Source organism: Phyllostomus hastatus, unplaced genomic scaffold (genome assembly GCF_019186645.2).
Source record: "Phyllostomus hastatus isolate PE091 unplaced genomic scaffold, TTU_PhHast_1.1 phas_contig_159, whole genome shotgun sequence".
Taxonomy (NCBI): domain Eukaryota; kingdom Metazoa; phylum Chordata; class Mammalia; order Chiroptera; family Phyllostomidae; genus Phyllostomus; species Phyllostomus hastatus.
Window position 1 is genome coordinate 8,188,972 of NW_025333640.1, and position 142,152 is coordinate 8,331,123.

General features: G+C 49.6%; 2 protein-coding genes and 1 long non-coding RNA gene across 10 annotated transcripts; 1 reads left to right on the plus strand and 2 right to left on the minus strand.

The window, feature by feature from the left end:
* Positions 1 to 7,940: 7,940 nt before the first annotated feature.
* Positions 7,941 to 61,579, minus strand: FAM167A (family with sequence similarity 167 member A). 4 transcript variants are annotated; one of them, XM_045831852.1, is made up of 6 exons: positions 43,875 to 44,378; positions 39,901 to 39,940; positions 38,170 to 38,263; positions 37,958 to 38,040; positions 24,873 to 25,649; positions 7,941 to 11,008 (listed from the first exon to the last, which is right to left on the minus strand). In XM_045831852.1, the coding sequence occupies exons 5-6, from the start codon at positions 25,224 to 25,226 to the stop codon at positions 10,745 to 10,747; spliced, it is 618 nt and encodes a 205-aa protein (XP_045687808.1). In that variant the 5' UTR covers positions 25,227 to 25,649; positions 37,958 to 38,040; positions 38,170 to 38,263; positions 39,901 to 39,940; positions 43,875 to 44,378; the 3' UTR covers positions 7,941 to 10,744. The 4 variants fall into 4 exon arrangements, with proteins under 4 accessions (XP_045687808.1, XP_045687809.1, XP_045687807.1 ...); XM_045831853.1 differs by lacking the exons at positions 39,901 to 39,940; positions 43,875 to 44,378 and adding an exon at positions 61,468 to 61,579; XM_045831851.1 differs by lacking the exon at positions 39,901 to 39,940.
* A 648-nt stretch (positions 61,580 to 62,227) lies between these two features.
* BLK (BLK proto-oncogene, Src family tyrosine kinase) lies at positions 62,228 to 117,298 on the plus strand. 5 transcript variants are annotated; one of them, XM_045831104.1, is made up of 13 exons: positions 62,228 to 62,427; positions 99,759 to 99,867; positions 102,081 to 102,214; positions 103,705 to 103,798; positions 104,934 to 105,032; positions 106,179 to 106,282; positions 108,670 to 108,816; positions 109,210 to 109,362; positions 109,792 to 109,971; positions 111,196 to 111,272; positions 114,037 to 114,187; positions 115,412 to 115,543; positions 116,237 to 117,298. In XM_045831104.1, the coding sequence occupies exons 4-13, from the start codon at positions 103,737 to 103,739 to the stop codon at positions 116,440 to 116,442; spliced, it is 1,311 nt and encodes a 436-aa protein (XP_045687060.1). In that variant the 5' UTR covers positions 62,228 to 62,427; positions 99,759 to 99,867; positions 102,081 to 102,214; positions 103,705 to 103,736; the 3' UTR covers positions 116,443 to 117,298. The 5 variants fall into 5 exon arrangements, with proteins under 5 accessions (XP_045687060.1, XP_045687058.1, XP_045687057.1 ...); XM_045831102.1 differs by having other exon boundaries at positions 102,163 to 102,214; XM_045831101.1 differs by lacking the exon at positions 62,228 to 62,427 and adding an exon at positions 82,083 to 82,147 and having other exon boundaries at positions 102,163 to 102,214; positions 103,708 to 103,798.
* Positions 115,555 to 118,071, minus strand: LOC123813780. The gene is made up of 3 exons (XR_006784813.1): positions 117,969 to 118,071; positions 117,294 to 117,548; positions 115,555 to 115,785 (listed from the first exon to the last, which is right to left on the minus strand). It is a non-coding gene; the product is annotated as an uncharacterized LOC123813780 (long non-coding RNA).
* Between the last annotated feature and the right edge of the window lie 24,081 nt (positions 118,072 to 142,152).

Consider the following 142,152-nt stretch of genomic DNA (forward strand, 5'->3'; position numbering starts at 1 on the left):
GAGCTAGAGTATTAACATTCCACATTTCATGGACCTTATACCATGGAGGAAGACATAATCAGGTACAGAGTAATTTTTAAACTAAACAATTTCGGTGTCTGAAAATTATGCAAATCTCTGCCACTAGAGGGCACCCCAGGATCAGGTTGGTTGACACAATTGCAAAAAGCATTTTACAGGTTGGTGTTTGCTGAACTTGATTGTGGCATGGCCGACAACAGTTCCTCTGTAGGGAACCACATGTGTCTGAGAAAGTGAAGAATCAGGTTTATGTCACCCTTTCTGCTCCACATGTATTGCACACAAACCAAATACAATGGAATTATTAATTGTACATGTTATGACATGGAAAAAGTTTAGGTGTGTGCGATAATGACATATGAGTACATCAAAACTTTAAAAAGGATTGAGACACACAAACCCAGGGGTGTCCCTTCAGTTCTTCATGTGTCTGCCTCTTGGTCCCTGAGTCTGTCATCTTGGAAAACAGGAATCTTGGCCTCTGCTTCCCTGTCCCAGCCCTCCCACTAAAGGAAGGGAGTGGTGCTCATCCCAAAGTGCCCCTCCCGACACCACCCTCTCTCGCAGAGAGCCCTTTGTGATTTTAGGTGTATGTGCTAATGTGTGAGGGAGGTCTTTTACAATTCCTGAGGAAAGACAAAGGGAGATCTGCCTTGTCCTGGGACCGTCCTTGCTTGACCTGTCAGATTTAGCAGATATGTCCAAACAACCCAAAACTCAAAGACAGCATTATCGATTCTCAAGTAGCTTGGAGACTGACAACTCCATACAGAACTTCACTATGTTAAATTAAATTATGACATAGTGCTGTCATAGTACTCTATGATTTTTTTGAGTGATGAAATAACTAGAGATTTGGTTTTTGAATGCTGAAAATAGCATCTGAACTTTTAATTTTCTAACAAACATGCAAAATGACAATTGGAAATGCTAAGAAAATGTAAATGTCAAGTATATCAAGGGGTGGCCCTGACTGGTGTGGCTCAGTTGGTCGAGCATTGTCCTGCAAAGTGAAAGGTTGTTGGTTTGATTCCCAGTCAGGGTACATGCCTGGGTTGTGGGTTCGGTCCCCAGTCAGGGCACGTACAAAAGGCAACTGATAGACGTTTTCTCTCTCACATCGATGTTTCTCTTCTTCTCTTTCACCCACCCTTACCCTCTCTCTACAAGGAAATAAATTTTTAAAAAATTTTTGGAAAAAAGAATATCATGGTAATAAATTATTGGTGTTGCTAAACTATTCAACAAAAACCTACATGTGATGTGATTTCTCTATTTTTCCAGCAGGGGGCACTTTAGGATTGCCTAAACACAATGGGTCTACCAGAAGTCTGAAAATAACATTTGTTTACAGGGGGGAAGAGTTTCAAAGATTTGTTTTCTCAGGCCTCCTGCTCTCCCTGGTGCTGGAGAGGAGAATGAGGCTGCAGAAAGAGGGCACCAGGAAGAGCTGGAATGAGGCCAAGAAGGTCCTGGACTCTGACAGCTCTGCACCAACTGAAGAGTGACCTTGGCCGGCCACTTCAGTTCTTGGACCTGCTTCTTTGTAGCAGGAAAAAATCATACTCTGATTGCTAAAGCCCTCTGACTCTGACAGCACATGCTGTGTGCCACCTCAGCAGCTTGCAGTCAATATGAGGCCATGGCTCCTTTCATAGTTTATAGGATTTAAATATGAGCCCCATTTTACAGTGGCAGGTCTGTCTATCACCTCCTATCCTCCTTCCCTGAGACTCATTACTACTCCTGGCTGCACGGTGCACTCTGCTTTGCCCCTTGATGTGGAGGCTGTCATCCCGCCTGCAGCCAGGGCCCCCCCCCCCCGGTGTCACTGTCCCACATGTTTATGAAGGCATTCCTCCTCCCTGTGCAGGAGCCAGGCGTTCCAGCATGAGAAGTGCTTCTGAGATGCTTTACTAGTTCTTAACTGGTAAAGCAGTTGAGATCTCCTCCTTCTGAAGGCTGCTTGGCGCAGGCCCAATTAATTCACTCTGCCTAGCAATCACAGCGGGGGTGGGGAGGGTGGTCTTTGCCAAGGCCAGGAGGAACAGTGATTGACTTGCCTTTCATCTACTTTCCTGTAAGTGATCACTCCAGCGGGTTCTCCCAGGGAGACGCACTGTCTCCTCTGCTTGACACAGAAGTGGCTGGACACTTTTAACAAAAGTGCAGGCAGTGGACTGCCAAGGGAAGGGCAGAAGGAAGGAGCGGGCCCTGAGACCCAGCGGCTTTGCTCCAGCCAGCTTTGGATTCACACAGGCTGTGGGGTGACTGGCAGTCCTGTGGCTGCCAGGCTTTGGATCTTCTCCTGCCCCCTGAGTCTCAGACACAGGATCTGTGACTTCTGGGTCCTGTTCTAAGAGCTGACCAGGACATTATTAAAAAGGTGGGGGATACGTTCTCTGATTTGGTGTCAACTCTGAACTTAAAAAACTCCTCCCCCTTTTGATCTTTCTTGCACCTTCTGTCTTCTTGGCTTCCTCCTCTGTTCCTGTCTCCTTCCTCTCCCACCTTCTGTTTTCTGCTCCACGGCTGAGGGGAGCAGAGCCAGAGCAGCTGGCAGGGATGCTGTGCCTTTGATTAAAAGACTAAGGTGCTGCGACAGACCTCTGGTGGCCACAGAGGGCAGCAGGACATTTGGCTTAGGAAGTGTCGCATCTCAGCAGAAGCGTCCAGGCCTCTGCGTGGCCTAGCTTTGGGTCTAGCAGCAGCTGGATCTGGCCCACGTCTCTGCAGGTGAAGGCCTCTCTCCCACGTGATTCATGTTGCTCTCCTTCAGTAAGGAGATTTGCATGCATTCCCCAAAAAGATTTGCACATTTAAAGCATATGAAAAGTAGAAAGGAAGAAATTAAAAATATTGATATAAGTTCTCTTTCCTTCTCTCATGCACTGCATCATTTTGGACACTCCCAGGTGCCTATCACAGTCTGCGGGCTAAGGCGTCCCTAGGGTCACAGGCCTACGGGGTTCTGCAGGCTGCTCTGGGTGAGGAGGGGGGAAGAATGGCGGTGGTCGTTAGTGTCCTGTTGATGAACACTCCCATTCTCCTCTGCTCCTGGGCACATGGTCAGCGTGCACTTCCTTAGCTTCAGAGGTTCAGTTTGACCATGTGACTCATTTTGGCCAAAGAAATGTGAGCAGAAGTGAAATCTTAAAGTCACTTCCAGCTGGATGCTTTAAGATTTAGGGGTAGAGGGAGAAGCGGATTAAAGAGGAAAACCACGTGTCTTAGTCTGCTCAGGCTGCCACGCAGTTCCACAGACTGGGGGCTCCAATAGCAGATGCATTTTCTCACGCTTCTGGAGAGTGGATGTCCGAGATCAAGGTGTCAGCTGGGCTGGTTTTTCCTGAGCTTTCCCTCCTTGGCTTCTCCCTGTGTCTTCACTTGTTCTCTCCTCTGTGTGTGTCTGTGTCCTAATCTCCTCTTCGTAGAAGGACATAGTTCATACTAGATTGTGGCTTTATTTTACCTTACTTACCTCTTTCAAGAACCAATCTCTGAAGTCACATTCTGAAGTATGGGGGGCTCGAGCTTCAAGATACAAATTTTGAAGGGACACAACTCTGTCCATGACAGCAAGTGAAGCTGTTATTTCCCAGCGGTGGTGGCAGGCAGAAGAGCAGACAGAGGAGCAGACAGAGGACATCTTGATGTCCTGAGACTCGCCCGCCTAGGTGCTGCAGGACACTCCAAGAGGCGCCTGCTGAGTTTGCTGGAATCCAGGTGGTTTCAGCATGAGTTCTGTGAGTCACCCCTTCCCGAATCCACTTCCCTGACTCTTCAGATTGTCCTGTAGACCTCTAATTTCCTGTGACAGCTTCTTCCCCTCTTACAATGCTGAAAGCCACTTTCGATTTCTGGACCTAATGCCGACCTGATGCAGATGGGGCAGGGTTGAGAGTGTTTGTCCTGCGTTGCCCCAGACGTGGCGCCCCTTCTAGGCAGAGGCTCTGAGTACAGTGGGTGGGGTCCCTCCCTTCGGTGCCTGGCCAGCCAATGTGGGGAAGCTGGCTCGTCTTTTCAACTTTGGAACTCTGGATGCTCTTTGAAAAGTTGTCCTTTCCTTGTGCTTCAGTTGTCCCTGTGTGAGAAGCAGGTGGGAAGAAAAGTGCTTGCGGGGTTGGCTCGAAACGGTGCAGGAAATCCACTACAGTCAGGCAAATCAGGACCACACCCTGGGGATCAGTCCCCCGGGGAATTTCCACACCCTCCCGCTGCCTGTCCCTGCTGGTCCCGGGAGTGTCCACAGAGAACTTATCTCTTTGCAGGGAGCGGTGGATGACTGCTTTCCAGAGCCCTCAAACATTTGAGGTTTTTCTTCCTGAATCAATTTCCTTTGGAGACCGCCTAGCTGTCTCCATTGCTGTTTGCTTTGAGCCGGTGAGAGGGTATTTAAAAATAGCCGAGTCTGAAAGCTTCCGTGTGCATGAGTGGTTCCCATCAGATAGGGTCTTCGGTCGGGCTAGGCCTGTTTGTGCTGGCAGGCCCCCTCTGCCTCACCACCACCTTCTCCTCTAGACCACCCACCACACCCTTCTTCCCCAGGCCGCAAGACCACAGGCTCGGGCTCCATCCAACACAGAGAGTCAGGAAGGGGTGATGCTTCTGCCTCTGCTGAGAAGTCCAAGGGGATGTTGTCAACAGAGTTCGAAATTTTATTTATTTTTTTTATTTTATTTTATTTTTATTTTTTATTTTATTTTATTTTATTTTATTTTTATTTTATTTTTTTACTTATTGATTTTAGAAAGAGATGGAGAGAGAAGGAGAAACATCAATTTTTGTTGTTCTACTTATTTTTGCATTCGTTGGTTGCTTCTTGTACAAGCCCTGACCAGAGATCGAACCCACAACCTTGGCGTATCTGGACAACATTCCATCTAACTGAGCCACCCCTTGTTAGATAAGATAGATAAGATCTGGTTAGGCTCCGGAAGCTGCAGTTTTGACTGACGTCACCAGTCCATGAGGCATGTATGCACTTAGCTGGGGCCACGGGGCAGCTAATGTAGCGTCAGCTACCAGAATGTCTATGAAGGAAGCAGCCGCGCCCTCCCAGATCTGTCTCGTTCATTCTCCCCACAGTCTGATCACCACCTTCTTCTCAGCTCCTTTTTCTCCACCAGTACGCTCACCCCAGCAATTCCCCGCTGCCCCTGGGACCTCCATCCAGGGACCCTGCCACTCCAGCCCGGCTGTCACCCCAGCCCCATGTCTCTATGTCCCCTCTTCCCCCTTTACGTGGTTTGGGTTCCTCTGTCCAACACTGTGATTGTTCCTTTGCAAACACTTCAGCCTATGCCTTCCCCTCCTTCAGCGTACCTGCCTGGAACCTCCCCTCTCTGCTGCCTGCCTGGCCTGTGTCTGCACTGGGACAGCGAGCCAGGGGCGAGAGGAAAATCGCTCCCTCACATTCACCGGGTTGGCTTCACAGGTGGGACCACAGGCCTCAAGTGGGCAGCCAACACCGGAGGAGGGGGATTCAATTACCCTTTCCTAAGAAATTAGCATATTCATTTTACGAGATAATTATCTCAGACTGCTTTCTCTTCAAACCTCTGACATTCCACCTGTTCCAAGTCACCCTCCTAGTTTATGGCGGAAATAAGAAGGATCCTTTTATAGCAAACTGACTTGAAGCACTGGCCTCTCTTTGCTGCCTCCATTCCTTCCCCTCCCGTTTTCTCCTCAGTCCACACAACTGGACATCTGTGCTTACCCCTGTAATAAATGACTGACTAGCTCCAATCTGCCGAGACCCGTTTATCCCTGTCTGCTTCTTCCCCAATTTCTCAGCATCATTTAGTGTTGATGACTCTCCACGAAATATTGTCTTTAAGGCTCCTGGGTGCCCCCTTTGTCTGGATTTTCTTCTACTTGGCCGGCTCTTCTTTCTAAGTCTCCTGACTGCGACCCCTTCTCTATCAGGCCTCGAGAAAGGCCGCAGGATGCTTTCCTTAGCCCCTTTCCTCACGTCTACATTCTCTTTATAGAGTTTATCCAGGTATGGGGCTTTTAATAGTATCCAAACACCCAAAGCCAGATTCCCAAATTTATGTCTCCAACATTGGCCTTTCCCTGACGCCCAGATCTTACATCCAACCAGCCACTCACCCCCCACTTGGATGTCTAATCAACATTCAAATATAACATGGCCAAAATAGAGCCACTGATGCCGCCCACCTACCCCTGGTCATGGTCCCCTCACACTTTCTCCATCTCAGTAAATGGCAGCCCCTCTCCATCCAGCTGCTGTTTCCTTTGGATTCTATATCAGACGCTCAGGGGCTCCTGTTGGCTTCCCCTCCAAAACATGTCCCAAAGTGAACCCCAAATGAGAGCATTTGTCGCCCCATCCACAGATGCTATCTGAGTTCCTGTCACTGTTCCATCTACAGTAACTGCCTCCTAATTTTTCTTCTGCACCTTACTTTTGCCCCACGCCCCCTTACTTTCTACATAAATCTTGCTAACATTTAAATCAAGTCATATAGCACTTCCTTGCTCAAAAATCTTGAAACATTTCTTGTGCAACCCAAATAAAACGCAGACTCCTCACTGATGACAACATGAGGCTGACGAGATCGACAGCTCATCTTCCCCATGGCTCAGCACTCCAGCCCCTGGCAGACCACTACCCCTCCCACCTCCCGCCTCAGAATCTGCTCCCTGTTTTTCCACCCAGAACCCTCTCTTTCCCCATCTTTGCATGCTGGCCTTTGCAGCCAAAGTAGCACCTTCTCAGAGAAGCCAGCCCTGACCATGTGGTACAGCAGCCCCTCCCACCTGATGACGCTGATGCTGTCACCCCATTTTATCTTCCCTGTGGCACTTAAAAAATTAATTTACCTGGAGGCCAAATTAGAGGACTTTCCCTTTGGGGTGAAAGAAGTGTGTGTGTGGTCCCACCTGTGGGGTGGAAAGGCCCAGTGCCTTCCTGAGTGCCCTCTGAACCACACAGCCAGTGGGGCCCACTCTGCCCCTGCCCTCCTAACTCGTACTGGGCTCACTTTTCAGGGAACAGATCTAGTCACTCATGGTCTTGTTGTAGACAGGTGACATAATCATAAGGGTCTACAGAGAACTTCTTTTCAGCTGTTCTTGCTACGGATTATATCACCTGTTTGGACCTCTGACATAGGCCTCTCCTGAGACCCCTGACATAGGAGTGATTCCCCTATTGCCCACTCTGTCCTTTGGAAGGTTTCTCGAAGGTCTGTGAGCCGCCTGTGTCAGTCTCCAGGGGCGTTTGTTAAAAACAGGTTCCTAGGCCCCATGCCAGAGGCGAGCAGCTGCCCCCTGGGGTGGAGCCCAGGGGTTTTCCTGGGAATACGCCTTGGCAACAGGCGCCCCAGGTGATCCTCATACCCGTTCATTTAGAGGACTGCTGCTTCCAAGAGGCTGAGAAAGTCCAAAGCACAGGTTCCCAGAGCATGGCAATGCTGAGCACCACGCTTCGACGATGGGATTGTGACTGGAAACGGATGTCCTGTGGTTCCACTGTCCAGGCATTACCATGAGTTTGACCCAAATGCTCTGGACTCCACCAGCCACCTCCGAGAGGGACCACTGTGGGAGAGCACGGCACCAGCCTTGGTGAAGCTCAGGATGATGACTGCACCTCCTAGTCCCATGCCTTGAGCTCACTCAGCTCACACTGGGAAGCCCACGGGCAGCCCCTTGGGGGAAGGCACCAGAGAGGGAAAAGAATGACTGGGGTGAACCTTTTTCTCCATTCACTGGGTGACTGCTCAAATCTTTCCTTCCTTTCTCTTTCTCATTCTTTTATTTATTTTTTTTTAGGTAAATGCTCAGCCCTGTGCTATAATAGAAACAATTTAAAATGAAGTAAATTTCTCCTCTTGAGATAGGTATCTTCTTTTGAAACTCTTTTATTTCACTTTTTCTAACATCAGTATAGAAACAAATAATCATAAAAAATAAAATTAGCAATTGTCCATCAATTGTGTAATAGCACTTGGTATTGCTACGAGGAGGAGGCCTGGGGCCGGCCCTCCGGGCCTCTGTGACCTCGGCGGGGCCCGTGAAGGCATCAGATGTTGCTGAACACGGGAGTGTCAATGGAGACTTTGAGATTTACACCCAGGGGTCCTTGGGGAGGGCAGGGAGACAGTCGACAGTGAGTAAAACTGAGGACAGTATCGTATACACGTGGTAAGCCATAAGGTTTTTCTGGGGAGCTGGCATCTCTTGACCCACACAAAGTGGGGACTTCACAGGCTGAACTGACTTGGGTAATTATTTGTGTTGACTGTGGAAACAACAGAAATAACAGACACTGGACAGCGAGTAGGAAAACACACCTGTCTGTTCCCCTCCAGCTCTCTTCTCTGGTTCTCCTCCTCGTTCTCCTTCTTCCTTATCTCAAAATAAAGTTCTCTGAGGATGAACCAAGCAAAATAGCTGAGATATCGCACCTATGCAAAAAAAAGTGGGCCTTGAACTCAGTTTACTCTCATAAAACAAAAAAAAGAAGGGTGTGGGGAGAAGTAAGTATTAGGACAACTGAGCAACTAAATTGCCCAGCTGACTCCAATTCAATAGGGTTGATGAAATTCAACTAAATCATTCAACTGTAGTTGATTCCAACTTTTTTGGTTACTGCAATGACTAATTTCTAGAAAGAAACAAAGCCAGGTTGGCCTTTTTTCCCCAAGTATGGAATGAGCTTTCCCGTGTACGTGTGTCTACAGGGGGTGTGGTGAGCATGCGCAGGCCCTCCTGATACCGCACGACCTCGGGGCGCGTCTGGGAGAAGGCTGGCAGCAATGCCTCTGTGGGCCCAGGCAGTGCTTGTGCGGATTCCTAAGCAGAGAAATCACTGAGTAGAAAAAATCTCCCTCGTTTCCTGCCCGAGGGGGCTGGCCATCCTCCGAGGTCTCCACAAATGAGTGCACTGGGCCTCAGACCTCTGTCACTGCTCAGTGTTGGGCCAAAGCAAACTTGGCCACATGGCTAAAACTTCTTTGAAGAAAGCATACACCCTCCAGCTCCTTGAAATCACGAGGAACAGACCAACTTCTTTTCTGTCGAACTAGAGACCATTCATTTGCATTTTTCCACTCCCAGGCCATAGAAGAAAAACAACCTTTTCCCAGTGTGGGTCCTGGGGTGGTGTGTGTGTGTGTGTGTGTGTGTGCGCGTGCGCATATGCGCGTGTGCCCCAGTGAGATTATATGGGAAGACGAAACGGGAACGTCAGAGCAGCAGGACAGCTTACCTCGACTATGGGTGACTGGTAACGTGTGTTCTGTGGGCCTGCTGTCCAGACATTGCTCTGAGTGAGACCCAAATATTCTGAACTGCAGAATGGGAGGTGCTAGTGGGGCTGAATGAGGCAGAGAGTAGAGGTTGGCAGTTTGTAGGGTTTGGCAAAGCATTTAGGACCATCTTTGGAGTTCAAGTTCATTGCTATAGGATCTGTCCAGGCATTATCAATAATGATTTAACACATCAATATTCTATGGCCACTAATGAGCTGTGTGGCCAGAGGGAAGTCATTCTCTCCTTCCTTGGCCTCACTGTACTCCTTTGTGAAGGAGAGGCCTCGGCCGGATGACATCAAAGGTCAGAGACTGCCAGCTGTCAGGGAACGCTGACGCGTGGCACTCTCCCAGGCTAACTTCCCTCACCCATTCAGGCTTCAGCTCTCACCTTCTTGATCCTCATGCCTGGCACTAGGAAGAACCTTTTAAAATAAAATCCTGAACCTCTGTACTTCATCTACCCATCTGGCTTCGCCATTTGGACAAATCAAACAGTTATTAACAGGTTAGTAACAGATTAGTAACAGTCTGATTCAATTAAAATTAGTCATTTAAATTAGGCACAGAATCTCGGAAGAGCTCAGGGCAAGTGTCTGGGCTCCCTCGAGTTTTTCTGGGAAGGACAAGGAGGTGACACAGGTGACATTGTCAGAATCCACCAGGAGGCCTTGGCTGGCCCCGGGGAGAATTCAGTTACGGGAAACTCACTGACAGAGCTGCCTGGTCAGTCACCAGTGGTCTCCTAGGCACGCCCCCAGGGTGGTGGGGTGATGGCAAAGGGACTCTTTGGAGGTTGGGACTGGTGCTTGTGGCCAGGCAGGCAACAGAGGGTGTCTGTGCTTGCTCCACCCAAACTACTCTGGCACAAGATGGATACAACTTACATTGTATCCTTTTGGTTTTCCTTTTCTGGTGGGTCCCTGTCAAGATTGTTGAGTCACCTATTTAGGGTCAATTCGAGCCAGTACTTAGAGGACAGCCACAGCAAGGTGGGCACATCTGACACATCTAGTCACCTCTCCCTGGTGGCTCAGGGCCTGTGGGGAAGCCTTTGGCAAGAATCACGGCTTTGGGGCCCTCCGTTTGGGATCCCAGTTCTCGTAGCACCAGTGATTCCAGGAAACAAGAATATGGGTCACTGAGGGGGGTACTGAGACGTGTCACGCTGGCAACCCAGGTCTCATTGGACGTCTGGGTGGGGTGGCCCTTCTGCAGGACTCTTTGGGTATTAGGTGAGAACTGGTCATGGGGATGTCGAGCTCTGAAACTGGGGCCCTGGGGAGATCACCTGCTGACAGGTCCTGGGGGTCCAGGGTTCACCGGTCTCAGGGAAGTCCTGCCTCTGGGGTAACTTGGTCTCAACCCCCTTATCACGCCTCCTCCCTGCCTCCCAACCCCCCAGTTCTGGCTCCTCTGCCTGGTTCCAGGGCTTCTCAGCAGAGGGAGAATCTCCGGGAGTTGATGTTCATCTTGGTGACTCCAATGAGCTTGAGTGGTGTTGAGAGACTGAAGGACGAGGCCAGCGGGGAGTCGCAGAAGAGGTCTGACAGCTCATCGCGCTCCTCCAGCTCATAGGTGGCGTCGTTGAGCATCCTTCTGTGGAGGTCGCAGGTCTGCTCGATCTTCAGCTTGTTGATGTCACTGCGCAGGCGCATGAGCTGTCTGGCTAGCTGCTGGTCCTGCAGCCTCATCTCCATCTGGAAGGGAAGAGGGGACATCAGCAATGAGCCAGGGCACTGGCTGCTAATAGGAGACCTAACTCACGATATGCATCATCAATGGGTCCACTTGGAGATATGAGCACGTTGCCAGCTCAGGGAAGTGCGAGGGCACACGTAGTGGGGTGGCAAGTGAGGACAGGCTTGCCAAACAACACTTAGTGCTAAGTTAGATGCTACGTCTGAATCCTTCTGGAAGAAGTGCACGTCAGTGCTGGCTTAATGGTGTTTTCAGCCCAGTCTCATTGTCTACAGATACGTACAGATGCCGTTGGAGTCTAAAGAAAAGCCTGGGAATGATAAACACCAACTTCAGGAGCAGGGTTGCCTCTGGGCAGGAAGGAAAGAGTATGATTAGAGGAGGTGGACCAGGGCTTCGACGTGTGTCGGTAACGTGTCCCACCTTACGCTGGGTGGTGGGTATGCGGTCATGTTATTCTTGAGACATTTTAGAATGTCTGCAATATTTCTTAATAAAGTTTCCAAGGAGCAAAACATAAATATACACTAATTTTTATTGAATTTTTACTATAAATCAGACACTGTTCTAAGTTCTCTGGCTATGTATTAGTTCAGGTTGCTATACAAAATACCGCAGACTGGGTGTCTTAAAACAACAGACATTTATTTCTCACAGTTCCAGAGGTCAGGAAGTCCAAGATCAAGTTGTGGGCTGATTCGATTCCTAGTGAGGACCCCCCTCCTGGTTTGCAGATGGCCCCTTTCTCACTGTGTCCTCCCAAGATGGAGAGAGAAAGATTTCTATCTTTTTATAAAGACACTAATTCTATTATGGGAGCCAGTGTCCATTATGGGACACTAGAATTCTATTATTTTATTCTATTGTACACTCATGACCTCCAAGTCTAGTCACCTCCCAAAGGCTCCCCCAAATACCATCACATTGGGGGTTAGGGCCCCAACATGTAAATTTGGGGGGGACACAGATGTTCAGTCCATAACAGGGGTTATTAATATGCAACAGGCAACCTTCTACAATTCTGTCAAGTAATTTTACCATTATTTCCACAATTTGCATATGAAGAGGCAGAGGCGTGGCAAAGTGAGTTGCTCTGTCAAGCCACAAAGCTCATACATGGCAGAGCTGGGGTCAGACATTCAGACTATCAGACTCAGGAACCCAAACTGCAGGCAATGAAGTTCTTCTGCCTCTCCAGGCAGAGTTGGAGTGGACGGTATGTAGTGAATTCTGTGCTTAGGGACCTAGTTGGAGGTTCATGGTATTTCTAGTACGTCAGTGTTTTCTGTTAGGGAGGGATGTGATGATAACTCCTCACCTGGCCTGGCAGGTGCCATCTCCGTAACTTGTCTACATGCTAACCTTGTTGGAAGCGCGCAGCCAGTCCTGAGGCACCAGCAGGACAGTTGCAGTGTTTTGTAGGTCCCAGGGAGTTCCAGTGAGCTGCTCAGTTCCATGCTGTGCTGTGTTGTGCAGTGGCAGTGGTGGGGCTAGAGCTCATGGGCCCTCCAGGCTCCTAGTGCAGAGAGCTCCCCATTACGGACACTCTGTCTCTAAGGTCGAAGCTGCTCCTGCTTGACACGGGACCTGACTTCTTATCACCCTTCACTCTGCCTGTGTTTGCAAGTGGTTATTGTTTGGTGTTTCTGTGCCTTTTGTGTGTGTCAGCCGTGTCACTCACCTGCTGCTTGGAGGCAAACTGATGTAGAAAAATCAACCGTGAGGCCCAGAGGGGCCCTCCCTGTGGTTATATAAATAAATCCAAATGGTCTCACTTTCTGCACACTTTTGAGATTTGAAATCAAGTGCATGGCAGGGTAGAAAAATGAGCGACTTCGCTGGTAAGCATTTCATTTTTTTTCTTTCACTTTCATGTACGTCTATAGATCTCCTCCAATGATAGATGAGAAAAATCAAGATGGAAAGTTTTATCTGGTGATAGCACAGTATTTAATGGAAGAGTTGGGGTGAAAGTCTACAGCCTCCACTTCAATCCTGAGGCATGACAGCTTAAATTTACTGCCAGCAAGAACCTGTGCTCTAGGTGAGCGCCAGACTAATGACGCTCACCTAGGGCGTCAAAGGGACGCGGGGCCGCCGGCCATTCATCCCTTTGTCCGGGGCCCAGCCCCGCCTGGAGCTGCACTGGGTGCCACCTGAACCCTCTGAAGGGGACAGCGGTCAAGTCTGTGTGCAGGACGGGGCCAGCTCACACGCATTGTTTTGTGTGATAAGGTCCTCTGGGGGTTTTACTCAGATCACTCCTCTTTGGCAGTGTTTTATAATTTGAAGATAGATCTCTTCGAAAAGCTAGGAACTCTATGATTTATATTTGAATTTTGGCCTCAGGAATTGGATCTTTGGTCTGAAAAAGTCCTTTAAAGTTGGAGCTTTCAGGTTGAGCAGGTGTCTGGGAATATCTGTGAGATGCGGCCTGCCCGTGGGTGCCTGTTGGGGAGAAGGGGCCATTCTTCTACGGCCAATAGATCTGGTCAAAGGTCAGAGGACAATTTAGGGTTTAAAACCCATCAGAGTCAGCTGAGCAGAGTCATGATAAGAAGGCACTTGCCCAGTTTCCTTTGACTAGACAGAGGCCACCTGGGCGGAGCCACCTCCCGTACTCAAGCAGCTGGGATGCACTCTGCACTCTCCACGAGCGAAAGGAGATAAAGGAAACCACACTCACAGCCGGGCTGCAGAAGGGCCATTCAGCTTGCCTGTGCTCCAGCGCGAGAGGGGGCCTGATAGTGGGGGCTCCTCCATGTAAGTGTCCCAGCCCAGGAGTCTCTTAGAATGTATATTCTGTTATGACCCCTGAACATAAACCAACTATTTCATTTGATGCTCAAAGAAACAGTGTTTGTCCTAACACTGCAAGAAAAAATGGCAGTGTTAGCTCTATCCTCGCCCACTCAGCGGGCCACACAGGGGTTTTCTGAGGGTGACTTTACATCTTCAACACTAATTTGAATCCCTGCTTAAGAGGTAACCTGATTATAAGCATGTAGAGAAAAGTTCCCACCGCCTCTGAAGAAACCTAAGCAAAAGGCACAAGGCTAGGAGGCTTTTTAATTGTCTCTAGAACTTTTTTCAACTGTGGTTAAATACACATAACATACAACTTACCATCTTAACCATTTTAAAGTGTACAGTTCAGGGACATTGATCTCACTTATGTTGCCGTGTGACTGTTGCCATCATCCAGCTCCAGAATGCTTTTCATCTTGTAAAACTGACATCCCTGTCCCATCAACCAACCACCTCCCATTCCCCCTCCTTCCAGGCCCTGGCCACCCCCATTCTATCCTGTCTGTATGAATTCGACTGCTTTGGGGATCTCATATGAGTAAAATCTACAGTATTTGTCCTTCTGTGACCAGCTAATTCCACTTAGCACCATGTCCTCATGGCTCCTGCAGCTGAGAGGCTTTTTATAAATTAAGTGCTTTCAGGGAGCTTTAGTGAATGCGTGTCTTTGCCGACCCTGTGGGGGGGGGGGCAGTGGTTCCCGAAGGTGGTCACGGAGAGCCGGGTCTGGGGGTGGACCACTCCTGCCTCTTCCTCTCCTTTCTGCCATGGAGACACTTGGGCAGTGATGACAACACAGCCCCACCTTCTGCTGCATCACGTCACAGGCAGTTTCCATACATTATTTACTGCGTCTTCCCACAGCTCTGAGGGAGAGGTGATTTGATCTGTTTTGTGTTTGGGGAGGCCAACTCGGAGAAGTCAAGGAGCCATACACAGTGGCACTCGGGTCACAGCAGGGCCGTCAGAGCCCAGAGCTGGGGGCCTCTCCACGACTTCCGTCCTCCTGGAGCAGGCTGGGTCCCAGAGGCAGCAGACGTGGGACATCCATGGCTCTGGGCTTAGAATCTGGGTTCAGACTGCACCTTGCTCCTCAGCAGCCGTGTGGCTTTGGGCAAGTCGCTAATGTTCCTTGAATTTCTGTCTCTACATCTACAGAAAAGGCATAATGCTTATTCCAAGAACTGAGAGAAGCAAAATTAGGTGGTAAGTAATACGCCAAGTAAGCTGAACAATGCCTGTCAGATAAAGGTAAGTGGTTCACGGCTTCAGTCTTTTCTTCCTAGACCAAGGTGCAGGATATGGCAACTAGCCAGGGCCTCCCAATTTTAAGACTTTATTTTAAAAAACCTGAGAAGCCGGCCCCAGTGACTCAACTCTCAGCGTGGATTCAGTGCGTTCCCTGGCAAAGGCTCAACTGTAGGACGTGCCGACTTCTAATCCCCATTCTCAGAGGTGTAGCCCGTAGTGCCGTAGTGCCGTAGTGCCGGCAGTCCTGTAATTAGGGTACGGAGCTTGGTGAGAGGGGAAGGAATGTCACTGCATCACTGTGAGCACGCAGGGCTGGTTCCCCTCAGGGGAGAAAGCACATGAAGGGGCGGGGGTGGGGGGTTGGGGGAGGGCAGCGCAGAGGACCAGTGGCCTCTTGCAATAACTGTGTTCGTGGTCTCTGCTGGGTTGTAGCTAACTCAGGTTTGTGTCCTCCCGTCAGACAGGAATGCTTCTTAGGTTGTTTCTTAAGATACAAGGTGAATCCCCAAGGGCAGGATTAAGTAGTTAAAGGCAGTAATTAACACTGTTCTGCAAGAGGAGACGTCCTTAGCTTGGCTTGATGGCTGAGAGGGGTGGTGGTGAGAGGCTGGGGAGAGGAGACACCAGGAGGGGGGCCAGCGAGGAAATTCAGGGGACGGGCTGATCCAATCTGAGTGTGCAGGTGGTTTGCTGTGAGGTCTCTTTAGTCTAGTCTCCTGGGTCACTGGGGACCTCCTGGGGCATTAGGAGAGGGGCTCTTCTGCCTCTGAGCTGGGCGAAATACACACAGAGCCTGCAGTAAAACGATGTGGATAACACATGGTGGTTCCTCAGTAAATTAAACATAGAATTCCCATAGGATCCAGCAACTCCACTTCTGGGTGTGCACCTGAAAGAACGGAAAGCAGGGACTCGGGCAGGTACTTGCACACCCGTGTTCACAGCAGCACTACTCACAGTTGCTGCTAAAAGGTGGGAGCAACCCAAGTGATCACTGATGGATGAATGGATACACAAAATGTGGTATGTCCATATAAATAAATATTATTCGCCATAAAAAGGAAGAAAATTCTGACACATGCTACAACATGGATGAACCTTGAGGACAATATATAAATGAAAAAGCCCAGACACAAAAGGACAAATGCTACACGATTCCACTTACATGAAGTAGATACAGTAGCAGTCAAATTCATAGAGACAGAGGAAGACAGAGGTTGCCAGGGGCCGGGCAGAGGGGCATGGATACAGAGTTTCAGTCTGGGGGGATGAAGAGGTTCTGGAGGTGGATGGCGGCACGGCTGCACAACACTGAGAATGTATGTAATGAACTGTGCACCTAAAATGTTTGACATGATAAATTTTATGTCATATATATTACTGCAACTAAAAAACAAGAAAAGCCATAAATTTGGGGTGACTGCCTGACCTGGTTTGCCCAGGACCTCCCTGGTTTTCACCCCCAAAGTCCCAGAGCCTGGAAACCTCTGTGGCCCCAGGCAAACAGGAATGGCTGGTCACCCTGCCTGCAGCAAGTGTGGCTGCAGGAGCTGGCAGCCAGGGCCCATCCTGGCCAGCCGAGACACCGTCTGTGTGGCGCAGTCTTTCACTTACACAGACAGCAGTGGGCACTGACCAGATCCCTCGAGGCCGAGGGGCCGAGAGGCTGACGGCCTCTCCCGGTACCTTAGAGGCGTGGTGGCCACAGAGGGAGGGAGACATCTTGTTCTTTGTGAATGGCCCTGCAGCATTTGGGAGAAGCAGCATTTTTGTGGAAATCGGGAGAATTCACTTCCTTTCCCAGTATCCCTTTGCCCACTTCCTGCTTACTCACTCTGTCTGAAACATGACCTCACCTCTTGGCATCCCAGGGAAGCAAATACCTTTATTCCTAGTTGCCAGTGGGATCTACTGGAATACTTCCTTGGGTCTGATATCCATAGGTCTAAAGTGTCCTAAAGATTTTAGGAGGTTAAAAAAACAACAACAAAGGACATAACTATCAGACTGTCAGCAGCAGAAACCAATTCTTCAATGCAGTGCAGCTTCTGCTTCCTGAAACCGGCGCAAGTGTGTGGATCATCATCGCTCAGATCCTCCTCTTTCCAACAAAAGGCTTTCATGGAACTCTATTCATGATCTGCTTTGTTTCTATACGCTAGTCCTTTGTCTTCTGGAGAATTATGCACTTTCGTTTTTGAAAGCTTCTGTTCTCTTAGTTTGGAAAAACAAGAGGAGAGTGACAATAGCTTGACACATGGTCCTGTGCAGATCTGAAAGCACATGGCGGGGGGCAGAAATTTCCGAATGCATCTCTAATGCTTGCCAGAGAGAAAGCCCAGTGCCTGGGGCCAACCCGAGGTGAACCAATAGGCTGGGTTGGGGAGCATTGTAATTAGCACAGATCTGGGCAGACAGAAACCAATTGCAAGGTGATCAAGGGCATTTTGTTTAATCCCTATTTCTAAGGTTCCTATCTAAGCTGTCCCAGCCCAACAACTGCAATTAGCTCCTGATTGATGTTGAAGACAGACTGGGAATAAACTCCAGGCCATTTTCTCAGCCATGTGTAAGGAAACAGAACATGCTCTGTTCTCTTACGAGATTTAATTCTTGAAGCTTGAAGAGACTTTGTGTAACCTGTCCTGAACCGTCCAGCTTATTCTTTCAATCAGTACTGTGTGGGAATGCGTTTGGAAGCCTGGATAAAATATTATGCATTATCTGACCTTGGGCTTGACCTTTGAGAAAGAGCCAGAATAATGTTAAGAAAGAAGGTGAGTGGAGGTCTTTGAAGTGCACTGCTAGATGGTGATTTAGATTCTGGGGAAAATGTAACAATTTCCCCCACACACACCTAGAAACCAGGCTGAGCGTGTGAATTTATTTCCAGGGGAAGCTGTTGGCTCCGGGGAAGGTGGGCACCTGTGCTCAAAGGTCTGTACTCCAGAGGAGCAGACCACCGCTCCCAGCATGCAGGGGCTGTGCTCGCAGCTGCCACGAGCGCTGCGGCTGCTGGCCTCGCAGCCAAGGCAGGTGCCAGGCTGGTTCTGCGTTCCTATAAAAGAGACCCTAGAAAGTTCCCTCAACCCTTCCACCACGTGAGGACACAGTGAGAAGCCTGTGACCCAGAAGAGGGCCCTCTCCTGCTCCTGCTGGTGCCCTGACCCTGCACTCGCAGTTTCCAGGCTGGAGTGTGAGCCGTTGGAAGGGACCAGACACAGTCCTAGGTTGGCCCTAACGAGATGAGTGGCTCTGGGTAGGTGATGTGACCCCTTTGTGGAAAGAGGATGCTGATCCCCTCCCCTGACCTCATAACACTGCTTCCTGGAATGAGGGGGGTCTGGACACTGTACACCCAAGGAAGAAACTGTGTGCCCAAAAGTGGGAGTGGGAGAGACAGGCTCAGGTTGGCATGCCCACTGCCACCTCTCTCCTACACCGGAGCCTCCTCGTCACACTCTCCTCCCTGCTGCCTGCAATGGGCAAGTCTCTCCCCTTCTTCAAACCGTTCCAAGGTACAACCAGCTCTCCTAGTGCCCTGTTCTTTCCAGCCTCAACTGCCCCATTCGGAGCCCCTCAACCCCCCACGGCAGCCACACTGGGTCTTCCTTCGTCCCCGCTGCTGGAACCACCCCCTTCCGCCCCATCATCCTTTAGGTCCTGCTCAGCCTTCACCTTCACCTCCCCATCTCTGCAGGTTGGGTGGCACGTCCCACCACAGGTAACTCCTACCATAGTATCTACACGTGTTGGCCTGCGGAGTGGGTGCGACAGTATTAGCATCTCTATTTTCAAGTGGCTCGTCCTGTGTCACAGAGCTTATGACGCCAAAGCACTTCAGGATTTAAAATGGGGGCAGGGGACCCTCCCAGGTATGGATATCCTTTGCTGGCACATGAGAAGGTCCAGCCTCACCTGTGTGGACCTTCCCCAACTTGCTGATCACTGCCCAGGACAGCAAGTGGGGGCCGTCTGGGACCGATAGCCAGTCCCAGGACTGTGCTGCTCAGGCCAGGCTGCTGGAGAGGAGCCCATAGCATGGCTACCCGTGCTGGGCCCTCAGCCAGACCGCAGGAAAGGCTGGCTCCCTCGCCTCTCCGAACCAATATGCCCTTTGAGAGGATGGACAGAGAGAAGACACCCCAGGTGGGAACTGTCTCCCTGCTCTTCCCGGGAGCTCCTGGCAGTGCCTTCTGAGCTCCTGCCTGCAGGACGCGCCGCCTGGCGCAGGCAGGATTACATTCATTGAGTGATTGACAGGAGCTCAGCTTGGGCCAGGGCAGTTGTCAAGCGGGAATACAGGTGGCGAGGCACCCTGGCATCCTGAGAGAGCCCTCAGGAGAGCTCTGAAGCACCAATGTTGGGACTTCTAGACTTTTCTTGAGTTCTGGGCTTCCCAGCTTGGAAACTAGTGGAGTGGGAGTTTCACGTCTGATGCTGGGTGAAGAACAGATGGTCTGGGCTTCACCTGCTGGGCGGCCTCAGAGCAGCCTACTGGACTGGGGCAAACTCAGAGCCCACTTCAGGCGTGGGGCATCTGCGACCCGTTTCCCTCAAATACCAGAATTAGGGGATATGTCAAAGCTCTATGCTGCCCCCCACCCCCACCCAATACCACACACCCTGGGTGCTCAGGAAGGTCTCTGGAACTGCCTAGTGCTGTGAGATGTGGCCAGCACTGACCGTGGGGCGGCTGACATGAGTGTGAGACCAGGAGGGCCGTGGGATGGAGGGGCCAGGCTGGAGCCCATGACCAGCAGTCCAACGGGCCCTCACGGGATCTCTCTGCACATCTCCTCCCCTCACTGAAAACCAAGGGTCGATCATCCCTTTGGTTGCTTCCTGCTCAAGGATTTGATGGCTTGGCTCATAATTCTAACCAGCACTATTAGAATTAGCGCTATCAGAAAGAGGAGGCTTTGTCCTGTCCATCACGGGTGCTGGTGGGCTGCCTGCCCTGGGTGGGAGCTGGATGAGAGAAAGGAGAGACTCTTGACTCACTCAGGATCTGCCTTCTTCCCTGGTTCTTGAGTGGTCTTCCAGCTATGACTCAAGGCTCCTGAGTGCCAGGCTCTCGGTACGCACTTGGAAACCGTCTCCATGCCATCAAGGGCTTAGCCACCTTGCGTGGGCCTCTCTGGGACCTTCCTCTGGCTTGTGTCTGGCTCAGGCTCGCACCCAGAGACATGACCAACACCCACTGGGCAGTGCTCAGTTTTTCAGACCCTGGCATCCACCTGCAGGGGTGGGGTGGGGGGTGACGTCCACAAGCTTGTAAAATAATATATCCCTCAGAAAGGAATTGTCCAGCCACAGGGAACACCTCAGACTTGGACACCACACCTGGCCGTTGTATTATAATAATGAGCACCCTTCTCAGAGAGAGAGGGGAGTTCGTGGAAAGAGGGCAACATCGAGTAAACTTTGGAGAGTGACAGCCCAAAGTTCCAGCACGTAAGAGGATGTGTTGAATGAGCATAAAATTTCATGAAATGCAAAGTGTATTCCCACCCATGTGATCACAGGAGTGACTGGCTGTGCAGCAGCCATTCAGAGCAGGTGTTCTGAGGTCCGGCAGATCTGGGTTCAAATCCCTGCTCTGCTAGTTGGTCTTGGGCAAGTTACTTTGCCTCAGTTTTTCTTCTCACAATGGGGATAGTGACGGTGCCCATTAAGTGATATGATGCGTATAGATGAACATAACCTAGTACCTGACTGCTCCAAAAAGTCAGCAGGCACCTGGTGCCTCTCCCCGGCCTGCCTCCCTGTCCCTCCACAACATCCTGCCAGGCAGGTATTCATTACCCCCGTTTCACAGTGACAAAACCCAGTGCTAGGCTAACCAGTTTCCCTAGAGTCACACAGCTAGGATGTGCTAGAGTCTGACTGGACGTCTAATCTAGGTACAAAGCCTACACTCTTCCCACTCTGCCTGTGACCAGGTGATGGGCCAGTGGCCTGAGAACCCCCTGCAGGCACCTGTTATACTCCTGACACCACTCACAGCATGGAACCTGCATTTCCATGGAGAGCAGGGGAGGGGCTATATTCCAACAGACGTCCTGGTGCCTCATCCACACTACGCATTAGACACTAGTGTGTTGTGTAGTTATTAGGCCAGAAGGGTGGCCATCAGAGGAACTGGGTTTTAATTTTTTTTTAATCACACCGGAGGATATGTTTACTAACTTCAGAGAGAAAGAGGAAGGGGGGGTTGACAAAAGAGAAAAGGGGAGTTAGAGAAGGAAACATCTATGTAAGAGACAAACATTAATTGATTGCCTCCCATATGCACCCTGAACAGGAATCAAACCCACAACCTTTTGGTGTACGGGATGACGCTCCAACCAACTGAGTCACCCAGCCAGAGCTGGGCTTTAATTATTATAGGAGAAATAAAGAGAAGCTTAATGACAGTTATACTTAAAGCTGTGGATTTGGTTGCTGAGGAAGTTGGGGGTTTGTGTATTTCCTTTTGGTTAGTTTCATCGTCCACTGTGCCTGGCACATAGCGACCACTCACCATGGGCCTCAGCTCCCCTGAGCATTTTGGAACTATATTTATTGTACCTCTAGCATAGCTCTTGTTACACATGTCACTGTGTTTACTCCTCTGTTTCCTCCACAAAGGGGGAAACCCCATAAAGATAGGAACCCTGTCTTGTTCGCCTGGCCTCTATCCACACCAGCGCCTAAATGATGGCATTTGGGGAGCGTGAGTTGTCCTAACTAGACAGGGAATGGGACCAAAGGGCCCCTGCCTGAATCTTATAGCCCGGGACTGCCTTGTGCTGTTATTTCAGCTGAATACAACCACTGGGTCTCCTCTCCTTCCCTCTGCCCTCTCCTTTGCACTGCAAGACAGCCAAGAAAAGGAAAAGAGGTAAGACCTCCTGATTCTTAGTCCATTCCCTCTCATTGGTCGATAGTCCCCACATCATCAATTCTCACGCTGAGTTGGGAGCTTCTGGGGATCACAGGCCTCATTTTTCTTACATTATTCTGGGAGATTCTAGGATCAGAATCTTCGTTTTAATAGGAGACACTCGTCATCTGTGTACACATTAGAGTTTGAGAATCACTGCTCTGAGAGATCCTGTACCACGTAACCAGAGTGGCATATCCCCTCTGCAGGGGGCCACCTCTGCAACCTCATCTCCTGCCTCCCTCCCCAAAGCTCCCTATTCCCAGGGGTGAAGGCTGAGTTCAAGCTCTGGCTCTGCCACTTACTAGTCATATAATTCTAGGCAGGTCATCAGACTGCTGTGAGCCTCGATTTGCTCATCTGTAAGACGGAGACAATAACTGCAGTGGCACTGGTCTGTTGTAAGAACTGAAGAGATAACGGAGTGAGGGTGGACTCCTCATTAGATCTTGTCTCTCCCTTTGTCTGCACCCTCACCATTCTGTTGACTGCTGACAGCTCTGTGAATTTACGTTTTTAGGAATCACACAGCAAAGCCCTAGCAATCAGTCAACTGTCCTTGAAAGATACTATGTGGTACGGTGGCTAAGAAGAGCATAGGCGATCCAAGCAGAGGGGCCACCGTTCAGATTTCTGCTCTCTCACTTATTGCTACGTTCCTCCCCAGTCCTCAGGTTCTTCTTTAGTAAAGTGGGGGTAACAGGAAGGTGATGTGACAATCAGAAGAGGTAAGTAATGCATAGATATACCTAGCACACAGTGAGCACTCAGTCAGTGACAAATCTCTTATTATTATTAGTCTAGTTACCCACCCCTGGCAGCACGGAGAAGTAGAGGGAGGGTGGAAAATACCCTGCAAATATAAAGCATTAGTAATAATGCTGATACTCCCTGTACTTATTTAAGACAACCTTTGGTAGCTGAGGTAGTCCTCCCAATTAATGCCCCTCTTTCCACTTGTGGGGTACTACTCTATGCATTACCCGTGGTTGTCCTTGACCTGTCTCACCTTCCTTGTCTCAGCCAGCATACTCCGGCCAGGCACCTTGTTCTGCCTGGTGAGAAAAATGAGTGTGGCCTGCAGGCTCACCCCCTAGGCTGTATTTTTGAAGTGCCGGGGAGCTTTAAAAACTACTGATGCCAAGGACTCACCCCCCACCCCCGCACCTCAGATGGTCATTTGATTGGCCTGGGGCATGGTCTGGGGTGTTTCAGGAATTCCGGGGTGATTCCAATATGTGGCCTGGGTTGAGAGGCACCCCTCTCACCTACAGAATGAGGGGGACAAGCTCCAGAGAACTCCCCACCGGCTCACACACAGAGGGTTCCACCTCTGGTTTCGGCCCCAGAGGGAGCAGGTAGGGATGCTCACTTAGGGAGTAAAAGCCTCTGCTCCCAAAGGCAACAGAACCTCACATGAACCCTAAACAAACAAATTGAATCCTTGATTAATGGAAATATTTTTTGTTCTTCTTTATGAAAACAAATGAAAGCAGTTCATCCTCAGGAATCTAAAGGGCAGCATCCAGGGTCTGCCCTGGCCACCGAGAGTCCACCTCCCTTGCCCTCTTACAGCCTCATGAGCGCCCAGTGGCGGTGCCATGTCTGGTGGCACATCGAGAATCCACAGGTGCCCCGTCTTTGGTGCAAACCAAGTTACAACCCAGTTACTAAAGACAGACATAGTAGAATGATGTTTTTTAAGAAGCAGTGTCAACAACAAAGATTAAAACCAAAAAAAAAAAAGATTTTCAATTAATCAGATGCCTGAGTCTCTAAACACCCCCTGTCCCAGTCCCAGTTACTTATTTCAACTCTCGGGGAATTTCCAGGCCCTGATGGGGATGTATTTTTTAGGATTACACAAAACAAACAAAACAGGCCTCTGCCTACGCAGTTGACTCAGAAGTTCCCAGTGGTTCTGGGAGGCAGCTGGCCCTTGATGACTTGCTCACCTGGGGTGAGAGTGGCCTGACTGGGCAGGTGCGACCTGGGCCGCAGGTGATGGGGCGGATGGGTTGGGTTAGCATCATGCCTCTGCTGAGAGGCCATCAGGTCTGGGACCAGAGATTCCCCCTGGGCGAAGGGCACACAGCTCTGCATGCCCACCACCTTTGGGAGCCTGCTGTGCCTGTGGGCAGAAAGAAGGTTGAACTGCTGGCCCCAGCTCCCAAAGCCATGCCTGTCACTTACACTCAGTTCACCTGGATGTTGCCTAGCCCTGACTTCCAGGCAGATTCCCATCCAGCCTCTGAGGCTCAGCCCGAAGCCTTCATTGCAGGCCTGCCCAGCCACGCTGGCCTCTGTGCGGCTCCGTGTGCACCGCTCAGTGTCAGCAGAGCACTGCTGGGCTGAGCCTGTGCTACTTACAGCGGTCCCGCCACAGTTCTGTGCCCCGATGACTCTGCCCTGAGCTCACCCCACTGTCCAGCACAGCGCTGCAGGGACAGGCACAGCGAGTGAATGGTCACAGGAGCCAGGCGGCAGCTTCCGTGGATGGCAAAGTGACAGGGGTTCAGAGAGAGGGAGGGGCAGTCCTACTTCAGGAGCCCCCTGCCAGGGACGAGAGTAGGAGACTGTGCTGTCGGGGGTGGCACTGGGAAAGGCTGGGGACACCTTTCCTGGGCTCAGGTTCTCATGGGCAACACGGCTTCATAAGTATCTGTGATTAGGGGCTTATTGACGCATGGATGTCATGAAACCATGTAGCGATGAAGTCTACCCCTAATTTCATAGAAAGACGACAGATTTTGCAATTGGGGGAAGTAGAGATAGGGGCACAAACAGAGAGAAACAGAGACAGAGAGAGACAGGCACAGAGATACACACAGAGAACAGCATTTTCTCTGGGGATCCTTGGAGGGGCAGCCACTCACCAGTTCCTTCCTGAGCCAGGCTATAGCTTCGTCGATGTTCTCAAAGCCCTCCAGCTTGCCTGTGGGCCGGGTCCCATCATCCTGGCTGGCACTGTCATCAGGCGGGGGGTGCTTCCTGGGCTCTCTCGGTGGGGAGGGCTCTTCCTCCCCGCATGCCCCCGGCTCAGCAGCTGGCCTCGGGAAGGGCCATGCCTGTTCCTCCAGCCTGGCCTGCCACTCCAGGTAGGAGGGCCTGCGGGTCTCCAGCCTCAGTTTCTCAGTGAGGGCCTTCAGGCTCCGGAGGTGGTCATCAGGAGGTGGGGCAGCTCCTGCCAGCCCCTCTTCTTCTTCCACTTGGATCTGGGGCACAGACATTCTAGAGTCTGCAGGGGCCGTCAGACATGGGAGGTGGTAGAGGTGCTGAGGGAGTCCTGGCAGGTGAGACAAGGTTGGTGCCCGCTCTGGAATGATGTCACCCAGCTGGGGCCAAGGCTCCTGAGGGCATCGCTGGGATGTGGGCAGCTCCCGGAGCCAAGAGGGGCCGGGAATGAGCTGCACAGAGTGCCTTCCGGAGCAGCTGCAGAGCTTCGGGTTTAAAAATCTTTCTGGAGTCCTGTGGGCGCCATGCTTCGCAAAAGGCAGGAACAGACAAGCATTAGCAGGAATCTTTGGGGGCAGCTTTGCCAAGATCTATCAGTCCTGGAGATGCAGGCGGATCAGAGATGGGCGGGGAAGCAGCTCCTCCTCGTGGGGAAGGGCGGGTGGCGAGAAGCGGGAAGCTGCTGGCTGGTGAGACCCCTGCAAGAAGGGTGCAGACGATGTCAGCAGAGAATGTGAACAAGTCCTGCAAGCTCCTGGGTTCCCCAGGAGGGGACACTGAGGCTCAGAGAGGCTCACTGACAAGGCTGCTAATTGCTACTTCAGGACTAGAAGTGAGGCAGAGAAGTGACTAATAAATCAATACTTTGTACAGCGTTTCACCATTTATGAAATGACTCCATCCCTATTATCTCATAATCCTCACTACAAGTGTAATTATTTGCTTTTGTCCCCATTTCACATGTGAGACACCTGAGTCTCTGACTCACCCAAGAGCTCTCAGCAATTAGCAAGGACAACGCCAGGTCATTTGGTTCTGAGGGCTCAGGCCTCTCTGAGAGGCAGCTGCCTGCGGGTCCCTAAGCAGAACACAGGTGTGCCGCTGGGTCCAGGAGCCACCGGCCCCGCCCCACCCAGCCCACCACAGCACCTGTCCTCCGGCCAGGCCCTTCAGGGCCAGTCTTACAGCACACTCTCAGCTTCTTCCTCCAAGAACAACATCTTACCTCACCTCTTCAGAGGAGGAAGCAAATAAACCTGCAGCCAATGAAGAGCCGATTGCACTCATGGTTGGCTGGTAAACCGAGTGACTCACCATTCTAGGAAGATGGTTATCGTGTTCATGCCCACACTGCCATGCCTCCTGGGCAAGGGCTCTCTCATCTGATTCGGCCTCCCAGCCTCTGGGAGAAGGCTGAGCCAAGGGGCTTGCCTCATAAAGTCAGGGCCCAGGGTAGAGAAGTAACCCACAGTTACAATTTGGTCCCCCTGACCTCCTTGCATCCACAGGGTACATCAGAGCAGGATCATTTGATTTGGCCTATGGAGAGAAGTTCTTAGTTTTCAGGGTGTTTTAAAAATCTGGGCCGAGGGCAAGCTGTGAGAAAGAAGGAAATGATGTGGAGCAACGTCCAAGATAAAGCTTACTTGAAAAAAACAAGATGTGCAGCCTGGAGAGTATGCCACCCTTGGTGTGAAAAGGACAAGAAGGAAGAGAGATTTTTATTGACTTGTATGTGCCTAAGAAGATCTCTGCAAACAGGAAAAACTGGAACTAAGAGTCGTGAGCACTCGTCTAGGGTGATGGGGACTGGGCATTGGGTGACCGTGGGCAGGCAAAGAAGGAGGCAGAATTGGGGGGGTGGGGGGCAAAGTCAAAACACAGTCTGAGCTGCCCAGGGAGAGCCTTTTCTCCAAACGTGGTTTCTCTCCAATGAGGGCATGCAGATGCTCAAGAAGAGCAGAGCTTTCTGTCTGTTCCAGACATTTCCACAACTCCCACCTGTGGTGTAATCTGACCAGAGGAAGATTGGCTGCCCTCTCCCATGCTCTGATGCCTTCTGCTTTGGGGCATTCCTGAGGAATGAGGAAGGATATTCCACCCCATGTGATGGCAGAGAAACCTCAATTTCACCTCCAGCCACGCAGGTGAAGATCCCCCAAGGAATTTCCACAAATGTGGATGATTTCAGGGCCACACTCCTGGAGGTTATAATCCAGTTCATCTGGGTTGGAACTCAGGGGTCAGCATATCGTTCAAGATCCCCAGGGGGTCCGAGTAAGCCATCAGGGCTGAGAACCATTGGTCTTGGGATAGAAACACTAGGCATGAAGCCAGACGGCCTTAGCTGTAGGAGTTGTCAGGCTAGTTTAGCCTCAGCTTGCTTGCCTGTCAAATGGGGCCATAATACCAGCCTCTTAGGTTTGGCGCATCGGCAGAACTAAGGTTGGTACGAGTACTCTATAGGCTTAGCATGCTCCCAAATGGTGGGGTGTTCCCATGGGTGTCTTTCTGTATGTCTCACAGTCACATGGGCATCTTTAGAATCTCTCCTAATCTAAAGACTGATTAACAATTTGCTGGGGCCGCTTCCAGGCGCCTCTACCTCTTTGTGGAGGTGCCAGCATGTTTTGAGCATGCTTTGGGGCACCTTTACCCTACAGGGCTCCTTCCCACTGACACGGGAGCTCTGATTACTTCCAGCAAAGTGTTTTGGAGAGGATCTAATGGCAGACAACCGTGAGCAGATGAAACTGATGAGAAGTCCCATGTCCCTTCCATCTCTGCCAGCCACACACCCACCCAAGGGGGCAGGGCCACCTACAGCCGGAGCGAGACCCTGTTAGAGAAAGGTCTCCCCTTTGGGTCGGGCGACAGCTATGACTAGATGATTTTATGTGGCTGCCTCCTCGGGAAGGGGGAGGTTATTTTAATGAGTGGTTTCTAAATCAATTTGGAGGTCTTTGAAGACGGTGTCAGGGCGATGTGGAGGCAGGACAGAGCGCCAGGGTGCTGTGAGTCAGCTCCTGGTGATCCTTTAATCAGTGGAGCTTCGGGAGTGTGTAAATGCATCCCTGTTCACATCACTGCTCCTCCTAGTAGCCCCGGGCAGCAGGGGACACCCCATTTCATGGATGGGAAAATCAAGGCTGGGAGGGTCAAAGGGACCCACCCATGGCCATAGGCAGGTCCCCAGAGTGGGACTTAGGCACAGAGTCCTCAGACTCTGGTCAGCTCTTTCCACTCCAGAGGGTGTGGGCCTTTGGGTCAGGCCCCTGGGGCACCCAGGTCTCTGATTGTGGGCTTGTTGCATTATGACCGCTCTGCTTCTGCATGCTCTTCTGAGAAGTGGGGGGCGGGGGGGGGGGTCACCAGGACCGGCTATGTGATTTGCTAGGCTCAGTGCAAAATGAGAATGCAGGGCTCCTAGTTAAAAGAAAGGAACTACGGATTTCAAGATGGCAACAGCAGAGTGTTAAGCCCAGTTCAGGGCCCTACAGGACTGCCTGGGTCCCTCGCTCATGAATGGGCCCCTGGAGGTAATACTATGGACTTCATGGGTTGTTGTGAGGAGGATTAAAGTAACAAATAGAGAGAGCCCTTAACATCGTGCCTGCTCCATTTTTAAAAGTATACCTTTAAAGTCACACTGTAAAAATATTCTTAACCTAATAACTTTATTAACCCACATCACCCCAATACATTTAATTTTTAAAATATTATTTTTAGATGATAAGATCTGTCAGTGCCTCCCATCAGTCACGGCACCAGCCGGCCCTCTGCTGCACTGAGCGGCCGTCCTGTCGGGCCCTGGCCTGCTGGGCGGCCCGCGCCAGCCTCTGCGCCCTTCTGTCCTGCCTGGAGAGCCAACTGAGGGAGGAGGCCAGTTGACCTCACCTTCCCCCAGATTCTCAGGACTCAGGTGCATTTTCATCCTGCCAGACTAAACGGTCTGCCATGGGATGGAAGAAAAGAGCCCAGCTTACAAAACCACCACACTAGACCCTACTTCCTTCCCTCCCTGCTCACAGGTGACCCAGGTTTGACTGTGGTATCCACGTGGTGAGAGCAAGGGCTGGGACCAAATGCCTAGATTCTGGCTCCAGATCTGTTACCTACAAGCCTGGGCCGGAAGGGCTGTGGGGGTTTTCCCTTTGTTGGAACAAACCGGGAACTTCCAGGATGTGGGCGAGCCCTGGAGAGGCTGGGCAGGTGGCTTTCCTTTTTAAAAAAATTTTTTAAAATTTTAACTGTTGTTCAAGTACAGTTTTCTGCCTTTTACCCCCATCCCAACCCACCCCCCAGCCCTTCCTACCTCCCTCCCGTTTCCACCCTCCCCCCCACCCAGTTTTTGTCCATGTGTCCGTTATACTTGTTCCTGCAAACCCTTCCCCTTTCCCCTGAAATTCCCTCCCTTCTTCCCCTGGTCACTGACAGCCTGTTCTCAATGTCTGTGTCTTCGGTTATATTTTGCCTGTTTGTTTGTTTTGTTGATTAGGTTCCTGTTAAAGGTGAGATCATATGGTATTTGTCTTTCACCGCCTGGCTTATTTCGTTTAGCATAATGCTTTCCTGTTCCATCCATGCTGTTGCAAAGGGTAGCAGCTCTTTCTTTCTTTCTGCTGCATAGAATTCCATTGTGTAAATATACCATAGTTTTTTGATCCATTCATTCACTGATGGGCACCTACGCGGCTTTCTTTACATCTAACCTAACTCCTTCCTACTCTGGGGACCACATTTTCTCTTGCTCTGGGCTTTGCAAAGGCAGAGAACTTCAGGAGGAAATCAGACCTGGGACTGGGCATCCGGAAAAACAAGGCCAGACCATAACCCCATCAGGCTGAGGTGAGCCTCGACGGGCAGTTCTCCACTCCACCCCCTGCAAGGGACCAGCCTCCCGGGCTTGTCAACCTTTGTGCAGCAGGGACATGCCAGCTCCAGAGGACGTAATTTGCACACAGGGACTGCTGTTCAAATGCCTGGCTCACTCTGGACCATGGAACACGGTGGTGGCCAGGAGGGGAGGAGGCTGTGACAGCCATGAGCTCATTCCTCTGGCTGCTGGGGGGGCCATGTGGGTGCAGCTCAGTCATTCAGCCAGCACCCCATCTCACGATGACCTAATCTGTCTGCCTGGACAACTTTCAAACTCACTTCCTAGATGGGTTCCGAGGGCAGGGGACGATGCAGGGGGCTGCTGACCCATTCTTCCCCCCCACCCTCTGGTAAAGGTAGCATGAGCTCATTTGCTGGCTGTACTCACTCACTCAGTCCCTATCACCCTAAGGCTTCCAGAGAAACTAGAAATCCACCCTCCCTCTGCTTGGATCTATGGCTTCATGCCTGCACTTTCCAATCTTAGGTTCTTCCCTAGGACCATTTCATTTCTTCTCCCCAACACACAGTCTTTCCAACACTCCTGTCCCACTGAATTCCATGCTCTCTCATGCCCTGTGACTTTCTACAAGCTGCTCCCCCAGCCTGCAATGCCTTTCCCTCCCTTCTATACCTCAGTTCTCAGGAATCTTCTCCTTCAGGAAGTTTTCCTTGACTTGCCCGAGCTGTGTGTGCCTGGGGTGCAGTAAGAACACAGCGGAGAAACAGTGATGTCATCACAGCAACATTAGCTAGTGCTTACTCAGAGTGTACCACGCCAGGCACTGTGCCTTGAAGAGTCTCACGTGCCCTAGCACACTTACCCCCCACAACAACCCTGTGAGTATTATCACTGTCCCCACTGCACAGGTGAGGAGACTGAGGCACAGAATGGTTGAGTAGCTTGCCCAAGGTCACAGGACTAAGTGGTAAGGCTAGGATTTGAACCCCTGAAGCCTGGCTCCAGCCTAGCACTGGGCTAGCTAGCCCTTTCAAGCCCTAGCACTTCTATCAGGGACTTTCTTGATGGTGTCCTCTATGCAGACCGAGCTCCATGAGGGTGAGAACCAGGCTTTGTGTCCTGGAACCTCCAGCACTTAGTGCCATGCTGTTCTCTCTAAATGTTCATGGCCTAAATGAGCAAATAGAACAAATTCCCGCCCCCCCCGCCCACACACACACACAGCTGTGGCCTGTAATGGCACAAGTCTGAGCTGGGCTAGACAGGCTCAGAGAGGTAGCTCGGACCCGGACTTCCTGGGATGGCACCTTCACCATCTGCTCTCAAAAGACCTGACTTGACCTTACAGGCTGTCAGGCCCAGGAAGGCAGGAGTGGCCTCACCCTGTATCAAGTGCCAGGACTAGGAGCTGCCACACAGAGAGGGCAATTCAGTGTCACAGGTGCAGCTGGAGATCCCCTCCCTGCCCAGCATCGTGCAGTAATTCCCACTCAGCATCTCTTCCTTCCTTCTGGAAAGAGCATTTTTTCCCCTGTAGGGAACCCCTCTGCATGCTTCCTGGGGACTGACAGTCTCTCTCTTACTCAGGGAAGTCACATGACTCCAGCTGAGCCAATCAGAGCCTCCTGGGTTTCTGTGCCCGCACGAGCAGAAGCCAGGTGTTCCGTGCTGGCCTGGGGCTGTGGCTCACTGGCAGGCTCACCAGGGTCTGCCTGACCAGAAAGGCAAGTGAATGAGATAGTTAGAGGTCCTCAGGCAGGCCCTGTTGGGAGCCATCCCACCTGACCTTGATTGTATAGCTTATACATTCTCTGTTGCTTAAGCTTCTTTGAAAAAAATGGGTTTTGACATTTGTAACCCATATAAACATGTGTTGAACAAAGAATATAGAATAACACAGGGGATATTTGTTTTTTGTTTGCCATTTACTGTTTTTAGAGAGCTCCCCATTTGTGCGGGACAGCAGACGGGCTGGGCCCCTCTCCTCTGAAACCAGAGGATCATGTCCTCCTTCCTCCTCGGCCGCTAGGTGCTTGGCAACCATGTACAAACATGCAACTTGAGCTTGGCCAATCAGATGCCCAGGTACAGGCCTCTGGATCTGGTATGTGAGGCCAGAATGGAGGGATGAGTAGGGTTCACTGTGGCCATGTCCAGCCTTGGAGGCAGATGCCACATGCAGGGGAGGTGTAATTAGCTCAGCCGTCCCCCCAGTAAAGGGCTGTCAGAGGGTCTGATGCTGTGATATAATAAGCAATATGTATTTGGTCTCCATCAGACCTGCAACAGAGCCCCTAAAACCATTTCAATCTTCTAGGTGATGAGATGGATATGAATACCTCTTGTTGTAATGTCTGCTTTTTTGTCCCCAGCTCCTGAGACAGCTCGAGTGATACAAATGAAGGGAGCATCTTTGTTACTCACAGCAGGGTCCTTTCAACCCCACCCACGTTTATATGGATGAGCTCACTTTCAGAGAGCCCCTCCAGATGGGGGCTGGTGGCCAGGGGAACTGACCATGTGATTAGAGTCAGAACTTTCAAACCCGCTTCCGAAGGGGACAAGAGCTAGAGGTTGAGTTAAAGAGCAATGGCCAATGATTTAATCAACCGTGCCTATATAATGAAGTCTCCAAGAAAACCCTAACTGAAGGGGTTCAGAGAGTTTCCAGGCTGGTGAAAACATGGGGTACTTGGAGGGCAGCATGCCTGGAGAGGGCACAGTAGCCCTGCACCCCCTTCCTTCCCCACACCTGTCCTAGGGCACCGCTTCACCTGGCCGCTGAATATCAGGTAGTGTTTCTACCTGATATTTCAAACCCGAGTTTTCTGAGCCATTCTCACCAACTAACCTGAATCTGAGGAGAAGGTTGTGGGCAATTCCTGATTTATAGCCAGTCATTCTGAAATACAGGTGACGACATGGAACTTGCAATTGGTGGTGAAGCGGGGGACAGTCTTGTGGGACGGAGCCCTTCACTGGCAGAACCTGATGCTAGCTTCAGGTAGACAGTGTCAAATTGAGTTAAATCACAGGATACCCAGTTGGTGGTTGCGGAGAACTGAGAATTGTTTGGTGTGGAAAATTCACACATGTGGTGTTGGAAGTGTTCTGGGTGCAGTGTGGGTAAAAACCTGGCACCCTCCGAGCTGATCTCAGACAGACCATTTCACTTCCGGGGCCTCTTGCCTGTTTTCCAAGCTGCACTGCTTCTGCCTGTTTTCTCCCTGGGGTCCTCACCTCCTGCCAGCTGTGCGAATGCCTTACAGCAACATTATTTTTTGTTGTTTACAACCAACAGCCCTGGCTGACATGAGAGGGAACGTACAGTTCATTTGGGAAGGCAAAATGTATAACTGAGGGCTAAGTAGTGGCATGAAATAATGTCACTCCCCTCCCTACATTTCCATGTGTCCCTTGGAGGGAGGGCCTGATGCTACCTCCAGTGAGAAGCACAGGGTGGGTGACCATTGTCCCCTAAAAGGAGCTTTTCACTGAGAGTCCATCTGCATTCATAGTTGACAGGTTTCTAAACTTACACTCCACTACAGGTAATGCTCGGTGGGGATATAACAACAATTTCCATAGGTGTGAATTTACACTTAACACTCCTCCTCCTAGCGGAAGTGCCACCCGTGGGTCCTTGTGCATAAACTGGCATGCTCTGGTTTCAGGCTTGGTGACAAATTCAGCACGCTCAGCAGCGGAGCCACAGACTGCTGTGCACACACTGTGAGGCCCTGCCCACCAGCCCTGGTGTCCCGCAACAGAGCAGTGGGTAACAGGAAATGGTAGGGACATGAGGGCTGGAAGGGACGCTTAAAATATCACTCCCCACCCCGGCCTGCCTTGCTGTGGAAATTCGGATCCTGCAGGATCCTTTACCACAGTGAAGCCAATGCTTCATGCAGAAATGTCCCCACAGGAGACAGACTATAGCAGGGAAGCCCACTTCTGGGGGACAGTGCCTCTGGCCTGATATCTACTGCTGAGCCTTCTGCCACCTGCTCATTCAGCTTCTCCTTCTGTGGGCTGCCATGCTCCTGAATCAGTTCAGAGGGCTCACTCCTAAAAGCCAGCACTGCTGTTGTGCGTGTTTCATGTGCTGCCAAGCCTAAAACCCTCACTAGACATAGTCACTCCCTGAGGTCAGGAGTGGCTTCAGGACAGCCAGCACCTTCCCCATCCTTAGCCAATGCGTGGGAGCAGCGGGGGCAGGGGGCTGCAGGAAAGGGGGCTGAAGCACCTACTCTGGCTTCCAGTCTCAGTCAGGCCAGGCCCACCTCCCACCCCTCAGCAGAGCTGCCCGTTCCCACTTTCTACCTGAGACCAAAGCAGGGCCTGCAGGTTGCAACTGAGAGTGGGCCAGAGGCTGATGGGGCTGAGACCAGGGGAGGGGGAGGACCCCAGGTCCCCAGGTCCCCAGGCTGTAGGTCTGCATTCTGAGCCCGAGCCACCTCTAGTGGAAACTGTGAGACTCAGGGAGTCACTTGGCCTCACCTGCATGGATCTCTGACCCTCTTTTTTTTTTTTTAAGATTTCTTTGTTTACTTACTTATTTACTTAATTACAGTATTTGTTTATTTTTAGAGAGAGGGAGAAAGAAGGAGAAAGAGAGGGAGAGAAACATCAACGTAAGAGAGAAACATTAATTGGTTGCCTCTTGTATGAGCCATGGCTTAGACCGAACCCGCAACCCAAGCACGTACCGAGACTGGGAATCAAACCAGTGACCTTTCACTTTGTAAGACGATGCCCAACCAACTGAGCCACACCAGTCAGGCCTCTGCCCCTCTTTCAAAAATAGGTTGATGCAGCGTCTACCCTGTAGAGTTACAGCGAGGATGAAACATGGGAGTGAGGGCAAGGGCTGGGGCGGGGCGGGTGGGGGACAGAAGACTATAATGTGTTTATAATCTGAAAGAGATTCAGGGCTCAGGCCACACTCACCTGAACCTTTTTCTTTCCTTATCTAAAGCAGATAATGCCTTTCTCTCCACAGGTGGAGGTGAGGTCAATAGGTCTGAGACCCAGACACGGGAGCTGTGACTAGGCAGGCTTTTTGGTCTGGGTTACTCATGAACCCTGATGCTCATCTAAAAGAGAGAGCTTGGGGTCAGAACTCTGGACTGATCTCCGGCAGCGCCCGAGGGAGCCTGGGAAATCCCCGTCTGTGCTCTACAGACTTGCGGGAGCGCTAATGACAGGGGCCGAGAAACTGGGGGACAGAGGCCTACACCCCACAGAGCTGCCCATAGGAGCCAGGGAGCTTCCAGGAGCTGCCAGAAATTGTGTTTTCTCTCCTTGTCAGAGGTTGCCATGGTGACCGAAGCAGAAGGAGACTCCCGCTGGTCTGGCTCTACACAGATCATCCATCCTGGCTCATCTTTATTCCAGGTCTTGGTCAGAGCTGGTACTGAGAGCGTCTGAGATGGGGAAATGACATCCTCCAGAGACCAGACCCTTGGCTCCTATTATGTGTGTGTGGCAGGAGGGAGCTGCGTCGGGACACTGTGTGTGCCTGTGTAGAGGAGTGGGGCGCAGGGGTGGGTTACACTGTTGCGTGCATGTTCCCATGTACAGGGGGAATGCTAGTAAGGGAAGTGGGGTAGTATCAAGGGCGCATGTGACAGCAGGGTCTTCCTCAAGTGCACCCTTGATCTACGCCTTAGAGGAGAGCTTGCTGCAGGGGCTGCGAGCTTCCCACACAGGAGAACCCTCCACGGTCCGCTTTCTGGAAGCTATCTGTTTGCTTCCTGGATTGTTCCGCATGTCTTCCCAGCAGCAAACCATTGTAAAAATCCAGCCATCTCTTCTAAGAGTCTGAGGCTATATTCTGTGCCCTCAGCCTTGGCTCTGTCACCTGATTTCTCCCTGATGTTACATGCCCACTTCACTCACATGGACTCAGATGTCACTGCCTCCCACATGGAGGCCAGATGTTGACTTGTTTGCTTGTTTATGGCATTTCACTCACCAGCATGTAAGCTCCTTGAGAGCAGTGACCTTCTGTTTATTGCTGTGACCCTAGCACTCAGAACAGTGCCTGGCACATAGTAGGTGCTCAGTAAACTTGTTGACTGAATGAATGAGTGATTGAATGGATGAATGGATGAATAGATGGATGGATGAATAAAGGGGAACTTCCTGGGCAGTCTCTTTTGCTCCTTTGTTTGTCATTAGCCTGTCTGGGAACTCCCTGCTCCTCGTGGATTCTAAAGGTCTGCTTTAGGGCTCAGCTGAGGGTTTGTCTCCTCCCCTCAGCCCTCAAGGACACCCCCCCTTCTAGGCCATTCTTCCTCTCAATTCTGGCACTAGCTTCCACCATGCTCATGGCACACTGGCCTATATGACCTTGAACTCTGAGAGTGTCCTGTCTCCTTAACAAGACATCTAGCTCCTCAAGGGGAAGAGCATAACTTTCTCTCTGGTGTCCTGAGCACCGGGCTCTGCAAACAGATGTCCGATAAATGCTGAAGGTTGCAATGCTGTGAATCAGGGAACAAATTCTAGCGTGAGTGTTTCACACCTCCAGTAGTTTCCTGCCCAGTGGACCTCCTGCAGGTTCATGGGTAAGACTTTCAAAGTCAAGATGTTGTTAGTGAGTCTGAATTAGAGGATGAGGGTTGTTGGGAAGCTGGTCTCAACTCTATGTTTTATTCTTTCCCCACAACCTCATGGTTGAACTTGGCTAAGTCTCTGAGCCTGGTGCACCACCTCAGTCTACAGTCCTTGCTCTTTCTGAGTGGAACTGATCACGTCCTTCCCTCACAACTTTTTTAGCACTTTTCTACACCGATCTTAGGTACTGACCACTCGTCTTCTTGAATTGTATGACTTGGTAACATTTCTTATGTGCCAGTTAGGTGGTCAGATGCGTCTTTGCTCAGCATCCTTTCTGTGAGATCCTAGAAGGCACAACCTGTCTCTGATTCTTTCCCACACTACTCACAGCTGCTTGCCTGATATAACCAGTTCAGCTTTAAAGTATGTCTTCCGTACAGGTAAATGAAACAAATACATAAATGGTCATTGTGTGTCTATCTGAACTCAGCGACAAATAAAAATTCTTAGCATCAAGAGGAAGAGGGGGAGAGAATCTTTACCCAGTGCCACTACATGCCAGGCGCTGTGCAAATGTCCAGCTGAACCCTTGAAATGACCCCTGGGTAGGACTATATTGTCCCTTCTTTATAGGCCACAGGCAGGCAAGTGAAGGAACCACCATTTCAACCCAAGTCCACTGTTGTGACCGTGCCCAGAAGTGGCTTCACACGTAATGAAGTAACAGGAACACACACTTTACAGACTTTCAACGTTTGAAAGCCCAGTGTCTCTAGGAATCCCGGGAGCAGATAATAACATTTAAATATTCTGATGTTACTGTTTTGTTTTCCCGTGAAAGTCATCTGGGAAAGCGAGGAGGAGGAGGCTCGAGCACCCAGACAGAAGTGCCTCTCCAGTGGCACTGGTGAGTGGAACTACTGCAGCCCGAGGGTCTGCCCTCTCCCGGGCTGGAGCCGTCCTCGGGGAGCAGGGCCTGGCCAAGAGAGTACCAAACCTAAGAGACGGTCTGCCACTCCTGAATGTGAAATCCTTCTAGGCACTTGAGCAAAGTGCCTGCTACCAGGCAGAACTCATTTTATTTGTCCACTGAGCTTCTGTTGGTGCAGGGGGAGGGGAAGGGGAGGCAAGTTGGCTCCGAGCCAGGCCAAGGGTTGGCTGCAGTGCCTGGACCTGAGGCCGCCAGTGTGGGGGGATGCGCAGGTGTGTGTGAAGGGGGCAGGGAGCCCTGGAGGCCTGTGTTCCTCGCTCCCCTTGACTCTCCTGCTTCCTGTAGCCCTAGGCACCCTTTCTCCCAGGGTCCTAGCACCACTGCTGGGGGATGAGAATGAGACAACCATTTTGGAGGCCCAGCCTTGGGCAGCAGAGGGAAGAGCCCCTGGCCCGGGAGTCAGGGGCCCCGTCGTACTCTGAGTGACCATCGAAACTCACTTCCCCTCTCAGTCTCCTGCTTCTCTCTCTCAGACATGCATCTTGGTGCAATGGCCTTTACGCTTCCTTGTACCCCAACGTGCACAGAGTTGAAGCCACAGCAGCCTGCGGGGCTGTCATCAGGTCACAAAGCCACAGCCACAGGGGGCAGAGGCAGAGGAGCCAACTTACCCGAGTGTAGCTCTCAGTGCAGGGCAGTCCGCGGCATCCTGTGCCGCACCTCAGCGTGTTACCCGAAGCTTCCGTTCCCACGCCTGGAATAACAAGAGCCATCACAGACATTCTGAAATCACTCTGCAGTTTACAATTTTTTTTCCCCCCACACACGATGGCCTAGGCCAGAGAGACCTTCCTGAGACTTATACCACGGAACAACCACAAACCTGAGAAGTTGCCAGACTTGCCGTGGTCACACAGTGCTGTCAGTGGGGTGGGCTGGCTTGGATTGGTCTTGATTCCAGGCTGAGCTTCTGTTGTCTAGAATACAGGGAAACCTTGCTTTGTCTTGCTGAGATACTGTGAGGCAAGAATCTATAAAAATACTTGTTAAGATCTTTGCAAATTCAGAGTGCTCGGTCTGTGCTGAATAATTGATGTGTTCACTCCTGGATGCTTAGAGCAGACTCACAGGCCTCTGCCATAGGCTGGGACCGTGGAGACCTTTCCTACCATTTTGCCCAGTGAAAGAATTTGCCAAGAAAATCACCAAGAAAGAGTTGCGCTTCCCTATGGGTAGGGGCAGACCCTGGTTCCTGGGAGCCATAGCTCTGATTTATTGCCTCACTGAAAGGAGAGGAAAAGTGCAGGGCTGCTGCTGGGAGGGGCTGCTGGGCCACCCAGAGCAGACGCCACTGTGTCCCTTCCAAGGCCTCGAGGGCCTGGGAAAGGGCTGCCCCTCTCTGACAGTCTGGGAGAAAGGTGTCTGGGAATCTGAGAGTCCGGAGGGGATCAACCATGGGAAAGGCAGAGTCTGAAGCAGAGGTTTCCTCCATGAAAACTCCTGAAAGGCAGAGATGCCCAGGGAGGGCTGAAGCCACCTGTGGTCACCCCAGTCAATGGCTACATGTGACCACAGAAATTTCTGGCTAAGGCTATGGCTGCAGGGATTAGGTGGCAGAAAGTAGAGAAAGAGTGGCCTTTAAGGCAATTTGTAGAGATCAACGTAGAACACAGTCTGAGCCGGTGTCTGGCTATGCGAAGCTTTGAGAAGAGGGAACATGTCACAGCTGACCGAAACTCAGGGTACCATTCACAGCTGAGGATGCACATCCTCGCCCTGCGAGGTGCAGCCCCACAAAGTGGCCCCTAACTAGCACTGGCTCAGCCCTCCAAACGAGGCAGATTTAGGACCATCCAAATCCCTGAGGTCCTTGGCTCTAACTTCAAATGAGCAGAATCAACAAACTCCAGCTCAAGTGGGATTTGTTCTGATGACTGGCTTTCCATCTTCCTCTGCATTGCAAGTTCCAAAACCCAATGGTGTCACAAGGATGTCCTAGGAGGTTTCACGGTGTGCTCTGTACTGATGCGAGTCCCTTCGCTTTCATACTTTGTCTGGACCTGCTGACCTCCCAGGGGGTGGAAGGGCTCTTAGAGTTTCCCTTTGTGTGGTTGGGGCCTTTCCTAATGACTCTGGGGTGGGGAGTTGAAGATGGTTCCAGAGCGGCCTCAGCCTGGCTAGCAACATGTGGTGCTGCCTGCAACTAACCCAAGGTGCAGAACGCCCCCTATCCTGGGGCTTGGAGGAGACATTTGGCTCAGGCACTACACAGGCAGAATAGAAAACAGGATGAGTAACCTCGGTCCACACTTATGTCAATTGGAGCTGAACTTAACTGGGCTTCTGAGCTGCCTGCACTCACACCTAACAGAGGGAAGGAATTGGGAGCAGGAGAAAGAAATGGAGCAGGTTAGGGATGGGGCGGTACTGGGCAGGGTGACAGGCCAGCTAATTCTATGAACCCAGCTCGTCGATTTAACCTGTAGTCCTCAGGCTCCTCATCCACCAAATGGGGATCATGAGGGAACCTACCTCAAAGCCTTAGAAGGAGCCAATGAGATAGACTTGGAGAGAGCGTATGCAACTTCTTAGTTTGGCCTCTAATAAAACTCACCCTCTTGCCACGGCAGCCCTTGGTTGGACCTTTCCTGGACCTATCAAAAAAGGGGACGGCTGCCAATCATTCAAGTTTGCTCAAGCTCAGCTATGTGCTCCAGAATGTACGGAACATCGTTCTCCTGTCAGCCCAGCACTCTGGGCGTCACCAATTGTCTTTCTCACCTGACACCCTAGCCAGACTCCATGCTCCTTGAGGGCAGGGCTGTTGTCTTGTGTTTCCTTGGGAGGGCGTCTGTTATTGATCTTAAACCCTTCACAGACATGGTCTGAGATGTCCTCTGGGGTATCGTTAGGCTAGTTGCAACAAGTGGCATTTCAGAAGTGTGCATTCAAATTGGGACTTGCCACGCCTGGCTGGCAGCCTCAGGCAGCATCCCCACTCCGGAGGGGGCTACGGCAAGCACTTTGGCTGTCTTTCTGTCTGCTCAACACCAGGCATTTGGTAGTTAGCAGAGTAAACATGGCAAATGCATTCTCCTTGGTGAAAGCAGAGGTATTCAAGATATGAGGGTTGGCCAAATGAATTTCGAGATGCACTTGACTCTTAAAAGAGCCAGTGAAAGAATGTAGTGAGACCTCAAGAGAGGTGCGGTCAGGGCATATAGAGACACAGATGTCTGCAACCAGCCCAGAGAACAGGCTGTGTGATCGCTGCCAGGCCCATTTGCAAATAAATAGTTGCTCAAAAATTACCTACACGTGTGGCAGAATGTGATCGGAGGCCTGCTTTTATTCGACCTGATAATGAGGTCTGCCTTCACTTCCTCAAAGTGGTCAGCGGCTGCTGTCAAACAAATGGGCCAAACAGCAAACAACGAAACCTGAGATTTATGACCAGATGGACTTAGGTTAGTTTGCAGTATGGTGATATCTTTTAGTGTCACTTTGAACTTCATGGTGGTCGGGGGCACCAGGGCCCTCAGTGGTCTCCAGGCCAGGACCCAGATCTGGAGCCCTCCTGGGAACTCATCCCCCTGAGCGTCCCCCAGCTGGCCTTCTGGGGCTGAAGTGCCAGGTCACACTCACAGGCCCTGCTGGTTTTCTGGAATGAGGAAATGCTGCTCAGTCTTCCTGAAACCCCGAAACCCGTGGCTACGATGCAGATCACTGTTCGGGCCCATTGCGTACCTAGAAAATCAGCTCTGCCCTTTGAGGTCCTACAGGGCAAGCCCTAAGAGGAAGTCTTTGGGGGCCCATTACCAGCTCCCACCTTTGGGTCAGAATGTCCGAGGAGAATTTCTGGCCTTATTGGAAATGTTGCCCTGAAAAATGAGGGCTCAGTCTGCATCCTTGGAAGCTGAACTTCCATACCTTCCTCGGGCTCTGCAAAGGCTGCTGGGCAGGGACCCAGGTGTGAGGAGGCCCCTGAAGCTGGAGAGCTCTCTGCCCCTCACCTCTGGCGACACAAGAGCCCTTCCTTGATGGGCGGTGCCCACTGGGAGACGGGCGCTGCTCACTGTGCACCCTTCCCTAAGGAGTTCCCCTCCCCCACCCCCACTGTGAGAGCACTGTTGCAGGGTCGGGGGGAGGTCAGGTGGCATTCCAAAGGAAAGAGGTTGGGCACAGGGCAGTGTAAGTCTCTAAGTTCTCCTCTTGCCCACCTTCTTTCTCCCTTTTCCCCCTTCCTATCCAGAGAGAAGTTGTGTGCACACTGGGACAGGATGGAGGTCAGAGGGGAGGTGCTGGGCGTTCATGCACCAGGGCCACTGTCCTACCATGGAGAAGCTGATATCTGTAACCTTCCCAACTCATACTGGCAACTTGACCCTCTGTGGCAGCTCACACTCTGCAGGCTGATTGCAAAGCTAGCCAGGCCTACAAGCCACCCCCTTCTAAGCCCCTTTCCCACCTCCCGTCTCACCCTGCTCCCAGGCCCACTGCTCTCAGGTAGCGCGTCCTCACCCCTTCAAGGCCTGCTTCAGAATTTGCCTTGCCTTCCTTACTCCTCTCCCCTATCGGAACCCCAGGCTCCATGTGCATTTCAAGAGCCATCCTGATTAATCCTAAAGGACTTCCAATTCACGAGAACGTCCCCACCCCTAGGCTGTAAACCAGGGAGTGAGCTGCTCGGATTATCATTCATCTTACACCTCTGCAAGTAACTCAACATCCCAGCCAAGTGAAGAGTCATTGGCAGGGGGTGGTGGGAATTCCAGATGTTGGTGTAGAGCCAAGAGAGGTCCCGCTAGCAAAATTTGCCTAGAGAAAGCCACCAAAGTCTGTAAGCAGCCTAACAAGCAGGTTCTTCCTCATTGATCTGGGGCTCTGTGGATCCATCTCAGGAAATACTTAGGCACTGCCTTAATTTACTTCCCGACCAGAGGGGGGCCAAGCTGGTGAGTACAGAAGCCAGCCTGATAATTCAGTGGAAATCCATGCATGTAATTGGGAGAACAAGATGAAATGAGAACAAGTGCGTGGAAAGTTGGGGGTCTTTGGGTGAGCAACGGAGGAGAGAGGGAGAGAGGACCCTGCTCTCCACTTTCAGGCTAGCGGACTAAAGCAAACCAGGCCCAGTTACAGAGACTTTCCAACTTCTGCTGCAAGAAATGGTTTTCCTGGATCCACAGGTTCTCTTGAGATGTCAAGGGACCTTCCCAGGTCACAGGACAAGCCAGTCACACAGCTCTGGGTGAGACTGGTTTCTAGCCCCCTCTGGGCCTCTCTCTTTGGATCTTCCAAAGCAGCCATCCTCTGAGAGCACTGGCTTAGGAGTCAGGCATGTGAAGCTGAATCTCTGCTCTTTCCCCAGCCATGTGAGCTGCACCAAGTTACTAAATCTCTTGGAGCTGGTCAGCAAAATGGGGATATTACGTCCCCGGGAAGGGCAATTGTGAAGATAAAATGACCAACAGATGTGAAGGCTTCTCAAGCAGTGCCTGGTTGGTAAATGCACTCAAGACAGAAGAGCTGTCATCTTTATCTACTCCAAATGCAGCTCGTGGTTGCTTGGCTAAGCTCCTTTACAGCGGACTGGCAGCAGCTCCCATCCTGTGGATGCAGTCAGGCTGGGGGTGCCCCGGCCACCTCTGCTCTCCCAGGACTTTGCCTAGCACTGTCCACTCTCCATCTGGGCCCGGGGAGGCGGGGGTGGGGGGTGGCAGCAGGACTGTCTATCAGAGGGAAGCTGCTTTAGAGCCTCACCCCCTTGGGCACTTTGGATAACCTGGGCTCATCCCACCTGGGACTCACCAGGAATGGCTGGGAGTTCCTGGAAATCAACCTGCCTTCCAGTCCTTCTCAGGAGAAACCATACAATAAGGGGCATGAAAACCAGAAACAAGCACTAGGGTTTTTATTTTTGTTTTTGTTTTAAGCAGAACATCCAATCTGACTTGGTGGACGGACATACCTGCCCACCCCCCAGGGACCACAGAACGTCCTGCCCTCTCCTAGTGACCCAACCTCATGGCTGATCTGCCTATTCCTGAGGGCCCTTCGGGTTGTGCATTTCCCCGGATCACATGAGCCTCAGCCCTACAGAGCAGCACCCTTGGGCCCAAACACCCTCGGTCACTTCTCCTGAGTTACAAATACCATCCTTGGGGCAGGAACTTCCCTGTCACTGAATCTGAAGTAGACAGAAGGGACAGGATGTGTTGGAGATGACCCCCAGTCTGGGAATAGACCTGGAAAGACTGAGTGGGGCTCCCCCCTCTGAGACCTGGTACCCCAATTCTCCACCCAGATCTTAGCCTGGAAGGGGCTCCTGAGAGATGGGCGATGGTGTCCAGCCGCGTGTCCCACACCCCCTCCTCACCCCAGGGAAGAGCCCCAGGAATGGGTGTCCACTCCAGGGCGCTCTGAGATGGGAGCTCCCGCAGATCCAGGTAGGCTGCTCCCTGCCACTGCTGCCTAGGAGACCTGCACGCTGGAGCCCCCTCCCCAGCCAGCATTGCCGGCAACAGCCGCATCACCACCAGTCCGATTCTCAGCCCAGGGAACCTCCCACCGCTGCCATAAACCCACCTTGCAGGGTGCTTAGAGGCCCCGTCCGGGGGGTGTCACCGAGGTCCCCGCCTCCTCCTCAAGACGCGGGTTTCCCGTTCCGCAGCCTCTGGCCCCGGCCTCGGGGGGCTAAGCCGGCTCCTGCCTCCTCTCTCGTGCTCCCGTGAATTCTCAGCACTATTCTTTTTTTAAGGGACTTTTTTTTTTTTCGTTGCGTCAGGACGGTTGCCTGGCGACGGCAGAGCTATTCCGCCGCCAGCCCTTTCAGCCGAGAACCCCTCCAGCCTCTCATTCATGCCTCTCCTCCCGCGGCTCCCGGACCTGGACTCGCCGGGTCCGGGAGACGCGCTCCGGGTCCTAACGCCCCGCTAGCTGCACGTTCCCGGACCTGCATCCAGGCGGCCGCCCAGCCACACGCATTTGCCAAACCCTAGATGAAACCAAACCCAAGTATCTTTTTTCTTTTAAACCCGAAACCAAAGCAGTTTTCCCATAAACATGGCAACGTGGCTTTGCCACTGTCAGCAATTTGCTTGCGTGGAGGGGGCAGAAGAACCCTCTTCAGGCGTCGCCAAATCCAGAGCTTACACTCCACCCACAAGAGGCTTGACTTCAAACTACCAGCAGCAACTCCCATTACCCAGTGCCTAACGTGTGCCACACTGTCAGAGCGACTCAGCTGGCACAGGGGGGCGTCTCCAGGTTACAGATGAGGAAACTGAGACTCAGAGTGGCTAAGGAGAAACCAGAAGTAAAGCAGAAAACACATTCTTCAGCTCTGTCTCCCAGACCAGCTGGGAGTAGTTGGAGGGACCTGCCCCAAAGCATGTGTTTTTCCCACAAACCACAAGGGTGCCTCATGGCATACAATACTATGTGCTCTGTCAACCACCAGAGATGGTTCCAGTCTAAATCTAGCTGCTGCTCCACCAGAGAGCCTAGAGCTCCAGGCACCTAAGACACACACAGGACAGCAGCCAGGGCTGCCCCATCTTGGCCTTTAGGATCAATCCTGACTGCAGACAGGGGTCTCCAGTCCAGATCCCTGGGCTCTACCTCAATTACTAGAAGTTGGCCTCATTCTCAGGGCAGCCTGAGACATGGTCAAGTTCCTTCCCTAGATGCTTTGGGTTGGCAGGCCCCTCAAAGTTATCTAATCTACCATGCTCACAGTAGCACTGGGGGTGCAGGACAGGTATCCTTGTCTCCATGGACAGATGCACACATTTAACAAGAAGCTGCAAAGTGACTTGACCCCAGGTTCAGTGGGAAGTGGCTGGTCTTATTTTCTGCAGGGGCTGGGCACCAAGATTCTTGTGCTGCCCCCTGGTGCCTGTGTCCTTCACTTCATCTGCCCATGGGGCCCTTTACCCACTTCCTTCTTTGCCCCCTTCACTAGCACCTCTGGTAATGGACTTAGTGTAAAGAGACAGCCTGCTAATGTGGGCATCTCTTCATGCTAGCAGGTTAATACTTCTCAGCTAGCAAGTGTACTTAAACAGGGGTCTTTGGGGGAGTCACAGCATTCACTCAACCTCTTGATTCCAGCTCCTAAATATTGACCTCATCCTCCCCTTCTTCTATCCCCTCTGCCTCTGCCCAGGCCCAAGTCACCATCAGGTTGCCCCACCTCCAGCAACAGCCTTTTGTTGATGCCCTGCACCCACTCTTGGCTCCCCACCTGTCTCCCTCTTAGCTGGTGACTCCTTCACAGCCAGAGAAAACTCTTCAAAATGGAAATCTGATCCTGGTTTGTCTGTGTCTAAAGCCCTCCAACAGTTCCCATTCTTCCCAGCATTAAATCCCAGGTGTGGTTGACCAGGACTGAATGGTCCAACTCTGCCCATCTCTTGGGCCTCGCCTTGTGCTGATGCTCTGCTTTCCAGACAGATACTCTTCCGGGTCCTTTTACACACCTGCTCCTCCTCAGGGCTGGCTGCACTTCTGCCTCCTGAGAGGACCCCAGGTTACATGTCCTTACAGCCTCACCTACCTCATGAACCAGCTGTTGTTTTATTTGTGTGGTCACTTGATTAGTATATATCCTTCCAGGGGCTGTGGGCTCCAGGTGGCAGAAACTATGTTTGCAGGTTAAAGGTTCTCTGTCCAGACTTGGGGACTGGGCATCCTTCTGAGCTGGCTGTCATTTGCCACACTGCCATGTGCTGAATAGTGCTTGCCAGTGTGTTCTGGCCTGAGCATGTGGTAAGTGCTCCAGTATCTTCTTGGTGGAGCCATCCCACCCCATCGGAAGTGCTTTCTCCCATCTTCAGCCTCCTAGCCCCTCATTTGGCATGGGGCTCCTGCTGCTGCTTTCTCGTGAACACATAGCCTTCCCTCTTCACACAGACAGATAACCCATCCGGGGCAGGGATGGGTCTTAGCCTCATGCTTCCCATCCTGTCTGGCTTATGCCTGCACAGGAGGGTGATCAGTGACAAGGACCAGGAGAGTCAGCAAAGGAAGGAAGAGGAAGAGCTGGGTCTCTGTTGGAATAGTCTCAACTCTAATGTCTAACCAGACACAGTGGTTGAATGAGTTCTCAGTAGAGTTCTAGCATAGGATGATATGTAGTCATACAAATAATATTTTCAAACAAATATTTGATGATATAGGAAAATGCTAATGTTTTCATGCTAAGTAAATAAGGCTGGAATACCAAATATCTAATTAAATAAGACATTATGAAAACTTTAATTCTAATATCTAATTCCTTTAAATGCACAGAAAAAAAGAGTGGGAGGGTATATGTGAATATTAGCTGTGGTTACCTCTGTGGGGCAGGATAACAGAGCATTTTACAGTTCTTCCATAGACTTGCATTCATTCCCTATGCTTTCTACAATGAGTAGTTTTTGTAACTAGCAACTTCAAGAAACACTACTACAAAGAAAAGATGGCCCGGTGTTTGGGGTACCTGATGTCTCCTGCTTTGTATGGAGCTGCCTTTTATATATGAGGCTGGGTAGGAGCCCAGTGATGGATGGAGGGTGCCCCACGGCCCAGGGATGGCCTGATTAACAAGGTGACATTTGAGCAAAGATTTGAAGAAGATGTGGGAGTTGGTCATGAGGTATCTGGGGCAAGGGTGTTCCAGGCAGAGGAAGCAGCCAGTGCAAAACACGCCTGCCACAATCAGGGTAGAGCAAGGGGCCTCACGCTGGGGTGCAGTGAGCAGGGCAGCGAGGAGAACTATGGGAGATGATGCCAGAGAGGTGACTGGGTGGGGGGGCCAGGGCACATCCCATGCACCCAGCAGACCATTGTAAGGACTCATTTTCCCCCCAGAGGAAGACAGAGAAGGCACCACAGCTGAGTGGGGTCTCTGCCTTCTTGGCACTCCCACAGCACAAAACACTCTCTAAATTAGTCTTACCTGTTTCCACTGGAGTCTTTAAGTTGCTCAAGGGCAAACCCCATTGTCTAAGGCTCCTGGGTATCCCTCATGGTGATTCAAATGTGATGGAATGAGAGAAGAAAGGGACAAATTTCTGTTTGGCTCCATTGTATGGAGGACATGAAGATGGTACCCTCCCCTGCTCCAGGGAGCAATTACAGCTTGCAGTCCTGGGCTGGAGTCCGCTAGCTTCTACCCTCTGCCTTTGGGAGGGATTTCTCTATCCGGGGACCCAGCATTTCAAGAGGATCCATGAAATGTTTGTCATCTGGCATTGATGCTGGTATCAGGAATGGCTTTTCTTTACCCTTATTATCACGGGGGAAGGGGTAGGGAGAAGCACTGAATCAAGCTAAATCGTAGGAGGTTTCCATCATGTAGGGAGCCCATTAGTTCAACGAGCAGTGTGGGTGGCTTGCCCTGTGCTACCTGATGCCAGGTATGGGGACACTGTGCTTGCAGCTTACTAGAGTAGGAAAATAATGCAAAAAGCAGCCACCTCAGAACTGGAGTTGGGGAGGGGGCAGCTGCCATCTGAGCCCAGATTCGGAAGATGAGTGGGAGCTGGCTAGGAGAGGTGGCGGGGAGGCCTGAGGTACAGCGTGGCAGAGGAGGAAATAGCATTTGCAACGGTGTGTTGAAGACAGAGAGGGATTCAGTGTGGCTGAGGAGAAGAGTTCAAGAGAGTGTGATGGGCCAAGGTAAGGTCTGTGGACATGACCCTGAAGGTGAAGGGCTAAGAGGAGAGCCTGCCAGGGCTTTTATATTCCAGAGAAGCTGGGGGGATAAGGGGACAAGATAGTAAGCAAGGAGACAGATAAAGAGAATGTATCCATTTTACCAGCAGTGGGAGGCAAGGGAATTCCAGACCCACAGCAAGAAATGGCTCACTGCCCTTTCCAGCTGGTGGTGGTCAATGGGAAAAGCAGCACTGGGAAGGGGAGCAGCAGCAGATCTATGGGCAGACAGACCTGGGTTTGAGTCCTGACTCTTCTGGTTACTGGTGTGTGCCTGTGAGAAGTCACTCACAGCTGCAGGGAGCTGCAGCAACTTCATCTATAAAATAGAAATAATTTTAATAATACTGTTCATATACAAGAAGGAACCCCTCAAAAAAAGGAATAACTTCTGGAGGGTGGGCCTCTTGTAGCACAGGCTTCCCCCACTATGTGAGTGTTCTAGGAACCCATCTGTATCAGTGTACCAGCTGGCGTTGTTGTGAGAGGCTGCGTTCAGCTTCAGTGAATTTTTTTTTCAAGACTCTTTCAATGCATTTGCCCATTTCATGATGGGTGATATATGAATGCATGTGCTACACCACACTGAGTGTTTAGCAGTTTTTGACCCAAAAATGGCATGATACCCATGCCCCACTCTCCCTATTCACCCAATCTCACCCTAAGTGACTTTTTTTTTTGTTTTCCAGGATGAAAAAAGTCCTCAAAGGGAAATGTTTTGCTGATGTGGAAGAGGTGAAACAAAAAATGGAAGAAGCACCAAAAGGCATCAAAATCAATGAGTTCAAAAACTGTTTTGAGCAGTGGAAAAGAAGTCTCAATAGGTGTATTCCAGCAAATGGAGAGTACTTTGAAGGTGACTGAAGTTTAAACATGGAAGAATAAATACAGTTTTTAATAAATGAATTCCTTTTGGAGGGTCCTCCCTCGTACATGGGTAAGGGGGCCTGCCTTGGACCCTATGCTTTAGAAAGCCCGGCTCTGGGCTTCCTTAAGGGAGGGTGACCAGCGGGGCAGGGGACCTGCCCACCCACAGTTACATCCTTTTCTTCTACTCCATGTTCCAACAATAGGGCTCAGAAATTTTTTGGCCAGATGGCCCGTGTTCAGGACCATGCTGGCCTCTTTCCTGGTCTGTGGAGTGTGGGTGAAGGTTGGACTCTTGGTCTGGGGTGCTCCCGCCTCAGCACAAGGGTCCTCAGGTGGGAAAAGAAAGAGGGAGGGCCACGATTGGGGCTGAGGCCTCACACTCACGACGCTGCACGATCCAGGGTCCAAGGATGCAGATTTATCACCTGCCTTTGAGGTCGTATAAAGGTATATGTGTCAAGGCAAGAGGAAAGAACCAACAGTATCTAACAGTTTGTCAGCTTGGTTTACAACACTCAACTATTTAGACACGTGGCATGTGGGCCTCCATGTATTCATTTGCTTCGGACCTGTCCAGTATTAGGGGTGGGCCTGATTCTGGGCCTGGCTTGCTGGTTTGTTTAAGGGGCAAAGATCACTCCGTGCTGCACACAGACATGAGCTGTTGCCATTGGAGTCACTCTCCTCTCCATCGTGGCATCTCAGCACCTGCTGCAATTTGCTCTTGTATCTTGTGGATCCCTGTGGGAATCATCATCTAGACGTGTATGTCCAGGTCCAGGCCCACCACATCCCAGTGATCACTGGAAGGAGGTCTTCTTCGGCATGTACAGTATTTGAAGGGAGTCAGGAATGATGCCACTAATGACTGCAGTGGAGGAGCTCTGGTGGGTGAGGGAGAGAGAGGCTTCTCGGTTGTTCTAAGCACCATCTCACCCAAGGAGCCAGGTTCCTTTGAACAATGGAAAGAGCCCTGGATAGGAAACAGGAGATCTAGGTTTTGGACCAGGCTCTGTTACTAATTAGGCCTTTGTCAAATCACTTTCCCTGTTGGATGGTTTTCTCATCACCGACATGAGGAAGTCAAACTCTGGCATCTTCTCACCCATGATTCCATGATACTCCCCACCCACTGAATAGAATCTTTCATTCTGGGCAGTGGCAGAAGGCAGGACCGGAAACTGCAAAGTGGGAGAGTCTGATAAATACTGAAACTCTGGGGTAGCAAGAGGTCAAGGCCAGCTGGACAGAGAGAGTCTGGTGGGCTTGTCCCGAGGCTGGGATGAGAGGTTGCAAGTGAGATACTGAGAACAAGGCTGTAGCCCCTATCTTTGGGGAGGGTCGGCTTATTCTCTGCCCTGCTTTAACTTTGGTGGGTGGGTGGGGGTGGGAGGTGAGGTGGGCCTAGACCTGAAAGCAGGAGGAGGAAGTCTAGGGCCTCCAGCAGAACTGTGCTCGTGATGGAAGCTAACACAGAAGCCCATTGCTTCACAAACTCCACAGTGCTCCTAGTGGCTGAGCCAACAGCTGCTGCTAACGAGTTTATTCTTTTCATTTCCACCAGCCAATCTGGGATGATACTTTAGGGTGTCAGAAGGGGAAATTGTCACAAACAGGAATGAAGTTGAACTTAATCATTCTCTCACTAAGGAAACCTAGGCCATAATCATGGGCATTAGGGGCGGGATCAAGACTAGGTCGCAGAAGATAACGAACACTTGTCATCCATCACACAGAGCACTGGGAAGGGGTTCTAGGGGAAGCTGGTCTGTGGATCCTCTTATTCAGCCCCTTTCTAGGAGTTCTACTGCAAGTACACAACTCCCTCACTGGAAGCAGACTCTTCCCTATACGTAGCTGCCTTCCTAAAATCAACTCAAACCGACTTCTCCATCGATGTTAAAACAAATGGGATACACACTTTATCTCCATCCCATCCTGATTGGCGATCGAGGCGGGGAGGAAATATGGTTGACTTGAACAACACGGGGGTTAGGGGCATCGGCTCTCCTCACAGTCAAAAATCCTAGTGTGACTTTTGATTCGTCCAAAACTTAATGTTAATATCCTGCTGTTGACTGGAAACCTTACTGATAACGAGCAGTTGATTAATGCATATTTTGTATGTTTGTGTATTATATACTGTATTCTTACCATAAAGTAAGCTTAAAGAAAGGAAAATCATAAGAAGGATAAAATACATTTACAGTATTTATTGGAAAAAAACCCACCTATAATGCACCCGGGCAGTTCAAACTCATGTTGTTCAAAGGTCGACTGTGTTCTTACGCTACACCGTTCACGCTTCTGGAAGCTTGGGTCTGTTCCTGGCTCTGTCCCTTGTTATCAGGCTTGTTTGGGCAAATATCTAACCCTTCTGAGTGTTAGTATTCTCACCCACACACCTACCACTCTGAGTTGTCGTGAGGATTAGAATTAATGCCTACACAATGCCTGAAATAATGTTTGGCACCGAGTAGGCACCCAATAAATGTTTCTTATCATGTCTGTGAGCCAACTGAGTCTTCGACTGTGCACCGCCCGAAAAGGAGCGTGCCTGTACCTCATTCTAGTCTAATGCATGGCGTGAGCAAATATTAAGCAGTCAAGCTGTCAGGATTTCCAAATATCTCAGCTTCCTTATTTGTCTTCTTTGAACACGAGGTAGCTCTGCTGGGAATCTGACACCAGGAAAACAGGATGGAGCGCAGAGCAGACAAACATGCCTCGTGGCCCAGCCACAGGTTTCAGGCACAGACTCAGGGCACGTCCCGGCAGGGATGCAGCCAGCCACCTCAGCAGGGTCGGCTGCCATTCTACTGACGAACATCTTATGACTATGACTGTTTCTGGTTCACAGAGAGAACTGGCAGCAGACAGGGAGAGAGAAATAAATGCAGGCACACAGATGGACCTATTGAATGTAGTCTGCAATGAGAGAAACCAAGGCACAGACTACAGACTGATGAATGCACAGTGAAATCACGTTGGCAGGACCCCCGATGCATCACGTTCAGGTTAATGGTTCCTGATCAGGTCAACATGTTTAGCAAGCAGCATCCCCTCTTTGAAAACGGTAGTTGGGGGTGATGCCGTAGGCTTATGAGAAGGAAAGAGAGAGGGAGGAAGAAAGTGAGGGGAAGGAGGAGGAGTACAAGGAGGAGAGAAAGAAAAGAGAAAGGATGAAAAATGTTCAGAATGGGTGCTATGGTCTGAATGTGTTCCCCCAAAATTCATATCTTGAAATCCTCACCCCCACAGGGTGCTCTTAGGAGGCGAGGCCTTTGAGAGGTGATTAGGTCTTAAGACTGAAGCCCTCACGGAGTGGGATTACTGTCCTTACAAAGAGATCCCGGCAGCCCCCTCTCCCCTTCCACCATGTGAGGGTGCAGAGAGGAGGCACCAGCTATGAACCGGGAAGTAGGCTCTAACCAGACACAGAGTCTGCTGGTGCCTTGATCTCCAGCCTTCAGCACTGTGGGAAATCAAATCCTGCTGTGTGTAAGCCACCCAGCCTGCACTGTTTGGTTAGAGCAGCCCCAGTGGACGAAGACAGTGGGACCAGGATGTTCTCTGGTGTCCTGGTGTCCTGGAGCCCAGAGCCTCTGATGTGAACAGGAAGTGACCAGAAAGAGCTAATAGCCTGACTCTTCCTGCTGCCCGGTCATGAAAGCCTTGGTCCATGCAGCCCTGGGCAGTCCACCTGTTGCAGGAAGAGCCAGGTCGGCCCGGAGCTAAGAGTTCTGCAGCCCAACTGCTCCTGTGGCAAACCCCCACCTCAGGGCAGCCTCCTTGCACCTTCTCTCTGTAGGAACCACTCTCTCCTCCTTGGACCTGACCTCAGTTTTCTGAGCCGTGAGCACTTCTTCATCCTTACAAGTTAGGGTTTATGGTACTGAAGGGGTTAGGATATCTTTGGAGTTTTCCAGTTGGGAAAAATGACCTGTTGGCATGTGGGAGAGAACAGCTCTTAGAATATATAAAATCCTCTCAACTTCACCCCATCCCCAACTGACCTTTCTTACCCTAAATCCCAGCCGTGCAAACAACTCGGGCCAGTGGGATCTCAGAGTCTAAAGGAAATCAGATGGAGGCAAAAGGAAATCAGGCAGAGGCAGAGGATAGTTAAGGCCCAAACATCACGGTCCTTCTGAACTGTGTCTTTACAAAAGGCTTCTTGCCATCAGGAGAATCATCAATTTTTGAAACCCATTCACATTCAGCATGCCTGCATTATACACTCAGCACCTGCAAAATAATAGGCTCTGGGCTAGATCATTGTTCTTGTGTGATCTTGTGTGATCTGACTGACGTGTTAGAAGACAGTAGAGAAATGTTTAATACATCTGGTCAGGTGTACCTATTTGCAGGTCTTGGAACACATAGATCCTCTAATCTTTCCCTAAGTATATGAATCTATTTCCCTCTCCCCTCCCCCCAATATCCACTCCTCTGACTGAAGTTGGTGCCCTCACCCATGCTTCCCTGTCACCAGGGGCAAAGCGCTACCCTAACACTCCACCCCAAGGTCACCAATCTCTTGTTTGTCTGTCCTAATAGATTCCAAAGCCTGTAAGGTCAGGGATGGCATCTCACTCACTCCATTCCTGGAAATGTTCCCAGTGCCCCCCTAACCCACCGCCCAGGGCTGGGACCCATAGGTGGGTCCCCAACCCAGCTATGCATGCACAAGGGAACAAATGAAGGGCTGGATGAGCACACCTTACAAACCCTTGTGCTCAGTGCCCTCTGCTAAAGAATGAATGGAAGGGGAGCAAGCTGAACCTAGGATCCCAGGAATGTTCTGGATAGGCAGCTGGTGCAGAGGTTTGAGGGCTGGGTCATCGGTCCTCTCCCATCCTAGGAAGGAGCTTGATGGGGCTCCCTTAGTTCACCTCGGATGTGATCTAGCCACCGCTGGTCACCCCACACTGACTTTACGGAAAGACAGGAAGGGATCTCTCCCCATTATTAACAGGCCTGTGGGATTGGTCCTCTTTTCTAAGGTGATAAAAAGGGTAGTTGATTACTCACTTCATCTTCTTTTTCAGCAAGGGACAAACCCCATGTCCTTTCTGCAGATGGAGGGGCTGAGGCAAGAGAGGGTCGCTTCCCCCAGTGCCTCCGCAGCTGGACGCCAGTCCAGACTTCTCTTCCCCCTCTGGCCCTGAGCTGGGGAGTGAGGCCCATTAAAATGCTTCCCATTCATTAGATGCCACTTGGGGAAATTCCACGACTTGCCCCACCTTCCCCCAAGGCCCAGGCAGCTGAGGTGTTTGCACCTGGATGTCTGGAATGCCTGTGCACCAAGTGGGGGCAGAGCAAGGTGGGGGGTGGGCCTCAGGACATTTCTGAGCCTTGAATTCATTTCTGTGGCCAGTGGGTCCCTCCTGATGGCTTGAGCAAGGCAGTGAGAATTTAGCCCCCGCCCTGGCCGTGGGCCCTTCACAGGCCAGACACTCCCCCGTGAGTCCTGCTTGGGAGACTGTTTGGGCTAGAGTAGGGGCCGGGGCTGGGGCCGGGCAGGGCTCGTCTGTGGGAAATTACACGAGCTAAGAGGGAGGGTGCTGGGAGACTAAAGCCGTAGTGGTGGACCACTTGGGAGGCCTGAGAGGTGGAGAACCGGGGTCCAAAAGGCCAAGGCAGCCTGGGTCTTCTTGCTGCTGACTCTGGGCCTGGCGCTGCCAGACCCTGGCCTGTGCACTCATCACAGAGCCCCGCCCCTGGCGTTGTCCCAGGACAAAGGTTTGGGTGCCTTCTGCCTTGGTTTTGGTCCCATTTCTTTACAGATATGGTACATTTGAAAAATAAGAAAAAATCAAACTGTTCAAAACGAAAAGAACAATTGTTCATATTCATCACCCATAATTAACTTTTATTAATATTCAGCATATATGCTTCTAGGTTTTCCCATACTGTATATTGTCCTAAATATAGGACAATTATAGGATAATTAACTCGAGGTAAATTGATTCTTCTTTTAAAATGATTAGATATTATAGGTAAGGCTAAACCCCTTCTAACCAGCCCCTGCCGCTCACCCCTCCCCAGAAATAAATACTGCTGTGAGTTTGGAATGTATTTTCCTTGGTCATGGTTTCACTTTTATACACGAGTATATGAAGCACGCACACACACACATTTCATTTTGTTCGTTTGTGTGTTTTCCTAATGGCATAACCCTGCATGTGTGACTTTGCAGTGTGCCTTTTCCTCCCCAGTAGGTCCTTGATGTTGATTCACATGAATCTGGGCCCCTTCAAAGACCCTTCCCGATCGACATTTTCACTGTTCCAGTCGCATGGTACTGCATCATCCTCGTCTTCCTGTGCTTCTCTGGTGTGGGTTCCTGGAGGTGATATTGCGGGTGGCTAGGCCTTTTCCCTTTTGCTAGACACTGCCCCCCTTCTAGTGAGGCAGCCAGTTACATCTCAGCCAGAGGGACCTGCTGACCCACTACCCAGGCCCAGTGGAGAGGACTTCACGGCAGGCTTGGGCCTACTATCCTCATTCCTGGCTCTGTCTCACTTTTCTTCTCTTATTCTCCGATGGGACTCATTTCCCCACATCTACTTTAAAATGTTTTATTTAAATGTCTTGTAGATGTGATTTTTTTTTTTTTTAGTTTAATGACAGTCCTTTTTGGAACAAGGTAGCAAGGCGATCTGTAAATGGAAGTACTTCAGGTCGTGCGGGAGCTCTCCCAGGCCTGATCCGTGGGGCCTTCTCCATCTCGCCGGAGAGAGTTCTCCAGCTCCCAGTCCTTGTAGCCACTGGGCTGCCCCAGTCCCAAGCCCAGCCCTGGACTCTTTCCTCACGCTCCTGGGGCTTGGGCTGTGTCCCACTGAGTGACCGGGACCCTCCTAGGCACTCAGCTCTGAAAGAGCTTCCACCGACTCGGCCTCGACTTACCAGCGGCGGGTGGGGGGTGCCTGGAGAGGGACTAGGGCCGCCAAGCTGCGGACATTGCGGACCTCTCTTTAGATGACTGAGAAGGTCTGATTTGTGGCAGCTCAGCCTTCAGAGTTTGAAGCTCCCAGAACATCTGCTCTCAACTGAAACCGGTCATTAGTGGGATTGTGGGATGGAAGTCTGGGAAGAGTTTTCCACGAGGCCGAGTGTTGGAGAAAAAGGAGGACTGGACTGCGGGTCAGGAGACCTGGCAGCTAGTCCTGGTGTTGCTGCTTGCCAGCTTGCAGCCTTGAGCAAATCCTTCTCTTAACCCTGTCCAACGGGGACGATATGACCCAGATGAAAGTTTTTTCAATCATTCAAGTGACTATGACTGGGCGCTTTCAATGTGCTAAGAACTGTTCGAGGGGCTGGAGACAGAGTGATGGACAGGAACAACAAAACCTCTTTTGTGGGGGCTCCCTTTACTCTAGTGAGCAAAGACAGGGAGGAATGTTCAAATTAACCAACCAACAAGGTAACTTTAGCTGCTATTGAGTACCATCCAGAAAATAAAATCAGGTAACTAAAGGGAGATTCCTGGGGAGAAGGCCATTGTCTAGGCCCATGATGCCTTATAATGGGGTGATAGTACTGAGTGTGAATGTAAATAGGAAGCTTAGTGTCCTCAGCAGGTTGTGAAGGTGCTGGGGACAGACTCTCTGGGTACCTGTCCATTGGACTCAGCATATAGAGAACTTTCCACCCAACAGCAATTGTTGGGGTGGGGGCAGGGGGTGGGGACAGAGCAACTCTGGCCCTGGCCCTACAGTCGTGGCTCCTTCTCAAGGCAGGGAGCACAGCAGCGGTCCCTCGGGGTGTGGGAGAGGGCAGAGCCGCAACTTCTCTGGGTTGGGGGCACAGCAGCATGGACTCTGGCAGCTCTGTTAGTGGGGGGCAGCGTCTGCAAACGCTGTGGGAGTCATCTGTGGTGAAACCTTTTGGGTGTCTACAGCAGTCGCTGGGGTTCTCCTGGTCTCCTTTCCTCGTGTGGGAAGGTCATGCTGATGGGTCCTTCTTGGCACCTAGCTGTGCCAGACCGGGGCTCAAGTGATCCAGGTTAGACGCTTCCTCTTCCTTTTTTTGTTTTTGGGTTGGTTTTTTTTTCTCCATTGAGTTGCTGCAAGTTCTTCATTACATTCCAGAGCTCTCCCAGGGCTATTTTCATCTGCTTGTTGTTCTTTATTTGTTACTTTTGTTGTCTTCTTGTGGGTGGGGGAGGAACAAGCGCCAGGACCTCCTAGTGTGCTAACTTGCTGAGATCATTTTCCTCTTCACTTTTGAACTGCATCTTCAATCCATCACAATCTACTTTAAATGAATACTGACTTCGCTGAAAGAGGAAACTTTGCTCCATTTCTCAAGCTTCTCTGTGTTATGACTGTCAAATGTATTTATGTGTTATAAAGTTAGAGTGTGATGTTATAATTTCTGCTTTGGGCACTCATATGTGTTTTTAAAAAGTTAAGAGAAGACAAGATAATATATTTATGTTATTATATGTAGTTTTATTTATCTATATCCTTGCCATTCCCAGTGCTTTTTGTTCCTTTCTGTGAACGGGTTGCCATCTGGCATCATTTTCTTTCAGTCAGAAGGACTGCCTTTAGTTTTTCTTGCACTGTAAGTCAGATAGAAACAAATTCTCTCCAGTTTTGTTTAACTGGAAAAGTATTTATATCAACTCCATTTTTCAAGGATAGTTTTATTGGATAGTGAATTCTTAGGTGATAGTTCTTTTGTTTTTTTAGCATTTCAAATATATCATTCTACTGCCTTCCATCACTATTGTTTCTGATGAGATGTCAACCATTAATCATATTGTTGCCATAAATATGTTGCATTATTTTTTTCTCTTGCTGCTTGCAAGATTATACCTTTTCTTTGACTTCCAACATTTGGTCCCTGATGTCGAGGCGTGGTTCTCTTTGTGCTTATGTTATATTGGGTTCATGCAGTTTCATGCCTGTCCCAGTTGGTTTGGGCTGTTGTAGCAAAATAGCATAGATGGGTGGTTTATAAACAACAGAAATTTATTGCCCACTGTTCTGGAGACTGGGAAGTCCAAGGTCAAGGTGCCAGCAGACTTGGTGTCTGGTGAGGACCTGCTTCATCGATGGCTATCTTTTCACTCTCACCTCACATGGTGGAAGGGAGGACGGAACTCTCTCAGGATTGTTTTATAATGGCACCAATTCTATTCTTTTCCAGGGAAATACAACTGAGAGATTATATTTCTTTCCAGCTTACATGAGGCTTCATGCTCATGACCTAGTTTCTACCCAAAGGCTCTTCCTTCTAACATCATCACTTTGGGCCTCAGGTTTCAACATATGAGTTTGGGGGAGGACACAGCATTCAGACCACAACGCTGACTCTTGAAATCAATGTTATTCACTAACACTGGAGAATTTTCCATTGTTTTTTCCTCAAATAATTTTTCTGTGCCTTTTTTGCTTTCCTCTCTTTTGGGACTCCTATTATATTTATTTTGAATGTTTTACATTGTGTAGCCTTAACTTTTATTGCTGTATCTTCAAATTCACAGCTTCTTCTTCTGCCATCTCAGATCTTCTGTTGAACATATCCATCGAATTTTTAATGTTAGTATTTGTAGTTTGCAGCTCTAGAAATTCCATTTGATTCTTTTTATAATTTCCATTTCTCTGTTGAGGTTACATTTCTGTTGATTCACTGTTAACATTAATTGTTATAATTCTTTAAGCATATTTTCCTTTTATTCTTTGAACCAAACTATAATCGCTTAGACTCAGAAGCTATTGACTCTTTTTTTCTGGGTGCAGTTTTCTGTTTCTTTGCATGTCTAGTAATTTCCAGTTGAAAATTGGACATTGTAGTGCAACCCAGATTTCTGATTTATTTTTCTGAAAGTGTTTGATTGCTTGATTTATGAACTGATCTGCATCTGAGTTGCAGTGTTGGTCTCCTCCATCATGTGTAGTAACACGGAAGTCACTGTGCCATTTCTGCTTTTAGTATTTTACTTTATTTTTTAGTCTGGCTCTCTAAAGTTGTCTCCTGTTTCTGCATTGTTTAATGGTTGGACAATTATTTAGACAGAGGCTATGTTCAGACACCTTGAACATATAAACTCCCCACTTTCTGGTACCCAAGCTATTCATAGTTGGAGGAACAAATTCAAATCTACAGGAAGTCCTCAGGTCTCCCTTGACGTCCACCTTCTGCTGCACCCCCGGGTCCCCCTGGCTCATGCATAGTTTAGCAGTCAGTCAGGGATGTGTGGGGAGTTTATAATATCTATCATTTCATGGCTGCCTAACTTCCAGGATTTCCCCCATCACATTTCGGGGTGATGATGTACCCACTCTGAACAGAGGTTATAACTGTTAAGAAGCTAAACCCGTAAAGCTGCAGTTTTTCACTTCCTGCCCAGAACTGATTCCTTGACCTCTGACTTATAAAACTGTAGGTTTTCATTTCCCCATCCCCGACCGAATCTGTCACCTCCAGCTGAGAAAGCTGCTGGTTTTCACTAATAGTCCTGAAAACATGCTCGCTGTTCCCACCTGTAAAGCCATGATTCTTGTTACCCAAGGGGTTGAGGGAGGGGTGGGGAGGAGGTGTAGATCCCCTGAGCAAGAAGATCACAGACTCATGGCCCTTTGGGTGCAGTAGCAATTTCTAAAGATTAAATGTTTTTCAGTTGGTTGTGTGCCTTTGGTCATTTTCCAGTGTCCTGAAATGGTAAGTTTTGACGACTTTGTCTAGTTTCATACTTGTTTTCTTCAGAAGGAAATCGCCCGACTTCTCACTCCACCGTTCCTGAAGTGAATCTTGGACTGGGTTATTTTAATGTTTCTTCCACTCAAATATTCTACTGCCCACAGCTTTTGGCCAAAATCAGAAATGTACTGGTGAACAGAGGCCGGTGAAGACACGTGGAAGCAGAGCTGCGAATTTTGCATAAGTCACCTCAAATGTTACAAAAATAAATGAGAAAGCCAGTGAAGCTGAACACGGAACTGGGGGTTTCAGAGCCTGGGTCGAGGCTTGGTGGAGCCCTGTGAGCTCTCTCTGAGGTTCCCCAACACAAGTGTCTACGAAGGACTCCCCGGGCCTCACCTCACCCATCTCGGCGCTTCGCATCCTCTTCCCCGGCCCTTTCCCCCACCTCCCCTCGGCCGCTCTGGTGGACTCTGTGACTCTGTCAGAGCCCAGACGGCTGAAATTAACTTTCTCTTCAACTCACCACCTGAAACCCAAGAGCAAGGTCATTTCCTTGTTCTTTTCTGAGTGACTGCAAGAATCATTTATAGGTTTTTCTTTTTTCAACCCCTCTCTGGAGATACACAGAAAGATGAAGTTTCTTCTTTCCAGACCACAACAAGCCAGCTAACGTGGAACCTCCCCTCTCTGTGAACGGAACTCTCACATCCCCTCACACTCTAACCTTAATTAAATAGATGAGCCAGAGTCAGAGGAAAAAGGGATTTTTTCCCCTTAGGAAGTTGGATTTTCTGCTTCCCACTATGTTCTTGGTGTCCTCAGGTCCAAGTGTATAAAAGTTGCCCAAAAGTCACTTATTTAGTCCCCACTAATAAAATCAGCAGACATACTTAGGCAACATCACTGGATCCTTGTTCAGGAAAAGGTTCGAGTTAGGCATCTGCCTATAAGCGTTTGCAGGATTCTTAGTCACAAATCAAGTTCAAAGCCATCTCCTTGGTAACTTCCCCCAATAATCCTGATGGAGTTGCTGCCCCTGCCTCTGGTTAAACACTGCTTTGTGGAGGCTGCCATGGCTGCACTTACCATAACCATCATAACCGTTATTTATATCTCTACCCCTAGCTGGGTGTGTGCTTACCGCAGACAGTCACAGAAGTTTCTTGTGCTAATTGAATCGATGTAGCAGGGCTGAACAATCCTATCTCAATTCAGTAAATTTTAAATTATAAGTTTAAGCAGTTCGAGAGTCTCTCAACTTAAAAGGAAGAAAACTGTACTTGAAAAATGATTAAAATACAATAAAAAAATTTAAAAAAGAGTCTCTCAACTTGTATTTAATGCTTAGGTCCAACTCTCAGGTGTCAAGAGATGAATACTGTAAAAAATTAATAGCCACAACTCACTGAGCACAGCTGGCTCTGGACACCGCTCTGGGCCCTTTGCTGCCAAGAACAGAAGAGACAAAGCTGTTTTAAAGATCAAGTTTGGGACTTTGATTAGGTATATCACCTTACCTACCAGTCCTTTGGAGCTTACTAAATTCTAAATATTATAACAAATACTTTTCCTGCATTGATCTATTCATTTTCACAAAAATCTTTTAGGGAAATGAAGCAAAATTTTCCAAGGAGCCTTAGAACTCAAGAACTCTATGTTGCTATGAGCATCTGTCAAAGGCCAAAGGCACTTTTTTTTTCAACCAGGAACTCACAATGAAATATTAAATCCAAGGAAAGAAATCCCATGGGGAAACTGAGATTGTGGACTGCAGTCTCAGGCCAGAGGTAGCAGCAGGACTATCTGAACTCCATCCCCCCAACGTCCCCAGACATAAAGGCAGGAGAGGATCCCACCCACTGGCTTCCTTTGGTCCATGTATCAGAAAGCAATGACCCCTCAATTTTTTTAATTTAATTTAAAAAAACAAAGTGGGTAACCAGCAGCTCACCTATCTGCCTGGGCCAGCAAGTCTCCTGAGGTCATCTGAGCAACATTCCTGGTCCCGTTGGTCCCTCGGCTGGTGGAGTCCTGGACAGCTGCTCTCCACTCTAGATGTGCAGGCCCTTCCCCCATGGCCTCCTTCAGTCTCTGCTCCTCTGAGTTTTCAGAGCCAAGTGAAGCATCTCTTTGAACTGACTCTAAGAGCAGAATCAATGGCTGGCTAAAGAGCTATAAAGCAACAACAAAAAAAACCCAGATACTAGCCATTGAGAGCCAATTCTGTGCCCTTCTCTCACACCCATGCTCTCACTCGTGCTCACAGTATCTCCCAGGCCAGGCATTATCAACAGCATTTGGAAAGGCAAAGCAACAAGCCTGAGAGACTAGATAGAGGCCCTGGCTCACACAGAAGGCACCAGGCGGTGGGTCCCAAGCTTTGTGCTGTCTTGCAGACAAATGCTGCAAAGCAAAGCAAAACACCTGACAGAGTTAGCTTGAAAGTTTACTAACTCTGCCAGGCTCAGGTAGGAAGAACACCACTCATGTTGGTAAACCAAATCCCCCTGAGAAAACTTTCTGGTGGCACAGGGATATTCTGACCAATGTGGCCCAGAGACAGAGAAAGACCAGCTGCTCATGGGCTGTTCTCGAGCAGCGGTGGCCATTGGACCCAGGGAACCCATGGAAGCTTTCAAAGTGCTTGAGAGGGGCGGGACTCCCCTGGAGGGGCGGGGCTCCTTGGGGGCGGCTGGTGCAGCTCTGACCACAGACTGGAGAGCCTGCCACCTCTGCCCAGTGCTTGTGGTGGGCAGGAAGCCACAAGCTATATGAACTGATTGAGACAGCTGAGATGGGCTTTTCCTTTAGGATTGCATCAGCAGTTGCTGGTTATAATTAGAGGGCCACTATACCACAAGGATGCTGGGATTCGAAGAGCTATGATGAAAAGCCACTGAGCATTGCCAAGGTAAGACTACATCTTCTGCCTTCTAGGCCATCTCACTTCCTTAAACTGTGCAAACAGTGCTGTAAGGCCCGTAGTTGGGAAGGCAGGCAGGAACGTTGCTATGGATGTTATAGACAGAGAGAGAAGACATTAATATGATCTGAGCCACAGCTATGGATAGATTGTTCCATCATTGGTTCATTTCAATTTTAGAGAGGTTGTTTTTTCTTTAATTATATTTAATTGATTATGCTATTAGAGTTGTCCTGATTTTTCCCCTTCTATCCCCCTCCACCCAGCACCCCCTACTCCCTCAGGCAATTTCCCTACCATTGTTCATGTCCACAGGTCATATGTATAAGTTCTTCGGCTACTCATTTCCTATGCTGTATTTTACATCCCCATGGCTATTCTGTGACTACTTATTTGTACTTCTTAATCCCCTCACCTCTTCATCCATTCCCCCATAATCCCCTCCCATCTGCCAACCATCTGGTAACTAACTTCTTTTTTCTTGCTGTTTTTAAGATTCTCTCTTTATCTGAAACATTTGGCATTTTAATTATGATGTGTCTTGGAGTGGGCCTCTTTGCATCCATCATATTTGGGACTTTCTGTGCTTCCTGGGCTTGCATGTCTATTTCCTTCACCAAATTAGGGAAGTTTTTTTCCACTATTTTTTCAGATAGATTTCCAATTTCTTGCTCTGCCTCTTCTCCTTCTGGCACCCCTGTCATGTGACCGTTGGACCTCTGGAAGTTGTTCCAGAGGCTGTTTATACTAGCCTCATTTTTTCGGATTCTTTTTACTTCTTGCTGTTCTGTATGGTTTGTGGTTTTTTTTTTGTTTGTTTTTTTATTTGTTTGTTTGCTTCCTTATGTCCCAAATCATTGATTTGATTCTCGGCTCCATCCACTCTACTATTGTTTCCCAGTAAATTGTTCTTTATTTCAATTAGTGTACCCTTCATTTCTGACTGGACCTTTTTTATGCTGCTGAGGTCCTCACTAAGTTCCTTGAGCATCCTTATAACCAGTGTTTTGAACTCTGCATCTGATGGGTTGCTTATCTCCATTTTGTTTAGCTCTTTTTCTAGAGTTTTGATCCATTCTTTCATTTGGGCCATGTTTCTTTGACTCCTCATTTTGGCAGGCTCCCTGTGTTTGTTTCTATGTATTACGTAGAGCTGCTTTGACTCTGTGTCTTGGTAGTGTGGCCTAATGTAGTAGGTGTCCTGTAGGGTCCAGTGGCATTGCCTCCCTGATCACTCAAGCTAGGTACTCATTGTGGGCCCTTTGTGTGGGCTCAGTACACTGTCCTTTTGTAGTTGAGCTTTGGTTGCTGTTGGCAGATCAATGGGAGGGATTTGCCCAGGTCAGTCAGTGGCAAGGATTGGCTGTGACCACTTACCACCAACCTCCACCCTCCATGGAGGATCAGCTGTTTAGGGGCAGGGTGGTGGTGCTCCTATATGGTCTGTAGCTGTCCACTGGGTATGCTGGCCCTGGGGATTTCCCGAGTGGTGCAGGCCAAGATCAGCCCCAACCTGTGTTTTGCCTGGGGCACCCAGCCTGAACTATAAAGCAATCTGAGGTGGCTGCTACTTAGGTTGACCTTAGAGATTCCCAAGCAAAGCCAAGCTATGATTCTAGTCTGTCTGCTGTGAGTGCTGGGTCTGGGCTCACTGAAGCCAGCTGTTTCTTACTTGATAAGATTTAAGAAGTTGTGAAGCCTGCATCAAGACCAGCCATTCTTATGAAAAACCAGCTTGGGTGGGCCCATAAGTTGGGTGGGCCCATAAGTTGGGTGGGGCAGAGTCTCTGGGGATCTTTACCAGCCTACAGGCTCTGTGGGGTGAGGGCTTATCAAAGGGACAATGGATAGGTGTGGCCCTGATGCCAGACACTTCAGTTTCTCCCTGTACACCACTGGTGCCTTTCAAGCTGCTACATTAGTGCTGGGCTCAGAAGGAGTGAGTCTGTGTGTGGGTTCTTTAAAAGGAACTGCTTAAGACTCCAGCAGTTTCTCTCACCAACTCAATCCCCACTGGTTTCTGCCCCCAGAAGTTGTGGGGACTTATCTTCCTGGCACTGGAACTCTGAGCTCGGGGGCCTGGTGTGGGGCTGGGACTCCTTGCTCCTGGGATATCCCTCCCGAATTTTTATCCACCCAGACCAGCTCTTCTATGTCTGTGCCCTTCCTACCAGTCTAGATAGGTGTGGTTTCCTTAATTCTGTAGTTGTCAAACTTCGGTTCCACTCGATTTTGGGATTGTCAGACTTCCATTCAGCTCAATTTCTGATGTTCCTAAGTGATGGTTGTTTCATATCTTAGCTGTCATTTTGATGAGGTTGTACAAAGAGGCAAGCCATGTCTGCCTATGCTGCCATCTTGCAGTGAATGCTCTCTCTCTCTCTTTTGATATGTGAAAGTTTATCCATTCAAAGTGGATCCTACTACAGAGGAAAGACAGACAAAGGTGTGGGCTGAGGATATGGCTGGGCACACACATGCCAGCCAGGGGGGATCTAAAAGTTACTCAGCCTCTCGAAGACAGAGGGTATTGCTAGCTACAGGGCAGAGCTGACAGAAGCTAGCTGTGATACATGGGAGTGTCTGGCTCAAGGTAAATGATGGGTTGTTGCTTTTGTTTCATTTTGTTTGTTTTTGAAAAGGTTTTCCATTTTTTAAGCATTCAGGGGTAGGGTGATGGAATAGGTTTAATGGTGATCTTTTTGTTTAAGAGATCTATCTGTACATTTATGGAAAGGAAAGGACAGCAGATAGCATATTTGTATTTTTTAAAATTCTAGGGTTTTGACAGCTTTTCCACTTATTTTCTACCTGGCCACTGCTTTTACCCTCAACTGCCCACATTGCCACGCAACTAAACAATTGCTGTATCACTGTGCTTCCATAGTTATAGGGAAGAATTCTGCATAATATATATGGAGATACTCCTCTCTCCTGGATGGGAGCTGTATTCCCTTCTCCTTGAGTGAGGACTGGACATGCAGATGGAAAGGGAAAAACAGAAACTCCGTAGTGGGGAATCCTGGCAGACACCACCTCAGGCAGCTGATCAAGATTACTATCTTGAGGGATAAGTCATGTACTGTGTAACTCCTGCTGTGATACAAGGAGAAAATACTTCACCTCTGTGCTATTCTTTCCTCAAATACATTAACCCCAGTCTAGTCATGAAAAACATCGGACAAACCCAAATTGAGGGACAGCCTACAGGCCATTTGACCTTCAAATTTGTCAAGGTCATGAAAAATGAGGAAAGCTGGGGAAATGGTCACACGTCAGAGACAGGACAGCTAAATCCAGAATTCACACCCTGGACTGGACTGAATCCTGGAACAACAACAGCAGCAAAGAGTCATTAGTGACAAATAGGTGAAACTTAAAGAAAGCCTAGTATTTTCATCGATAGCATTGTAGCAGTGTGAATGTCTTAGTTCTGGCAACTGCAGCATGGTGAAGTGAGATGTTAACCCTGGGGGAATCTGAGTGAAAGGTATATGTGAAGTCTGTGCACTATCTTTGTAATTTTTCCATAAACCTAAAATTACTGTAAACTAAAGAGTGAAAAAAAGTTTTACGTATCTAACCTTAGAGCAGAAGCGATCAAAATCCAAGCGTGCTGGGGAAACTGGCATCTGCAGCCCAGGGTCCCCGCTGAGTCTGTGAGTGCTCCAGAACCTGGCCGACCTTCTGCATGTTTTACCGCTCTCTCTCCCGACCCCCATCTCACTCCAGGAAAGCTCTGACTTTCCCTCCCTTCATGGTGTTTCTCATCAGCCATTTATTTTCTCATTCACTGCACATTTTTTGCGGCCTCTCTCTGTATCAGAGGTTTTAGAGCCAAGCACCCCACCCTTTGTTGGCCCAGCCGAGCTCCCTAGGCTGGATCACACCCCTCAGGCCTCCAAGTGCATGTGCGGTACCCAACCCTGACCCGTCCCCGACTAGGAAGCAGGAGGCCAATAAGAGAGACAAGTGGGGGGTCCAACCCTGCATAGGCTGCCTGGTGGAATCTGCTGTCCTCTGGACTCAGTCACCCCGTGGGATCTGTGGCCAGCCAAGCACTGTGAGCTGTGCTGGAAAATCCCCTCTGAGTGAAGCTGTGGCCTTAGGGACCTGGAGTGGGACCCAAGGGCCAGTTCCTGCTTGAGTGGCCACTGGACCCAGGGAGCCCACTCTGCTGCCCTAGAATCTGCAGCAACCTGATGAGGCCAGCATCTTTGCTTGTGAGGTTCAGGTGTGGGGAGGTGAGGAGGAAACAGAGAAGCTTGACACCCTACCCCCACGCCCCTCCACCCCCAGCCCCAGACGCAGCAGAGCAGGTGTGCCCTTGTTCAAAGGTGAAGTCTCAACCAGACTACAAAAATGTTTCGGAAGCAGGAGAGAAAGAAGAAAGAATTATGAAGCTACAGGAAGACAGCGCTTAGATGAAAATCACGACCCTTAGATGAAGATCAAAACTAAAGAGTAGTGATTACCACTGGGCCTAAACTGCCTTTCCTATTGCATCTCCTGCTCCCCACACTGCCAGCCCATAAACTTGGACAGCACCAGCCGTGCACTGCTTCTGAATACACCAGCCGGTGCCCTTGCCGGCCCCTCCACCTGGGGTCCCCTCCACCTGGGGTCCCCTACCCGAGTTCTCACCCAGGCAAGTCCCACTTGCTCTAGTTCTCAGGATTAGAACCAATGTCTTCCCTTCCATCACCAGTGCCCAAGACTATCCCTGTGTCCCCAAAAACCTCCAGCGCATGCTCAGGGCTCTTTGTTTTCAGAACTGCTGCCCCTCTGGACCTGAGCTGCTCCAGGACGGGAACCAGATCCTCCCTCCATTCTCCTCTGGGTCCCAGCACCCAGACAGTGTCTGGCATGGAGTGGGCACCCTACAAAATGGTTCTTGACCAAAAGAAACTAAGACAAGATCTCAAATGCAAGTGAAGATTAAGACATGAGGAAGGAAGTTTGAAGGAGCAAAGGCATGTAAGATTCAGTGATCACCCTTAGCCACAGTGAGCTGCAGGGGCCCTTGCAGAAAGGGAGGGAGTGTCACTAGGCCTCGGGCATGATCTGCTCCCTACAAGGCCATGTGGACCAGGGGAAGGTGCTGGGCCTTGGGGCCAGCCAGTCTCTCACGAGGACCTGGCTCTGCCTCTTGCAACGTGGGGAAGTATGAGTGAGTGACCTATGAAATGGGCATAGTCGCATCCAGCTGCAAGCTCAGATGTGAGAACTAAATTGGAGAAGATGGTCAGAGCATGCAGCCTGAGGCACAGGAGAGGCTCGGCCCGGGCACTGAGCCACCGCGTGACCTCTGCTCCCCATGGGCCACGGTGTGGTTCATGCTTCCTTACAAAGGGCTGACACTTCCAAAGCCATGGAGGTTCCCTTGGCTGTCTTGTCATCTCTGGCCCTGGCACACCTTGGTACCTGGGCTGCCAGGCCAGCCCCAGTTGAGGCCAGCAAGGCACCAGAGGCACAAACTGAAGAAGGTCCTGACCCTCATTGTCACTCAAGAGCAGGGAATGTTCATGTATGTGCATGTAGTTAGTGCCTACAAGGGTGGGAGATGGTCTGTGCTTAATGAATGAGGTCAGGGGTTCTGACCTCTGGACCGGGGACCCCTGGTGGGTTCCGTGGGCCCTGTGAGCCCCCTGAACTTGTAGGCAAGCTTTTGAGGACATGCACACTTTTGGCAAAGAATATTTATAGCTTTCATCAGATTCCCAAAAGGACTCGCCAACACCAAAGTATCTGGAATCACCAAGTCCAATATTTACCAAGGATGGTTTAATGTTATCTCTCAGTGTGTTGTGGATACAAGAAGGTGGAAAGAACTTGGCCATAGGAGTAAGACAAGGCAGCCATGCCCGAGAAGTCCTGTAGCATAGAGGTCGGACACCCAGCCCTGGGACCAGAGGGCCTGAGTTCAAGTCTCAGTCCTGCCACTTCCTGGGCAAATCACCAAATGTCTTCATGAAATACCAATAGTTCGTCCTCACTCTATACTGGAAGCCTTCCCTACCTCAGGTGGGTTACTCATACCCTCAGGTTTTGTTTCTTAATTGTTGATGACAGCACATTGCAAGGCTATCAAAATTAAAGCCTTGATTCTTAGGTGAGTAGAAACTGAAGAGTCCACAATATTTCCATTTAGATTCTACTCAGTCCTCCATGTGAGAATTGGCCAGAGGAGTCCTTGTGACTTGAAAAGGCACGGGCCACACTGTAACTTCTGTGATGTTTTTATGCACGATATTTATTTTGAAATCTCAAACAGGAGAGTGTGATTTTAAAACTTTCTCAAAAGTGGGAGTGAGTTTAATAAGATTGAGAAACCCATATCAGGCTGTGTTGGGCGTGGCCCGTGCATGCAGCTCATCAGCGTGAGAGACGTACGTCTGGATCCCGGTGCTCGGGTGTTCAGGGAACCACGTTCCAGACCCGGGCTGTGGCACCCTTTCTTGGCTTTCTGGCCTCAATGCCCGAGAGCAAAACCCAGGGCCCCGGGGCCACACAGCCTGGGTCTCCTCTCCCAGCTCCTCTCCTTGTGCCCTTCTCCAGGCAGCTGGGCCCAGCTGTCCAGCCCCTGGGGACCCTGGTGCCCATTGCATCTCAGAGCTTTTGCCAAACCCTCCTCTCTGCCTAAAACGCCTATTTCTGTGAGGAGCGCTCCTGTGTCTGCTCCAAAGTCCAGTGCCAAAGTCTCACCCTGCCAAGTTTTCCTGTAGCTGTTCCTCTTGCTCTGGCCCGGGTACCACCAGGCATGGCATATGGCTTCTCCTGCTGGGCCCAGAGGGAGCTGGAGTAGAAAGAGGTTTAAACTTTGTGCCATGTGGACACGGCTCTCCACCCCAGCTCTGAATTTACACCTGGTTGCGTCGCCAGTTCCCAGTCACATAACCAGAGAGCAGAGTGCTTTCCTGAGCCCGCACAGATCACCGGAGGCCAACTTGGCCCTCGGGTCAGGCCTCCTCGACCCTCTCCTCTGCCTGTCCAGCTACACACCAGGGGGCGTGTCTCTTGCATCTGCTCTTAAGTTCCCCCACGCTCACTTGGCAAACCTAAGGGGACAGCAACACAATGCTGGATTTGTCTCCTTGCTTTATTCCTTTTACCTTCTCAAGGTCACACATATTCTCGGGACACTCAGGAATATGTATTTGGTTCATTCGTCATTTCAAAACTAATGTGCTGTTTTTGAGAACAGTGATGCTAAGGGGCCCTTTGAAATTGTTGACAATGACACCAGCTTCCCGGAAGGGAGGAGGGAGGGTTGAGCGAGTTTAGTGGGAATGGGCCCCCACCTCTGCTTCGCCACCTGGTGGGCTTAGGGAGGTTGTAGCAGAGAGCAGATCCCTGCAGGGTGGGCAGGAGTCTCGGTCCCCAAATAGGACATCTAGTCTGCACATCTCAGTTTGTGCTACATAGTGGCAGATAACCCCAGTGAGCTGGGAGTGCTCCCTGACCCCAAGGCTCGGTCCATGGGGGACCCCAGGGCTCAGAACTTCCAGGGTGACCCACTTGGCCTTCATCATCAATCTGTACTAGCTGTTGCTAGGTTGTCTCATTCCAGCCTCTGCCCTGGGTCAGTCCCTCTCTCAGGACTCTCGGGCCACATCACGGGTGCAGGAATCAGCACGCGCTCCTGTGCCACTCTGGGCCATGGACTCTCGGTGAGACCCGAGCCCTTGTGTGCCCAGGCTGACTCATGGCATTTCTCTCAGTCGGTCCACATTGTCTGGTCTAACCCAAGGAAGTTCTCTTGTCTCCACTTTCTGTCTCCCTGCGGCGATGGCTTGAATGTGAATGAGGAACAAAATAGCAAACTGAAAAAAATAAGAACATCCATTAATATCTCAAAAGACAGGTGTCTGGTCTACCTGCTGACAGAAACAGCGTGTCAGCAACACTGGGTTCATTGCTTTGATAATTTTTCCAACAGAGAGTACAAACGGGGTCTTTGTTTACAAACTGTGTCATCAGAGTCAGGGAGCTGGGTAAGCACCTGCAGAATGGGAGGAGGGAAAGGGGAATGGAGCAGGAGCAGGATTAGGGAGGAAGGACGGTGCAATTGGGAGAAGAATAAGAGGACGGTTATGAAAGAAGGAAGTAGAATGTCCTATCTTCCTGCCTGTGGCAGACTCTGCCCCCGGGTACCATCCTAGATATAGTAGGTCTGGCCTGGACCACCTGGATGATGTTGAGATGCGGGTTGGTGCCCATAGGTCCTCCTGGAGACAGGGGTCTGTCCCTCCCCCAGAGGAGGGCAGGTGTGGCTGCCCCTCTTGGAGAAGGGACACCCCCTTATCCTTGCTGCTGAGAGCTGTCAGAGGAAGGGCAGCCAGTGCTCTAAAGGAACTTGAAAGGGACAAAAGCCTGATGACCTCAGTGCAGTTAACATGTCCTTAGTGCTTAGGAGACTGGCAAGTACTTAGAATTTAGGAGTGGCTCATCAGAAAACTCTAGTGGGTAGACCTCAGGGTTTGGGGGAACACAGGGTCCATGTGGAGATAAAGCTGAGAGGGTGCAGAGATTACCCTGGCCCGGGGGTGCAGGTGGCTTTAGCAAGACAGGACAGGAGCAGGAACCTGGAACTGGGAGGGAAAGAAACCAGGAGTGCTGGGAAGACAGTGCCCAGCAGCACTGGGCCGTGCAAGCTGGTTTGTTCCCAAGACTGCCTGTCTACAGCTGGGCACTGGCCTTGCCATCTTAGCCAGGCGACTTCCTTTCTCTGGGCTTCGTGTTCCAACCCTGCCAAGCAAGGGAGTAGATTAGATGGCCTCCGAGCATTCCGTGCAGTCAGCCCCTCGATGGGTCTACTTGCCACGTGAGGCCTATTGTCAAACCTGGAATAGCTGCCAGTACTTGAGTACCGAGAAGTGTGCCAGGTGCTTTGTGCACGTGAGTTCGTGTGACTTCCCACGACAGCCTTCTGATGTCATTGGGAACCCACACAGGGATCCAGGCTGGAAGGCCAGCACCCAGATGCAGACTCAGGTCTGTGTGACTCCAAAACCAGTGCTCTCACCTCTCCATTAGTCGGTCTATTAATTGTTCACTGTGTGCAGAGCACCAATCAAGGCACCACAGGAAGGCAAGGGAAGGTTGTCACCCAGGACATGCTTTGAAATCATCCCCAACTTGCAGACATAGCACAGTGACTGGGTGGAAACGGAAAGCCAGGGACGGAGGCACTCAAGATGTGTTTACACAGCGTCTGGGAAACCTCTGCCCAAAGAAGCTCCTACTCGCACGTGGCATGTTCTCGCCTGCAGAAACGACCCCCAGAGAAGGCCCTCCTAGTTCTGGGCTGGGTCAGTGCATGCCAACTTCCCTTACCCTTTCGTGGTGAGCATCACCCCTGTGCACCCACTACCTCAGGCCTCCTTGCTGTCGCCTTTCACTTCCCCATTGCTCCCACGTCTTTGAACCCTTTGGGATCGGTTGTCTCCTGAATTCCCCCTGCCTCATGGTCTCCTGGCCCTGGAATTGTCAGTCGTAGGTCATTACTTGTGACCCATGTGGAAGCCAGACTGCTGCTAGGCCCTGCAGGTGCAGAAACGAGAGTTGCTGTGAAGTGAGACATGTACATCCATCTTTCTCGCCCCAATTCGTTTGTGACGGGGTTGTCACCCAGGTCCTGCCACACTCTTTGGTGGGGCCATCAGACAAGGGAGCCAGTCCCTCGAGGCCAGAAGAGCCTCGGTGGAGGAACTGAAGGAAGAGGCGTTCCACAGGAACCAGGGCAGCCCCGCGTCTGCTGAGCACTTTGGGAAGGAAGTATCGTGTGTGCAGGATGCGGCCAACCGCTGCTCTGCCTGTTCACGTCCCCCAGATGCAGGTGCTGGAGCCCACAGCTGAGAGTGAGGGGGTCAGGGGCTTGGCCTGTGGGGAGTGAGCCAGGCTCTGAGGTCAGAGCTGCTGTACCACTTGTGCTGCTTTTACTTAGGGGGCTCTGTACTAATGACAGGTATGCTGACTCTGACCCTAAGAAAGGTCAAGTGGCCTCCTGATGGATGAAGCCACTGCCCCTCCTGTAGGTTACACTGCAGGAAGGTTTTCAGTAATCTTCTCCAGGTGGCTATGGTGAGCACACCTAACCTCCCAGCACCCATGGGGACCCTGTGAACCTCCCGTGTCTGTTTCCAGCATCAGCGAATGGCAGTTGTCCCACCAGGACTGGGTCTGTGGCCCTGGACAATTCATTTACTTGCAACTCCGTGTGTCAACTTATTGTGGATGGTGTGAATCTGAAACTCAGAGGCTCACATAGATCTAGACCTGAAATTCCTTGTGCTATTTGCAAAAGGCAGTCTCCCCATCAGCCCAGACTCGGATGTCGGATGTCGGATGCCGAGGCCCTCAACTGTGCAGGGCCTGCTGGGAACCTGGGCAGCCGCTGGGAACGATGAAGGCACTCTCACTGTGGGTCTGCGGGGCTCCGACCGGGTCTGCGAGGCCCAGGCTGCCTTTTTGTGGGCGGAGTGAAGATCCAGGCTGCTGAGAGGCCGGGAATGGTCCACAGCCATTTGGAAGAACAGGCTCATTTTGTACAGATTTATCACTCATCTCCTTACTTTAAAACTGTAGAAATTATATAATACCCAAACAATTTTTTGAAAACAGATACAAGCCATCAATAATTTCACCAAGCTCACATTTTCTACCAAAGAGCTGCTTGTCTTGGTTCACATAATGCACTGTTTCACCACTGGAATCATGAAAGATTGATGACCTCAGATTCTGCTTTTTTTCTTTGTTTTCTTCAGCACAGCTCGGGCATCTTTCCCACGGCCACGTGTCTTCACAGTGACCGTTTTGGAGGCTGCAATAATATTTTACTCTGTTCACTCTATTTCACCATTTCAACTAGACATTCGTTCAGTCACTTCCCTTTTTTAAACACTAGAGAGGCTTATAATTACAAACAAAGGAGCAGGTAGCTTGCAAAGATGTTCTGAACGTCAGGGTGCAGCTGAGGGCTATGCTTTCCTACTCCCTTCACAGAACGACAATGACAGAGAGAGAAGAAATGCTTGTTTTTTGGGTGGAATGGGGTGAACTTGAATTTCCTGGTGATAGTGGCCTGAGTTTTCCATCTTCTCTCATCTAGTTCCCTTGTTGTCGGCAACCCTGTGAGCTGGCCAGGGTGACTGATGTGGTCTTTGGCCAGAGAACAGACTTTCCTCTCCATGAAATGAAATGACTCATAAGGAAACAAAACCCAAGGGTTTGGCCTCATTTGTCCCAAAGTCTAAACCAAGGTTCTTAATCAGAGGTCCATGAATCATTGTGGGTGGGGAGGGGTCCTGAAACTGTGCTCAACATTTGACATGTATGTGCATGAATGTATTTACTGGGGATATTGTCTGTAAACTCGCCAGATTTTCAAAGCAGGCTGTGGCCAAAAACATATTTTTGGGGAAAAAAAAGCAATCTCTCTCTCTCTCTCTCTCTCTCTCTCTCTCTCTCTTTCTCTCCCTTCCTTTCTTTTTCTCTCTCTTTCTCCCTCTCTCTCTCAGTCTGTCTTTCTCTCCTCCCCAACCCTCTTTTGGGAGTCTGGGATCAAAATGAAAGAATCCTAAAGATATGTGTCTACATACAGAGCTCCAGTCCTGACTTGGGGAACATATTATCCCCAACTTCAAGGTGTGGACACCGAGGCTCAGAAGGGCACACAGCTAGTATGTGGGGACCCTTGGACTTGAACACAAGTCTGCCTCCCTGCCCAGTCTCTTTGTGTACACCCATCGTGCTAAAGTACCTTTTTGTAAGAGAGTCGTTTTAATTTTTACTTCCTTAACCAAAGGTAATTGCTAATGTGTTGATGAGGTTCTGCCACGATTAAGGCCATCCCCAGTTCTTAACTGAAGGAAATGTTTTGGCATTTTTTAAAGCCTTGCATGGCTCTCCAAGGAGCCAGGCTGACACAGAAATATTTGTGGTTGGTTAACTGTTCTTTCCTGCTACAAGCATTAGCCACAGGAGGTAAACTGTGTTTATCAAACTGAAATGTTATCATTCAAGGCTTAAGGAGACCCAGTGACTTTGAAATTCAAGAGACCAAACCCAACAGCTCCCGGGTGGGAGGCTTCAACCCACAATCCCCTAAGCACTGTTGGGCCTTCTCAAACATATGTTTTTATTAATAACACACTGTTTGGCACCAGTAAGTGACTTTGGCTTCCTAAAAGTGTTTGATTTCCTTCTCTCTTCGTAATCCTTTCCTAACTCTCTCTAAACTCAAGCACTGCTGCAGACCTGGAAGCCCAGAAGATAAGGCATAATTCAATTTCTTGTCTCCTGGTTTCCTCGGGAACCTCTGCTAAATTAACCACTCATTACTACTGAAAACTGGCGGCCTTTCAAGAAGAAAGACTTTCTGAAATACGTGAAATAAACGTGCAATAAGAGAGTAAATTTTAATTTCATCTTGGGCATCTTAGACGTAATACATTAAACATTAGATCAGTGTGCCTTGTTGGCCCCAGAGTTTTGACTGAAGATCAGGAATCCGGGTACAGGTTTGGGACGGGTACTCAGGGTGCACTGGATTTGGTGTGAATGACATCTTTATACCATTGGCTTAGTAAATTCATCTGTTTACTCTCTATGGCAGTGGGTTATTGAGGGAGTAGATGAGTAGATATTTATGTTTAGGTTTCCCCCAATTGATTGATTAATTGATCCATTTATTTATTCATTCATTCAAAAGAAGAGAAAGATTTACTGCAAATCAAATGTTTCAAATGCTGAGATGGGTCCTGAAGATACAAAGGTGAAAAATTCAAGTAGCTCCTTCCCTTAAGGCACTCAGGAGGAGCCTAATTCAGAAGGTGGACTTTAAACGAAGGCCCAAGACACAGTGACTGGGGTTGTAAGATGTGCTGGGGGCCAGAGCAGCGGGGGACTGCATGGGTCCAGGGAGGCAGGAAAGGCCCCCCAGAGCCGATGAGGCCTGACCTACATCTCCATGCAGACTGGTTCTTCACTCAGACCTAAGGAACGCCACCCAAGAAAATGATGTTAGGTGTTTCCTTAGCTCTCCTCCAAAATTTATTATCATTCTTAAGGGAATCTAACCGACATCATCATTAGCCTGTGAACATCCTCAGCCTGTGAACATCCTCAGCCTGAACACTGCACTGCACTCAGCCTGTGGAGGGCAGGCCGGTGGTCCCGCGCAGGAATGCGCAGACAGTGTGGAAGGTGGGGGGTTCTTCGCTTTTTAGTTTTGTAATTTTGGCCTCATCGGAGATTTTTGTATGCCACTTCATAAACTATAAATTAGTTAAATGATTTTATTTGATTTTTTCAGGCAAGCAGGAAACATTTCTAGCTCTATTTTACAGATAAAGCAACTGAGGCTCAAAGAGATTGACAAATCTTGCTCCAAATCACACAGGCTCCTAAATAAACAAATGTAATTGTTTCCTCATGGTTCAGGGTTACTACTGTGATATAACACTGTGCCGTGCTGTAATAATAATAACCGACATTTATTGGGTGCTTACTATGTGGTAAGGTACCATTCTAAGTGTTACATATGTATCCTCTGATTCAATATAACTTCATTTAGAAACTTCTTTTCATAAAAGATTTTTGACTTTTTTGCCTTTGCTTCATCTAACAGATAAATTCAGATTATCCATTTTCAAGGTTTTCTGGCAACATAACATGATTATCTTTCTAAAAAATTATTCAAGAAGTCTGAAGCAAGTTCCTCTCAGCAAATACATTCTTTTTTTTTATCTAGATAGAATATCTACTTTCATGCTTTATCACAATCGACCTAGTCCCTCACCTCCATGCCCACGGCCTGGTTTATCCTGGCTGAGACCACTGATGACCCTGTGTGGTCGGCTCAGGAACCAGGACCCTCAGACCTGAAAGTGCACGCCCTGGGTTGGGAGGTGGGGACAGCAAAGGCCGGCTAATGAGGCTGAGGGTGGCAGAAATGAACTCTGGTGCTCAGAGGCCTTGAAAAAGCAGAGAGGAAGTTGAGAGGGGAAGAGAACCAGAGCATCACTCCTAAGAGGATCTCCATGTCACTGCCTTAGGCGGGACCGACTGCCTGTCTCATCCCCAGGTCTATCCTCATTTTCTGCAGCTGTGGGCAGAGCCCAGGTTACCACCTACACCCCGCTACTCCTGTATGCCCCCATAAATCTATAGTGGCATCATGGGCCCACCAAATGTTAGGGCTAGGGTCACACGGAGTTTATCCACCCAAAGTCCACATCTTACATGTGAGGAGACAGAAGCAATGAGATGAAGTGACTCACCCAGTCTGCATTGTGAATAATCCAGTGATGCCCTTCAGACATTATGAGATGCTGAAGTGCCCTCTGAACAGCTCAGAGGTTGGGAGCATTTATTAAACTCCATGTTATTTAAACCTGGTCAGCGGGCAGACCAGGCATCGCAGATTGTATGTAAAGGCCCTGTATGAACGAGACTGTGGTGGGTAACCAGAGCAGCCCACTACCCAGCCCAGCTGGCTTCAGAGTTCCCCGTACCTTGGAGAACTCTATGCCTCGGAAAGTGTTTAACTCATGGGCCTGTCTTTTGTGAGGATAATATCTGGGCTTTTTAAATAGATTACAGTGGCTGTGGTATTTTATTACATGAAGTCAAATAAAATTTGTAATATATACCCATTTTCATGGTGGCTTTTTCATAATAGCCACAGTTGAATGAATAAATAATAGATCAACAAGTCATTGCATACACCTACAATGGAATATTATTCGGCTTTAAAAGAAGAAGGAAATTTGAACACATGCCACATGTAGATGAACCTTGAGGACATTACGCTAAACGACACAAGCCAGTCACAAAATGATAAATTCTGAGTGATTCCACTTGCATGAAGGATCTGCAACAGTCAAATTCATAGAGACAGAAAGTAGAATGGTGGTTGCCAGAGGGTGGCGGGGTGGAAAATGAGTTTTTCTTTAATGGGCATGGAGTTTCGATCTTGCAAGCCAAAAATGTTCTAGAGATTGGTTGCACAACAGTGTGAAGATACTTAACATTACTGAATTGTACACTGAAAAAATTAAGATGGTAAATTTTATGTTAAGTGTGTTTTACCACAATGTAAAATTTTTTCTTTATTTTATTGTTGACATTATTACAGATACCTCCATTTACCATAGTGTAAATTAAAAAAAAATAGAGCAGAACAGAAGATATTTAAGTGAGTTGCTTGTGGAAGGGTAAGAAATGCTTTGTGAAACTTTCTTTCATGGTGTGGGTGTGCCTATGTGCACCAGGTCTGTTCTATCTTGTGATGCACAGTGCATTTCTTACTGATGATCACAATAAAAAGAAAGAAGAAGAATTTTGGCAAACGCTGCAGTGGACAGCCTCAGACCACACGGCACAGTGGGACCTCCCCCGGCGTGTGGTACAGAGAGAGCTGCTCGGAAGAAGGCTGCTGTCACTCTATTGTCACTTCCCCAGGGACCTGCTTCCTGACCTACTCAGGAAGCACTTGTTAATGTCCATTGAGAGAAAGAGAATCTAGGGGTTCTTGTACATTCTCTAGCTTCATCTACTTTCCCAAGAAAACTCCATGGATGCGGGAGAGAAGGAAATAACAAGTATTTAGCATACTCCATGGAAGGGAAGGAAAGAGGGAAGGAAGGGAGGGAGAGAGGGAGGGAGGGAGGGAGAAGGGAAAGAAAGAAGGACCGAAGCAGTGGGAATAAAGATGGAGGTGGTCTAGATTTCTCAGACTTGCAGATATTGTATAAATCCTCTATAATTTCAGGAATCTAAGAGCCTCCTTGGAAGCCTTCTTAGGGCTTCCACAGGAGTCTGGAAATCTCGAGGCTGTTCTGCAGACACAGCAGGGAAAAGCACCCCCTGCTGCTGGGCCAGCAGGGGGGCACGCCAGGTGGCATCCTGGGGGACTTGTGGCTGGGAACTGCCCCGGGCCCATGGGCAGATGCAGACATTCTTTCTGAGACCATCGTAGCTGTGGCAGGAACCTAATAAAAGTGAAAGTGCGGGTGTGTGTTTAATGAAGCAGCTACCATTAACACCTGATTTATCACTTCTATAAAGTGCTGCAAATAAAGTGCCTGAGCTCCTCACAGCAGCTCTCGGATAAGGAGCCTGAGCTCAGTGAAGGAGACACAGAGCACTGACTTCAATACACTCATTGCGCTTTACAATCCCTACTCTTCCTGCGACCCCAGGAAAAGTGGTAATGATAGTTCTGGGCCACGGACACTAAAATGAGGGTGGGTCTTCATCCTGACTCATCATTAATAACACTGAAGCTTAGTACCCTGCCGAACCTCCCAGAGCTGCTGCAAGGACCAAATTTGATGATGCATGCAGTTGCCACTATAGGCAGTAATTCAGATGGATGCCATATTAGAAGAGAAGCCATCATCCATTCATTCAAAAGTACCTGAGTACTTCTACTGCAGGCACTGGAGTTACATCCATGGACAAAACAAGGTCTGTCCTTGCCAGGATCACCTAGCAGTGGGAGAAGACAGGTGCTAAGCCAATCAGTAAATCTATAGTGTCAGATGGGGATCAGGACTGTGGAGTAAAAGAAATCAGAGTGAAGAGCCTGGGATGGGTGGGTTTGTGTTGTTCTGAAAGGCCAGAAAACTCCCCTCTGCTGATCAGGTGGCATTTGAGCAGAGGCCTGAAGGGGATGAAGGAGCCACAATATCTGAGGAATAATTTCCGGGCAGAGAAAGAACCAATGCAAATGCCCTGAGGTGAGAGTGTGTTTGCTTGTGTGAGGCCCAGTAAGGAAGCCGTGTGCTGGGGGCAGAGTGGCGGGAGGGAGCGTGGCAGGGGATGGGAGAGGAGAGGGGGTATGGGTCAAGTCTAAGGCCTTTGGATTTTCTGTGTGTGTGTCTGCGTGGTAAAATATACATAACATGTGATTCACTATTTTAAGTGTACAGTTCAGTGGCATTAAGTACATTCACATTGTTGTGCAGCCATCACCACCATTTATTTCTGAAACTTTATCCTTCCCAACTGAAACTCTGCCCCATTTGTTATGGGCTGAACGGTGCTCCTCCCCCCACCCCACCTCCTCATTCATAAGTTGAAGTCCTAACCCCTAATACTTCAGAAGGTGACAGTATTTGGACATAGTCTTCCAAGAAGCGATTAAGTTAAAATGAGGTCATTATTTTATAATTCAGTCTGACTGTGCTCTTACAAGAAGAGGAAAGAGATCAAGGGGCAGGCAGACACAGAGGGAGACCACGTGCAGGTGCTGGAGGGAGACGGCCATCTACAAGCCAAGGAGAATGGCCTTGGAGGAAACCAACCCTTCCAACACCTTAATCTTAGACTTCTGGCCTCCCAAACTGTGAGAAAAGACATTTTTGTTATTTAAACCACCCAGTCTGCTGTATTTATCATGGCAGCCTGAGTAAGTAAACACACCATTAAATACTAACTCCCCATTCTCCATCCTCCGGCCTCTGGCGACCTCTATCCTACTGCCCGTTTCTGTGCATTTGACTGTGGTAGATACCTCGCGTGAATGGAATCATACAGTATTTGTCCTTTTGTGCCCGAGAGCTTTTACTTAGCATAACACCTTTAAGGGCACCATGTTGTGGCATGTGACACAATGTCCTTCCTTTGTAAGGATGAATACTGTTGCATTGCATGGATGCACCACATTTTGTTTATCCATTCATCCATCGACGGACACTTGGGTTGCTCCCACCTTTTGGCAATTGTGAATAGAGCTGCTATGAGCATCGGTGTACAAATATCTGTTGAGATAGAGTTGCTGGATCATATAACTTCTGTTTAATTTTTGAGGAACTTCCACACAGGCCTCTGGATTTTTATACTGAGTGCGGGCTTAGGGCCTTTGGGAGTTCTGGGTGGAGGAGTGTCACGGTCTGACCGATATTTCCCAGGATCACAACTGGCTGCCTTGCTGGAAGCGGGCTGGGGGGAGGGCAGATAAAGGAGCAGAAAGAGCCGGGAGGAAACTGGTACAAGAATCCCAGCTTTGACTGGGACGGCAGCGGTGGCGGCAGGGGAGGTAGCCCAGTTCTGGATGTATGTCGAAGGCAGAGCTGACGGATTTAGTGACGGTTTGTAGTGAGAGGTAGGAGGAAAAGTGCAAGGAACTAGAAGGTGCAGTTACCATTTGCACAGATGGGGGAAGCCTTGAGACTGGCAGGTTTGTGAGCAGACTAGAGACTTGTTCTGGGCATTTGAAGTCTGAGCTGTTTACTAAGTATCTGAGGGTCGGTATCAATGGTGATGTCAGCCGGTTCTCTGAGTCTACCAGCCCCTTTCTCTGGCTCTTTTCCCATGTGAGTATCATGGAAGTCCCAGCCTCCAAGCACACGAGGCCTTTCAGATGCAGCTGGGCTTCCGAGGGCTTCCTGCTCTTGCAGGTTATGCCTCACTCTCTGTGCCTCAGCTGCTTCCTGAGTCCTATTGAGAGAGGGTTTTTCCTGGGTGTGTGCGAGTGAGAAAAAGCAGCCACCATTTAAGAAAGCATTTAAGCTCAACAATATAATTACCTTAATTCCAATAACATAAACTAGCTCCTAAGTTAAGACTGGACTAATCTATTGTTAAATAAAAGTAATACTGTTAACATGAGTAATAACTTCTCCCTGCATGAACTTGTATCAGAATAAATGAATCACTGATAGTTTACAACAAAATAACCTCAATGCAACCATAAAACACTTATCAAACAAGTTGATAACCCAACATAGGCATGCACGTGAGGAAAGGTTAAATGATGTCAAAGGAACTGGTGGGGGCAGGAGACGGTGGTCCAGCTCCTGCAGACCTCACACGTCTCCAGCTGAGCCCGCTGCTGTGAGGCCAGCACCCACCTGTGCTATGGTCAGAGCTCTTGGCCCTGTTACACAGTGGGACACTACTCCCCAAGGCCCCAAAACAGGACCCTGAGTCCAGGGCCCCTCTCAGAGCTGAGAGTGACTTCAGCCCTGTACCGGGGGATGTGAGGGGGGCTCCAGTAGTAGTCAGTAAAAAGATGTGGGAGCAGGGTGTCCTCGGATGGCTGGTCATCAGTGAGTGCCATAGATGCCAGCCTTACAGAAAGGGAAACTGAGGCTGGGACAGGGGGAGGGAATGCACAGGGTCCACAGCCCTGTTGACTCATGCCCACAGTCCAGTCCCTTTGTTCTGGGAAGGTGGCAGCCTCCCAACCCTCGCCCTGGAGTGGCCCAGGTGCTCACACAGGCGTTGGGAGCCCTTTATGCTAAACAAGATGCAGACTTTCAAACTGAGGCTTCAGCTAAGGCTCTAGATGGTGGCTGCTCCTGGCAGAGCTTGGATGCCCAGATCAAACCCCACTTTCAGTTTTTAAAACCTGACCTGTCCAAACCCTGCTGGATACTGGGCTCTGATTCCAAACACAGACATCCCATAGCAGAAGGGTGAGGTGCAGCAGAAGGTTGTACTTCTTCAGGAGGATTGAGGGGCATTTCTTTCCCTTACTGTAATACAGATAGCCCCCCACCCACATCTGAAGGTCACTGTCACTTTGTCACTGGCACGTCATCATTTCCGTCCACGCTCCCCATTTCTACTGAAAACACCCTCATCCCCCTACCTCTCACCCCACCTGCTGCATTGCTCTCTCGCCTAGTGACCTGCTTCCGAGCTCACACCCCATGCTCTTCTCCACACAGCAGCCTCAGGGATCTTTTTTAGAAAGGTAAGTCAGTCCTGCTTAGAACCATCTGATGGTTTAATATGCCATTTTCAAAGAAAGCCTGATTTCTATTTCTGTCTATATTTGTCCTCACCTCCTCCCTGCTGCCTCCCTGTCCTCTCAGCTCTGAGCACACTGACTGACCCTCTGGCTCCTAGAAGGTGCCAAGTGTATGTTCTCCTTAGGGCCCTCCCCCGCTGTTCCCCCTGCCCTTCCAGACCTTCGCCTGCTTGTCATTCCGACCCCAACTTAAAAATCTCACCACCTGGGAGAGGTCTTTCCTCCTCACCTGAATAACCCAGTGCCTCTGTGGTCTTTCTCTCATACCATCCTCTGTTCTCTTCATAGTACTGAACTCTTTTGGAAATTGTTGGACATTTACTTTGTTTATTTGTTCTCTGGCTGTCCCTACACTCACGGCTGTGTTTGCTAGATTTGGGCTGCAGAACCGGAACCTGGTCTGTCTCCATCCCCACATCTGCCCAGCACTCACCCCCCAGCCTGGCCCGGGTCTGTCTGTGCTCAAAGCTAGCTGTTGGGGAGAGAAGGAGCCCCTCCTAGGAGGGAAGGAGGCTACACAGGCCCAGCCTGCGGGCTCCAGAGCCACGCTGCCATCAGGAGGGGCTCACACACAGCTGCTGGCAGCCCGCATTGTCACAGCCTTCTGGAAAGCAGTTTGTCAGTTTGGGTCAGGAATCCTGAAGCAGTTCTGTGGTACTGGTCCAAAGCAGCTTTCCTTCAGAGTCTAAACAGTGGGGGGAAACATGAAATGTAGGCAGCAATTTATACAGAAATAACAAACAAAGTTGCGTGTGTGGGTATACACACACATAGGAGAAACACTTTTAAGTATGTTTATTATAAGTTTGAATGACATAAAAGGACCCATGATATAGTTTTAAATAAGAGTTTTAAATAACAGAATAATAGCTAATAGGCATTTAGAGGCTATTGTGCCAGGCACCAACTACATGCCACGGACTTGACTTATACTTCCTAATTCTCCCAACAACCCGTGAGGCAGTCATTAGTATTTTTCTGACTGGGAAAATGAGACTTGAAGAGATCAAGGAAGTTGACAAGTGTGACATAGTTTATAAAGTATAAAGCCAGGATTCAAATCCATTTTAAACCACCCTTCATACTGATTTCAGCTCTGTAAAAAAGTTTAAATGTTCATATCTTCCCCCACCCCACAAAAAAGATTAAAAAGAAATATATAAAAATATTAGCAGAGGTTGCCTCCTGTATTGGGATTATGAAAAGTTTTCTTATAAACTTTCTATATTTAAATTTTTCTATAGTGAGCACATATTTTCATGCAAAGTTTTGAATTTTATTAAAAAATAAATTGTTACCCCCCAAACTGCAAATGAATAAATATAAAAACTAGAAGAACTAGGGTATCTATGTAGCAAAGTGAACAAATCTTAAAACACAATTTCAGGGAAAAAAGAAAAGTGAGTTGAGAAAGGGTATATGCATTTGGAAGCCATTTTGCAAAGCATACAAAGCTAGAGTATATATTGCTTATGGCTTTGTATACATGTCATAAGTGCAAAAAATCACACATGGCAATGACACCCAGTAACTTCAAGGTCATGATTCCTTTTGGAGACAAGGAAAGGAGAATATAATGCTCAAGCTTTAGCTGTATCTGTGACATAAAAAGAGAGAGGAAAGAAGAAAAAGAGAACTGAATAAGTGTGACAAAATATTGGTATCTGATATTAGTGCTGTTACATTAGTTTCTGTGCATTTACACAGTAAGATATTAATAATTAACAGTAAAAAAATTTAAACTAGTTTTATATTTCTACAAACTTGGGGTTGGGAAGGAATTTCTAAGTATGAACATCAAAGACAAAGATTGGTGAGAAAGATTAATAAACTGGCTTGATAATGATGAAAACTTTTGTGTACAATAAATAGCATAAACAATATTAAAAAGCAAAAGATAAATTTAAAAAATATTTACAATATACACAATAAGTTAGTGTACAAACTAAATACATAAATCATACAAAGAGGTCCCAAATGTCATTTGGATAATGATAAACCCCTCAATGTAAAAACGAGCGGGGGACCTGGGCAACCACTTTGTCACATGAGAAATGCAAGTGGTTGATAAATATATAATAAATATTAATAGCCAATGAAATTAAAACTATGTTGTGTATCACCTTTCGTGTAGCAGATTGGCAAGGTTTCTTTAAAACCTGATAGAACTCCCTGGTGAAGAGCCAGGGAGACTGGCTGTCTCCAGCACTGCGAGGGTGCGAGTTGGTGCCCCTGCTGTGCACACCGGGTTAGCATGGCAGATGCAGATACTTAGAAATGTGCATCTTCTTTGACTTAGTAATTTCACTTATAGGAAGACAGCTTTAAAAATATTAAAACAACTAAATATATATTTTACAAGGATGTTTATTACAGGTTTCTTAAGTCTAGTCAAAGGTTGAAAATAACTTCTTTGACCAATAGTGGTTAAATAAATTAGTGTTAAGTCTTTGCAATAGCAATAATAATATTGCTTCTAAAATTGTATTTACTTATATAATTTACACTGTACTGTTGACTGAAATAACTACAGTACAATCTGTGTAAATAGCTTGGCCCCATTCTTTTAAGCGGGTGTGCGTATATTAAAAACTCTGGAAATTCATCACTGAAGTGTTCATAGTGCTTTTCCATTCATGATGAAATTGCAAGTCATTTTTTTTCTTTGCATTGATCTGGCTTTCAGATTGTGTGTATTATTCACTTAACAAAAGTTAAGTTAAAATGTAAAAAGTAGCTTTTTAAATAAATTAATGAGTACAAAAAATGATAACTTATTACGGAAAACGCAGGGAGATACATACTCAGGTACTGCTCTGTGAAATTCCTAGGGGACAATTTGCAAAATCTATCAGCAGACTCAAACATGGTGTGCTCTTGGGCCTAGCAATTGCACTTCTAGGATTTTCAACCTCAGCCAGGATTAACGGGGGACATGAGCAAGGGTAAGGACATCTTTGCCGCGTTATTTTTTGATACTAAAAAGAAAATGAAACGACTTGGGTGTGTAACAAAGCAATGGGTGAAATAAATTTGGTGCAGCCTTCCGATAATGCGCCCCCAGCCTGACGTTCAACGCTCCAGGCAAAACAGGTGACAGGCGGAGATGGTCACAACACACTCCTCTGAGGCAGGTCACAAAACAGGATGCAGACAATGATCCCAGTTTTGCTTTTCTAAAAAATGGCAATGGAAAGTTACACACCAGGTTGTTAACAGGGGTTATCTCTGGATGATGGGGTTGTCGGTAATTTCTATCTTCCTCTCTACTTTCCGAATTTCCTGCAACAAAAGCAGATTACAGGCATGAAGAGGAAAGTATATTTAATGGGATTCTTGAAGGGGGCTGAGTCCTCCGAGGGCAGGGCGGCCTGAACAAGTCAAGGCAAGCGTTCTGTCACTCTGCTCATCCTTCCTAATGCTGCTCCTGGGCACGCAGCCTGTACTTGTGGGGGTAGAAGGGATTGCCTATCTTCTTTTATTTAACTTCACATTTTAAAATGACATTTAAAGGTATTGTGTATTTTAGTGTATTGCTTTGTGTTTAATCCAAACTGCACAGAGGTATTGTGAAGCAAGTACAGAAAGTCCTCCACCCCTTTGCTTGTGAATTGCACTCTCCAAAAGCAGCTTTGTTAGCGGTTTCATTTACACCAAGGGCTTCCAGGCATTGCTTTCTATTTGCGAGTATATTTGTACAGTCCTTTTTATTCTTTTACACAACCAGAATCACAGTATTCAAAGCATTCTGCAATTTACTCTCACTTAATGATAATGTATTCTGAACGTTTTTCTTCGTTAGTTTTTTTTATCCCTCTACTAATTTACACAGTGGGGCAAAAGTAAATTTATAGTTGTGAAGATGTGAAACAGAGTTTATTCATGTATTATTATTTATTAATTATTTTCCAAGTGAACAACTATAAACCTGCTTTTGCCCCACCCTGTATTTATCTAGACTTTCATTTACTGACTTAGGGTTTATTATTATATTAGTTGTAGATGAATGTAGTTTCTTCAAATGTGGACAGCCCCAAATGCTTCAAACTGAAAAAATAAGTTTGCCTCCCCTGCCAACACCCCAGAAATAAGCAATGACAATAGTTTTTTTTCCCCAAAACTTCCCTTTTGTTACCTTGACAATTTTAAAGAATACTAGCATTTTATTTTAAATATATTCCTGGGATGATTGTATGGATTTTTCCTCTGAAAAATGCAGAATGCACTTCCATATTTTTCTTCTACCTTACCCTCTCTCCTCTCTCCCCTAAGTTTTTATCAATTTTTATCCTATTAGTGATTGACTTTATAATATAGAATACTATAGTTAACCTTTTATATCTTAGTTTTTTAACCTTAGACAGTATATTGACTCTCTATACACACTTCTTTCAACTTCACATGTTACTTTTTTGTTCTATTATTATTTTTACATATAATACATTTATTATATTATATGCTCCTAACATTTATATTCTGTTCTGTGCTCATATTAATTTTACGGTATTTCACACTTGAAATTGCAAAGTCTCAAGTTTTATGCTTAAAGGCAAATTAAGTGATTGGTCGAAAGAGTTGTGTTATTTCATCCTAAGTTAAATTCGGGGAATTATGTTCAGTTTCTTACTAAAAAACCTCAAAAAAGGAAAAGGTTGTATGAAAGAATCCCATTCCCTTCTTTAGTATAGGTCAAACCTTTTGTTTTTATTGTTACATTTTCTACATCCACGTACATCGGTCTCTTTTGGACTCGTCAGCTAGCATTACAGAAAGAAAAAAAAACATAAATTTTTTTATATGTGGTAGTCCAGTTGTTCCACCACCATTTGTTGAAGAGACTTTCCTTTCTCCACTGAATTGCCTTTGCTCTTTATCAAAGAGGATTTGACTTTGTGGCTGGGATCTCTATTCTGTTGTATTGATCTATTTGTCTATTGTCTCTTGATTACTCTAGCTTCATAGGAATTAAGTCTCAGAGTCAGGTGGTGTCAGTTCTCTGACTTGGCTCTTCTCCTTCAGTTTTGTATAGACTATTCTGGGCTGTCTGCCTCTCTAAAACTTTTTCATCAGTTTCTCAATAGTCACAAAATAATTTAGTGGATTTCGATTGGGATTACAGCAAATCTGTAGATCAAGTAGGCCAGAACTAACATCTTAGCAATGTTGAGGCTTCCTATCAATTACATAGAATATTCCTCCATTTATTTAGGTCTTCTTTGATTTCTTTCATCAGGGTTTTGTGCTTTTCCTAATATAAATCTTGTACATATTTTGTTAGATATATGCCTCGGGTTTCATTTGTTTGATGCTCATATAAATGGTGTTGTATTTTTTATTTCAAATCCTAATTGTTTATTGCTGGCATATAAGAAAGCAACTGACTTTTATATATTTTAACCTGATAACCTACAATCTTTTTATAATCACATATTAGTCACAGGAGGGATTTTTGTTGTTGACGTTGCTGATTCTCTGGTATTTTCCAAATAGACAGTCATGTTATCTGTGAATAAATGTAATTTTATTTCCCCCTTCCCAGTCTGTATATCATTTATTTCCATTTCTTGCCTTATTTCATTAGCACACACTTCTAGTATGATACTAAGAGTGGTGAGGGTGGACATCGTTGCCTGTTTGATATTTTTAGTCATTCAATGTTCTTTTCTGGGATATATCTTAACCTCATATTTCAGATCATTAATGTGAACTTCAGCCATAGCCTACTTACTGTTTTTTAATTATGATTTTAATTTGTACTCCTTTTTTCTAATTATTCTCCTTTCCCGGCAACTTATTCCTTTTAAATTTATAAAATCTCTCTGAAGATACTAAATAGAGGTTTTTCTTAAAAGTTATTTTCTATACTCTATCTCTGCTTTCCCTTGAATTATTCTTTGTTTATTTTGAGTCATTTATTTGTTTATTTATTTATTTTCTGTGGATTCTTCTGACATGTAGTTGAATGTTTATATTTATGGATAAAGGCCTACACTGTTCTGAACTGACAGCTGACACAGGTTTTCTCTGTAGTTGTGTAGAACTATCTCCTCACAGACCCCTTCCTTAAATGGAAGGATAGCCTGTGCATTTTGTGTAAGATATGTGGGCTTTTCTGGAGGGGTAAGAAAGAGGTAAGAAGGCAACTAGACTGGCTTTCTTAAAAAGTGAGACAAAGTATAATGCTGGTAGTGCTGCCTGGTACCAGTGATCCTGTCAGCTGTTACGGTTTCCGTGGGCATCATGATAGTGGCTGTACCCAGATTTGTGAAGCTGTTACCTGCTAGTATGTCTAAGTCTTTTCTAGCCAAAAAACATGCTACTTTTATGAGGTGCTCACTGTATGCCAGCCTCTTATATACACTATCTGTATTCCTTAAAATAATTATGCAAGGTAAGCATATTATTTCCATTATGCAGCTGAATAAACAGAGGGCTATAGGTAATGCAGACACTCGTCCACAATGTCTATGTCATTATGGATGAAATGAGACATTCACACGGACTACCAAGTCCGGTGGAGGTAAACAGACAACATGGCTTTTCTCTCAAGGGGAGCAAAAACCTTAGCCTTTGCTCCAATGAGCTTTTATTGTCTTACTGGGCACTTTACAAGGTCCTCATTAACTATGCACAGGCTCGCTTTAGGTGATTACCTTATACAGAAAACAAAGGAGCCAATGCTGCTAATCACATCACAGAAGAGGGATATTTGCAAATGAAAAGGCAAAAGTAGTTGGACCGGTTACACTTATCCTTGGAAGTTTTAGCATGGTTTTTAGGAAGTTGCTTTGCAGTAAATGTCCTCAATTCAGGGTGAGGGAGTTTTAGCAAAAAGCAAGACTCATAGGGGCCTAGGTACATTGCAGGCCTGATTCCCCACTGGAGAACCTATCCATGGGTGTGGGTCCTGTGCATCTCCGAGTGGGAGCTGGGCCCACGCCACGCAGAGCGGCCTCCCACATGCAGAGACTAAATCTCACTATCTTTTTCAAACAGCTATCAGGCATCACAGCCAAGATTCAGCACATTTCTTTGAGTTCCCAAAGGCAAGAGGTGCTTCTCTCACCCACTGTGCCACGCCTCACACTCTGCTACAGACTCGGCCTCTCTTCCTAAGGTGCCTCCCTGGGTGATTTCTTAACCCTCAATTGCATTCCTGAGGGATTTTGTGGTAAACTTCTGGCTCTATTCATTTTTCTTTTCATTTTTACATCTCCTGAAATTCTAAAGAGCAAGATTTTATGTCTGTGTAAAAATTACTGATAAAGTGTTGACTCAAAGAAGCTGAAGCTAGAACCCCGCAGCACGCCACCACAGGCCTCCCTCTATGTGAGACTGAGCTGTTCTGTACTCGGCACGACTCGGTAAGTGGCTCCCTCAGACCGGTCTTCCTGGCTCTGGAACAGCAAGGCTGGTCCAGAATGAGAATCACAACAGTAACTATAAATAAATGAAAAACTTGGAAATGTCTAAGACCCTCATCCTGTTCTAAAATCTCGCTATAAACCACTTTTATTTACTTATCATTTATACATCAGTGTCTAACCAGTTTCACATTCTCACAGATATCATCACAAGTGTTTTATTTTTCATTACCCCACTTACTTTGGAACAAAGTAGAATCAGCCAGACTTCAAAGTCAGATAGACCTGATGTTCAAATATCGGTCTGTGACTCACTGTATGGACGGACTTGAGCAAGCCCTTGAACCTCGCTGGGCCTCGATTTCTTCATCTGTAAAATGGGAAGGAACACGTCTACTGTTGAGTCTAGACGTGCACTATACATAAGGCACATAGCATAGTGTCTAGACTGGAATCAGAAGGAGTGCCAGGCACTGTGCTCGTCATCATCAGCATTCCCATTCTCATGTGAAGGACAAATGCTGCAACGACCGTCATATTAGTAATTTTAAATCTCCGTGTCTCTAGCTGGACATCAGTGTCTCTAGATCTACTCAATAATCACCATTAACCCCCAAATGTCAAGTGCCTGAGACCTTTTTCCTTTCTTGCTTTTTCTGTCTTTAACCTTTTCCAGTTCATGTTTAGAAGCATAAAACAGAGCCAGCTTTTTCAGCCCCAATGTCCCCTCTCCTTTCCCAGTCCTGCTAGAAGGGCTTCCCTCCCTCTGTTCACAAATCCTTTCTCTGGGTTGTGTTCCCTAAACATCAAAGAAGCAGCTCAGAAGGATTGAACAATGGAGACAGAGCCTTTTTAAAGAAACTCAAGTCATGAAAGGATGTGTCTGGGAGGATCGCCTGTGAGCCTCAGCGGGAGAGAGCACAGCTCTGCAGTCACAGAAACGCGACTTAAATCCCTGCTCTATGCCCGTTCTGTCACCTCGGTCTCCAGTCTCCTGTCTGAGGATGAGGACGGGGATGAGGATGGGGATGATGCTTTTATTTATCTCATAGGGTCGTTCTGAGGCTCCTAAGATACCGTAAGTGAAAATACTGTGTAAACTGGCAGGCATCACAGAGACATTATCATTGCTCTTATAGAAAGAGGTGCTATCTCCCCCATGTCAAAAAATATTATGCAAAAATACAGGGTACAACACAAATAACACCTCTTTTTATTACATAAAATCTCTTATTGCAAAATCATAAGCATGTAATTCTTTAACATAACAATATCACGCTCAAGCACACCACATGGCATTTTAGGTGAAATGTTCCCATTGCTGTCCATCTCATGCGAGACATTCACGTATCTGACCGCCCACACTCAATGGCATTACTTCTGCTGGACCCTGTATATTAATGTGTAAGGAATGTTTGTGTGGAGGACAGAAAACATTCATTTCATTTCAAGACAAGAGGATCACTGGCAGGAAAACCACAAGCATTATTTATGAGGGACTCACATGGAGAAATACCCAAGGTCAGCGGGACTGTCTTTTGATCCTTTTTTACAACTCATACCCCAGAAATGCAGCCAAATAAAAGAAAGGGTCATTGTAAAATGGGGTAGGTGAACCCATCTGCATCGGCATCTGTAGTGGGTACTTGTGAAAAATACAGACCCTGGAGCCCCACCCGGGACCTGCCGGGGCTGGGCCTCAGGGGTCTGCAAACTCCTGGTTGGCTATAATGCAAACAGAGCTGTGAGAACTTTTGTGCTAAGCAGTCAGAACTGACTCCATTAGGAAGTCGTACACTAGTGATTTAATGTTTTGTTTAGTTTTTGAAAATGAAAACAATGCAAGAAATTTTCAGAAACTGCAAAATAGATTGACGTGCATAGTCCCATCAATATGAAATACAACAGTAGCCATATTTATATTTTTGCACAGCAGCAGCATGTTTTAATCAGCACTATTGTGGGGGGGTTTTGAAATATAAGTTTACATGATGTCTCCAGTTAAAGGAATCTTTTTTTTTATTTTATTTTATTTATTTATTTTTAGAGAGGGAAGGGAGGGCAATAGAGAGAGAGAGAGAGAGAAACATTGATGTGCGGTTGCTGGGGTTTATGGCCTGCAACCCAGGAATGTACCCTGGCTGGGAATCGAACCTGGGACACTTTGGTTCCCAGCCCGCGCTCAACCCACTGAGCTACGCCAGCCAGGGCAGTTAAAGGAATCTTATTCGAAGCTAGTAATTATTGCAAGAATTTAAATATCAACACAGTGCCACTTTTCCACACTATAGCCTAACAAATTTCAAGCTTCTCGATGTCAGCAGAAGCAAATGCAGGTGACTCAGTAACGTGCATCTCTGTTTTACTTAACACAGCTTCTCAAGAGTGCTGTCTTCCTTCCTGAAGTGTTGCGCGGCACCCTCAAACTTTTTACCACCTAAAAAATCTCTTCATCAACTTTACCACTGTGGGGAGTAACTTTCCACTGCGGAAATATTTTCACTTGACAAAATCAAAATAGCCACATGTGTGTCTCCTCCTCTCTGTGCCTAAGTTGCACCCGTGTTGACCAAGGGCACGCACAAGTCACAAGTCATCACTGCTAGCTAGCCTCTTGCCAGGGCGCCACAAGTACACAGAGGCCTTCCACACCACCACGCCAGGAGTTACAGCTCTGTGTCAGGTCCTGCACTAGTACTGGGCAGACATACCACCATTGTTTAAAAGTATTGCACAAGGCATTAATTGCAGCTTTTTTGAATAATTCTGTTGTATACTCAACAATCCAGCCAATGGAAAAACTTTTTCTGACCAGGTTTTCTGTTTCCATGTCTTCGGGAAAGCATTATTTCTCTATATCCAAATACTACCTGACCCTGATGAAATTATGCACAACATTTTTTCTGGTGGTCTCTCTTTCTCATCCTCTATCAACTCCCAACTAGCAAGTGTGGAGGGAATGACGGCATTGGAGCACCAGTGTTTAGTAACCCAAATGGAACCATCAGTGGAGAGGTTGATGAGATGCTTTTCAATGGTGGATCAGGCTGGCAGTCCCTGAACTCAGGTCTATCTTAGTTAGCATCACTAAAGTGGTACAGCCAGACAGTGTGCCAACTATGTGGCAGCATGTGAAACATCCTGAGAGCATATGACACGGAGCATATGTCACCCCTGTAAGACATCCTTGTAAGAAAAAAGTGAACCTGAATCATGGGACCTGTAGAGTGAACCACATGTGCACGGAGTAGGGAATCAAGTTAGAGGAGACAAGGGGAGGGACAAGTGATGCGGTGTCACAAGGGAGCTCGATCCAGAATGCAGAACAGTCTGTAGGACCACCAACCTGGTTTTCACTCACCGACACCATAAAACAAACCAGGAGACACAAAGACAAAACAGTCATATGTCAAGTTTGCAGTTTGTTTGAATTCTAACTAGAACAAACCAATAGTGAGAAGCCATTTTTTGAGACAGTTGGGGAAATTTGATTATGGACTGGATTTTAGATAACCCAAAAAGGAAAGGTAGAAAGTCCCCACGAATCCCAGGTCCCCTTCGAGCATCAGGCAGCTCTGGAGAAGGAAAGTGCCCCCCAGGTTCCTGTGGTCCTCCTCTAATTAGTATCCTCTTAGTGCTCTCTGTGCTCCTGTTCTTTCCCACCCTCCTCTTGCCTGGTTCACATGACAACCACGTGAATTATGTATTATAGGCTGTTGGTCCTTGACCTCTGTAAAACCTACATATTTTCTCATTACATGTCAATATCCTAAAACATTCATCATGTGTTAAATTTGGACTTGAGCACATCAGCTGGTGAAGAAACATTTGCAACCATCACAGGGGACTGCCACCACCTGCCAACAGCTTGGTCTTGGCAAGACAACCGTTTCCATCTGGGTAGTAGTGTTTGTACAAGTGCTTTAATATTTTGGTGCAGTTTTCCCTAACTTTACACAAATAGTCAGATAGTCATTGGAATTATGCCTATAATCATGGGTAAGTGCACCAGTGAAAGATGCCTTTGAAAGGCTGAAAATAGACTGTGAGGCTTTGCCCGACAGGCAAGGTGTAACTGAGAATTTCACAACATGACTAAATTCTGCAGAAACAGCACTGCCCCTGCCGCCCGAACAGGAAAGTCCATTGTTTGCCTGTGTTCAGCATTCCCCTTTGTGCTGCCTTCAGGCGGGTTTCAGGTGTGAAATGAGCAACGGTTTCGTGCTGCCCCTTCTTACAGGTGAGGAGACTGAGACTCGGAGAGATTCAGTGATTCGCCCAAGGTCACACAGCCAGTACGTAGCTTGCTTGTGAGTCCCGGTTCCTCGGGTCACCTGCTCACCCTCACTGGACCAGGGAGGAGGGGGAAGGCTATCTGCATCTCTGCCCCACATTCCAGGGTGGCACTCACCCTCAGATGGTCTTGTACCATCAGCTCCACCAGAGGTTTCTCCCTTGGAGGGGAGGGTTTTGGAGCCAGGTGGCAGCCCCATCAAAAAGAGAAAAGAGTATCTGAACCTGAACCCAGACTGTGAGCCAAAGGCCACCCATGTACCTGCTGTGGGCAGCGAGCTCAGGCAACCCTGAGGCAGAGAGTGCTGCCAGCTCCTGGCTCTGCTACCTTCACTGGGGCCTTCTGTGGCAAGCCACCTTGCCACACTATCTTCAGCTATAAAATGAGGATAATTAACCTGTCAATGCTATCATGACCACCAAGTAAGTCATGTATGTCAAGTGCTTTTCAACCTGTGAAATGCTAGACAACTGTAAATGAAGAGTTTCTAGTTTCTCTATTTTTAGTTGTTGCCTCCACCACAGCCGCTGTCCTGTTGGGCTGTGTTTTAGGTTTTAAGCCTCTGCCCTGGGACCAACACTGACCTCCCCACTGGGGTCAAAGTCTGCACAGGGGGTCTAATCCAAACTGAAGAAACAGACAAAAGTCCCCTCCCCCACCTTCTAGACCTCTTGCTAGCCCCCCTACCACACATGCGTGTGCATAAACACAACACACAAGTACACACATGGGTGCAGGCACTTGTTTGCTCTGCCAGGAACACATACACTGGTGCACATGTGTGCATTCACACACACATACAAACTCACACCCTTCTCCCATCCATTCTTCACCTCCAAATTGGAGGCCAGGGTCTTCCATCCAGCAAAGCCACCTGAAGCCACCCAGAACCTGCATGTGTTGCCCTTGACTTTTGCATGGACTTCTGCCATTTCCTGGCTCCACCCAGCCTGAAATGGCTAAAATATCACAGGGGGGTGGCTCTAGTCATCACCTGGCCTTCTTAGTAACCCCAGCCTCCAGTCGGAACCGTTGGGGTGGAGGAACCCGTAGAGAACCTATTTACAAAACCCATGAAAAAATCATGTGTGTGTACACAGCTAAGGAGTTGGAAGACAAAGAATTGTAACCAGCGGGTGATTTAACTTTAGGCACTTTCCTCTTTGTCAAGTTACTTAAATGTTCAGTTATGTTGTTTAGGTGGACATAAATGTTTGCACAGGAAGTTTGTAATCGGTGGCAATGTGGCTGGCCGAAGAGGGCTGGTCATTTGGGCAGGTGCGGAAGCAGGAGTCCAAGTTGGGAAAATTCTAGAAGCTGCTGCCAGCTCACTTTTCATTGAGTCAGGAGACTGGGAGAGGTCAGGAAAGGCCTGAGCCTCAGGCTGCCCTCACCAGTTGCTTGGTGGCCATTCTCAAGAGCTGGGGCTGGCCCTGACTCCAGATCTTTTGCCCCTTCTGTTGTTGGCAAGTCACTCACATTCTAGTTTTATGTTTCTGCTTATTATGGCCCTGGCCATGTAGCTCAGTTGGTTAGAGTGTCATCCCAGTGTGCTGGGGTTGCAGGTTCCATCCCCAGTCAGGGCATATACAAGAATCAACCAATGAATGTGTAAATAAGTGGAACAACAAATTGATGTTTCTCTCTCTCTCCTCTCTCTCAAAACAATAAAAGATTAAAAATTCCAAAATAAAAATAAATACTCGCTGTTAAAGAATTCCAAGGACTATATAAAATTATTAAAAAGAAGATAAAAGTCACATGAAATCCTGAGATAAACATCATTCACATCTTTAGAAATATCTTTTTGGAGCACTGCTTTGCATTAACGCCCACCCGCTCACCCACACCACAGTTTTTTTTAACTTCCTATTTTTCTGGAAGGGAGACTTAGACCTCTTTTTCCTGCCTCTACCTCCTCCACCGATAACCAGAGTAAACAACCTGGTGTTCGCCCTCCCAAACTGCTCTTCATGTGACAGAGAAGCACAAGCACATGCCTGTACAGGGCTTTCTCTTCTCATTCCTCACTGTTTCTAAACGTGGAGTGATCGCGTGGTCTTGTCTGCATCCTACTTTTCTCACGTAAAGGCATGTTGTAGAAAACTCACTTAGCCCCGCTGGTGAAGATCTAGCACCTTGTTTAAAATAGTTGCATCATATTTTATAGACTTTTGGAGTGCAGATTTATTCAACAATTCTCTAATTAGTGAGCGATTACAAAGCTTTTTTTTTTTTTTTTTTGGTGCTACAACTTTCACTGCAATTAACAGTTTGATATCTCATACATTCCTATGTAATGACGCTTTATTACTCTGTGGGACTCCTGGAAAGTGGGATTATAAATCAAAAGGAATGTATAATTTTTCACTTTAATAGAACTTGAAAGATTGTTTTCTAAAAGGTTGGCAATACTTCACATTTTATTTGTTCAGGAAATATTTATTAAGCTCTGACACCATGCCAAGCACTGTTTTAGCAATTAGGATTCAACAATGAATAAAACAAAGATCCCAGACCTCACGAGGGTTTCATCCTGGAAATGGAGGGGAGAGGAGCTGACAAAATGACAGTAACTTTAATAACTACTTTGTACCAGAGATGTAGGAAAACACATTTTCCTTTTCTTTACTATCAACAACTGACATTACCATTCTTTTCATTTTTCTCCAATTTACTGATGTACTGTGATATTTTATTACCTTAATTTGCATTTTCTAATCTGTAAGTAATTCTAACATTTTTTACATGTTTATTTAGATATTTGGACTTGTGTTGGATGAACTGCCTATTTATAATCATGCATTTTTCTCCTGGGTAGATTGTATGCTAGACCCATACTTCTTGTCAGTGTTCATGAGCTCTGTGTATGTTATAAATAGATATTTATCTGCTGTCTGCTTTGCAAATCTTTCCTCAATCTATTGCTTACGTACTGATTTCATGATGGTTTCTTTCACCACGTAATACGTTTGACATTTACAAATCTGTCTTTTTGTTGTGATTGTGTTTTTTGGTCCTCTCTTACCTTCTGCCTATTCTACGTTCGTTCATTCTTATCTCCAAACTCTGGGTCCTGTGAATTGTTTTCTAAATTTTCTTCCAATTAGATTTTTTATTTTTGTAATATATTTTTCAATACACATGGAATTTACCCTTTAACATGGTATACGTTAGGGGTCCAATTGAATAACCATTTTCCTAATAGTTGTTTATGAAAATAAACCCTCAATTCTCTACTGAATGAAAAGGCCACCTTTTCAGCTCCCATATGCAGTGGGGTCCGTTTGCCTGCCTATTTATTGTTCTACCCCACTGGTTGTCTGTCTCCTCATATTCCAATTTCATGCTGCTTTGAGTACAGTCTTCTTTTTCATAATTTAAAAGTTATTCAGTCATAAAAATCTTCAGATCATTTTATCCAATTAAAAATTGTAATTTGTATTGAAAGCACATTTAATTTATATTAGGAACAAGAAAGATGTCATAATCAAGAGACAAAAGAGGTTGAAATAACTATAAGACAATACTATGTAGAAGTTTATGGAAATGAACTGGAAACTGTGGAGGAGGCAAAGATCTCCAATAGACCACATAAGTCATCAAAATGGTGCCAGGAGGGAAAAAGTGGGAACGGACAATACTGGGCTATATCTGAACAGATGGACTTCTGCAGAAGAAATTAGAAATGGATTTTATGGCCTACTGTTTACAGGCCATTTACAGGGCACAGATGACTTACCGGCCAAGTTCTATCTGGCCTTTAAAGTACAGAGAGTCCCATGTTGTTAAACTATTCAACACCAAAGAAAAAAAAGGACAGAGGTCTCTCTGTTACACGTTAGGAAGCCAGAATCATTGAAATGCTAACACACCTCATTGACAAATCCCACTTGGGAATGTAGAGTCTTAACTGAAACAAAATAGTTGCAAAAAGGGTCCATCCATGAATCAAAAAGACTAATGTACAATAATCAGCTTTCATTCCAAATGCAAGGATGTTTTGATACCAGAAAATTCATCAACATAATTTATTACATCAACAAATTAAGGAAAAACTGCCATATAAATGGATACCAAATAGGCACTTGGTAAAATTTAGTAGTCGTTTTCAATATAAACCCATGATCCCTTATTTAAAGTTCTGACACCCAAGAGAGACAAATATCGTATGATTCACTCATATGTGGAATCTAATGAACAAACTAAACTAACAAGGAAACTGGGGGCAGGCTCATAGATGGAGAGCAGGGTGACAGCTAGTGGAGGTGCTAGGGGTGGAGGGATTGAGTAAAATAGAAAAAGGACTCATGGACATGGACACCAGTGTAGTGATTGTTGGGGTGTTGGGGGTGTAAGGGGAGTAAAAGGTAAGGCAAAAAATATACAAAAAAAGATTTTTTAGAAAAACAAAAGAAAAAAATCCTGACACCCCAAAATCTCTGAACCCTAAAATGTTTACCTGTAATTTTGGCATTATACTTCATCTAATGTCAAAGTTGATCTGAACTGACATAAAGAAACTACCTAAATACAGAAAGTATTATTTTTTAAATAAATGTACAGTATTACACATTCTGTACACAAAGCATACTCAAAAAATACTTAATGGGTTATTTGTTACTGTGACTCTCTGTCCTATATTCAAAAGTATTATAGTCTTTTCTTTTTTCAAGTTGAGTTTGAAGAGAAACACTATGAGGCGTGTGCCTTCAATTCTCTGGAAAAAGGGAAACATTACTGTGTTTCATTGAATCTAAGGCACCATTCCTTGGAAGGCGAGCGTTTATTTTATATACCACTAAAAGAGAGAAAAATGCTGCTCATTACAATATGAACCATCGTCAATTGTAAAACATATTCCGGTTTCAGAGAGACTGAAATATGAAAAACGTGGGTCTCAGAATCGATGAAACACGGTGCAGACATCCAAAGGCAGTCAGGAGCCCACCGCCGCCCACACGGCCCCGCCCGCGGGAGCAGGAACTCAAGGCCCTCTCGGGTCTGGGGGAGGGGCTGGTGTGAGGTGGAGTGTGGTGGTCTGGGTCAGCCAGGGCTCCAAAGTGGGCTCTATATCGGTTAGTTGTTTGATTGTGAGCCAGCTACTTAATGCCTCGAACCACAGTGCTGCGAGAGTAGTAATATCGATTCACAGTCATTTTTGAGAGTTGAAAGGATGATACGAAAGAGGGCTTGTGGCATTCCCGGGGAAGGATGAACCCCACCTAAATGGCAGCCCCTGGAAGGAGGGTGGTGGGGATCGAGGCCATAAATCTAGGGTCTTCCCACATCTGTCATCCCGTGATTTTACCCAAGAAAAATCTTGACCGTGTTTCTCTCACCTCTAAAGAAGATTCCCCGGTATTACTGGAAAAGCTGCATTTGGCCTTGGGTCCCTGGGCTGTCTATGCACCCTGAATTTATAACGTCTGATCTGAGTCTCTGAGTTGGAGAGAACCCCAGACACGTCCTAACAGGAGTCAAGAGAGAAAATGTGACTTTCCCTAGTGACGCAGTCAGTGGCAAATGACAACTAAAACCTAGACCACTAGACACACTGGTCAGACTCTTTCTAGATGCCAAGGCTCCTGTCCCCAGGGGGATGCAGTTGACTCCAGCAGTTTCTGGCAGTTTCCTCAGGCCAGCCAATCTCTGTGTCCTAAGCCAGTCATTTCTCCTCTCCAGGCCACTTCTTCCTGCTCTGGGGAAAAAAACGATGGATGCAGACTTAACCCACCCACCCCTTCTGACTTCCTGTGTGACTTTGACCTTCACTGTCCTCCACTTCCACCCCAACATTCTAATTGGCCACTCAGAAGAAGTTTGGGGGAGCTCTTCCGTACAGAGACTCTGAAGACCTACTCACATTGCCAATCTGCTGTGTGCTCTCTGACAGGATGGGAGTGGTGAGCAGCAAAAAGCAGGTCAAGGAGAAGGGTAAGGGCCAGTGGAGCCCTGTGAAGGACAGCACCCAGAGCAGAGAGGCCCCTCCATTGCCACCCCTGGTGAGTGATTGCTGTTCCCATCGGGAGAGGGAGGAGGGAGAGTATGGAGCATGAGGGGCTCCCTGGGCGATGCTGCCGGTCTCTAGCCAGCCCCAGCACCATTATCTTGATAACTCAGAGCTTCCACAAATAGGCTTCCTCCAGTGTCACCCCAGCTCACATTGGTGTGGCAGTATCATAGACTGTTTAACAGCCCATGAATGCTAAAGTGTGAATCTGTTAGCTGTAGCTTCAAAGCAGGTTTCTTAACTCCCCTTAGTCTCGGTTTTCCCACCTGTAAAATGGGTAGAATGAGAGTGCTTTTTCTGATAGGGAGGTAACCATATGCCATATAGACACAAGCATGCAAGACTATAATGTATTGCTTTTTGCACAGGACTGGGCATGGCAAGCTCCCAATGAGTCTTAGGCAGTTTTCAGCGGGCAAGGGCAGCCTTGAAGAGAAAGAGAAATCAATGATATCGGATGGAGGAAAGGGTGTGCTGGAGAAGATTCTAGGGCATTTAGCAACATCTGCAGCCCCCAACCCTATCTAGAGGCTTCTGGATCATTGTCCCCTTCCGGGTGTGCCAGCATTCCAGAGAGCTTACCCCCCTGGGGCAGGTGAGGCATCCTAGGACAGGAGGGTGCTTATGCTCACCTCCCCCGCCAGCCCTTGTGTGTTCATGGGGCCTATCTCACAGTTCTGGTTTGTTTACAAAGCAGTTAGCACCCTTTGATGTTACTAGTTCCTAATGACGCATTTTTAGATGATTTCTCATGTGTCCCTTGCCTGGCTACCTACCGCCTTTTGGTTCGGGGCAATTGGAAGCCATGCCTGGACTCCTCTGTCGTGCCCTCTCTTCCCCCACAGCCCACCCAGCTCGTCATTACTTCATCCCAACTGGGACCTCAGAGGGTGGTGGTTGCTACTCCCATTTCTTAGATAAACCAGGCATCTTATCTGCGTCCCCACTGAGTGCAGGGTTTGGCACAGAGCAATACAATATTTGTTGAATAAATGAATCGTCAAAGGACCGTGGGTTCATTATTGAGTCATCCGATTGAGTGGATGGGACTTAGGCTGAGTAATTTCTTCAAAGTTATGCGCTAATCAGTAGAGCCTGGAATGTTTTTAACTTTGAAAAATCACAAAATACATATTATTTGTGGAGGAAAAATGGTAAATATTCATTATCCTCCAAGCAAATGATACCAGAGTTAGTGTTGCCAAGCTCCTGCCCACAGACATTTTTTCTGTGTTATTTATGTATTTCTGTTTCAGTGGAACCATACTATACATACCATTTTGTGACATGCTACTCCAAAATTGTTTAATAAATGTGGAATACAAAAAGAGATTTCTTATAACATGTATGTCAGGTTGGAAGGAGGAGAATGACATGAACCCTTAATGCGGCTCCTCCCACCTGCAGCGGTAGAAAGCGCCCCATCCCGGAAGGTCTCTGCGGTCCCCTGAGTCTGCCCCCTCGGCTGAGGGCCCATTACTCGGAGTGTGCTTATCATTCCTTAGCTTTGTTTGTTTGTTTTTTTTTGTATCATTCTCTAGGCATATATTCCTAAACACAGGGTAGTTTGATTTTGCATATTGTGAGCTTGAAATCAAATGAAGCCAAAGGCAGTTATTCTTCTGACACTTGGGTTTTAGATCTACTTGGGTTTTTCATTGTGAGCTTCAGCTGTATGGACGCATGGAGTGATAGCTCATTAACTGCCACAGCTGTGTAGGACTTCATTGCCCGGATTTCTCTCTTCTTTGGTCATTGGTCATGGGAGTGATTTCTGTGCTTGACTAATTTTTATGTAATTAGTATGGACTACTTTGTATTTCTGCTGGGAGCAGTCTTGTGCATGTTTCCTGCTATACCCATGCAAAAGTTTCTCCACAGGGTATATACCTAGGAATGTATTTGTTGAGTTTTAGGGAAATACGGTGTTTAAATAATTTTCCTTGAGAACAAATACCCTTTTGCAACTTCATCACTTAATGACAGAGCCAGGATTTTCAGCCAGGTGATCAGGCACTTCCCCCACCTCCAGGCCCCATTCCACAGCTGCCTCTTGCAGAGTTGGGGCATCCCTACCTACATGCCCCTCCTCTACACGTGTATATGGTCTGGACAGAGATGGCAGGTGTTCCGGGGGCTGTTCGAGACGGCACTGGTACCTGGGGAATAGAAGTGACCTGTGCAAACTCCTGTGCCGACTCACAGCAGACGCGCCCACCAGCCAGCAGGCCCTGCCCGGGCTGCAGGGCACTGAACTGACGCAGAAGGCCATGTGTTTTTGCTCCAGGTCGTGTTTAATCACCTAGCTCCTGTACCTCCCGACACACACCCAGATCAAGGTAAGAAGGGGCTGCTCTGGAAGCTGAGGCTCCGCAGGCCAGCTCTCCAGGCCCAGACTTGGAGGCCTGGGGAGGCTGAGGGAGGAGCAGGGCGGCCTGGGGCCAGCGCTGTCCCAGCTTTGCCTGCCCTTGGGGGCCTCTCCTACCTGGGTGGGTATTTCCTCGGAGACTTTACAAACTATAAATGAGCATGAAAAGACAAGAGTTACAGTGAATACAAACAGCATCATTAAGCCCAAGCTTTCAACAATCTAGCTCCCAGCCTCAAAGGGTGAGGACCCGTGGTTCTGCGTCCTCCCTCCCAGGCCTTGGTCTTGTTCCTCATGGCCCTTGCTCACTTTTCAAAGCCCTCTGCTGGCCTTCTTACCACCCATGCCACCTTCCCTCGCCCCCGGGCTCCACTCGCACTTTGGTGGGCAGGACTGTGGAGGCGTGCAGGAGAGAACACCCCGCATCCTCACAGCTCCCTTCCACACGCCACCGGGAAGGCCGGCCTCCATGAGCCCGGGCCTCTGTCACTCATTCGCTCACATGGGAGGCACTGACTCCTCACCTGGTGTCACTTATCCTGTTGGGGGTTCTAATGAATTAGCACAGGGGCCATTCTTCACTTCCTGACAAGGGGTCATATCTCCAGGAAGGAAGCCCAGGGGAAGGAAATAAACAAACTACTTTTGGCACAAGAATTTGAATCTCGACATCAGAGTGGCCTCTGTCATCTGTTCCAACCCCCTCTTCCCACTGAGGGAAGGTGACTAGTCCAAGGTCACACCAAGCATTCATGACAAAGCTGAGTCATCCACTCCCAGGGAGCTAGGTGGTCTCCGGGTGACCTCTCCCAGACGGGTCTCGGCTCCCTAGAGCACTGCAGAAAGCCCTTATGCCGGCAGTGGTCACTTGAATGGTGCCATGCCAAGCTCTAGAGCCCTCTCTCCACCTCCATTCTAGGGACCACTAGCAAGCAGGGGCACTGCCAGCCAGAAGCACCATGACGGGGCCCTGGACATGGCCAAGGGTCTAAGTTACACTTGCCGTGTTCCAAGACCACTGCTCCCTTTGAGATAGAGCCTGGAAGGGACAGGGGAGGAAGGGGGAGAGAGGAGAAGCTCATATGCCTCCAGGAGGTAAGGAATCAGCCAACTCTGGTTTCCAAACTTGGGTCTGCTGATCTCCTAGACCTCTGGCTATTGACTCCCTCACACAGTAGCCCCATCTAGGCCTTCGGGTTTCTATGTGGGGTCTAGAAGGGAAGATCCGATGGGTTCAGAGGGGCAGTATGTCCTTGTTCCCAGGGTCAAGGTCAGTCCACCAGATAGAAATTTCTTCTTCTGCATGAGTGAGTGAGAAGGCTCACTCTGGCTTCCCCTCGTCTTTGCCTTTTCCTGACCCTCTTAGTAGCCCGAAGACGGGTTATAGCACAGGCTTAGCTCGGCCCCTACCATCATCCCAGTGGGCCCAAGTGGTGGCCATCTCTTCCTTGTTCCCTCTAGAAGACCATTTTGTGGTGGCTCTGTATGACTACATGGCAGTAAATGACCGTGACCTGCAGATGCTGAAAGGGGAGAAGCTGCAGATCCTCAAAGAGTAAGTTCCAGAATGCCACCTCATGGTCAGGTTCTCTGTGGCTCCATGTCACAGCGGGCAGGACACCCACCCATCCGTGCAGCTACCTCCCTCCACCCCACCGTGCTCTCTCTGACTGCCTCTGCAATATTTGCTCCATTGCCCAGACCCAAGCTGGGTTTCCCAGCATCTTCTGTATTGACCCAATCATCTTCCTTCCACCTGCCTTTCCAAAGCCTTCCCCACCCAAAGTGGCAAGGTGGTTTCTTACGCTGCTGTTAAAATCCTGCTCTTCTGTTTGACTTTGGGTGGTGGGCACACAGTGCAACATCCAGATCTCATATCACAGGAATGTGTAATTGAAACCTGTGTGATCTTATGAACCAATGTCACCCCAATACATTTAATTTTAAAAATCCTACTCTTCCTTCAAAGCCCACCAATAATGTCACCTCCTCCATGCAGCCCTCCTGACACCCATGCTGCTTGCTGGCCACTCCATCACAGCTTTGTGCTGGAGTTAGTTGTGTCCATATTTGTCTCCCTTGACAGATGAGATCTTGATGGGATTCAACTTATAAAATGCACTGAAGTTTATTTCCACTGTTCCTTCTCAGAAACTCCTCCAGAGTCTGCTCTCAAAGACCTGGATTGTCCTGTAGAGTCCTGAGGGCCCGCTTTGTTCTTGAAATTCTACAATGACCTTGAACTAAAAGCATGAAAATCCTGACCTTTTGACCATCCATGGACTTCCCCATTTCTCCTTTCCTTAGTAGCCCTTCTGTTTTGGCTTTCCTGTCCAGTCCTGATTTGCTCACTACATTCTAAAGGTGTCCATTAATCAAGAGGAAGGCTACTTACTCACTATTGGCCAGGGGCCCCAGTGGGTTGGTCAGGCTGTCTGGACAAAGCATCCCCTGGGGGCTGTGCCATTCCTTTCTCCCCTGGACTGGGAGCGCCAGTGAGTTAGAAATAGCCCTGATAGCCCTCGTGTCACTGAGTGACTTGCTTTAGCTTTCATCTGCCGCGCAGCCTGCCTCTGCGAACCCTCTGCCTGGCAGAGGTGAGACCGCGGCATGCAGGGCTGTGAGCTGCCCCAGAGAGAGGCCGTCTGAGCCAGCACCTCACTTTCGTTTCTCCCTTCTGCCCTTCTTAGATCTGGAGACTGGTGGTTGGCCAAGTCTCTCATCACGGGAAGAGAAGGCTACGTGCCCAGCAACTTTGTGGCCCGAGTAGAGACCCTGGAAATAGAAAAGTAGGTGACAGAGGGAAGGGCTGTCAAAGCAGAGGCATGCTTGCTGCTTCTGCTCTGTGGGCTGCCATGCAGGGTGGCCAGACAGTGGCCAAAGATGTGAACCCAGCATGGAGGGGGCAGGAAAGGGGCAGGGAGCTGGAGCTCCTGGGGAAGGCTTGTCTGCTGTCCTGGACAACATTGCAATTGCTGTGTGATACAAGGGAGTCGCTCCTCTGTGAGCACCCCGCTCTTCCCATCTGCCAAATGGGAACCATTTCTTGCCTGGCTTCCCTGGACAGAAACGTCCCCGATGTCCCATGGCCACATAAGCTAACAAAGAGGCACTGTGATCAGCTCTGACTCCTCCAGTGCTCCCAGTGGGCAGGACTCAGGGGCTTGGGCATGGGGGGTGGGACTCCCAGGATGGTGGCCTCATTCAGAACTGGCTTATAGAGGAGCAGCCTTCTCATAACCCACTTCCAAACAGCACCAGGAAGGTCTGCTGCCGGTCTCAGCCACCAATTCACTCACACACAAGGCATTGAGCAGACAGACTCTGGAGCCCAGCTCTGTCTGAGCCTGGAGAAGCTGCAAAATGAGTGAGATGTGGCTCCTCCCTGAAGGAACTCGGAGTCTGTCAAACTCAGGAGCAAAGTACAGGAACTGGGTTTGTGGCCTCAGCCGGTGTCCCTCATGTAGTGATGGTAGTAGCCCTTGGTCCTTGTTCAGTACTCTGGCACTGTGTCCTTCCCTGGAACAGCAAACAGGACCAAGGGACACTTCCACACTGACCAGTCCAGGCTCAGGGGCACATGGTGAGAATGGAGCTCTGAGAATCTCCTTCAGAATCCTGACCCCAAGGAGGGCGTGCTCTGAGAGTAGGTGGTTGGGTGCCTTTTCCCACAGTGAAATTAACAAAGGCACCCAAATAATGTTTCTGTTTCATTTCGAGAAAACAGTAAGTCCAGAAAGGGGAAGAAAAGGGAGCACAGGCACTGAGAGGCATTTCATGGATCAAAGGTTAACTCGGTTCAAGGTTAACTTGGGGCAGGAACACGTATTATATTTCTTGGGGGCAGAGGGACAGCTTAGGAGGGAGGTTTGGATGAGAATATTCCGATGAGCATGGCCACTCTCTGAGGCTTGCCTGCCTTTGTGCTTCTCCAGGTGGTTCTTTAGATCAATCAGCCGGAAAGATGCTGAGAGGAAGCTTCTGGCTCCAATCAATAATGTGGGCTCCTTTCTTATTAGAGAGAGTGAGACCAGCAAAGGTATGTGTGGGTGGCCGCCAGTGCAGTGGGAGGGGAATGCCAGCACCTATGTTGTAGAATATTTTTTTTAATTTTTATTTTAAAGATTTTATTTATTTATTTTTTGAGAGAGGGGAAGGGAGGGAGAAAGACAGGGAGAGAAACATCAATGTGTGGTTGCCTCTCATGGCCCCCACACTGGGGACCTGGCCCACAACCCAGGCATGTGCCCCAACTGGGAATAGAACCAGCGACCCTTTGGTTTGCAGACCGGCACTCAATCCACTGAACCACACCAGCTGGGGCTGTAGAATATTTTAAATAAACGCATACAGAAACAGAGAGAGTAGTATAATGGAACCCCTTGTACCCAAGACCCAGCTTCAACAATGTTCGACTCAGCCCATCTCGTTTCATGTATATCCCCACCTACACTTATTATTTTGAAGCAAATCCCAAATATCATGTCATTTCACCCTGGAAATGATGTTTTTATCATTGCCTATGGCTAAGGTGTCCTCTGGAGGGAAAGGAACTCCCAACCTCAACGTGGAGGAGGAAGGGGTTCTCTAAGGGTGGGGTCCATCCTCCTGTCCTTGCCCACCATGGGAAGCGAGGCCAAGATGGGCCCTGGCCAGAGGGAGCTGGGGCTGCGGGGCGGCCAGGCACCATCACCCCCGACACCTACCCCCGACACACGTCTACACACATGCTCCTCAGAACTCCAAAGCAAGACCCTCTGTCTGCATCTGGAGGCCACATCTGGTGGCTGCAAGATGGGGGGGGGGAACCCAGGAGCAGGGGGAATGCGTTCCAGCCCCTGTGGCCTCCAGGCTGTCTCTCAGATTCTCAAACCTCACTGTGTTGACACCCATGTGAGGGCCCCCCAGTTTCCCAGTCCAAAAGCAGGTGGTCTCTCTCATGCTAAGAAATCTCAGTCCCTGGGTCCCCAGAGACTGTGCGTGCCCAGCACAGTCAGGAGGCAGGGCAGGGGGTCCAGATTTTGTGAACCTGAAGCTGATAGGACTTGGAGGTCCCCTTTGAGAAAAATACCAAAATGTAAAGAAAGATATAGAGACAGGCCCTTGGATGAGCCTGGGCAAGTGAGGGGCTCTAGATTATGAGCTCGGGCAGAGGCTCTGCTGGAAGGGAGCGGGCCTCCTTGGCTGACCACTGAGGAAATGAGGAGAAAAACCCTTTTCCTCACTCCAGTGGTGTGAGGACGAATGAACTCACCAGAGCCACTCTTCAGGTCCTTAAATACTGGGGCAAAGTTGCACCGACCTGGTGGGAGGTAGGGGTGACCGTTTGCGGCATGCGGCTGGGGCCGGGGTGGCAGGCATGGTGTGGGCTGTGGCCCTGGCATGGTGCCCAGATGAGGTGCATGGAGTCTCGGCATCCTTTTTTAAGTAGGTGATGAGAAAGGACGTTAAGGGAGTTGGGAGGGGAGAAGGGGTTTGAGATAGAGTGGTGGTCTGAGCAGAAAGGACAGATGTCTATATAGACAAACAGCACATCCGAAAATCAAGTGTCCACACCCAGAAAACAAAGTGTCTTAACCTGACACCTGGTGGGGGAGGGTGGTACTGCTCTCTGTAGGCGTACCCTCTGGCAGGACGCTGGGGTCCCCAAGCCTGCCAATTAACAAGCAGAGGGGTGACCTGGGGCAAATGATATCTGCTTTTTGGGCTTCAGCTATCTGGTCTCCCAAGTAAGAGTGGGGGCGTGGAACCCAGAGAGCTGGACAGAGGCGTTTTATGAAAACATGGAGTTTATGGGCAGATGTTTCTCCACTGGGAACTCACGCCTCCTTAAATTGTGCTAAAGTCCCGGAGTCTGCTAGCCCTTGTCTTCCGGGAAACACCAACAGAGACGGCAAAGCACACAGATGTGCAAATGAACGGGAACAGAGCTCCCGGGGAACAGCTAGCTCGCTCTCCTCCCTGGACAGTGGTGCTTGCGGTTGGGCTTTGGTGTTGCATGTGGTAGTAGACAGCGTTTTTAAGCCAGAATGAGTGAATGAATCAATCACTCAACCTTTTAGTCCCTCCAACAGCTCTACATTTCTCAATATTCCATGGCAAAAGGTCCCTGGTGACCAGGTGCCCAGGGGAGGGACGTCAAGATTCCTAAGACTGTCCTGCCTGTTCCAGAGGCCCGAGGTTCCCTGGCGGAGTTTTGGGAGACTCTGGGAGGAACATCAAGAACAGGGTCAGATGGAGTGGACAGGGAACCTTCCAGGGGGCTTGGGGTTGAGATGAAGGAAAAGACAGCTCATGGCTATGGTCAAAATGGGGAGCAGCATCCAGGGAGCTTTTCCCACGGCATTGGAATGAAGCCCCAGCCCCAGCCTGCTTTTCCCTCTGTGTGCCTTACCTCTCATGCAGGCGTCTTTATTAACCCTCCAGGTGCCTTCTCCCTGTCTGTGAAGGACTCGACCACCCAGGGAGAGGTGATCAAACACTATAAGATCCGTTCCCTGGATGAAGGAGGCTATTACATCTCTCCCCGAATCACCTTCCCCACGCTCCAGGCCCTGGTGCAGCACTACTCCAGTAAGAGGGGCCTCTGATGGGGTGGGGGCTTGTGCCGGAGCAGCCCTTGTATCTCTCTATCGCTAAGATTTCAAGATTGAGAATCATGGGTGCTACCTTGGAGTTGACAACTGTCACCATAGTGATTCAGTCTGTGTACCTAATCTCTTCTACTGGATCAGCATTCAAGCACCTGGAGAGTAACAAGTACTTTCAGGCATAGAGAGAGCAGGTTAATGCTTTATGCTATGCTTTATGCGAAGCAAGTGAAAAGAGCTGAGTGTGTGTGTGTGCCCATGTACATACATGCACTTGGGGGTCGGGGGCTAGCAAGAAGGCGGGGGTACAGCTGGGAAAGGGGCCAGTCTGGCTGCTCTGGTAACCTCCAGCCCCATCTCCTCTTTCCTAATGCAGAGAAAGGGGATGGTTTGTGCCAAAAGCTAACCCAACCCTGTGTGAGCCTGGCTCCTCAGAACCCCTGGGCCCAGGATGAATGGGAAATCCCCCGCCAGTCTCTCAAGCTGGTCAGGAGACTCGGGTCTGGGCAGTTTGGCGAAGTCTGGATGGGTGAGTATGTGCTGTGCCAGGAGCCTCTCTCTCCCATCCCTGCACCCTGAAACACAGGAGGCTCAGGATTTGCACAACGCATCCTGCTTCCCCCAGAAAGGCTTGTGAGGGAGAAGGGACAGAGGCTATGATACTCATTTCACAGAGGAGGTGATGGAGGCATAGAACACTGTTTCTCAACTTCCTGAGGGAGGCTGAGACAGGCTGGCAACTGGCAAGATAAGCTGGCACATCCATCACCAGCAGGAGCTGTACATTCCAGGCCTGGGCCTCTTCCTGGGCGGGTAGCTCCAGCTGCAGTCCCCCACCCCCAGCATAGGGATGGCTCCTGGAAGCTTATGTAGATAATGGTTAAGAGATCAGCTCCTGCAGCCTCTGCTGAATGGCTTCTTTGTTCTCTCCCCCACTCCATCCCCTGTCCTGCCTCAGGTTATTACAAAAACAACATGAAGGTGGCCATCAAGACCTTGAAGGAGGGGACCATGTCTCCGGAGGCCTTCCTGGGCGAGGCCAACCTGATGAAAACTCTCCAGCATGAAAGGCTGGTTCGTCTCTATGCCGTAGTCACCAAGGAGCCCATCTACATCGTGACCGAGTACATGGCCAGAGGTGGTGCCCCGTGGGGGCTTGTGTCCCTCAGACAGAGGCGGGGAGGGGCAGGGGAAAAGGGACAGGCTTAGGGGCCGAGAAGGCAGAGGCCCATCTGCTGCCATGAGTTTGCCTGGCCAGGAGACCTGTGCAGGGGATCGCTGGTCCATGGGCTGGATGGAGTAGCCAACGTCCTGTGTGTCTAGGGTGTCCCACACGCATGGGGTGGGAGGGGAGGAAGGTGAGAAGCAAGACAGGTCAGTGGTTCTGTAGAGCTGTGTCCTCAGTTCGGGAACACTTGGAGTGTGTCGTCTATGCCCGGCACTGTTTGACGCCTGCTGGGGAGTCAGGTGTCAAACAGTGCCAGGAGCATGACAAATTGAAGGGGAATAGGATGGGCTTCCAGAGATGGTTCAAGTCCCAGCTCTACTGCTTACCAGCCATGGGACCTTTTACAACCCTATGAACATTTTAGCACACCATGAAAAGAGAGGTTAGGTGAGCTGGCCTCTGAGGTCCACAGTATAGCCAAGCCCTCATGGGACAGTGGATCTGGGGTCCAGCCTCGGCCTTTGACCTCCTTCTCCCTGCTCCCGTGATGCTGAGCACACGCTACTTCCTGCAGGACTCTAAGGTTCCCTTAGAAGCTGTGCTATAAGCCATGCTAATACAGTGCCTTAAATGTCACCATGAAGGGGGCTCCACACTGGGCCTGGGGACCCAATGGATTCCCTGCTCAGCTCTTAGCCACACCTCAAGTGTGTGTCCCTCCCAGCTTTTAGATGCCACAGAGGACCCTCATTTGTCCCCTGCACCAAATCCAGGGGATGGGTCTCTCCATTCTGGTGCTCAGAGGCACAGTCTCTACCAACAACGGGTGAAGAAGGCAAGAATGCTATGCCAGGAATGAGCACTAAACTTAGAGTCAGAGAGCAGATTCTGCTCCGGGCACCCTGGCTTGTGACCCTGAACCTGGCTGAAACCTAACTTCTCGTGAGGGGCTGGGAGCATATCAGCTGCCTCCTGGGGTGCTGTGGGGATCAAGGCCGGAATTTTGTAAAGCAGAAGGCACCCTGCCTCTGTGGGTGGACTTCTTCTCTGTGGACAAGGGATGGAGCAGAGCACCACCTACTTCTGGCCCCAGGTGGGGAGCAGCCCACAGCAGGAGGCTGGCATCGCCAGGGAGGGGGCGAGGCTACGGCGGGGGCATTTGAAGGAGTGCAGCTGCAACATTTCCTTCCTTAGGATGCTTGCTGGATTTCTTGAAGACGGATGAAGGTAGCCGATTGTCCCTTTCAAGACTGATCGACATGTCGGCCCAGGTTTGTGAGCTACCAAGCACAGTGGGGCCTGAGTACCAATGGCCAAGGCCCCTAGGTTTCTGCTCCCGGCCCTGTGGCTTAACAGAATCAACTATCCAGAGGTTGTATCTATCTGATTTAGGCTGTGCTGTGAAAGACAGGACACCCAAGGTAATAACGGCTTAATGTGTAAACATCCAAAGGTGGAGAGTCTGGATTGGTAGATAGGTCTGCCCCTCAAAGTCACAGGGCCCCAGGTTTTTTTCACCTGTTGGGTGTCTTAGCACATCATGTGAGTGTCCAGGGGGCTGTTCACACTACACCATCTTGTCCTCTTCTCGGCCAGCAGGAAGAAGTAAAAAGGGTTGAAAGCCTACCCTCCTCCCTAGAGACATGTCCTTGAGGCCACCCACTGCACTTGCTCTTACATCTTCCTAACCACAGAGTCACCAGGCCAACACCTAGCTGCAAGGGAGCTTGGGAAATGTAGTCCTTATTTAGGTAGCCATGATGAGATGAGGTGGGTTCTATCATAAGGAAGAGAGGAGGAACGGATGGTGGGTTGGAAAACCCAGAGAGTTTGCATGAATTCCATTTAACGTGGTCAGCAAGGGTTTTGTGGTGACCTCATTTCTTCCTCAGATGGTGCTCACAAATGCCTTCTGTAAGAGGTGGGAAAATGGAGAGGGGGGTCTGTCCTCCCCAGAGATTTTAGCTGAGGGCTCTAGCTGTCAGGAAACCCATCTGGTGGCCTCGAGTGTGTGTCTGTTAAAACTGGAACTCTCAGCAGAAAATTTGTGGTCAACCTGTGAGACGTAAACCCACGCACTCATACGGCTTCGGAAAGGAAACCTCCCCTCACCCCACAGCGCCCCTCCCCACCTCACTGGCCTTATCTGCTATTAGCATCAGTGCAGGAACTGAGGTCGCCACACCCCTTTTCCACAGACAGCTTTGAGGAGGCTGGTGGGGTGGTCTCGGAAAGTTAGCACTGGTAACTGGTTTCAAACCACGTAAGAGTGATAAACCTGTCAACTCCGTTCTTTCTTTTCCTCCTTTCACTCTCCCTGTCTTGCATTCAATCCGAGGGTAAATCTTGGGTCACCCAGGGGTAAAGGATGTGGAAAGCCACCTCAATTTATACGTAGGTCTGGTCAAGATGCTGAGGGTTAAGAAACCAAAAATCAGAACCTCCTAGGGGGTCAGTTTCTAAACCATGTTCTGGCCATGTTAGCACCTCACCACATGTGCACATATGCACTCACACACACACACACACACACACTCACACTAAACGTCCTTCTGGGTGCTCTTTTTCCTGCTCAACAGGATAAAATGCAAAGCTCCCCTCCAACCACAACCTGGGGTGCCCTACTTTGCAGGCATGAGGCAGCTTCCTAGTGTCCTGTGAGCTGTTGCCTCTCTTCCCAGGATGCCGTTGACTCTCTTCCACCTGGAAGAATCCTAATCGATGTTCATGACCCAAGTCAAGTTCTCCTGGACAGAAAGGTGCTAGAGAGCACTCGGCTCACGTGTTCTCGTTAGCATCACGCGAGGCAGATTTTTCTCCTTGAAAGTAGATCTGGGTTCTACTCAACCTTTTTTTTTTATTTCTAGTAGTGCTCAATGCATATTTTCAAATGGCATTAGTACTGCTAAATGCTGTCCAGAATAAAATATTTGGTACTTAGCTTTGTAGTCCCCACAGTACCATACCAGTAAATGTGTGTTGATGGAATGATTTAGCAAAAGAATTAATGAATGGATGAATGAATGAATGAATCCATGAATAAGCCAATACAAATGGAAACAGACGAGAGGTAGGATCAATCCCAGTGCCAGCTTCTTGCCGCCACAGGTCTGAGTCGACAAACTGGCTTTCTAGTCTGTGCCTCAGGTTCTTGTCTGTCAATGGGAGCACAGAGAACAGAGCCTGAGTGAGCTTCCTTGGCGAAAGGGCACACAAGCAGGACAAACACTATTCCGGGCCCAGTGCTGGTGACAAGAAACAGACACAGAGTCTCCTCTACTTTTCCTGCCTCCGTTTCATCGGGATCTGCCCCTGCCCCCTGAGGGCCCACCACGGAGCAGTGCAGGATTATGTCCGTCCGCCACCATGTGCCTCATTTAACACTCCCCTCAACTCCATGCCCTGGAGACCCCTTTCCTCATGCTCCAACCAGTCCAGTGACATTCCAGGGAGCTTAAACAACATGGCAGGGGCCAATGATTCCAAACCCGCACCCCGCTCCAAAACAGTGCTTCCAACTGGCCAAGGAGGTGAAGCCTTTTCCTTCCCCTCACCTTCCTGTCTCCTGCCCCTTCCTTTTCTTCTCCACCCCTGTCAAGAGATCTCCCCTTTCTCCTGCCTTCCTTCTGTTGTCATTCTCCTCTGCAGACACTTGGTAGGAGAGGAGAGATGGGTGAGGGGTACAGGTAGCCCCTAGTTCTGATGTCCCTGCCTTTCCGGGCTTTGAGGGACAGGGGTGTATAGCTTATTGAGCTGGGGAGTAGTTGAAGCTATCTTTCTGCTCCATTCAAGAATACGCTCCTTCTGTAGTAGCAAACCTCCCCTGCCATGTACCTACCCCCCCCCACACACACACACACAAGCATTCCTTCTCCTCCCAGACTGTGAGGGGATGAAGGCTGTAGCCAGGGTGGTGGTGAGGGTGGGCTGGGTCCTTCCTCTCCCCCGTAGGGCTATGTAGGGAGATGCTGGATGAGCTTAGTCCTTGCATGGAGGTCCCCACACTGCCCTTCCCTGTGTGACATGTTCCCTCAGATTGCTGAAGGCATGGCATATATCGAGAAAATGAATTCAATCCACCGAGACCTCAGGGCGGCCAACATCCTGGTATCTGAGACCTTGGGCTGCAAAATTGGTGACTTTGGCTTGGCCCGGATCATCGACAACGAATACACTGCCCAAGAGGGTGAGCAGACTCCCAACCCAGGGAGACCTTGTGCCCTACCTTCCCCAACCTCCAAACCCCTTGCCCTTGTCCTTGTCACCACACGGCAGAGCCCTGTGCGAAGAGGTCAGAGAGCTGCGGTGTTTCCACAATTCTAGCCTTCCCCCAGGCAGACTGGCATTTCCCTAACTGAGATCCGCAGGGCGCTAGTGCCCCTGAGGGATGCTGGTGAGGAAGTGGGTGTGGAGGTACTGCAGACTCCACCCACGCCCCCTGCGTGATTTCCCACACACTCCAGCGTGTCGAAGGGCCTGAGAAGTCCTGCAGCGCAGAAACTGTGCATCTGCTTCACCTGGGGTCCCCCACACTGCTTCGAGCCCCACATACTTTTCCAGTGGCCTATGAACTTCCCAGGAACTAGGGTTTCGAAGGACACACTTTAGGAAACACGGCTCTGAAGCGTGAGCAGCAGAATTTGGACCTGAATTAGGTTTCCACAGAGCCCTCGGGCTTACTCTGTCGGTGTAACTGAAGTAAAGATCCTCTTTGAGAGAGGAATTGAAGCAGTCACATACATTTATCAAGCAAACTAGTGAACCATCTCAGCTGAGCGTATTAATCAGTGGACGCATAGAGGGATCGATATGGCTAGTTCCCTGGGGGAACCGCAGACCGGCTTGGAGGCCGGGACAGCTGGGCGAGGAGGGAGAGAATCAGGTGCGAGTGGCGCCGTTGGCTCTGAGTGCTGACTGGACCGCAGCCACCTGCAGGGCCTCCCGGGGCAGCGGGATTTGAATCCCCTCCTCGCTGTGACCCTCAGAAGCACCCAAGCCGTGTGTCATCATTTCCGTTTGGCAGGAAAGGATTAACTGAGGCAGGCACACGTTCGAGTGACTTGCCCACGCCATGAGTTCCTGTTCTGAACAAGGCCAGGTCCCGTGCAAAGGGCCGCCTCTGTCCGAATGGATGGAAGCACATGATGGTTTCCCAGTGACGCCCACACACAGGCTGACAGGGGTGACACTTGTGTCCATGTCATTCTCTCATGATGTGGCCCCCAGTGTCTGCACACGCCGGGCCATGTGTCCTAGTGGCTGTCAGTGACTTCCTGGATGAGTCTGTCACACAGGGCAGGCCAAGCCCTGAAAAGGGTGTGGGGTGAGGGGAACAGGAAGAGGGGGCTGGGGTGGGCATGGGGGACAGTCCGTCATGGCCTCATGAAGCCGACCATGGCTTTTCCCGCAGGGGCCAAGTTCCCCATCAAGTGGACTGCCCCAGAGGCCATCCATTTTGGGGTGTTCACCATCAAAGCGGACGTGTGGTCATTTGGCATCCTCCTGATGGAAATCGTCACTTACGGGCGGGTACCCTACCCAGGTAGGCAGTTTCACCGGCAGCAGCTCGCGGGTATCCTGCTGTCCTGGGATGGCCGTGATGGCCGACATCCCACCTCGGTTCCCCTGGGGCTGCCCGGATGTGTGTCCCAGTGCAGTCTCGACGGTGGGGACGGAAACCCCGGCACACCAGCCTAAGGGCAGGGCTCTGCCCCTTCCTCCACATGGCTCTGGTCAACAGGGCTGCACCCCCTTCCTCCAGTGGGGGTCAGTCAGCCCCCAGACCTGGAATGAAGTGAAGAGTCTGAATTCGTTTACTCCCCATTGGTTTGTCCTCAGTTCAGACCAGGTTGTCCCTCCCTCTGCCTTACACCTTGGGTGTACTCCCCAAAGCGCCCCCCCTACTGTAACCCCCCAGCCCCCGGCCCCACTCAGAAGGTCAGCCAGTGGTGCGTTTTCCTGGAGCACCTGCCCAGTGAGGGATGGGCTCTTGCTGTGTGCCAGGCGCTCCCAGGTAAGGCAGGTGGGTCTCATCGTGAGGGAGCTGCTGGCACCAAGGAGGAAATCTACAGCCTCGCGTCCAGAGGTTCTCCGGGCAGTGAAAAGTAATTCAAGGGATGTGTAAAGGTGGCACCAGGCAGGCAGCCAGGCCACCTGTGAGGAAGGAGACGGTGGACTGTGCCTCGCCCGCCCCCTGCAGCCCTTCAGCGGTGCTCTGCGTTCCCTCTGCCTTCAGGAATGAGCAACCCCGAGGTCATCCGCAACCTGGAGCGGGGCTACCGCATGCCGCGCCCGGACTCCTGCCCCCCGGAGCTGTACCACGGCGTCATCGCCGAGTGCTGGCGGAGCCGGCCCGAAGAGCGGCCCACCTTCGAGTTCCTGCAGTCGGTGCTCGAGGACTTCAACACGGCCACCGAGCAGCAGTACGAGCTGCAGCCCTAGCCGGGCTCTCCGGGACGCGTCAGCACTGCGGGGCTCGGGGGCCCAGCGTCGCAGCTCCGGGATGGCGTGCGCCTGGGGCCCGACCCGCAGAACTGACACCTCGCGGCTCTAACTCCAGCCCTGCACAGGCTGGAGAGGCTAGGAGGGACTGGTACACCCTTTATTTAGAAGAGGAAACTGGAGGCAGCCTGGAGGGTGGTCGAGAGCGCGGCCTCCGGGCGGGATCCAATCGCAGTCCCACCCTTCTCTGGCTGTGTGTCCTTGGGCAAGTTACTTGGCCTCTCGGGCCCTCCGCTTCCTCCTTTGTACAACGGGAAGAAGAGTGATAGTACCTACCTCGTATTCTCCTCGTGAGGATTACATTAGGTAACCCAGGTAAGGCGTTCAGAGCCGTGTCTGGCACACGCCTGGCACACAAGCTCTTAAGTGTTTGTCATGTAAGGCTCCCCTGTGCTGGCACAGGTGACCGGGAGTGACCTGCTCCCACCTGCACGCACCACCTCCCACCTGAGGCTCCCTTTCACCCTCCCCAGAAGCAGAACTGGGTCCTCCCAGAAGTCGGCTCCGAAAACTGTCCACCCACTTCGGCTCTGGGAGGGGATCCCTGACGTAGACTGAGCTCCAGGACCTTGGGACTTTTCTGTAATAAAGTCACGAGCTCTGACCTTTTCCGTGTCATTACTGGTGACAAGCCTGATCACTGTACCCATGACGTGCATGGACGCGTGAGTGGCCCCACTAGGGACTCGAGAATGACTGTGGGTTTCCGGTGGAGACCAAGTCCCCAGACCCAGAACAGCGGCGACAGACTGTCCCTGCCTTTGATCAGGGCCGGCAGGTGGCGCTCTCACCTCAGAAATCCTTGGCCTCCGGGTCTGAGTCCCGGGGTCCTCCTTTCAGCACAGCGCCAGGACCGACGAGGGGAGCCGCGCTTGCTGGAGACGCCGCCACAGGTGCAACGAACAAGCGCCAGGGGCCCGGAGTCCCGGACACACCAGGTGCATGAGCAGATGACGATGGGGTACTAACACCAAGGAACATTCGAGGCTCTGCACTGCTCACGGAGGCTCCCCATTTGTCGTGGGGTTTTTTGTTTGTTTGTTTTGCTATACGAATAGATTTTTTTTGAGCAGTTGTAGAAGAATAAGCAGAAAATACAGAGAAACCCATTTACCCCTTGCCCCTGCCTCCCCATTACTAACATCTTGCAAAAGTATGGTACATTCGTTACAAATGATTATCCAGATCATTGTTAGCTAAATTCATAGCTTCCATGAGGACTTGCTCTGTGTGTTGTGTGTACTCTCCCGTGGGTTTGGACAAGGTGTAATGACATGTCGTCACCATCACGCCATCACACAGAATAGTCTCAGTGCCCTCCGGGTCCCTTGGCCTCAACCTATTCACCCCCTCTGAGCCTCTGGCCACCAACTTGCCATGTAGTGACTGATCCTGTGACAACCCAAGGAGGTATGTCTATTGCCATCCCACGAACAGAGAAAGAAACTGAGGCACAAAGAGCTTACCTGGTGTTCCTAAGGTCACACCACTCATTAGTAGCAGGATGGGGATGTGGGACTGTGGCAGCCAAGTAGGTGGGGGTGCTGGGCTGGGAGAACCTCACTAGAGAGGTCACCTCTGCGTGTGAACAGGGATGACTGAGCAAAGAACAACACGTGCCTGTAGGGTGCTTGCTAATTTTAGACTACTTTCCCCTAGTCACAGCCTCCCTGAGAAAGAGGGAGGGAGGGAGGGAGGGAGGGAGGGAGGGAGGCAGCAATGTTATTACGATGCCTCTACTCTTTTCCTTAAATGAGGAAACTGGGAGAGACTCCACACCCCCAGTGTTGCCCAGACGCTGTTGGCTGGCCAGTGCTGGACCATGGATTTGAACCTGTTCTTTGCACACCCCCACCCCCTGCCACCCCAGCCACTGCTGTAAGTGCTGTGTAGAGAGCGCAGCATTCTCACAGTTGGGAGGTCTGCAAAGGTGGGTGGTGAAGGCTCCCTGAGCAGTTCCCAAGTGGATCCCAAGGCAGGGGGGCGGCTGGGGGTGTGATCCCACGGGGCCTTGGACAGATCTCCCCCGGGATGTCCAGGATGCTGGAGGTGGAGCGCCCTGGAGGGCTCTGGTGAACTGCCTTGGACCTCCCCCTAGAAGTGAGGGCTTTTGGGAGAGGTGGCTGTTAAGTCTCTCAGAAGAAATAACTTCACTCAGCCTCCCCCCAACCCCCAGGGGCTTAGCACCCACATTCCATCTCCCTAGAATCTCTAGGAATTGGAGCTGCCTGGCCCAGAACCCCGGGGCCAGGGGGTGTGGCTGGTGTGAGCTAAGCTGGAATGCAGGATATCACAGAGCCAGCTGAACCTGCAGCGGGTGGGTGCACCGGACAGACACAAATCTGAGTAGGGGTGCTCATGGGTGAGAAGGGCCCCGAGAGGACCGATGGGTGCCTTCAGGGATGGGACTTGGAAAGGACGGATCTGTAGGATGTGGAATGAGTCCCTCCTCCCGGCTTCTTCGCAGCCCAGACCTCAGGCCTGAGCACCACCTCCCTGCCTCCCGCAGCCTCTCTGAAGTGGGCCCTGGCTGTCCAGGGGCTGGAAAGCCTGGGGCTGGCTTGCCACCTCTCTGGACCCCACCACCTTCCCGTGAAGGTGCAGGGAGTCACCCGGTGCTTGGCCGCCCTCACTGTTCATGAAACTCACGTCAGCTGTTTTAAAACACAGGTGACTAGACCTCTCAGTCTGGGACGCTGATCCCGCAGGTCTAAGGCAGGGTCTGGAAGCTTCATCATTGCTAAGCACCCTACGTGATTCCAGGTGAAGCACCCTTGGTTCTCAATCCCGGATGCACATACGAATCACTGTGGGGTGGAAGTGGAGGGGGGTGGGGGGGGATAGTGAGTTGGGGGGGCACATTAAAAACACCAGAACCAGGATTCCAGGTGGGGCCTGGCCGTCAGCACATTGTAAATGTCCTCAGCTGGCTCTTGTTCATCCAGGACCAGGGACCACTGGGCTAGTTGTGTGGGGTTTGGGAGCACCCTTCCCAGCGGGGCTGGCTGCAAGCAACCAGGAGCCAGTCTGACTCCTGGGGCTGCAAGACCAGCTCATGCCTGTGGCTCTTTCCACTTCTGGCGTACAAGTGACAACCTGCGGAAACTGGAAAGGGAATCTGGCATGTTCCCAATGACAAGTTGTCGGACAAGGTGGACACATCTCCTCCACCTCCAGCTCCCGGAGGTGGTTTCCCAGGGAAGGTGAGGCTGGAGCTGGGAGGGCCAGTGAGACTTTTCCCCACTAGGAGGCGCCCTTGCCTTAGCAGTGGTCAACCCAGACAGTGCCCTGGGGGTTTTTGTTAGGTGTGTCAGTGACTTTATAAAGGACAAGAAGCCTTCCAATTCCCATCCAGAGGATAAAGTGTGAGAGGGTGTGGAGAGTTAGAGAGAGACAGCAAGACAAAGAGAGACAGGGACAGAAAGACAGAGACAAAGAGATAAGGACAGAAAGAGGCAGAGAGAGAGAAAAAAAAAAACAGAAAGAAAGAGACAGAACATGAATGGGGGGGAAAAGCAGCAACATTTCCTGCTCTGACAACATGTCTGAGGAGAGGGAGGGGAGGCTAGTCTCGGCTGCGGAGGCCGTGTTCTCCCCACCGTACTCTGCCCGTGTGAGGACATCGGAAAGGGGCCCAGGCCTGCGACGTCTGGAGCGTGTGATTGCTGCCCACTCACCCAGACCTCCTCTCAGGCGTGGGCCCCAACCCTGGACTCCAGACGCCTTCTTGCCTGCAATGGAGATTGTGCTTTCTCCCCAAGCCAGCACACACAACCTTGCACTTATTGAAAAATGATTAACAGCAAGATCTTTGGAATCAGAGAGACCCGAAGCACTTTCCCAGGATCTATGACTATGGGCACTTTGCTTGACTTCTCTGGGGCTCAGTTTCTTCATCTGTAAAATGGGCATTCTAGTAATACACATATTATGGGCTAAGTTTGAGATGTAGGTGAGATAGTACATGTGAGACATTTACACAGTGCCTGTCTTGTGGGAAACACTCAGAAATGTTAGCTCTTATTGTTTTATCATAGCCCCTTAAGGAAAGGCCTGCCAAGATCTTACTCCACAACCTCCATCACCCTACCCTGGTTTCCCCTGTCCTCTGTGATTTGTTGTCTGCCACTCTGATTTTTCCTTGTTTACGTCCACACTCCTCCCACCCTCGGGGTAGAGCTGGGAAACAGGTGCTCAGGGTGCGAAGTCCAGGCCCCGGGTTTGCCCAGCACTTCTCAGCTGTGTGATCTTGGGGAAGTGACTCAAGTCCTCGGAGCCTTCGTTTTCTTGGCTGTAAACAGGGAGAACAAGGATTCCCTTGCAAGGCGTTTTAAGGATTTAAAGAAGACTTTGAAAATGGAGGGGTCTGTGAGGTTGCCGTGAAAGGTACCACAGACTGGGTGGCTTCAGTCACAGACACGGATTTCCTCACGGTTCTGGAAGCTGGAAGTTCGAGGTCGAGGTGTCAGGAGGGTCTCCTTCCAAGGCCTCCCCGTGTCCTCACCTGGCCTCCCCTGTGTGTGCCTGGGTCCTAATCTCCTCTTCTCATAAAGACACTGGTCAGAGGGGTTAGGGCCTGTCTGATGACCCCATTTAATTTAATCACCCCTAGACTGTCTCTCCAAACAGTCATGTCCTGAGGTTCTGGAAGTTTGGACCTCAGCACAGGAATTTGGGGGACACAACTCAGCCTATAACAAATGGTAATAAGTAAATGTGATCATTGTTTCTTCTTTCGTGTTTTCTATTTTTGTAACTATTTTCATATGATTTTTTAATTTGCATTTCATTTTTTCATCTCTTCCACTATGCCTTCCTAGTGTTAGGCACATAATAGGCATCAATGTATTATGATGACTGACTGGCTGCAAAAACAACAATATTGGGTGTGAATGAAAGTCCCATCTGCAAATCAGGAAGGTCTGAAGCTAAGCTGGAATACCAGGGGACCAGCGCTAAGCAAACTTACACATAAAAATCCAGATTTAATCCCTGGCTGGTGTAGCTCAGTGGACTGAGCGCAGGCTGCAAACCAAAGTGTCGCGGGTTTGATTCCCAGTCAGGGCACATGCCTGGGTTGCAGGCCACGGCCCCCAGCAACCGCACATTGATGTTTCTCTCTCTTTCTCCCTCCCTTCCCTCTCTAAAAATAAATAAATAAAATCTTTTAAAAAATCCATATTTACCTGAAAGATAAAGTAGTCCGTAATGATATTTTTTATTAAAGTTTCCACCACATATTCCTTTAGGTACTTTAACAGTAGTTCTCAAATTTCCCCAGGCTTTGCATTGTCATTTTTTAAAACTGTGGTACAATACACACTGCATAAAATGTACCATCTTAGACATTTTTGAAGTGCGTCGTCCAGTCATGTCAGGGGCAGCACACGGCCGTGCAGCTGCCGCGGTCCATCTCCAGGGCTCTCCCAAACTGAGACTTGGTCCCCATTAAGCAACCCACCCCCCTGCTCCTCCCAGTCCCTGGCAACCCCCACTCTCCTTTCTGTCTCTATGAATTCGACTCCTCTATTTGCCTGTATGAGCAGAATCACACAGGATTTGTCCTTTCGTGACCGGCGTCTTTGACTCAGCCTCACAGCTTCCATTTTTAACCCTGTTGTGGCACATGTCAGAATTTCCTTCCTGTTTAAGGCTGAGTAATATTCCAGTGAATGTATTGCATTTTGTTTCTCCTTTCATCTGTCGGGGTCACTGGGGTTGTTTCTACCTTTGGTTACTGAGAATGGTGTTGCTGTGAGCATGGGCATGCACATATCTCTTTGAGACCCACGGCTGGACCATACAGTGCTTCTATTTTTAATTTTTTGAGGGGCCTCCATGCTGTTTTCCACAGCAGCTGCACCATTTTACGTTCCCCTCAGCAGTGCCCGAGGGTGCGAATTTCTTCACACTCCCACCAGCACTTGGTGTCTTCTGTCTTTGTTTCTGCTCTATAGCAGCTGTCCTGATGAATGTGAGGGGACATCATTTCAACAGCAATAACCCATTTCTTTGGCTTTGGTCTCCACTGACTCCACCTCTTTGAAGTGTCCTAAGGTGATTCCCCTTATGTGCCCATGATGAGCCTTTTCAGGTTGATGCCTCTGAAGTTCTGCTGTTTCTCTCTGGGCACCGGGGGCAAGACTTCCTGGGCCTGCCTGAGAGGTCCCAGCTGATTGGTGGGGTGGGGGCAGGACTCTGCTATGGGGAAAGCACCTTTCAGCGCCCCTCCCCTGGGCAAGTCTGCTCCAGGATGCCTCAGGATCTCCTGGGACTTGCCCAAGGCTCTCACCAGATGTTCCCAGATGGGTCTGTGTCCTGGTGAGCATGGCTCACACCTCTGCCTCAAAATGGTCTCCAAGATTTGCTTGACACCATGGGAAAGAACTATGCTTGGTTCTGGGGACTTGGCTGCGGAGGTGACAAGGAGAGATGGGAAGGCAGTAGCTACCATGACACATGGGCAGATCGGAGGAAGCTACAGACATCCGGGCCTCTGACATAAGCTTGTCCGCTCATTCCAGGTCCAGGCTGAGCTCATCAAGTTTTCTGTACTAAAGAAAGTGCCAGCCTTGATACTGTGTCCAGAATCTAAGAAATCTGAATAGGACCTTCATGGGCAGTCAACATTTGTTGAGTATAAAGTGCCAATGACCACCCAGAGAGGTAGGTCCCATGATTCTTATTTTACAGATAAGGAAACTGGGGCACAGAGAGGTTAAGTAACTGGCCCAAGGCCACACAGCTGGTAAAAGGTGACATGAGGACTCACCACTCTTAACCATTCTTCCAGGGAGAATCTGGCCTGGATGCTTCAAACTGAGCTCCTTTGTGGTCTCTGGGGGGACCTCAGGAGAAGGACGCTCCCAGCGGGATGGAGGCTGGAGGGGAGAAAGCCCCACACACCCCTTTCAAACACAGCAGCCTTTTCTGCCTCTTTTTCACATGTTCAGCTGCCTTGTGAGGATTACTTGAACAGAGTGTGGCTGTAAAATTCTCTTGAAACTCGGTCACTAGTCGAATGTCCTCCCCCACCCCTTCCATCTCACAGATGGGAAAACGGGGCCTAGATCAGGACCCGCAACCACACGGGGTCCACACCCCAGGGTCCTGCCCCTCCCCACCCCCAGGCACTTGGCCAGGTTCCCGATCCACCCTGATTCCCCTTCTTTTCTGGTGGGCAAGTGTTCACTTCACCGGATTTTTCTAAAAATAGAAATCCTTGTATCTGAGAACTCTCCAAGTCAGATTAATCAGTTCTCTGGAAACCCCCATTCCTTAGCCACACCAGAATTGCTATTTATTGAATGGATCAGAGTAGAGGGATGTTAACACAGCTACTCGTCAGAGTGGGCTGCTCCAGGGCACAGCCCTCCACAGTTCACACGGGGGTGTCCCTTGCTTTATATTGTCTCATTGCTCCTCACAGCAGCCTCTCTGATGTGCGGGAGCCTTCATTCCTCTTCCTTCTGGACAGGGTGTCTCTCCCCGTCACCTCCCTAGAGAGTGGAGGGGCCAGAACGCAAACCCTGGGCCCCTGGCTCTGTGCCCAGCACTCGAGGGACCCAGCAAGTGGCCCTGAAGTTAAATGTGCTTTGGAGAAGGGAGGGACAGGGCAGACACACCCCACATGGGGCCCAGTGTGTGGCCCCCATGGGGCCACCCTGTTCATGAGGTTAAGCAAACCGTGCAGAGAGGGTAGCAGGAGGTTTTGTCCTGCCTGGTGGCAAGGAAGCAAGGAAGAGAAACATGTGGTTCTGGCGCGGCCCCCGGACCTAGCAGATTCTCATCCTTGAGACAGGAACTATGGTCCCTGGAGAGGCGAGGTGGCCAGACTCCCCGTGTGTGGGGTCAGGAACTCTGCTGATGATTCATAGAGTAAGAACTCTGCCTGACATCAGCTGAAGACCTAAAAATAGCCATCAGGAGATAGTGGGGGAAAGTTAAAGTTTGCCCGGGTGGAATGGTGGGCACACATGGAAAATGTCTAACTGCCACCTGTGGGGACTTTGTGCCCTTTCAGGTGCTTGCCTGACCCTGAAGGGACACAGACACGAGTAAGACAAGCTCCCACTCCCAAAGAGCTCTTTGCTATGCCCACACCCATGGGGGCCTGAATGTCACCTTTCCCAAGCTCATAGGTGAAGGTGCAATGCCGCCCACCTTGTTAAGCGTTTTATGACCACGGCCTCACGCAGCCCACATGGCACCCCAGGAGTGGGTTCTGTTACTGGTCCCCATTTGCAGGTGAGAAAACGGAGGCTATCAGAGGTGAGGTCCTCTGCCTGGCTCACACAGCTGGGACGCGCGCCCAGGTCGGCCTTTGTGCAGAGCCTGCTCCAGCCAGAGTTCCCGGGAGAGGGATGAGCTACGGCTTCGAGAAAGGAGGAGGCAGAGCAGGGGCTGGCTCTGCCCGGGCCTCTCTGGCCTCTTTCCCTCGCCGGGTGTGGGTTGTGCTGTGGAAGAACAGGCTTTGGAGGGATCAGGCAGTGTTCGCTTGGCCTCTTGGCTCTGCCTAGTGCTTGCTGGCCATGGAATGAATCCCTGGCAAATCGCTGAACCTCTCTGAGCCTCAGTTTCATCATCTTCACAAAGGACACAAGCACACCTGTCTCAAAGGGAAGCTGGGGATGCACTGAGATAATGTATATAAAGCTTCGGGTGCAGGGTCACGGGTGCAGTAGGATGTCAACACACACGTGCTCCCTCCCACGCTGGAGGCCCAGGCCAGACGGCCTCTGCCCCGGGGTTGCCTCGGAGTCAGTGTGGGAACCCGGCCTGCCCACCCGTCCCATTGGCCTCCATTTCCAATCAGCAGCTTGGCCCCTGAGCCGCCAGGTCCCTGCGGCAACAGAGGCTGCCAGGGGCTGATGGGAGCCAGCCCCAGAGGGCCTGGAGGCAGATTGCCGAGGACTGATGAGGTGAAGAGGGACGGCTGCCCGTGAGCTGACAGCGTTGCCTGGGAGGGAGAGGAGGCAGGGGGGCGAGAGAGGTGCCTAATCTCATCCTGTGTCTTCTGGAAGGGCGAGGGTGCCATCTGGGGGCGTCTCTTTTACAGCCTTTCCTTCTGTGCCAAGGTCATTCTGAGCTCTTGGTTAAAATTAGTCCCCTGCTCACTGCTCTGGACTGAATGGCCTTTTCCCATGAACCACCAGGACCTGGCCTTGCGCAGGCAGGGGTGAGGCTGTGTGCCCTCTGCTCTCCAAAGAGCAAACAGAACACGTGTCCTGTTCTGGAGGCCGGACGGGGGATGAGGTGTGCGCATGTGGGTCCGCATGGGCGGACATACCTGCACACAAAACTAACCAAACCAGGGCACCAGGGAGGAGACTGAGTCACCAAATTTTGCAAGCTCTTCCCTGTTGGCATATTCCTTGATTCTGTTATTTCTTTCCTCCTTCTAACGCTCCCGGCTGATGTCTGAGGATACCATCTTACTCTTTTTAGCCCCTAGCCTGAAACAGTAGGCCCGCTCCCCCCCAGGCACCATTCCTGAGATTAAGAAAAATGTGCAGTGCCTCCTGAACCCAGGTAAGCCACAGGTGTTTATTAAATGAATGGGCAAATGATAAAGCAACATGTGGAATTGGGCTGTGCCTTTTTCCCACTGTGTTCCCAGCCTCTGGCACAGGGCCTGGACCATAGAATGTGCTCAATGAATATTTGTCACATTCATGAACGAGTGAATGGAGACAAGTTACCATTTTGTTCTTTGCCCATACCCCATACATAGTAAAAAACAGGGCTTGGACAAAGATGGCTTGAGGCACATCAGAACAGGGATGGAGATCGGGAAGGAAAAATCACAGTGGCTGAGGCTCTGGGGACTCCAGTCCTGCTCAGCCTCTCTCCAAAACGCGTCAGCGAATCAGAGGCCTGGCCTTGTGTGGGCAAGACAGTGCCACTCCGGTCCCTGAAGACAGCCGGGCACAAGGCAGGCATTCAATAAAGGGGGAATTGCTCACATTTTTACAGGACTTCTGGGGGGAAAATATGGGTTAAACACCCAAAAGCGTAGGGATAGCTACTCATCCTGCAGAGGGGTACATGCGGGTAAAAGTAAGTGCCAGACAGGGAGGTAGCATCTGCGGCTCCTGTGTGACACAGAACTACTGCTAAGAAAACCTAAGGAGGCCTTTGTGTTTCTAAACAACCCGAAGACAAATGGACAAAGGATAAGATGTGGGCATTGCACAGAAAGAGAACTACCATCAGCTGATAAACATAGAACAAGGTGCCCAACCAAGCCAGTCAATGGAAAAAATGCAGATATTTTTTGCCACCAAAATGGCAAAACGGCAAGCCCGCTAGTATCTGATAATGTGAGTGATGACATGGGGAAGTGGTTGCCCTCATCAAGGGCTGATGGGAGTGTAATTTGATAAAGACTTTGGGGGAACATTTGTAGCAGTGCCATTCAAACTTGGGTGCAGGCCTGGGCCAGGTAGTGCAATTGGTGAGACCATTGTCCTGATAAGCCAAGGATGTGGGTTCAATCCCTGGTCAGGGTACATATAAGAATCAACCAGTGGGCCCTGGCTGGTGTGGCTCAGTGGATTGAGTGCAGGCCTATGAACCAAAGCATCGCCGGTTTGATTCCCAGCCAGGGCACATGCCTGCGTTGCAGGCCATATCCCCAGTATGGGGTGTGCTAGGGGCAACCACACATTGATGTTTCTCTCCCTCTCTTTCTCCCCCACTTCCCCATCTCTCTAAAATAAATAAATAAAATCTTTTTTAAAATATGGAGACTTTAGAAAACAGAATCAACCAGTGAAAGCATAAGTAAGTGAAACAACAAATCAATGTTTCTCTATCTCTCCCTAAAAAAATTAAATTAAATTAAAAATTCATACAAAATCGGGGTGCACATGCTCAGCAACAGAGTGCTGTGCTTCTAGAAAATCATCCCACACTAGAACATGCCCTTGTTCTCAAAGATGAATGATCGACACCCTTCCCAGCAGCGTGTTTGTCATGGAAACAGCAAACACTGGCAATGGCTTAAAGGCACAGCAACGAGGGAGATGTAAGTAAACTATGGCACATTTATTTTACCGACTACTATTCTGTCTCTAAAATGAGTGGTGCATTTCCACAGGCGCAGATATGGAAACACGCCCAAGACACATCAGTGGGGGGGCGGGTAGGTGCAGAAAAACACATATGGTGTGGTATTACATACACACACACAATGTAACATTTATCACACACACACACACACACACACACACACACACACACACACACACATTTATCTGGATGTAAAGTAAAGCAAAGGGACCCAAATGATATCCACCCAAGAGAGCTCCCAATGACCTCTTCGGGGTGGAGGGTGCTAATGGGACAAAGCGGATAAGGGAGGCACTCACATTGTATTCTGTCCTTCCTTCTTGCTCAAATCTTTTAGAATGAGGATGCACTAATGCATTCGGAGGGAAAAAAGCCAGACAGTGGTCAGTGATGGATGGCCCGGCGCAATTGTGCCTGGTGGCAGAGAATGGATGACATGACCCCCCGGGGTTGGGTCCCTCTCTGAGACTCTAAGCGACCTCCTGACTCTGGACCTCATTTACAGCTGCTCTCCCCCACCCTGGTTCCAGCCATTTCCTTTCCCGATCGCAACTCCCCCAACCAGGTTATCAGCGGCCTCCGTGCACAGGGAGGCAGGGCCCTGCACCACGCCTTTCACGTGCCATCCATCGCGGCTTATCGTCCCTGCACTGAGGAGGGCCCGTGGGAGGTCCAGGACCTGGGATCACAAGCAGAGTGGACAGGCGCTGGTTGAAAGTGTCCAACCCCTCCCTTCAGCCCAGGCCAGCATCCTAATGGGGTGGGGGTGGGGTATGACTTCTGACCACCAGCATCTCCTCCCTCCACCGCTGTGACATCCCTGTGACATTCCTCAGATGGCCCTCTTTCCTGTAGTAACAAGAATAGAAGCTAGCAGTGATTGCATGCCTACTATGTGCCGGCCACTGTGCTAGGCAGTGAGCAGGCTGTTTTCTTCTGAATCTTTACACCGTCCTCACAGGTAGAACGCCCACTTCACACTCAGAGATTTTTTTGGTTGCATTTACAGGCACACTACCAACGAATGGCCCTGCCTCCTGGATCCTCCAGAGGTGCAGGGGGGGAGGGGCTGCAGGCCTCCTGAGAACTGGTGCTGGGGCGTGTGTCCTGGAGACAGCCCTGGTCTGGCCACCATTTGCACTGAGTTCCTTACTCAGTCTGAGAACAGGAGAGGGCCCCAGGGAAGAGAGGCTTTGAGAATGATGTCATGTTTGCTGGCAATCGTGGAACTTTTGGTATGACCCCAAATCTGTGACATCTTAACACAAAACTTATCTATTCAATCACCAAGTAATGACCACTCATAATTATCATTATGGATAGCATGAACAATTGTAGTACCTACTACGGATTCATTATTTGCTACATTCCAAGCAATATGCTAAGCAGTTTCATGTCCACTCTTACATTTAATGCTTCAAATTTCCCTGTTACAAAGGTATGATTTTTACTAATTTTACAGACTGAAAGACTAAAATCAAGACCAACACCAAGTTTATGTGGCTGAGCACTGCCTCCACCTTTGGTCAGTCATCATAATCCTGGCTGTACATTAGAATCATTCTGGAAACTCGAAAAAATACAATTTTCCACTTCAAGAAATTTTGGTGTAAACTGTCAATTCATTGCAAACAATGACATTTAAAATGTTCTTTGTAGCCCTGACTGGTGTGGCTCAGTTGGTTGGGCGTCCTCCCGCAAAACGAAATTTTGCCTGTTTCATTCCCAGTCAGGGCACAGGCCTGGGTTGTGGGTTCTGTTCCTGGTTGGGGACCATACAAGAGGCAAGTGATCAATGTTTCTCTATCACATTGAGATTTCTCTCTCTCTCTCTCTCTCTCCCTCCCTCCCTTTCTCTCTCTCTAAAAATAAATAAATGTTCATTGTGCAACCGGCTGGACAACCAACGTGTTCAGATGCCGGTTAGACAGGGATAAGGAGGGGCTGGCTGCAGAGTGCTTTCGGCGTTACAGCGGCGGATGTGGATGAGCTCAGCCGTGGATGTTACAAGCCCAGGAACAGTGGTGTGCAAACTTCATTGGTAGGGAGAGTAGAAATATCATTTGAACAATTTATTTAACTTTGATTTATTTTTTTCCATCTTAAGTGAGGGTTACTAACGATAGCTGCCTCCAAGGTTACTGTGACCTTGGGTTAAGGATCCTCAGTACCGCACCTGGCACACGGTAAGCGACGGAAGGGGATTCTCCTTCCCACAATGCACCATGGAGACCTCCATTCTCCGTCTGTTACATACCGATTGTAATACCTTCTTCACAGGTTCCTCTAAGGATCAAACAAAACGTAGCTTAGCTGGCAGGCACATCAGATCCTTCTTTATAAATCAAGTTCTCCTGTCATCCTGTCCCCTTCTTAAGTGGCTTGCTTTGAGGTATCGTGACATTTTTAAAGATATTCTCTTTGAACTCTCCGGAACCATGTTTGTGCATTTGGCTTACAGTCCTTAAATATCCACTCACAGTCAAAATAAGGAACAGTGGGGCTGGCTGGATGCCATTTCTTGGAGGGCTCAGAGGCATTAAGTGGTCAAGGTCACCAGCAAATACATGGCAGAACCAGGTCTTGGACCCAGATCACTGCAAGAACTTCTTCCGGGAAAGCAGGAGGTCTCAGTGGACCCTGTCGACTCAAGTCTGGGGTCTCCGCCAGGTGCCCCTCACTCCAGGGGAGACTCATTCTACCCCCTTATGCTTGGTAGGGGTGAAAGTCCTCTCTATTGGGGGTGGCTCACACAAATGTCATTAAACTTGAGCCCCATTAACTAAGACTTTGTGTTCCTGGCTTTTTCAGGGAGAAGGTGGAGTGGAAAGAGCACTTTGCAGGATCAGAGACCTGGCTTCCCTGAACCTCAGCCAGGCCACTTCCAGCCTCCGTTTTCCCATATGTAAAATGGGTACAGGTGTTGATGTAAGTCCACCCCTGGGTGTCAAGTTATTAGGTGTCAGGAGCTGTGTTATCATCATTGTTTATGCCAAATTCTGAGCCTTAGTTTCCTCACTTGTAACATCAAGTAGAAAGGTTAGATGATCCTTTAGTTTTCTTCCAACTCTATTGTTAGTCCTGATTAGCCAAAGTGTAGTTTCCTTGGATCCCTCCACAGGGGTCCAGAAAAAAAAAATCCCAAAGAGTGGAGATAAGTGGGTTCTGGGGGAGTGGGCTCTGGGGAAGTGGCGTGTCATGGAGGGATGGGTGTGTTATGGGGGTGATTGTACCATGGGGGTGGGAGTATCAGAGAAGGACAGGGTGGATGGGGGTGGGCGTGTCACAGTGTGGGCGTGTTGTAAGGGGTGGGTGGGATGGGGGCATGTGTCCTACAGGAATGTGACTTGAGCCCAGGACAACAGTCTCTTCAACGTGGAGCCCCCCACCAGCAGGTTCAAGTATATTCATGTGGCCTCTGGGAAAACACTGCCGAGGTGAGCTGGTAGAAAAGATGAAGCAGGTCAAGGAGATGAATGGAGAGAGGTGAAGTGGATGCCAGTGGCAGCCAGCCATGGCTTTGGGCACCTACAGGTACCCCCGGCAGTGGAGCTGGGGCAGGGGTCTGAGGCCTCTCGGCTGCTCTGGGGCTTGCGTCTTCCTGCAGATGCTTTCTGAGCTGGACGTCATCCTGGGAGACTGAGGTCTGCCCACACACACTCAGTGGGCACTGATCGAGTGCTCCCTGGTGTGGATACTTTACGCGTGTCGGTGTGTGTGATGGCATGAACACCCTGTGAGAAGGCCCAGAGGAAGAACCTGAGGCTCAGGGAAGTCAGGTAGATTGGGCAAAGTCAGGTGGCTGCCAGCCTCCAGCCCAGTGCCCTGGCACCCATTCCCCAGTTGGAGAGGTCTGAGGACTGGAGACGGCTACTTGCAACACGATTGGCTCTGAGACGGTGCCAGGAGCAGGCAGCTGGGTGAGGAGAGGCTGAGAGCACAGTGTGCTCTCCGAGTTCCGGCAGGGGCTCTCCAGCCGGTTCTCCTGGGCTGGTGTGAGCCTCTCAGTTAGGAGGCTGGGCCACATGAAACTGCCATCTTTGCTGAATATTAGCATTAATTAACAATTACTTAACAAAAAATGGAATATTCACAATTTCATATTCCTAATAGTATTTGGAAAAATACTGGATGGAGATATGGTGCTGGGAGAAAGGACCTCAGCCCAGCTCAGGAATTCTGTGATTTGTCCCATGAGTCTCATCGCAGCTGTGATCCCCCTACTGGGACAATGACGGATTCAAGAGACATGACGACCACCGTCACCACCACCGCACCCAGGGGAGGAGGCTCTTGGTCTTGGACAGCTTCCTTCCCTCGTGGCTGGAGGAGCCCTACTGCTAGTGGACGTTGATGGCTGTGTTCCCTTGAGGGGGAGCTGGGTGGGGCTGCGGGGCTGTTGGTGGGCAGTCTACCCACCAACGCTGAAACCCTCCACCCTCCCCTCCCGGTCTCTCCCAGTTCCTATGACCCACCAGGACTGCTGGCCCCAGACACTTGGCATGGTTTACACGGGGCTCAGGCCGGGCAGTGGAGTGAGGCCAGGGCCCCGGAAGGCTCTGGAGGCCGACACACCTGGATTCAGTCCTGGTGCCATCCCATCTCAGGTGGGGAGTGATCCCAAGCAAGGCACTTACCCCCTCTGCTGTGGGCCTCGGTTTCCTCTGCTATGGAATCTGCATAATGAGGGTACCGCCCCAAGGGTCATTGCTAGAACGTACATGGGGCCGTGTTTGTGAAGTGCGCAGTAGATGTCAGCCAGTGTTTGGATTACTGTCCTTCAAACATCAGGCATCGACTGAGCACCTGTGGAGAGCCAGGACTGGTCCAGGAGCCGGAGGGATCCTCCCCTAGTTTCTCTTTGCTCCACCCCTGCCCTGGTCTTTGCTGCATTGTTGGTGGTCCTGGGCCCACCGCAGTACTGTCTCCTTGTGATAACTCTGGGGTCACGGGGTCAGTCTGGGGCCAGCAGCTGGTCAGGCACCCGTGGTCTCCCCTAGCTCCCTGCTGATGGAGGGCCATGTTGGAGGCTCTCGGCTCTCATCTCAAAGACAATGGTGTAAACACCAAGACGGACATGACAGCATCTGCAGGACGAGCAGGAAGCACCTCGCCCTCTGCCAGGAGCCACAGGCCTGGGAGCAGGAGGTGCTGGCTGAGAAGGGCAATGTCCCAGCACAGGAGGGCCTGACCCACGGACCCAGCCCCACAGGTGTGCCCGAGGCCCCAGGTGCATCCGGTGTGTTTAAGGGATGCTCTCTGAGGCCTCCTTTCTCACAACACTGCCCCCTGGCCCGCTCACTCCTGGCATTCCCCCACGCACTTCTTTGGATCCCACAAGACCCTTGTAAACTTCAGTCCCCTGTTTTGCAAACGGAAGATAACACTTCCACTCTAGTTATCCTGGGACACCGGTGAGCGTTGGACTGTGTGGTGCCCAGCGCAGGGCCTGGGCACAGAGGAGCTCTCCGGGCCAATCAGCACATCCCACTGTGGACTCTGCCCTTCACGTTTTCTTCCTCCGGTCGCCCTTCCCCCGAACTTGCACGCTCCACTGCAGATCAGTTCAGGATCTCTCTTGGAGTCCCTCCCCTTCTACTTCCTGTCTCTCAGACCTGCTGGAATAAGGCTGCAGCCACACAAAAACGCTTACGTACAACCGACACACCTTTGACCAGTGACATCCTAGCTTGGCTGGTGCAATTCAGGGATGCCCTCCCTCCTGCCTGCACTCCTGGAAATGATGCGTGCCTATACTGTCAAAGTAAAATCAAATTTGGTCACTCACCCACACTCACAGCAGTGTTCCTCACAGCAGCCAAAACGAGGAAACAACCCACATGTCCATCAGCAGATGAATGGACAAAGAAAACGGTATATGCGTACAGTGGAATATTATTCAGCCTTAAAAAGAAAATTCTGACACATGGTACAGCATGGATAAACTTTCAGGACATTGTACTAAGTGAAATAAGCCAGTCACAAAAGGACAAATATCGTAGGATTGCACTGATGGTGGTCAGATCCATAGAGACGGGGAGTAGAGCGAGGGTTTCCGGGGGTGGACAGAGGAGAATGGGGAGATGCTGTTCCATGGGGACAGAGTGTCAGCTGGGGAAGATAAATGATGATGGTGGTCGCACAACGATGCAGGTGTGTTCAATGCCCGTGAACTGTCCACTCACCGATGATTAAGGCAAATTTTATGTTATGTATAGTTTAGCACAACAGAAAAACTAAATGCTGGCACCTTACTTGGCATGTAGTAGCCCTAAACATTGTTCATTGGACGAGTTTCCTTTATTTCAGAATTTGGGACAGCCCTACAGGTGTTTGGAGATTTCCAGCCGTAGGGCTCACTGCTGCATCCCCTGGGCCTTCAGCAGCGCCTGGCGCATGGTGGGCACTCAGCCACTTATTCCCACAAGAGTGATCACGCTGCCGCCTTCCAGTTAGTGTGTTCTGCATCAGAATTGATAAAGGAAATATATCAGTTCCCCAAAGGAGATGCCCAAGAGCCCTATGTAGTCCCAGACTCCTTGGAGACAGTAATACATGATATTGTAAAAGATGCCAAAAATACTTTAAATAAAAAATCTGTTTTACTTTGCTTAACTAGCATTTCTCCAAATTAATCTTATACCAGATCTTTGGCCAACACTCTATTATTCCATGGAAATAGAATTTCTTGGAACATGCATAGGAAAATGCCTAAGCATATCATTCAAATACCCTTGTCTCACAACACGATTCATTAAATACTTGGTGTTCATTCATAAAGACTGCTGTGCTGACCCAGCACCAAAAATGCAGAAGTGTATGAGATACGAGTCCCTGTCCACCAGAAAGTCACACTGTGTAGGGGACACTATGGGCACTTGGCTTAGTAGGGACTGTGTAATGCCACAAAACAATTGACTAGAACTTGGAATTGAGGAAAGCATAGGGGTGCTAGAGACGCACAGGAGAGGCCTCCCACGCTGGGGGAGGTAATCTGGGAGGGCTTCCCTCTAGACATGCTGATAGCAGAGCTCAAGGAACTAGCCAGGCTTATAGTGGGAGAAGAATGTTCTAGAAGGAAAGAAAAACTTATGAGGGATTCAGAAACATAAGCAAAAAAAGCCTACCTGGGGAGAGGGGACTAGAGAAAAGGTGTGCATAAAGAATGTGGAGAGAGGGGAGACAGGAGAAGAAGGTGGGAACAGATTACGGCATCTCCTATCTTAGCGAGTGAGGGCTTCGTCTTACAGGCAACACGGCACCAGGGGAGGTTCTGAGCCTGCGGTCGTCTTGGCTCCCGACATTGCCCGCACAGAGGCTTAACTGCAACAGCCTGGGGACAGATGGGGACGAGCAGATGCTGAGAGACAACCCCCACACAGCGGATGGAGAGGCTCAGAGGACCTACGTACAAACCAGGGCGGAGGCAGCACCCAGGCAAGCCCTTTCCTTGAGAGAAGTCACTGGCAGGAAATCCCACAGCGGGTAGCATGTGCTGCACAGCCAAGCAGTGACGATGAGAGAATTCTGTCCCCAGGGTGTGCCATGAGGCTGGGGAATAAGACTCCAGTCCTGAGGGCAGGAAGAGAGAGGAAACTGAGATGCAAGAGTAATCTATGGAAGCATTTTTTGAAAGGGTAAGTAGTGGTTAAGAGGTAAGAGGAGGTGGTTGGAATTGGGTACAAGTGAGAACTTGGCATCAAGGACAAAAATCAAAAGCTTGTGTGATACAGCAATAGGATCAGGCTAAGCATGAAAACCAGAGCTCCTTCAAACTAGTGACTAAGATTGAGACCAGTTTCAGAGCTTGGAGCTAGGGTGCCGACTAGGTGGCCTTAGCTGAGAGGTGGAGGAGCTCCCTGAAAGTGGGAGACCAGGCAGGTCCCAACAGGAGCTGCACCTGGGCTCCGCAGGCTCCGCAGGCCTCACCCACCTAGAGACACTGGAGAAGCAACAAAACTGTTCTGGTCTCGTGCTGCCACCTGGTGGCTGGCCTTAAAAACTGGGAGACCCAGCTCTCCCCAGGCTTGGCCTTGCCATTTCTTCTCTTCAGAAGGAATTATACTCTGCCTTCACCTCTTTACAACGTCCTGTGTTCCCTGTCCAGAACTTAGCTCCCTCCAGACCTGACACTGGCTCACCTGTAAACTCGTCCTCCCTTAACTCTGCATCTCTCCCTTAGCTCTTGCCCAGTTATCTCAGGAAAGCTTGTCCCTTCCCGGTCTTGCTTTCTCTTTTTCTTTTCTGTATTTGGATTGGAACTGAGGGAGATTTTCTTAAGTGACTCCAATCACAGTTGGAGATAATGAAGGAATTGTATTATTGAAAGGAAAATGTATTTGATTTAAAACTAAGCACAATTAAAAAACAAACAAACAGCCCTGGCTGGCGTAGCTCAGTGGATTGAGTGTGGGCTGGGAACCAAAGTGTCGCAGGTTCGATACCCAGCCAGGGTACATTCCTGGGTTGCAGGCCAGAACCCCCAGCAACCGCACATTGATGTTTCTCTGTCTCTCTCTCTCTCTCTCTCTCTCTCTCTCTCTCCCCTCCCTTCCCTCTCTAAAAATTAATAAATAAAATCTAAACAAACAAACAAACAGAACCAGCCCTGGCCAGGTAGCTCAGTTGGTTAGGGCATCGTCCAAATACATAAGGTTGTGGGTTCGATCCCTGGTCAAGGTACTCACAAATATCAACCAATGAGTGCATAAATAAGTGGAATGAGAAATCGATGTGTGCCTCTGTGTACATGTGCCTCTCTCTCCCTTCCTCTCTCGGAAATGAAAATAAAATAAAATAAATAGAACCATGTCATTGGTCTTGATGGTGCAGCACTCATAGGTGCTCAGGAGCCCTCTTCAGACAAATGCCAGTGTCTCCATCCCTCTCTCCAGCTGCTTCTCATTAAAGCTATCTCTCTGCAAGAATTAGCATTTGGGGAAACGATCGCTTTAGCAAATGTGTAATTTTGTTCATTTAAATTGGGTTTGCAACATCATTTACTTTCCGTTCCACATAGGCAGCATTTCAGGGAATGGGTTGACATAGATTCAGGGGCTCGGGGGACTGGAAGCTTTACCCTGTTTCCACAGGGACATGTGTGCCTCCGAATGAGCACGTCCATGAGCCAGGGCTGCCTGTGCCCTCACTGTTGCAGCTTTAAGGCCCAGACAAGGTCAAGGGGAGAAACGGAGGTTAACGGGGACAGCAGACCCCAGCTGCTTCACTTTAAAAAGACAGAAAACTTACTGGTTGAATGTATCTTTCTAGAAATACTACCACGAACTCTGTTCTGGACAAAGGGACCCAGGGACAGAGGAGCAAAGCCAGAACAATGGTGAGAACCAGTGGTCTGTCGGCAACTGCGTTGTCTTCACGGTCTGAGCAGAGGGCCGTGCGGGACCAAAGGCAAAGCCCCCCTGACGGCCCCACAGGTGGGACTCCCACGTGCTCGCCCCTCCAAGCGAGACTTCCAGCATGCAGCCAGGCCTGGTTCGCCAGCAGAGGCTCCCCCAAATGCACACGGACTGGGGAACCAGAGTAATATTTGCAGCCAGCACCACAGCTCAGCAGTTTGAATGGCAGGTCCCTAACCCTACGAAGGACGCGTTCTGTGCTTCTGGTCCTGGGAGAGCAGAAGCAGGCTTGGCTCCTGGGTGCCAGCCTCTGTCTGTCTGTCTGTCTGTCCCTCATACACACACATGTGCTCACCTAAGACATTTCCTTATTTGAGGATGCAGACGCACAGTCAGAAGAGTTTTGGAGACACAGTTTCTCCATTTGTAGAGTGACCCCCCTTTCTCCACTCCAGAAAGCCAAGGGAAATGGGATTCCACTTGAGCAGAAGCTTCTGGAAGGTTCTGTCCAGAGAGCTCACCGTTGCCCTGTAATGGGTGACCTGGCGTGCAGGATGGCAACCACAGTGGCGACCAGCTGGGCGGCAGCTGAACTCTACGCTCCTGTGATCTTTAAAAAGGGACTGCTGGCGATTCTAAGTTTCACTTCTTGCCTTTTTCTTTTTTGTTCCTCTTCTCCACCTTCCCTTCCTCAGGATTTCCCATTTCCCTTCCAGGCCTGTGGATCACAGGTGTCCGCAGAGGAGGGCCTCGGGGTGTTTAGAAGGGCGTCTTTCCACACAGCACTTCTCCTTTGGTTGTAAAAACATCAGTTGTTCACACTGAAGATTGGGAGATGCCCAAGGAGGTTGGGGGACCTGAACCCCACGCACCCTGGTGCGGCCTGGCCCTGGTTCTCCTCTCAGCCCCTGCCTCCCGGGTCCATCTCCGGTCCCAGTGCCCACGTGGTCTCCCTGCTTCCCTCCTCGGAGCAAACCTGCCCTGCAGGGTGGCTATCTGACTGCCCATGAGCAGGACAAAGCGTCTGTCAGCTTTAATGGATGTACAACTCCCAGCCCTGACGTGTTTTATGCCTCCCCGGGGGGCTTTGATCTCCTTGTCTGCATACATAAATGAGAGGATTACCGCGACATCCAGAACAGGGCACCAAAACGTCTTTCAGCGAGGTGCTTTTCGTCCGGCAGATAAGAGTCCTAAGCTGCAATGCCGGGAACCATTAGGGCCCTGAGCTCGAGGTAACATCACTCAGGGAGAAACGGTTTAGGAAGACCGGCCTAGGAGGATCTCCCTGTCATGATTCCCTGATGTTGTTTATTCGTCGTGGGTGATGGGGATAAAGAAACCGGCCACTTCTGGCACCGCCTTACCTCCCTGAAGATTACGAGCAACCGTGGCTGGCACTTGACAAGCTCGCGGTGACTGACTTGGTGCTGGCATATGGTTACTGTCAGGGATTCCTGGGCGTGGGGGCGGGGAGAGGACATGGGGGTGGGGACGGGTATTTTTAGGACACGACGAGCCCTTGGCTGGATGTAGGCCAGCTTTCCAGACCGCTACACGAAGCCACAATGTCACTCCTGCTTTGCTCCGGATCCTGAGAGAGAGAGGAAGAGCAAAAGGTTGTTTGGGAATCATGGTCGTGGCCAGCGGATGTCCAGTGGAAGCTGAGGGCCAGTGTTGGGAGGTGGTGGCTCCTTGAATGCACACCCCAAGTTTCAAGATGGCGGCACAGGTAGAGTAAGGAGAAGAGAGATGGGGGGAAGATAACCTGCAGGGAAGAGGGAAGGGGCCTGCTTAACCATCGGTCAGGTGAGGAGGCCTGTCACAGTAGTTCAGCTGAGCAAACAACAGCTCTAATCCCAATTCCTGACTCCCACTTGTTCAATAGGCTCCCACATCTACTGACACATTTATCATATGTGCCTATATGTTCCAGGAATGGGTGAGCCCATGACACATAAGGTGCATTCCTTCCTTCAATGAGTGCAAGGTCTCATCATTATTTCCCTCTTAGTACAGTAATTGTACAGGCTCTCTGGGTTGGAAAAGATCCCGAAAGGCTGTCTAACCCCACCTCATCCAACGTTTGAGGGCCTTCTGCAATGTCACTAAGAAAGAATCATCTGCCCAAGTTTGAATACTTCTGATGACAGTCACCTCACTACCGTAAATTTTGACACCTTTGATTATTGTAAAGCTCTTTCTGTGTCAGACCAAAATTTGCTTTCCTGTAGCGGCAACTCCTTGGTGTCACTCCTAATCTCTGAGGCTGAGCCAAGCAAGTTCTCTGCCCTCCACAGTCCTGTGCGGAACAGTCTCCCACCCACTGGCAGGTCCTTCTCCACATCTGCCAAATGGGGAAGGGAAATTCGGTGAGGTCTAAATCATGCCTTCACCGTGCCCGAGGCCACCGCTAACCTTTTATGTTCAGGACTTTTATATTCAGGACTTTTATGTGAGTTAGAAAACAGTGCCTTACAGCATGGTGGTTACCTGATGGGAAGGGGGTGGGGGGAGGAAGAAGAGGGTAAAGGGGGGATATGTGGTGATGGAAGGAGACTTGACCTTGGGTGGTGAACACACAATATACAGATGATCTATTATAGAATTGTACACCTGAAACTGATACAAATATATTAACCAATATTACCCCAATACATTCAATTAAAAAGATATTCTTAAGGAAAATGGTGTCTTTCTCCAAAACACATTACCGCCACCTGCTGGAAGATTGTCACAGTGCCCCTGTGCAGAGCTCAGGCTGTGCACCAGTCCCGGGGGACGCTGGATCGCCCAGGCCTCCCGCACTGTGGTTCTCCATTTCCTTCAACTCACCATGGGGCACCAGAAGAAGGAAAGCTCAGGCATCTCAGCATTGGAAGGGGGTTGGCTCATGTGCAATCTAAAGCCAAAGTAATTTTAAAAAATTATTTCTTAAAGAAAAAACAAGAAGTTCTTAGGCATCTAGAACAATTGTCCAAAATTTCAGACACCATCTCAAATCCCAGACACTTTTTGCCTCTGTACCTGCCTCTCTTCCTTCCTTCGCTGCCTTCTTTCGAGTTCTTTCTCGTGTTGCTGCCTCATTCCCAGGTCCCCAGCCTCTGCTGACTGGTTCAGCAGAGGGCGGAGAGGGTCCGAGGTGACCCATTACGGGCACCTGTCAAAGAGTAAACCAGCTTTACAATCCACTCCCAGAGCCTCTTAGGACAGTCGAGCTCAGTTGTCTTCCGAGCCTCAGGGTCTGGGGGCAACAGCTCAGCCCTGCTCTCCTGTCACGTCCAACCCAGAAAAGAATCTGACTTGAACTTGACACAGACATTTCCCCCTGGGGAGAGAAAGTCACTCTATCTGTCTGATTCATTCAGTTATTTCCAGCGGGTGACTTCCAGGGTCAGGAACACAGGAGCAAGCCCTGAGTTGGCACAGGTGCTGGACAACGTGCAGACCTTTGCTCTCCATCCTACAAAGCCACCTGGGAATGCCGGCATGGGAGAGGGCTGTCTCCCCAGCGTGAGTTCCCCTAGCAGGTAGGTCGGTTTGGGGAGGTGGAAACAGCCTGTTACCACGGATGGATGATGGATGGACAGATAAACAAAAGGTGGTATCTGTGCAACGGAGTGTCCTTCAGCCTTAAAAGGGAAGGAAATCCTGGCATGTGCTACAATGTGGGTGAACCTCGAGGACATGACGCTCAGTGAAAGGAGCCAGTCACCAAAGGACAAACACTGCAGGATTCCACTCACGTGAGCTGCCTCACCAGTCAAACTCGTAGAGACAGAAAGGGGAAGGGGCCTTGCCAGGGGCTGGGGGGAGGAGAAGTGGGCGGCCAGTGCTCTGTGGGGACAGTTTTGGCTTGGGATAATGGGAGAGTTCGCGATGGATGGTGGTGGCTACCCTGCACTGCGGATGTGCTTCGTGCCACTGAACTGTGCATTCAAAAACAGTCCAATGGTAACTTTTATGTTATATATACTTTGCTATGATTTTTTTTAAAGATAGGTATATTTAGGGCTTGGAGAGTGGCCCGGATGGTGTTCCAGGAGGTGGGGCCTCGTGGGAGCGGGGACAGGCTGAGCCACAGCAGAGAGTGTGAAGATTCGGGACGGGAAGTGGAGCATGGATTCCTTGGTGTGGTCGTGCATGGAGGGAGGATCACCCCACATCCACGTCAGCCCACATCTCTCCGTTGGCGACTCGTGATCACATTAACCCCTGCTCAGTCTCTGCTGTAAAGGGTCCATGAGGAGCGAACAGGCTGGCCTCTGTCACAGAGCTTTAGAAACCGCAGGAGCACGAGATGGTCATGGTGACACTGTTACTGGAGGCTGTGGTGAATAGGACTTGGGCTACAGGCTCAGTCAGACCCAGGTTCAAATCCCAACTTCGCCACAACTGATTGTGTGGTCAAGTCAAGTCGCTCAGCTCCACTTTGGGTTAGTCTCACCTGTAAATGGGGTCAGCATGGCTGCGCTTGGGCCACACATCAGTCCGGGTCCAAACAGGAAAAAGAAATCACTTCGAAATGGAAAGCAGTGGATTTTAAACTGAGGCCTTGGTTACTCAGGTGCGGGAATTGCTGAGAAGATGGACCGAGGGTGGTAAGGCCCCCCAGAGGCGAGCAGTGGCAGGAGGATGCCACCCTGGGGTGGGGGCCCAGGGGGAGAGGCTGTGTGTTGCTGAAGTGCAGAAACCAGAAAGGCCCAGAGGAAACAGCAACCAGGGTGAGCCTGCTCAGAGGAAGCACAGGGCTGGGTCTCCAAGCAAATGAGGCTAAAACCAGGCCCGAAATGCAGTCCATCCGGCACCCTCTCGCACCCTTCAGCAGGCGTTTGCCTCACAAACAACCTTACCTCACGTGGCGACCTTCTCTCAAAGGCCAAGCCCAGCCAGAAGCCTGAGGGCCGGGGAGACCAGCAGTGTCCACACAGGTGGGCTCCTGGGTGGGTGGGTGGGTGGGGGAGCAGGTGGAGAGGAAGGCGAAGGAGTCTGCTGGTCTCGTCCAAGGGAAAGCACGGGGCCCTCAAGCCTGTAGGGGAGGCTGCAGCCCTCCAGGTCCCCGGTCTCCGCACTTGTCAGGTCAGGACTGGGGACCACGAAGGTGAGATCAGGCGAGTCTGGTCCAACCCCAGGGATGGTCTGGGGCTGGTGAACTTGCAGTCAGCTCTTGGGCTCCATCAGGGCCTGATGTGGCCCCGCCTCCACGCTGGCTGGGAGTCTG

Bases quoted from the DNA above. Each gene is read 5' to 3' on its own strand.
- FAM167A (XM_045831853.1), bottom strand. From the start codon at position 25,226: ATGTCTGTGCCCCAGATCCAAGTGGAAGAAGAAGAGGGGCTGGCAGGA. The intron at 11,009-24,872 runs GTGAGTGGCTGC...CTTCCCTTCCAG, and splicing joins CCTGGCTCAGGAAGGAACTG to ATGGAGATGAGGCTGCAGGA.
- BLK (XM_045831100.1), top strand. From the start codon at position 82,104: ATGCTCTTCTCCACACAGCAGCCTCAGGGATCTTTTTTAGAAAG. The intron at 106,283-108,669 runs GTATGTGTGGGT...TTAACCCTCCAG, and splicing joins AGAGAGTGAGACCAGCAAAG to GTGCCTTCTCCCTGTCTGTG. The intron at 115,544-116,236 runs GTAGGCAGTTTC...CTCTGCCTTCAG, and splicing joins CGGGCGGGTACCCTACCCAG to GAATGAGCAACCCCGAGGTC.